Source organism: Larus michahellis, chromosome 8 (assembly GCF_964199755.1).
Source record: "Larus michahellis chromosome 8, bLarMic1.1, whole genome shotgun sequence".
Lineage (NCBI taxonomy): Eukaryota > Metazoa > Chordata > Aves > Charadriiformes > Laridae > Larus > Larus michahellis.
This window is the reverse complement of record NC_133903.1, coordinates 24,509,215-24,639,859: the sequence shown is the minus strand read 5'-3', so window position 1 is coordinate 24,639,859 and position 130,645 is coordinate 24,509,215. Positions and strand designations below refer to the sequence as shown.

At 52.7% G+C, this 130,645-nt stretch overlaps 5 protein-coding genes and 1 long non-coding RNA gene across 22 annotated transcripts in view; 5 read left to right on the top strand and 1 right to left on the bottom strand.

Moving 5' to 3' along the window:
• The first annotated feature begins 16,764 nt into the window (after window positions 1–16,764).
• Window positions 16,765–38,900, top strand: RGS8 (regulator of G protein signaling 8). Its single transcript, XM_074597370.1, is given in 7 exon segments — window positions 16,765–16,803; window positions 16,805–16,855; window positions 17,095–17,153; window positions 21,163–21,264; window positions 22,191–22,255; window positions 31,909–32,075; window positions 33,828–38,900. Coding segments are annotated over 7 exon segments (666 nt in total). The 3' UTR covers window positions 34,011–38,900.
• A 9,700-nt stretch (window positions 38,901–48,600) lies between these two features.
• RGS16 (regulator of G protein signaling 16) lies at window positions 48,601–54,893 on the top strand. Of its 2 annotated transcripts, none has more exons than XM_074597367.1 (5): window positions 48,601–48,812; window positions 50,056–50,157; window positions 50,852–50,913; window positions 52,282–52,448; window positions 52,713–54,892. In XM_074597367.1, exons 1-5 carry the CDS (start codon window positions 48,733–48,735, stop codon window positions 52,911–52,913), a joined length of 612 nt encoding a protein of 203 aa, XP_074453468.1. In that variant the 5' UTR covers window positions 48,601–48,732; the 3' UTR covers window positions 52,914–54,892. The 2 variants fall into 2 exon arrangements, with proteins under 2 accessions (XP_074453468.1, XP_074453470.1); XM_074597369.1 differs by lacking the exon at window positions 48,601–48,812 and adding an exon at window positions 49,360–49,482 and having other exon boundaries at window positions 52,713–54,893.
• A 6,627-nt stretch (window positions 54,894–61,520) lies between these two features.
• On the top strand, window positions 61,521–70,523 carry RNASEL (ribonuclease L). Of its 7 annotated transcripts, none has more exons than XM_074598689.1 (8): window positions 61,521–62,103; window positions 62,926–63,027; window positions 64,538–66,163; window positions 66,547–66,635; window positions 67,023–67,213; window positions 67,310–67,427; window positions 68,221–68,342; window positions 69,215–70,523. In XM_074598689.1, the coding sequence occupies exons 3-8, from the start codon at window positions 64,714–64,716 to the stop codon at window positions 69,348–69,350; spliced, it is 2,106 nt and encodes a 701-aa protein (XP_074454790.1). In that variant the 5' UTR covers window positions 61,521–62,103; window positions 62,926–63,027; window positions 64,538–64,713; the 3' UTR covers window positions 69,351–70,523. The 7 variants fall into 7 exon arrangements, with proteins under 7 accessions (XP_074454790.1, XP_074454792.1, XP_074454791.1 ...); XM_074598690.1 differs by lacking the exon at window positions 61,521–62,103 and adding an exon at window positions 62,277–62,427; XM_074598687.1 differs by lacking the exon at window positions 61,521–62,103 and adding an exon at window positions 62,277–62,575.
• A 3,532-nt stretch (window positions 70,524–74,055) lies between these two features.
• On the bottom strand, window positions 74,056–94,239 carry RGSL1 (regulator of G protein signaling like 1). Its single transcript, XM_074599350.1, has 22 exons — window positions 94,197–94,239; window positions 93,060–93,133; window positions 92,840–92,915; window positions 91,989–92,071; window positions 91,605–91,679; window positions 90,701–90,830; window positions 89,628–89,732; window positions 89,126–89,287; window positions 88,021–88,967; window positions 87,412–87,474; window positions 85,389–85,620; window positions 84,641–84,733; window positions 84,104–84,212; window positions 82,811–83,004; window positions 82,211–82,328; window positions 81,616–81,712; window positions 80,409–80,538; window positions 79,211–79,391; window positions 78,374–78,512; window positions 77,620–77,744; window positions 77,344–77,453; window positions 74,056–74,288 (listed from the first exon to the last, which is right to left on the bottom strand). Exons 1-22 carry the CDS (start codon window positions 94,237–94,239, stop codon window positions 74,119–74,121), a joined length of 3,456 nt encoding a protein of 1,151 aa, XP_074455451.1. The 3' UTR covers window positions 74,056–74,118.
• On the top strand, window positions 90,305–108,106 carry GLUL (glutamate-ammonia ligase). 4 transcript variants are annotated; one of them, XM_074598695.1, is made up of 10 exons: window positions 90,305–90,904; window positions 93,232–93,360; window positions 96,515–96,642; window positions 97,066–97,284; window positions 102,336–102,526; window positions 103,819–103,980; window positions 104,241–104,387; window positions 104,863–104,990; window positions 105,170–105,369; window positions 106,358–108,106. In XM_074598695.1, exons 4-10 carry the CDS (start codon window positions 97,151–97,153, stop codon window positions 106,674–106,676), a joined length of 1,281 nt encoding a protein of 426 aa, XP_074454796.1. In that variant the 5' UTR covers window positions 90,305–90,904; window positions 93,232–93,360; window positions 96,515–96,642; window positions 97,066–97,150; the 3' UTR covers window positions 106,677–108,106. The 4 variants fall into 4 exon arrangements, with proteins under 4 accessions (XP_074454796.1, XP_074454797.1, XP_074454795.1 ...); XM_074598696.1 differs by lacking the exons at window positions 90,305–90,904; window positions 93,232–93,360 and having other exon boundaries at window positions 95,788–96,642; XM_074598694.1 differs by lacking the exons at window positions 90,305–90,904; window positions 93,232–93,360 and having other exon boundaries at window positions 96,635–96,810.
• Window positions 108,107–128,233: 20,127 nt separating this feature from the next.
• LOC141747852 (uncharacterized) overlaps window positions 128,234–130,645 on the top strand; it is a 5,851-nt gene continuing 3,439 nt past the window's right edge. For 3 of the 7 annotated variants that reach the window (XR_012588834.1, XR_012588828.1, XR_012588829.1), the window contains exons 1-2: window positions 129,161–130,276; window positions 130,391–130,645. The exon at window positions 130,391–130,645 is cut by the window's right edge and continues 340 nt beyond it. This is a non-coding gene — a long non-coding RNA (uncharacterized LOC141747852). The other 4 variants (XR_012588832.1, XR_012588831.1, XR_012588830.1 and 1 more) reach the window with 4 other exon arrangements.

Below are 130,645 nucleotides of genomic sequence, written 5' to 3'. Positions count from 1 at the left end.
TATTAACCATGTCCTTCAGTTACTATTAAGAAAAAAAAACAAAACAAAAAAACAAAAAACAAAACCAAAGCCAAACCACAACAAACTATTATCAGAAAGATCACAAAGTACCTGAAAAAAGAAAGGAGGAAGCTTTGGCAGCACTTTCCCAAGTAGCAGGTGTATGCCAAAGTGAATGATATAAAAACATTTCTGGGAACGGTTAGTACAAGGCAGTTGTACAGTGGCAGTTTTCTCTGGAACAACAATCACAGTGAACTATTGGATTGATTTATTTATTTTTTTTATATTACCCTCTATTTGGAAAGTGATGGATTTAAAACACTTAGTCCTGAGAATTTTGCTTGTTCGCTCAGCAATTTGAAGAGAATTGTAGATGAAGACTTCAGTTCTTTGATGCTGTCCCTTGAAATGCAGGCTCCTCAGTTGTCACCCGTTCAGTTTTTCTTGTCATTACTTTCTGTATTTGTGTACAAAGAAAAGGACATCCAGCACGGTTTTGTAAAAGAAAAGCCTTAAATGTGGTTTTTGTGGCATGAACAGAACTAATTTGACGGCAATTACGGTGCCAGGGCTCTGAGTAGGGTGGTAGTGAGCGACTCGAATCCTTTCCAATAGCATCGCTTCACTTTGAGTGGCAGAACAGTGTCCAGAGCAAAATGGGAGTGAGATTTCTCATGGCTGCTACAGCCCCCGATAACTGTAGAATGCCTTTTTTTTTTTTTTTTTTTTTTTTTTTTCTGCGGTTCTCTACAAACATATGGGAGAACAAACGGGAGAGGTGGGTGGATGAGGGGCTGATCAGCTCAAGGTCACACAGGGTATTGTCCCAGGGGGAGCATCTCAGGAATACTGTAACAGCTCACGTAGAAAGCTAGTGCATCTCTAACCCCCGTACTTCTTTACAAGGAAAAAATGCTGGAGTTTAAGTAAAAAGTACTATGTCGTATTCATAGTAAAAGTTTAAAAAAAGCAATTATGGAAGGCAAGAGCTTGATTTGGATGTTTAGGATGTCTTGTAAAAATCCCAAGAATGCTTTAAATAGAATTTCAAGCGAAAACGCGTATAAAGCCATGAATTCTCTTTCCATGTTTTCACTGTTAATATTGTATAACTAAAGACAGATCCAGAAAATCCCAGGCAAATGTTTGGAGGTGGTGGTGAAATGATTCTTTTAATGGAAGGAGCATAATTTTAGCGCAGCTGCCACAGAAATACACAGGACCAAGCTCTCCCCGCAATTGCCTTTGGAGGTAGCTTGCTGGTTTCGATGCAGTTGCAGGAGCCACCTGAAGCAAATATCTGTCATGCTTTTACTAATTTCATTTGTGGAAGATGAGATAAATAGTAATGAATACAAAGACCCATTAAATGTAGACTCACCAGTTAAATAACTCCGCTGACTAAATTACACGGAGGTACTACGTCATCAGGATGACATTCAGCTGGAAAGATACTTTCTGAAAGGCAATTTCTGCGAGTTTATAATGTTATTAATTTTACCTAAACAACTTTCTGTTTAAATCTTAGTTGTGAGCCTGCAGACCTTTTTCTTCACGTCAAGGTCGTTTCCGTCCCCCCCCGTTCTGCTCCTCACCACTTCCTTGGCAGCGCCGATCGAAGGGTTTGAGGGATGCCCGGTGAGCGGCCCTTCATTATTTCAACCAAGACCAGGTTTTGGGTCCAGCACACTGCGTGGCCTCCTAAACAGCTGCTGCAGCGCAGGTGAGGAATAGGAATAAGTGTCTGAGGTTGGGGGAATAGGGAAATGAAGACTGCTTAAGCAGACTTGAAGTAAAATAATATGCGGTTAATTCGTGCTGCCATCTTGTGGCTTCTGCTTAGAAAGTTTCAAAAATACTGGAAATTGTCAAAATAATCAGAATCTCTCATGCGACAGTAGGAAATACTGAAGCCGTTCTTTAAATAGACAGTGATGTAGATTTCTGTGCATTTTCCTTGGGGTCACTGTTCCCTTTGAAATCATAAAGTGTACTGTCATTTTTTTTTTTTTTTCCCTTAGCCTTTCACGGTAGCGTGACCTAAAAGCTGGACATGTACAGTATGTGTTTATTTATATCTTCTGTGATACTATACATCTTATTACGGAGAACAGACATCGCATAATGTTCAGTTACAGAAAAGTTTATGCATTTTAACAAATCCATGAACAGAAAATGGCATTTCACATGAAAGTCGGTTTATAGTGTTCATTTATTTATTAAGTATACCCAGAGGATAAGTAAAATTGGTGATGAGAAGTCTCACCAAAGTCTGCTGAGGGCTGTGTCCACCCTAGTGTCGTAAAAGAAGAAACAATGACGGTGATCGGGAGGGTGAGTTGCTTAACCCGCCTTGCTTTCAACAGCCAGGACTTGAACATGATGCTACTGAACAGTAGGATGTTTCTAATTGAGCCTAATACTTTTATGATCTCTTTGGCAGATCTGGTGTTTCACTTGACCTTGCTTTTGAACTGCCGTAGGTTTGTTTCGGTTTGGTTTTTCCTTCCTGGAGCTAGTGTCTCAAATTTCTTCCCTGTCCGGGGATGACTCCCTTCCATTCCCATAGTCACTGCCGTCCCTGTTGCGGGCACGGGCAGGGGCTTCTGGAGGTAGTGCCTCCTGGCAGCTCCTTGGGCTTGTCCAAATCTATCTTCAGGGCACTCCGACACTGTACAAATGGTTACCGCTTAACTGCTGGCATCTGTAATTTAAATCATTTAGTGTAATATTTGATAGATGGTGGTGTTGGACTGTGCTGCAAAGCTTACATGGCCAAATGAAGCTTTTTTTTTTTTTAATTATTTTTTTAATTCCAGGTTTCTATTTCAGTATTACAGCCCGGTTTCTTCCAGCTTGCCCAACTTGGAGCTTGCCTTTTGAGCAAAGGGAACGAGCCTTTGGTGACAGCGACCTAAAGTGCCACCACTAAATGCATAACCACAATTCTCCCTTTGTAACCGTGGGATTAGCTTATATCTCTAAGCCTGCAGGACAAATGCTTTTTGCTTCATCACGATCCCTTAACATAAGAAATACTTGTTACAACCTTGACAACCCTTCCTTTCAGTAGCCCCGGTAAGTGCCACAAATGAGCAGGTCAGCACTTTCTTTGATCCTCCTCGTACTATTAATATACGTGTGGGGTAATCATGGGAACAGAAAGACCCATGGAAAAAATGTCAAGGAGGCCAAAATGTTTAATGCTTTATTTTTTGATACCAGTCGTTGCTGGAAAGTTCAAGAGAAAGAAGTGCCGAGTACACTGCTAGTGATAATGACAAATAGTGAGATCTCTGCTTAGAATAGAGGGAAAAAAAAATACATTCCAGATAACTCTTGGGAAATCAGGTGGTCTCAAGCTGTCTGAGTGTCAGGAATCTCATTAAAAAGTTAGCTGAAGTGATTTCAGAATCATTTGTGGTGATTTTTGACAAATTGCAGTGGCTAGGTGAGGCACCTGACTGCCACAAAAGTCATGCAGTACCTGCCTCTAGAAGAAATAAAAAGAGGACCTGGGTAATTACAGATCAATTTGATTTACAGAAGAAAACAAAAAAAAAATCCGAAACAAAAGCAGTCTGCAAGGCGTTGGACAAGTAAACCATGTGGGTTATTTTGGAGGAAAGCAATCTCAAACCAAAGTAATACCATCCTATGACAAGATAAAAAGGTCTTATTGCTAGGGGAGAGGCAGTACATGACAACATACCAAGTCTTTTTGGCATAGTCGTGCCTCACGTGACTGTAGATGAAACTGGGTACAAAATGGTTGGATGATGCTACCCAGGGGCAAAAAAATATTAAATGTGTATTTTCAGATGCTTGTCCCAGGATTATTTCTTTCAGTCTTGGATGGTGAATAGAAAACATAGTTTCATGGGATTATTAACAAACTAGTGCAAATTTGGAGAATCTATAGGGTATATATCTCTAGATATATAGGGTAGATTTAGATTGGATATCAGGAAGAAATTCTTTCCTGTGAGGGTGGTGAGGCACTGGAAGAGGTTGCCCAGAGAAGCTGTGGCTGCCCCATCCCTGGAGGTGTTCAAGGCCAGGCTGGATGGGGCTTTGAGCAGCCTGGTCTGGTGGGAGGTGTCCCTGCCCAGGGCAGGGGGCTGGAACTGGGTGATCTTTAAGATCCCTTCTGACCCAAACCATTCTGTGATTCTATGATATTGGGAGAGGGATGTGGTTAGGACTCAAACCTTGACAAACGGAGGTGTAAAAACTAGGATGCCATGCCATGAAGATAAATGCAGGTTGCTGAAATTAGGAAAAAAAGCCAGCTCTGTAGACAGCAGCAGACGACCGGCTGTTCCGACAGCAGAAGCTGCTGATGTTTATACTGGGTCACAAGCTAAACATGAGTCAACAAACTTGTCCTGGTGTGAAAAAGCAAACACCGTGCTGGGGTGCGAACAGTCATGCAGACAGCAAAACACGCGTCGCCATCTCCCCCTTCTGCTCAGCGTGGTGTGGTCTCGGCGACGATACCTGGCTTTGGTGTTTGGAGTGGTGCCCTTGAAGAGAACCTGCACGCTGCTGTAATTCCCAGTCTGTGCTTCTGGATCGGCCGAGAGCCGCGCTGTTCGCGTGCTGCCTCGTGACTTGGGTGTTAAATGATTCTCTTCGATACAGAAAAGCTGTTTCCTCCTGTCTGCGAGCAGGGAAGGCAGAGACTGATGTGAGAGAGTTGAGCGGGTGAACAAATTCCGTTCTCTTTCTGGTGTCGCGTGTGGTGCTGGCCTAAAGCTTGACTCCTGGCGCGTGCGGAGTTGACCTGTTACGCTGCTGCGCTTTGACAGTTAGTTCTACATTTGACCGTTCCATCATTTTGATGTTTTCCAGGAGGGGGACATACTGATGTTCATGTAGTTGTGAGGGTCCCTTATTGTTAATTTTTTTTTTTTTTTACTTAATCTCTTTGCATATTTCTCTCAGATGTAACCTTACGGACCCAGCGGGTGATCATGTTCCCAATACTCCTTTTTTTTTTTTTTTTTTTTTTTTTTTTTTTTTTTTTTTTTTTAAGAGCAGAGAGGCTGTTTATATTATACCTTTGTTGCAGATTCTGGGTGCTGCCTGAAGTCCATGGAACTTCTGGAACTTGCATCCACACCACTTTCGGAGGCACCCTGAGCTCAGAATCATCTGGGTCTGGATCTATTTGACTTGCCCGCGCAGTTGTGGGGACTCAGGAGCATCTTGTCTGCCTGCTGTCAGGCAAATAGTGTCTTTGCAAAAGCAGATGACAGAAAATCCTGAAATACAGCCCTCTCTCTGTGGGTCACCTTGTTTGGACATCTTTAGTCATGCACGAGGAGGCTGCAAGCAAGATATGCGCAACTCGGCTAATAAATACGGCGTTATGGCTTTAACACACGGTGAGGACAGGTAGGTTTTAAGTAGCCACTAGACCAAGCGTTAATACAAGCTGCTAGAGCAGGCTTTTACATGCATCTACCCTCCTCTCCCTAAGGCATCCAAAGAGTCTTGGCTGGCCCCACAGGCATTGCCAGGAGCAGAAGGATTGGTCTCCAATGCTCCCTTGCAGCAGATCTTTAATGATGCTCGGTTGCTATTTTCTGCCTCCGTATTTCCTACAGAATTTTCAATATTGATGTTTTTCCCCTTGGATCTTTGAGCTGCTGACTTTCCCTGCTGCGACAATCCTGTAAGTTTGCCTGATCTGGAGTAGCTCTGTTTTATACCTTTTTTTCCCACTTCTTGGCAATTTCTTCTGCCCGTTTTCGGGAGCTGGGCTGCATTGAAGTTAGGCGTTGGGCCCTCGGACGCTGCTAAGCCCCTTGGAAAGACAATGGAAAGCTAGAGAGAGAGGATTACACTATCCCCAGTCTTGGAGGCAGTGTCGGTGAAGGCTAAGCGGGTAGGAGTTTCCATTGTCAGGCAAGTGATTGTACGCGGGTCACGCCGTCTTCCGCAGCGGGTAAAGAGAGGCACGTCTCCTCTCCAAGTGCCCCGCTCTTTAAATGGAGGCTCAGCAGTTTTCCCAGATGTTAGTTTAGCAATGCAAGGGCTAAACAAACAGCAACAGATGGGAAGTCCCCTGTTGTCGTGCGCCACACAGCCGGAATACGACTCCAAAACACATTTTGCAGAGTTGCTGCTCACAGTGGGTTACTTTGAACGAGCGGTGAGCTACGGCCGAAGGAAATGAGAGAGCAGCAGGAACATTGTTATATCCTTCTCAGTTGTGATTAGGAAGGAGCACTGGAAGATGATGGCTTACCTCTGAGCTCTGTGTGTTGCTGCCGCAGCAAGGGTAAATGAAGAATTAATAGCAGGTTTTGTAAAGACCTTTTACTTTCTCCAGAAATGCTTTACCAAGAGTGTTGCTCCCAGGGGCGTTTACTTTAGGGGAGAGAGACGTTATCTTCAGAGTCCTTTCCCAAAAGAGCCCTCTGTTTTGTGATGTTTTAGCAAGAAAGACCTTCTCTAGAGACTGTGCTTTGCCTCAGGAGACTAATCCGTTTTGCTGAGCTTCCCCTTGTGTGTTTCAAAAACTCTTTTCTGCCTCCATTTGTTTGAAAACAGCCCTTAACATCAAGTTGTAGCCTTTGGTCTGATGGTCCCCTGTGATGCGGTGGTCTCCTTTACCTCCCAGGCTGGACTTCAGTCGCACAGAAGTTACAATAAGCCATCTGCGGTCGATGCCTTTGTTCAGCATTGCCCCTGGCTTGGGCTCTGCTCACAGACATTCAAAGCCCTGGGTCACCGTCCTTTCTGGAAATCACCTCCTGCTCTCTTCAGACAGGTGTCCAGGATCATGGCCCCAGGATGAGGGACTAGTAGAACCAGAGGCTACAGAAGCATCCACAATGCAGTGCTTTTTCTCTTGGTTTTCCTTTGGGAGTATATTTGCTTTTTCTGCCATTTGCAAGCCCAGTTTAGCTACTAAAGGGTTTTCCCAGAGTCCCAGGGTCACGAATTCAAAGCCAGACGTGCTGTTTCATGCCAGCGCTGCCACGTGACGGTATCTGGAGCTAAAAGACCTCTTAGGGTGTAGGATGTCTGCAAAACACCTGAATGACTAGCTCTGGGCTTTGTATTTCCGAGGCTGGGTATTGCTGGATTCACGACCTGGTATAAGTAGGGCAGAATATGTGTGTGTGAGGGGAAGGGGAGGGAAATGTCACGGGCAGGCAGGCTGCTAGTGAAGCTGTCTGCCCCTGCAGGGACCAAGGGTTCCCGAGGTGGATCCGAGCCATCGGACTTTACAGCCAGGACGAGCTGCTGATTTCAGTAATGGCATCGCCCCCGCTGCCTGCTTTGAAAGATGCTTGGGTTTTGTTTATGCACAAGAGAGTCGTGTTTTGCGAGTGCCCCAGCCACCACGGGGGATGTCTCTGCGAGCAAATGGCCAGCACTAATGCCGTCCTGCGTGGCTGTGAATGAATTCGCCCTTTATTCAGTGCTCTCCACCCCTGCTGAGCCCAGAGCCCCGCACCGCTCACAGGCGTGCGTGGATGCTGCCATTTGCAGTGCTCCTTCAGCCAGGCTTCCACACTTCCACGCCCCTAATCCCGGACAAAACCCGGGCCGTGGAGCAGCAAACACAACAAGACCTCTATTCTTAGCCTGGAGAGCCTCAAAGCCGGTTCTCTGGGGTGTAGGGCGATGAATATGCAGTTGCTGGAGCTCTTGACAAAGCCGAGTGAATAGCAGCGTTTGTCGTTAGCCCTGAACATACCCTCCTCTCCCATTGGATCCGTAGCCTTCACTGCAGCTTTTCACAGTTACATAAATATGGCCTATTTTCCCCTCACAAATTAACATCTTGCTCGCTAAGTTTAGGCTTTCGCACGCATACAAAACAAACCCTCTGATTTTTCACGCGCAGCTGGAAGTCCTGGCTCACCCAGGGAGAAGCCGTCCCTGCCCGTATAAAACCTTCGCAGTGGACGGTGGTGCTGTCGCAGTGTCCCCTTGCGAGCGGCGTGACTCTGCCAGGACACCGCGTCGCGAATCATCCGAGGTGCCTTCTCCTTTTCCCACCCCAGGGAAAGTCGGACCCCAGCCGCGTGGCTGCGAGGATGCCGGAGGGTATGCCTGCCCAGCAGACCGCGTGGTATCCCGCAGACTGGAAGGTTGGCTGCACGCTTTGGGGCACAGAGGAGATGGCTCCTCGCTCCCCCAGAAGACACCGGTGTGGGTATATTTTTCCCTAGAGGTAGTTTGCCCCCACCCCTGTGAATGTACTGGGAGATTGCGCTGCGGTATATCTGCATTAAAAGCAGCCCTATAGAGAACGGATGTCATTTGGAAATCGCCCAGCCCCGGGCTGTAAGAAAGCTGATTCACATCCGCTGAAACTCCGGGCGGCTTTATTAGGGATACAAGTAATACAGAGGCGCAGGGCTGGGAAAAGATGCCTGCGCCCCCGCCTTGCAGTGGTGTTACTCCCTATTTCAGCAGCCTGAAGGGATCCAGCTCCCCAGCGCTGCTGGCGTGTCTCTGATGGCGAGGGACGGGGCCGGGAGCTTGACATAGCATCAAATCTCAACTTCTTATTCCTGCTGCAGGGGAAATAAGGATACCTGGGTGTAGGTCCTCAAATGATTATCCCCTGGGCCAGTGTATCTGCTGGTACGGTCAGAGGAACCATCCGTAGCTATGGATCCACAGTGAGACCTTTTCTGTTCTAGGGCTGGTGGCATGCTGTGACTCAAAACACATTCTGACAGCTCCTGGCAGTGACCCGTGAGGGAGATGTTTCCTGGAGCTGGGCACCAACATCCTGAGGCCAGTTGGACACGCAGGCGGCTGGGGTGCTGGATTTTGGCTCAGTAGGACTGGGCCCGATCCTGCTCTGCTGTAGGACGTGTGTGTGTGTGTGATCTCAGGTGAGTCCTGAAGATGTATTATTGAGTATTGTCACTTGGAGAGAGAGAGACGGACCTGGCAATGCGGTGTGCTCTCAGGTTAACAGCTGTGGAGGGTATTGACTTGGAGACGTTCTGCGCTAGTAGTTCAGTGCATCACACTTACTGGTTTTTATTAAAGGCAGCCATGTGGCTCGGCATCCACGTGTCTCAGAAATCACCAGTAGGAAACCTTGGGGTAGGGATCTGCAGCAAACGGGTGACTGGGGGAGGGTGTACTATCTTAAGCATCCGACTTTGCTTTTATTTTAATCCTGCTGACTAAACTGAGCACGCCAGGTGAGACCCAGCCCCTCAGAGTGGTAAGCCACTAGGGCAGAAGGGGAGAAGCGGTGTGGGATCTCTCAAAAAGCTGAAAAAGGCATTAGGCACAAAGCTCTTGCTTCTGTCCAAAGGGACGCGCGCTTCTAAGCACATGATGCTTTAGAAAAGCACATCGTAGAAATCTGTGGAGTGAGGAATTGGTGCCCCTTTGGGGAGGATTGCGGCTAGATCTCCGAATCCCTGGTGTTTTGGGTCTGTCGTTGCAGCGGATCAGCAGAGCGTCAGGAATTGCAGGCAGCTCTGCACGCAGCCTTCTGTGCACTATGCAGCTGGGAGGTGTTATGGCTGGACCTCCAACAGCCCTGCCAGGCCTTTGGACCTGTATCGGCACCGTCTGGATAACGGGAATGGGGCGGGGAGGCTGAGCTTTAAATGATGCTGGTGCGTTGTGTATGTGCAACCCACTTTCTGTCTGTCTTAATGCAATGCCATCTTTAAAAGCTTCAGGTCAGGCTAGCTACGCCATCCCTTGGCGCAGCTGAGGAGGACTGGGGCTGGGGATGTTTTTTATGTCCAAAGGAAGAAAGGAATTGTCACAGAAAAGCTGAACTCTACCACCGCAATCCCTTCCGGCCCTTGAGCACGGCCCTTCCTCTCCCAGGTAAAACAAAGACTACGAAGCCCCCGGTGCCCAGGCAGTAGTTTTCCTTGCTCCGATGGTCCGTGAGGTCCTAATCTCTTCCTTGTCCCTTTTTCCCCACTGTGCCCCCGGCCAGCAGTGTATGCTGGTGAGTTCCCCCCTGGGCAGCGGCCAGTCTGTGGGAATAATGAGAGCAAGTCAGGCAGTGCCATCCTATACAAGCCTCTGTCTGCTCTGCGTGTGTGCATCTGCGAGAGCCGCGCACTCTTCCTCTCCCTTCTCCCCCTTCCCTCTCTTTCGCAACCCCCCTCCTTCCATCAGCTCTTGTTCTTTTCATGAGATGGAGGGCTAGGGAGCCAGGAAAAGTGGCCGCCGCTCCTCCAGGGATAACTGTGGCCGGGCTGGGTCTTTCTCCCTCCCCGATGCACCGGGAGTCTGCAGACACTCTTCCTTGGGCTCCCAACCAGCACCCAAAAGCTGGCCAAGGTCCATCAAGCACCCAAAGCCACATAGCCACCACCCCGCTGCCAGCTGCAAGACAGGTAAGAGCTAGGAGGGCCGTGGTGGGTGAGGAAAGGCCCCCGTGGTCGTCCGCTTGGTTATGAGTCTCCGGGGGAGGGATTTTCACTTGCTCCTGCCCCAGTTTTCTGTGGGGAAGGATGTCTCTGCAAGCAAAGTGGGAGGGGGAGGGTTTTGCTCAGAAGTCACGCCTATTAATGTTACGGCAGAGCTTCTCCCGGTGCGTTAACCTTCCCTTGGCATCTTAGAAACGGTCAAAGGGACACAGACACCGCTTCTAATTAGCAGGCGGTGAAAGAGCGCGGCGTGGTTCTTACGTTAACCCCAGCCCTGGCTGGGCTGATGGAGGAGCGGGACTGGCTCTGGTGTGATCTCCGTTTCAATGGGATTAGCGGTGGGCCTTTGATGCTGGGAGAAAACATCCGTCTGGGCTGGTGCCTGTAGCTCCGAGATCTTCACTGTCTTTTCATTTTCGACCCACCCCCACCCCAGCCTTTGCCATTGTTGTTATTTTAAAACGGTGGATTGCATTTCCTTTGAATATTTGCATCCAGGGCATCTGTGACGTTGTGACTAACACCCGGGCTGAACGCTGGGGCTGAGCTAGTTAAAAATAAGACTAATTGGAGCGAAAGGAGAACGTGTCGGAGGCGAGAGGACTGCGTTGAGCAGAGGCTGTAGTGAAAACTTGCAGATGGGCAGGAGAGAGTGCACTCTTTGGGGGAAGAACCGGGGGCTAAGCCGAGGGGGCTTGTTTTCCTGCAGCCCTGACTGGGGGGGCTGCTGCAGCTCATGGAGATCCCTCCAGCGGCAAGGACCGTCTCTTCGCTGTTTGATGGGTGGGGGGAAACAAGCTGGTCATTTGGCGCAGCTAGGAAATACGAGGGACCCGTCGTGCTAGCATCTTCTCTCTGGGGCTATCGCTGCACCCAATCCCGGAGGAATGCAGTCGCATTCCTCCATCTGCGGAGCTGACACATCGCGTAAAGGGCTGCGCTTTTGCCGTCCTGTTGTGCTGCCCTTCTCTGAGACTTGTTCCTGCAGCCCCAGGCTCCTCCGAAGCAGCGCCGTGCGCGCTGGCGGGACAAGCCTGGCCTCTTGCCCTGCAGACCTTCCAGGCGGCTCCGGAGATGTTGCCCGCTCCTTAGGGCTTGACTGGTGCAGGCGTTGACAGAGCTCGGTGTGCGTCTCCATCCAGACTGGCAGGACACAGGCCAGTCTCCCGGGGAGAGGTTGGTGCTGGATGCAGCAGACATTTTTATGAAAGAGCCACCGTCTGCTGGAGAAAGAGGACGAGCCCATCTAACTCGCTTCAATTTATGTTTTAATTAAGGCTAGAGCCGCAGCCTCCAGAGATGAAAGAGAAATCCCTGTGCGGTTAAATCTGTTTGTATTTCATCGTACAAGTAGCCATTCAACTGCTCGTATGTCTAAAGTTAAGCACGTGCTCAGGTGTTTTGCTGCAGTGGGAATGACCTCCCAGAGCCATGTTGTGTATCCGTATAGTGGTTAATAGCCCCAGTAAATCCATGCTGTGGGACCTGGGCGCCCTGTACGCCCGAGCCTTTGAAATAGCAGCGATAAGAGCAGAGAAGCGTAGACCTTGCCCGTCATAAATGGATTTGTGACTGCAACCCCGAGATCTCGGGGCTGATTTCTAACATTCAATAAATGAGTGGTTTGCAGTGTTCAGCTAGCAAAACGCAGGCTGCTTGCAAGCACTTTGGATGATCTCTCAGCAGAAAATTAACCCCATCTGTCAGCAAGCCTCGCTCCCTGGCCCATGTCGAGCACCAGATCTCAATCAAAACGTGCAAGGGACGGAGCATCCGCGGGTAGGGGATCTTCGTGGAGCCCTGTCTGTCGGGGTGGATGTGCCTCGGCTTCCCAGCCATACACACCAACTGCGTTGCAGACGCTGCCATATTGATGGCAGCAGCGATGCTGAAAGCTGGGAGGACTCCAAGGCTGCACAGAGCAGCTCTGTGTCAACTCCGATCCCTTCTGCCTCCCTGCTCCCCACTAACAGCATCCTCTCCAACGCACACGCCGAGGCACCGACGCGCTTCTTTACGCGGAACTGCTCCTGGGCACGGGAGCATGTTTCCTCAGAGGACGATTATGAAATTGTAATAAAGTGCTTTAAAGGGGAAATTCTTCCCTTTGATTCCTGTCTCGCATGCTGGCCCTCTCAGCCCGGAGCCTTCTATGCTGCTTAGCTGTTGGTTTTGCATCCTACCTGCCTGGAGGAATTGGGGAGGGGATGGGGAGGGCTGGGGCCAGGAGCCATCTCGCAGCAGAGGCATCTGTTCTGCTGCAGCAATCGCAACGCCCGAGAGCTGCAAACGTGTCCAGGAGACACTTTTATCATTGACACAGGGAAGATTTTAAATAGCTGCCATGCTCTCGAGCTAAGCCGGAGACAGAACCGTGGCTCACACTTTATGTAACTCGTTTTTATTTTTAAACGCAGTCTTTTGTTTTCAAGGGGAGCTCATCTTAGTGGGTGTCTCCTATCTCCTGCCCTGCCTCGTTAGCACATGGGAGGTGGCTGCTTTTATCAAGCCCCCATCCAGTAGATCAGATGCTTGGTTTCCCCACCTACCCCTGAAACTCAAGCTCTCCTTGTTTCGCCTTTCAGGATTTCCTGCTTGCCTGGGCTGATGCGGAAAATTATTTGAGGTTTAAGGTGAATAGAAAAATTAACCCCTTAAAAACATTCAGAGCTACATCTGTGGATGTTTCCTGATGTTACTGGAGCTCCTTTCTTTTTGTTTTTGTTTTTTTTTTCTCCCTGTGGCTCTCTTCACAACTAAGACAAGCCTGTGATTCGTTTTGCAGCTTAGGAGGCTATCCATGTCAGTCGTAATTCCCTCGTGCTGGGCCATGCGTGTTTTCCCCTGGACCCTAAAACAAGCAGGCAGGCAGGCAGCCTGGCACAGCGAGCAGAGCATTGCCTGTCAGATGTCAGTTATGAACAATTTCCTTCCTGCTTTAATTGCAAACAGCGGTGGAGAACAGCAAGCTCTGGAGATAAATGAATGACTACTTTCAATTAGCTTGCGGTTGGGTCCGTATAGGTACCAGTCTGGATAAATTTTGAACGGCCACGTGTCAGAGGAGATCAAATGACACCTCCTGTCACGAGAGAACTACTAGGATCGTCGCTCCAGGTCAAGGGTGGTTGTTCCTTCCAGTCCTCCAGGAAAAAAACCAAAGCCCCTTTGGGTCACAGCAGAAGCGGACCGTGGCTGAAGGCTTGTGGTTGAGTCAAGGGCGGGCTTCGCATTCAGGTCGCCTGAATTCCCAAAGCAGTGACTACTGCGGGAGGCAGCCGGCCTCATGGAATCGGCGTTTTGTAATCACAGAGCCTACATCACCGAGCATCTTCTGGAGACATCACAGAGGCAACAGGATCTCCTGAAAACACACCAAAGAATGACTTCACCGATGGGGATGTAGCTGCCAAACATCACAGCAGTCTGAAGAAGCACTTTCTTGGCGCTAGGGAAAAACCTCTTGGACTAGCAAGTTGTGAAGCACATCCTCAAACAAGCTCCTTGTGGCACGGTACTAGAAAAGAGAGATGCTGGCACAGACTCCGGAAAAGTCGCAAAGTAAGAGCAAACGCAATCCCAAAGAAGTTCAAAGCCCTTGTGGCGGGGATCACTGTAAATATGACAAGGCCACGAAGTCAGAAATGAGAAGTGGAAGAGACAGCAGCAGGCTCAGCGTGACGGCTCGTTAAACATAAAATAATGGAATCCCGGAGCAGCAGCAGACCCCCGGAGGAAACAGAACAAGAGTTGAAAGATAGGGAGAAGTCTGCTTAGATGTCAAGGTGAAGGAGTTTATTTAAGGCAAACCCTCTGGAGATGTCAGCCACGCAAATGAGCTAGTCAGTGCAGGCGTCCTCTGATCTTCCAGCTCCAAACTGAGAAGGGTGGTCATCTGCCAGCCCTGGGAGGAGCATCCCTGTATCTGGAGAGGCAAAAGCCACACAATTACCAGCCAGAGCTGCCTTCCTGGTCCTGCTGGATGTGGGCAGCCGTGCTGGAAGGAAGAGATGCCTTCAGGCCGTGTAATTTTATCTAGCAGTTGGATGGCAGAAACTGGGACCAAGTGAAACCGGTGGAGGTGTTTGGTCCAGAAGTTGTTTTTGGGTAACAAAAGCTTGAACGACGATCAATGGACAAAACACATGGAATAAGCAGGGAGGCATTTAAAATAACAGGCACAGTGAAAAGGACCCTGGAGACGGTGGAGAGAAAATTAACGTCCAGGGAACAGGCTGGCAAGTTCCCTTCCACCCTGCCCGGTGACAGCCAACACCCCCGGCGCCGCACGTGTTCGTTGCTTGTGTGTTTGCTGTTAGTGGGCCATGAGGAAATTGCTTTAAAGTATTTCTTGGAGAGATTTAAAATTTTGGATGGGATTCAAGCCTAATATCAAAATGAGTTATTTTATTAAAAGCTTTTAAATAGAAGCTACAGAGTAGTCAGAAGCAGGAGGGCTATTTTAGAAGGAATTTGCTATAAACCTCTTCTACTGCACAGAAGCTTTCTAAAATATTACCCTGTAAAAAATATAATTCTCTTTATCTGCAATTTAATTACATTTCCCATAGTGCCTGTGTCAACACAGCTCACTTATTTTTGTTCTCTGTTAGCTCACACCTGGCCCAGGAAACTGGAAGAGAAAAACGTTGATGTTGGGAGTCGTTTGTGGGTTGCTCCGGGATGTCACTGAGGTCACGAAAAGGGTGTACTGACGTACTGGAGAAACAGGAACTGGGGGCTCCATCCATACTGGCGATGGCTATCAGATGGCAATATATAAAACTGGTGTAAAAACAGGAGGAGGAGCAGGACTGCTCATGCGGTCCTCTGATAGATTCCTTCCAGAGTTAGCGGATCAGCGTTTTTGATCTGTTTGAGACCATGGCAAAGTCCAGGTATCTGAAAAACGGACCAGAATTATCTAGAGTTTTTTTGATGGAACGTTTTGTTGACCTCCCTTACCCCACAATGTCTGTGTGTGTAAATGAGATGTGAGGGACGTCCTGGAAGTGTTATGAAAACAGTGTCGCTCGTGACATCCTGTGGTGGCCCAGAGACAACCTGGAAGTGTGGAAACACATTAAAACAAAAACGACATGTTAGAAGTTAAACCCTTGGTGATGTTGTATTAAATTTGGCTCGGGTTTGGGGCAAGGGCTGAAGCTGACTGTTATTTAACTTGAACAAACCAGCCTGTTTACCAGAGGCGTAAGATGAACCTCAACCTTTGACCTTGGCTGAGAGGAGATTCTATCAGCTGCGGCTTCTTTTTTTTCCCCAGTGCTTGTCTTCTGATAACTTGGAGACATGATTAATCCAAGCCAGGATGGCCTGGGCTTTGCGATGGGAGGATGAGAACAAGGCAAATATTTCCTTGCTCTGTTGAGCTGGGAAGGAAGGGATCCAAGATGATGGAGAGCTGGGATCACTGCTGCAGTGCTGCTAAGCCCGGTGTTTTTGTAGGAAGTTTTGCAGGACTCTGTCTCTCTCCAGGGATGTTGCCTGGTGATAATGTGCTATCTCAAGACGTGCTTCCTGTGAGTAGCACCGGGATGTTGGTCCCAGCGGTGTTTTAGCAGAGAAGAGGCAGATGACTACAAGTTTCCAGGAAAAAGGCAATGACTTCTTTAATGCAGAGGACTTTTTATTATTATTATAATATTTTTCTTTTTTTCTGTTAGTGAATCAGCTTTGTCAGGATCAAAAAAAGCAACAGAGGTGCCATGGTTGGAGCCCTCGGCCAGTCAGTGACCCATGTCAGAGCTCGTGCAGCCTGTGTGACACCCAGGTGTTGTTACTGATGGCCGAGCTAAGCCCGGCGCTGGGGGGCTGTGCTGCAGCCCTGCCACGGAGGTGCCGTGGGTCAGGTTGGAGTCCCTGGGGTGTGCCGGACACCCCGTATGCATCCTCTGGAGGATGGGGGTGTGGGTGCAGGAGAGAGAAGGGAATGGGAGACTGTACCATGGGGCAAGCGTGCCGAGGGAGGCCGCAGGGCGCCTGCTGTGGGGCAGGACCGGGCACATCGGGTGCAGGAAGGGGAGACGGATGGAAGGGGTCAGTCACATTGCTGACTTCCCAGGTGGATTTTTTTTCTTCTCCCATCCCATGCCCTGCAATAGGGTGCTCCCTTGCCTGTTAACAATTTTATTTAGCCCTGCTGACACCGGGGCTCTTTAATTACACTCTCCCATCCCTTCTGTTTTATGGCAACCCTTAATGATCTGTGGTCTGAGGGCAGCAACCTTCCCCTAAACCTCAGAGGAGCTGATTAAAACGATGTGGGCGGCTGCTTTATTCCAACATACCGAGGGTGACAACAGCGAGCGCTTTCGCAGGCATCCCCCCTCCTGCCCCCCCCCCCCGCCCAAGGATGCTCCCTGCCAGCATTTGGCATCCGCCGCCCGTGCGGGAGCGGTCCCCCATCTCCAACCACGGGGGAGAAGCCGGGGCTCTGCGGCCAGGTTGGGGAGGCGGCGGTGGGCGAGGAGGGCTGCGAGCGGTGGGGGCCGGCTGCGCAGCCCAGCCCCAGCCCGCCGGCTTGAGGCTGCTCCCGGCGTTTTGCCGCTCCGAGCTGCGCCGCTGCCGCTGCCCGGGGAGGGGTGGGGAAGGGAGGGGTGTCCGAGTGTGACTTTCAGCCCCCCCTCGCCGCCGTGCAGGGGGTTGGTTGTCTCTGAAGAAGACCGCTCTGCTCTCTCCCCAGAGCCTCTCTGCCCGCGCTGACAGCACACACCCCCCGGCAGAGAGGACAGGTCTAAGGCAGTGAGTATCTTTGTGTCTGTCTGTCTGTCTGTCTGTCCGCAGTGCCTCTGTGGTCGCTCTTTTTTTTCTTTTTTTTCTGGCTTTCTCTGCATGTGAATGGATGTTCTTAATCTCCTGAAGCCCCTGAGGTCTCACGGGTTTGGGTGTTCAGGTTTTTTTTGTTTGTTTGTTTGTTTGTTTGTTTTTTAACCTTTGTGCCGCTAATTTTTTCTATTGGGATGGCTTCTTTATCTTTGCTCGGGTGATCTCCTGGGGTGGTTTGGTGACCTGAATGTCATAATCGCATCGCTCCCTTTCTGTCTCTCCCAAGGAGAAGCCCCCAAAACACATCCATGATGAGACTGGCAATTCTCCTTGACCAGGGTCCTTTCATAGAGGGAGAGGTAGGATGAATGATGGAGCAGGAGTCAAAAAACCTACAGGGATGCCTTTACCCCGCGCCACAGATTATATTCCTAAAGTCACAATTGACTGGCTTTATTTGCAATCGGAGGAAATATCCGTGGGGATGTCAGCCTAGCAGTGGGATTGCCTTCACAGGCAATATAGGTCTCAGGGTCCATGAAGTCAGACAGACTTTGGGATGACAGGGAAGTTGGGTGCTGCTCAGCCGGGCAGGTTGTTGTCGTGGGGGCTGGCAAGAGGGTGGGAGAGGGGGCGAGCAGAAGGCTGTTTCATAACAGTACCCCAAAACGCAGGCTGCTAGAGGAGGCTGCGAGGGAGAGGGCACCCAGCTTCGCTTCCAGCCCTCGCTTCGGAACGGCAGTGGGAAAGAGGAGTAGGGGCTGCTGGACTCTAGGACATCGTGTGCCGTGGCCCCACATGCGAGTGAGGCTGTTAATGAGGAAATTTAAAGGGGCTTAAGGAATTACAAGGATTGATTTCAGTTAAAGCGCATCGAAGCAGCCGGTCAGGGTAGGGATTAAGGAAATGCACTCACTGGCATGTAGTGCAATCCCAGTTCCATTAATTTAGTTGGGAAGAGGCTTTGTGCGTTTTTAATGTAATCAGATTTTAAAAGGGATGTTGCGATGGGCAGCCCAAGCTCGGGGATCTCCCCAGGCCCCAGCAGAGCCGGGACCTGGCTCCTTTGCACAGTCTCCACTCTCATCAGCCCCTTTGTCTCTTCCTCAGTTGTTCCCTCTGGGAAAGAGGACACGGAGGTTATCTGGAGCTTGGCCCTATCCTGGCAAACAAGAAACCTTGCCCTTTGCTCACTATACAGCCCTGCTCTTTGTCCCGTCGGTCTGCTGGCTGGTGGACCTCGCCTTCACTCTCTGATGTGGGATTTGTTCTCAAGCCAAGGCTCACGGGGTCCCTACCATCCCCTCCCTCCCTCTCTCCCTCCCTCCCTTTTTCCCTCCCTCCATCCCTCCCTCCCCTTTGCAGACTGTGCATCTCCTTGGTTGCTCCCTGCAGGCTCCCACCCCCCTGAAGAGGAGATGCTTTCTTTGAGTTATTTTTGTGTGAGTGCTTGAGCCTGTGATGGTGAAAGGACCAGCATCCGCAGACGCGTGAAGTCCTCCTGTTATTTTATTTGCAGCGCCAGCTTTTCCATGATGCCTGGCCAGTAACATCAGCCATGACCTGGAAGGACAGGGACAAGAGGTAGTTTGGTCTTCTTAGCGAGGTCAGCCTGGAGCTCTGCCTGTTGAGGAGAGACCTTCAGAGGTTTTGAATGGTGGGTGCGATAATACCAACTCCTGCTGCTCCGTGGTGAGCTGTGACGCCAAACTCAAATCACTTTAGACCTGAAGATGGACTTAACCCGCGGCCCTGGTCTTAGAAGGAAATGCTGTCTCTCCTCTGTGATCATCCCTCAACTCTGAACGTCTTCCACTGAAAAATCGACCTTCTGCGCTAGGAGGCAAGGATCAAATGGGTTGAGAACAACTGGCCCTCCCTTTTTTGGCAGAGGATTCTTTGATATATTTTTTAAGTGCCAGGACATGAAACAGTAAATCCCTCCTTTCCGCACTCCTGCCTCCTGCAAACAGCCCCGACTGCTGTCCAAGCCAGCCAGTTAAAGGGTTAACTATAACTGGATGCCTGAATGGCTGCCTTACTGATCCCACGGAGGTAACTGAAAAGACATGATGCATCCCTCACCCCTGCCCATCCTGTCGCTGTCTACCTCGTCCAGGGAGTCGTTCCGCTCGCTGCAGTGTCCCCTCTTCCCTCCTGCCCTTCCCTTGCCTCTCCACCTCCTGCGGACCCCGTTTCTTTCCCTCTCTTTCTCCTGTGTCCTGTCTTGGAAGTCCTCACCTAGAGATCAGTGTTCCATCAGAGACAAGATCCTTGCTCGTGGCGCAGCCTCTCTGTCCCCCATACGCTCTGATTCCCTGCTGCAGTCCCTTGATCTCAGGCATCAGAGAGAAATCCGAGCAGCATTGCGGTAATGCATGTCACACCTCTTGCTGAGACATTCGTAAGCTTGCTAGAACAAACCGTGCAGGGAAGATAAAGGTTGGGGGCAGGAGGTATCGAGAAAGGTACCAGAAAGATCCTATGGCAGACTCAGTGTGCGTTTGAGCGCAGCAGGTCCAGCATGCTCAGCTAGGAACGTGACGCTTTGCAAACGGTATTTTTGCATCGATGGTTGAGGTTTGTGTAGCAATAGCATCCCGAGACCACTGGCCATGGGTCCGTATTTTGAGGCTGTGCAACAATTCCTGCGACTGAAGGTCTCCAGGTTTTGTGCTTGTGAAGTGCTACGAGCTGCCTGCGCTGCGCCAGGGAGACACTCGTTGCATTTAATTAACATTTAATTTGCTTTAAGGTTACATTAAAATGTGCAATAATAGAAACTCTCCGAAGGGCGGGAGGAGAAGAGGGAAACAGGCGTGCTACAGATTGGCTCAGTTGCTGGTGCTGAAGTGTTCTGCAAGAATTACATATGGGAAAGGAAAAATACTGTGCTTCCCTCTGCAGTCACAGAAAGTATTTGGCATCTGTTTGGCAGGAGGGCTTGGAGAAGGGCTTTCTCCAGCTCGGAAGTGGGTCCAGCAGCCGAGAAGTGGAGACTGGGTCGATAAATCCTCCTGCCACGGTCCGGAGGAGAGAATGGCCTCATTCAACATTGGGGGAAGCTAGTAGAAGAGATGCCCTTGGGCTGGAGAGGCAAATCACAGGCTGTGTCCTTCTAGAGGCCGCGTAAAACCATTAACCGGCATCTATATGTATTTGAGAGGAGAAGATGCCAGTCCCATATAATTCATGTGTGTGTTATGTTTCCCTCTCTCCCTTTGTATTCCTCCCCATCCCGGGGTTGTGTAATGAAAGGATGCTGCGGACGCGCCAGCTATCCCGGGAAGGGGCTGGTAAGGACGCGAGCAGAGGAGCGAAGGCTCTGGGGCTGGTTTGAAATTTAGAGGAAAAAAAGCAATAAAGCCATTTTCCGCCCGGATAAGCCTGTCGAGAAAGAGGCAGTTTTAGTCTGCTTATGTAACCTGGAGTCTAAAGAAGCTGCTTGAGATCCCGGCCGGTGTCTCATGGCTCTGCAGCACAGGTTCCCCTTGCAGGTGCCTTGCTCCCCCTCTTCTTCCTCCAGCCCCCTCAAGCCCCTGGTATTTGTGCCGTTTCTGGTGCTGCTGGATTGTGGTGGCTGATTTCTGGTATTGCTGCCCTTTGCTCTCCTCCCACACCTGACCAGAGCAGGTCTTTCAAGAAACCATCCCAAAGTGCAGCCTTTAGAAGCCTTTTTTGCCAGCCCGAGCAGCTGAACGACTGCTGTGGGTGAGCCTTCAGCTGCTCTGGTGCTGGGTCTGTCCTTAGCATCTGCTTGGCATCTTACTGGAGACGTTTCAGGGTCCCTCCCGCAGATGAGGGAACCAAGGACACAGGTTTGATGAGACACAGAGCCACTGATTTTTATTTTTTTGTTTTGGTTGATTTTATTTTTGGGTTTGTTTTTTTTTTTTTTTTTTTTTGCCTCTCCGGCTAAACTTATAATCGTCGTCTTTTTTGGTTTTCCCCTGCTTACACCCCTGCTCCCCCACACCGACCACAGGAACAGAGGGATGAGGACTCGCCTGGGCTGCCTGTCTCACAAATCAGACTCATATAATGATTTCACAGCTATTCTTCCAGACAAGCCCAACCGGGCTTTGAAGTGAGTATAGCTGCAGCATCCCACCCCAACCCCATTTCTGTCCTTCTCCTCCTTGCCCCCTTCCCCCTCTCTAGTATTATCTTCATTTTACTGTGCTTTGTGTAAGCTTTGAGTAGTTCTTTTAGCCACAAGGAAGGAGGGAAACAAAAACAGCGCTGATACAGCAGGAACAGCCTCAGAAAATACCCAGATCATTGACACGAGTTCTCCCGTGAGACCGGCCACGCGCACAGTCCCCGCTGCTGTATGTGGGACGTGTCTGCACTTATCTGAGGACGGAATTCACCCCTCTGTCATCACAATTCAAAGTCTGAGTGGTTGACTCGGTATAAGAGATGACCAGCAATTTCAGGCCATAGTCCTCCTTGGTCTTGTCATTAAACAGTACCAAAAAGTCCTATATTAGTTTTGCATAACATCTCAGGTAGGTGCTTCGGGCAGTCCAGAGTCCTGATTTGAGATGAGTGGGATGGGATTCATCTGGTCACAAGTCACTGCTTACATCTAGTCTAACCTTCCCCTTGAAGTCAGGAGAGAGAAACAAACACTTCTGCAGGGGTGGCTTTCATTTCACTGAGCTTTTGGCATTTACAATGTAAATGTCTGCAGCTGAACTTGTTCTCTGAGCCTCTGCTTAGAGTCAATGAGGAAAAATTTGTCCCTTTTCGGGTGTGATTCATCTGGCCTATTTTTACCTGCCTGCCTGGGGGACGTGAGGTGAAGAGAGTCAAGTCCCTGCAAGTCCCTTGGTATCTCCTCACTGACTCTAAAGGGAGCCCAGGGTGACTTGCTCACCTGGAGACCTCTACATTGTAGACCTCCAAAGGTGAGAAGAATCCAGCCTTCCTCGGTGTCCTTGTCGAACAGCCCCAGAGTGGATCAGTGGCCATGGGTTGTCTGTAACTTGCCTCTTCCTTCCTTTACAGAAGACTGTCAACAGAAGAAGCAACAAGATGGGCAGACTCTTTTGACATCCTTTTGTCCCATAAATGTGAGTAGAGATCAAACTCAACCTTTTTTTTCCCTTCGTACCCTTAATACTTGTTGGAGCTAGGGCAAACTAAGTGTGCATCACATCGCGTTGCATGGCATAGCACAGGAATGGTCCCTCAGGTAGCCGCTTACTACCCACCAGGCAACGGTCACGGTCATTTAGAGGCAGGATTTGTCCTCTGGTTAAAAGGTGAGGGAGTGGAGTACTGTGTCCAGTTCTGGGCTCCCTGGTTCGAGAAGGACAGGGAACTGCTGGAGAGGAGACAGCAAAGGGCTACCAAGATGCTGAGGGGACTGGAACACCTCTCTTATGAAGAAAGGCTGAGGGATTTGGGTCTCTTCAGTCTGGAAAAAAGACGGCTGAGGGGGGACCTTATCCATGCTTATAAACACTGAAAGGGTGGGTGTCAGGAGGATGGGGCCAGGCTCTTCTGAGTGGTGCCCGGGGACAGGACAAGGGGTAACGGGCACAAACTTGAGCATAGGAAGTTCCATCTCAACGTGAGGAGGAACTTCTTTCCTTTGAGGGTGGCAGAGCCCTGGGACAGGCTGCCCAGAGAGGTGGTGGAGTCTCCGTCTCTGGAGACATTCCAAACCCGCCTGGACGCGTTCCTGTGCCACCTGCGCTGGGTGACCCTGCTCTGGCAGGGCGCTGGACTAGATGATCTCCAGAGGTCCCTTCCAACGCCTACCATTCTGTGATTCTGTGAGTGAGTTTCTGTGAGTTCCCTTCCTGGCTTTGTTCTTGACTGGATGATCACAACGATAAAGTCATCAACCCAAGGTCTAGCCTTCTCCAGCTCCTGGGGATGCACTGGAAGCAGGACCCCAAGGCTGTAGCCATGCGTACCGTCCTTTGGCAAGCGCCTCTGGGTCCAGTCTTTCCGCACAAGCAAACGGCAGGTTCTCAGCTCGCTAAAGCCCCCTGAGATCTGCGACACCGGCTTGTCTCCTCTCCCTCCAGCTGCTCTTCCGAGCTGCTGCGTGGTGATGCCGTGCTGAAGCACAGCCTTTGCTGTGAGCGCCGCGACACAACACTGCATGGGGTTCAGTAACCTTGAACAACTCACTCTGTCGCAGAGAAATCACACGTGGTAGCCCTCAGCAGGATCTCATTTACAGTTACCAATGCAAACCTGAAAATTTCCCATCCGGAAATCTTATGCAAACGTATGATCAGCACCCCTCGCTCCATTCAATAGCTCAATCCTATCAGTTCTGTCCAGAAAATAGTATTCTGCTTCACCGACATTTTCATGCTGAGAAATTATAAACGGGACAGCAAGGTTCACAGTATACGTTCATTAATGTGTTTCTGTTGGAGAATAAAACAAGAGCGAGTCAAGGTTGGGGAGAAGTCAATGTGGGCGGTGAACTATTTTATTGCAATCAGGAACTGTCTGGTTTTCTTAGAGATACAGGTTTTTTCCGCGCTTACATTTTAAAACCTAAGTGTAGAATTATATTATTATTTAAAATAAAGTGTAATTTTGCTGCTGATCTCTGCGGAGATGACAACAGTTTTGGCAAGGAATTAAGTGACAACTTTAAACAGGCTGGCTGTCCAAGGCAGAAAAAGCAATATATAATTTTAGCAGCAGTATCTTGTTGAGATCATTGCTCTTGCAGCCAGTAGGGAAAAAAAATAAAAAAATATGGTGTAGCTGGGTATGGCTAAGAGGGAACATTTATTTTGTTAAAATTCAAAACAAGATGGGAAAAATACACCAAAAAGACCATGGGCTGCCTGGGGGACAGGGAAGGGGGAGGAGAGGATATTCACATCAGTGTTACAATTCTGTACACGAGCCCCTTGCTCCTCCTTCACCAGTGCAAAAGTTGGAATTTCCCTGATTAGATACAGACCGCGGCAAAAGAGCTTGGGTTACAAAAGCCAGTGAATTTACCCGTCTGTGTACTGACATTATACGGATCGTTCCCTCTTCAGTTGACTGCTGTGAATGCTAAATCAAACCTTAGTTCAATTATTTCGTCCAACAGCCTCCACAAGAGTGTCTGTTTTTATTAATAAATTAGCTTTATAAGAGTGATAAATGAATTATCAGAATTTTTCCTGCCTCTAGAATGGAAAGTAGTTCTGATAACTCTCTTGCACCTAATGAAAAATATTCAGTTCCTAATAGCAACAGAGGTGATCTTTAAAATTTAAATTAATCTTTTTTTATCAGCAGTCATGGTGACATAGCCTGGTGATCAGTGAGAAAAAAAAAAAAAAAAGTGTTGTTTAATAAACTGCTTTCTAAAGGAATATATTACAACTGCTCTGCACCTGAAGTTTCTGGAATTGCTAGCCTGGCAGTCAAAGGTTATAACGATGCAAATACGAAAAGCTCTCTGGAAACAGAAGTGTTACTTCAGTTACACACGTTTAAAGGAGAGGAGAGCGTATATCCATTAAAGGAATTGTCTTGTAAAATCGTTGTGGTTTCGCCTATGTGCACTTACATCCAAAACACAGAAGAATTGCCAAAGATCTGCTGTCAAAACAGAACAAAAGAGCTGCGTTTCTGCCGTTAGAAACCTGTGCTGATGTTCGGTGAGGGACTCTTGTGCTGTATCTGACCGAAATTTCAGAGTAAGAAGAGCAGGGCCTGGCCTGCCCGCATCCGTCCGTGGTAAAGCTGCCAGCGAATATGCTGTTTCCAGCGCCGAGAGGAGGACAGAATTGTCTCAGTCTGATTTCCCCGTGACTGCCCAGGTGAACGATAGCCAGGGAAAATTTGAATTCATGCTTGGGGGCATGGGCTGAGCACCAGCTGGGCTCGGGGGGAGGGGGGGGTTTCCCCTGGAGCTTACAAGCATCAGCAGGTCTCGGCTGCTTCTGCTTGACACTTCTGTCATAAACTCCTCCTTTGCTAGATAGACAGTTCGTCTATTTTGGAAGGGAGATTGTGATGTTGATTTCAGGGGGTTGAGTTGGATGTTATGGTGGTTTTGGGTCCCTTCCAGCCAACCTGTTCTTTGCGGGGGGAGGGGGGAAAAAACCAGAGAACGCTCAAGTCGGATTCAGGAGCTGGATGTACCAGCTGAAAATGGGGCAGTCTTTGCGGGTGATATTGCAGGAGGTTGGACAGATGCAAAAAAGAGCTCCAAGAAGCAAGAAAGTGGATCAGAGCTCCCTAAAAGACTCCCTGAAGGGCCAAGGCGAGCAGGCTGCCCTTCTACATGGAGGAGGCTCGCCGGGCTGTGGTACTCTTTACAAGAAAGGCAAACAACTTGTACCCTTCCACTTCCTATTTTCCTGAGTCTCCAAATGGAGGGAGTGATCCGAATGGGTGTTATGCATTATACAGATTCTGTGGAGAGTTTCATTATGCTCATTTTTGTCAAATATCCCTCGAAGGGTGATGGCCCCGTGGAGCCCCTCCTTTCCCTCTCCCCGTGTTGTTTTAATGAATGATCTCCGTAGGTAGCGTTTGACCCTGACATGCTACTTCTGGCAGCATCTTGAGCCGAGCATTGAAAACCCCTGGGTTTTGAAGCAGTTGCCTGTCGCCAGAGGTTCCCAGGCCTGGCAAAGCCCCTCTGTATAGAGTGGTCAGGTTCGGATTAATTCCCCGGTCATTTAAAGAATAATTTGTGTTGACGTTAGCAAGAGATTGTGAGCAGGAGAGGCAGGAAGGCGCTCTCTGTCGCTCCCCTCACCTCCCTCTTGCACTGGCACTGGGACCCCAGCGTCCCTCAGCCCAGCCCGCTGAGAGCAGCCAGTGCCGAATGGTAGGATGCAGCTCAGCTCCGTTGTGTTGACGGCCCCAGATGAATAGGTCAGTGCAAAGGTATCCTACTTGGTTTTGCTCGTTGCTTCACCCATTGGTGAAGCAAGTCAACTTGACAGCATAGGGTCAGCCAGTTGATCTCCTTTTTACAGCAGGAGCCTCGTTGCTTTAACAACGAGCGCAGCGTTGCAGTGTTCCCTTGGGTCAGGGCTTCTGAGCGTGGCAAACAACAGGACAGAGGGGCTTGATCCTACTTTGCAGCAGGGAACTGAGAGAGCAAGAGACACATCGTACGTAGCATGCTTCCTTGGCTGCTCAGGAAGCAAAAGCGGTGGCTTTAACATGCTAGATTTTGGCATCTTTTCCCATTTTGTGCCCGTGTGGCTTAGCGACAGCTCCCAGGGACGTGGGGCTCAGTGTGGTCCGCAGAGCGTGTGTGCATGCATGTAAGAGAGGAGCAATCCCCCCTCTGTACCCATGCCCAGGAGGTACCGACTGGTCAGCCAGATGGAGATTTCTTTTGACAGGCGGTGGAGGGAAATACAAGCAATGGCATGTCTCATTCTGCATCCCTCGCGGGGCTGGACACATGGCTTGTCATTTGTCCAGAATCCGGCAGGACAGTCTGTACTCAACCCTTAGTCACTTTTCAACGAAGCATCCGATGCAGAAAACCGTTGCGCTGAATTTCCATTTTTATCTCAAGGGTGATTTATTATTTTTTTTTTCCCCTCCACCAATTTTTTGGTGATCTCTTTGCTCTTCTGCCTAAACTTTATTGTCATAGAATCACAGAACGGTTCAGGTTGGAAGGGACCTTAAAGATCACGCAGTTCCACCCCCCTGCCCTGGGCAGGGACACCTCCCACCAGACCAGGCTGCTCAAAGCCCCATCCAGCCTGGCCTTGAACACCTCCAGGGATGGGGCTTCCACCACCTCTCTGGGCAACCTGTTCCAGTGCCTCACCACCCTCATGGTGAAGAACTTCTTCCTAATGTCCAATATGAATTGTCCCATCTCTAGTTTTAATCCATTCCCTCCAGTCCTCCCATTACCCGACATCCTAAAAAGTCCCTTCACAGCTTTCTTGTAGGCCCCCTTAAGATACTGGTAGGCCACTATAAGGTCTCCCTGGAGCCTTCTTTTCTCCAGACTGAACAACCCCAACTCCCTCAGTCTGTCCTCACAGGAGAGATGCGCCAGCCCTCTGATCATCCTCGTGGCTCTTCTCTGGACATGTTCCAGCACGTCCAGTGTCCTCCTCCTCCTTCTGTTGTCTAGACATTGCTCCTCTTCCTGCACAGCACAGGAACATCCCAACCTCCTCCTGGTTCTTTCTAAGCCGGAACAGGGTTAGCATTAGCGTTGTGCTGGTGACAGGCAGCTAACGTTCACCAAAGCAATGCTCAACAGCAGCGAGAGCATGTACGTACGCTATGCAGAGCATTGTGGCCTTGTCTCTTCAGCCCTGGACCCAACATGCTCCATAGAGCTAATCCATTCATCTGCCAGCCGTAAGGACTCTACCCTTTATTTGCTGCATGAGGTGCTGATTGTCCCAATGGCGTGAAATGCATGCATTAAATATAGGACTGTTGATTGCTTTCTTACTCTGACAGTGGCTAATGCTTGCTTATTAAGCTGTCTGCCTGAATGATTTAAGCCACTAATCTTGTCTCTTCCTCATCTTGCTGAAGCGTGCCTTAGTTGAGACCTATGTTGTGTTTTTTGCGATTCCGGTTCAGTCCCTTCCTCCACAGCCCTTCTTGCTGGAAAAAAATCCCATCTCCATGGCCTGAAGGACAACATTTGAATTGGGATGTCCTGATCCTCACATAGTTATTGATCTGCCCGGCAGTCCCCATCTATAAAACACAAATCCTTGTCATTGTCTAATTTGCTGGTGACCTGCAGGGTTATATTTGTATGGTTCACTGCAAGAGCTTGGGATGGGGTTATCTATAAATACCTGGCACAATCCTTCCTGACAACCCTCTTGTGCATTCCCTTCGTCTATTTGAATGGAGGGCAGGTCCTTCTGAAGCTTATATTTACACTGCCAAAAAAAAAAAAAGCTAATGTCTTCTGCTCCTCTTTCAGACTCTTGACACTCAGTGGAAGAGCTCCATTTCTTTGCTTTCATCCTACCTGCTGTATCAGTACTGATCTACTCCTTCGGCTTCAAGCAAGGCTCACCACTCTGTTGAGTCAAATTCCTGATGCCCCATCCCTGGAGGTGTTCAAGGCCAGGCTGGATGGGGCTTTGAGCAGCCTGGTCTGGTGGGAGGTGTCCCTGCCCAGGGCAGGGGGTTGGAACTGGGTGGTCTTTAAGGTCCCTTCCAACCCGAACTGTTCTATGATTCTATAATAAGTGTCCAATAGCTGTCTTGAAAGGTCGTGCATCTATACCAGTACATCTCTGTCTTCTTGAATGATGGCTTTAGGCTACAGATTTTAAGGATATCTTGTGCTGCTGCATCTGAAAACTTCTAATCCTGCTTCTCATTTCTGTGCTTTTTCTGTCAAGCACCCTTTTGGAATTGCACTTCTCAGGTGCTCCGGCTGCCTTCCAGGATATTTCAGGAGGCTGACTCAGTAGGTGATGCTCTCCTGCTCGTACCACACTGCAATCCAGTGCCAGTTGCCCCTGTAAAAAAGCTGTCCAGTTGGGTGGGATGAGCTTTGAAATGCTGATACTTGGTGAGGGATGCTTCCTTGATAGCCATCATGTGCAGGGGGAGATTGAAGCTGACATCCTGGTCAAATTCCAGCTCAGGTGGTGGCAGCCCCCTTACCTAATTGCTCCCCTCAATCAGATTTGTCATTGTTCCGTGATAAACTTGTGGGCAGTGATTTACTACTGTGCGGTCATCTGGGCTCCCATCTCCAAACTCTGGCTGCCAAGCACAGCTGTAAATGCTGGCAGGCAGTCAAAGGCTGAAGATGAAATCTGTGGAGAGCCAGGCAGCCTCAAGTCAAGGATGACCTCTCCTGTGGCCAAGGCCTCCTCTGCAAGGTCTTCCCAGGTCCAGCCTCATCATTTCCAGCTCCTCAAAGGCTGTGAGGAGGAACAGGAACATATAAAGAAGTGGAGAACAGCCAGACGCCATTATTTATCTATCTGCTGTCTAAACTTCAAGATAAAAAAGAGCTGATTGACGTGAGAGCAGGAAGCAGAGCATATGGAAACCTCCTGGTCCCAGGAGGGACCTGCTGTGGCTGCTCTCTGGGGCAGGGCTGAAGCAAACGCCTTTCTCACCTCATCAATCATGACATCCCCTTCTTTTAGCGGATAATATTTTGCAGATATTGTATCTTGTAGATATTACATTTGCCACGCAAAGCTGCTATTTCTGCAAGCGTTCCTCTGTCAGTGCTGGGCTTTGGGGCTGTTGTTCAAGGACGAAAAAAAAAAAAAAAGACCAGGACAGAGAAAGGGCGGCAAGATCTCTGGAGGGACAAGAGCAGAGGTTGTGGAGTCATAGCAGTGTGCTTGGGTGCTGGAAAGTTTAACGTCAAATGTCCTGGGAGCTGATGATATGTAAAATGACATACATCTTGGGGAACCGTTGCCTTCTCCCTTTTGTACTTTCTTCTTTCTGAAACCTGTCAGCCTGCCGTTACGTCCTCTCCTTTTCCTCCCGCAAAGACTCCCCGCTCTATTCACAAGTCTATTCACCCTTGCTCCCACACCGGCCCTGTGAATTTATAAGCATTACAGGGGACACGGGCTTCAAAAAATTTTTCTGTCTCCTAGATTTCAGGAAGGGGACCAGCCCTAAAACACTTCTCTCATTCACCATATTTATCTACGCATGGAGAGGCTCAAAGCAGCCACGGGCAGCATGATCCTGACGGGTCCCCTGCCCCTGGAGATGCCTTTGGCACCCTCTGCTCTGCTGGCGTCTCCGGGGCTAATGTCATACTATTGCCCCGGGCTTGAACCCACAATTTGCGCTGTTAATTGCTCTGCAGTGCTCATGGACAAAAGCCCTGGTTTTGTCCACAGGAGCAGCCTGAAACCCTGCTCTCCTCCTACAAGAATGTTAATTAAGAAGTGGCGGGACGAGTTGGTGTGATACAGCTAATTTCCCTCCCTCCTGGGGCTGACGGAAGAAGCAAGCGTCGGTGGGACGGGACGTCCCCATTTTAGTGGCCGGTTGCTGTGCTCTTTGCAATGCCGAGCGCTGATGGAGCAGTTCGCAGAGCAGAGCCCGTTACTGAAGGAGCTCTGAGAAACGTGGAGTGGGGAGGTTTAGCCTGTAGTGCGGTCCTGTCTGGCCTAATATCTTTTCTGCCTTCCCCTTTGAGAATCTGGGCAGTTCAGACATCTCCACTGACCTACGGGCAGCCAGAAATAGGCTTGTTAGTTGCTGTTCGACACCTGGGGCCATTTCTTAGGGCTTGAGGCTCAGGACCCAGAACTGAAAAAAACATCTCCGTGTCCTAAGTTATTACTGGAAACAAGAGAAGCAGGAATAAGATTAGGACGCACAAGGGAGGAAAAGGGCAGTGTTACACTGCTGCTTCTCCTCGCATACCTGGTGCGGGCAAGAAAACAGGGACAAAGCCGTAAGGGAGTTTGTGATGGATCCTGTGACGTGGCCAGCCCCTGTCCCCGGTGGGCCTGGGCTTGCCGTGGATGTGTGAAAATGACTCACACCAAGCATCAGGCATCGCCCCTTGGGCTCCATCCCAGCTCCCATTCCCCCTGCCCCGGGGAGGAGGGAGGGAAGGCAGCACTGCCAAGATCTCCTACAGCAGAAAGGGGGCAGGTGGAGCCCCCAGCCCACAGCACTGCAGGAGTTCAGGTCCTACAAACCCTCATTGGTCTTTGCCCGTCCCTGTCGGGCGCACATGTGCTTGCTCTTCTCATCCTTTTGGGGAGCCTGACCTTGCCAAATACGTTCCTGATTCCATCAATATTTTTAGACGCTTGCTTGGAAGTAGCCAGTGCTGACTCAGGAGGTTTCCAGTCATGAACTACAAATACTCAGACCTGATAGAAAAAGACCAGGAAAAGTTAGAAACATGTAACTGGAAAAAAAAAATAAAAATTAGGAGCCAAATCTATTCCCAGGCTAAAGGAAAGAGAAAGGGCATGTGAGAAACCTTCAGCTACTTCAGCTCTGCTGGTGCCATTCAGGGAAAGGAAATAAAAAACAATAGCTGTGTCCATAAATACGCCCAGGCAGGGGTTTAAGAGGACACAGATTGCCTAATAAATCTTTCCGTATTTCTAATCTGCCCCAGCTGACTCAGATTACATTACTGAAATGTCACAATTGCTAAGCATTAACAAGCGATAAGAACACTTTTACCACCGACTAGACAAGTAGTAATTATGCTGCGCCCTTTCCCTCTCTCCCCTTTATTGTAGCTGTAACAGTTAGACTCTCCAAGCTCCTTCCTCTGTTTAAAGAAGAACTAAAAATATGTCACAAGGCAATAAAGCAAAGTGACAAAAAACATAGGAGACAAGTCCACAGACGCTATGTTTTATTAAAGGTTTTTCTTAATGATGGATAGGACATTGCAAAGTGCTGCATTAATGCGCACAACATGCTGTTGGCAAAGAGATCTATCATTGAAGCTGGATGTTTTCAAGAGGAATTTTTCAAAGGTTAGGTGCCCCAATCCCGAAGAAAGCCTTTTGCCACGTTAGCTGGGCAAAACACTTTTTCAGAGCAACAGCAAACGGTGTTTGGCTTTGTGGCAGCTCGTGAGACACCAGCTGATGCGATGGTATAAGTTATGGACGTGTCCCGGGAGCGTGGACTGTGCTATCGCAGACCTCGTGAGAAAAACCAAACAGCCTTTCATAGGCAGGAGTAGACGGAGGGATGCTTATTAAATGGACTGCTCCCTGCCCTCTTTCTCCTCCCATTGTAACTCCCTGTGACTCCCTTGCAGATGGGCTGGCCGCTTTCCGCGCTTTCCTGAAGACGGAGTTCAGTGAGGAAAACCTGGAGTTCTGGCTCGCCTGCGAGGATTTCAAGAAGACCCGCTCGGCAGCCAAGCTGGCCTCCAAGGCTCAGCGCATCTTTGAGGAGTTCATCGACGTGCAGGCTCCTCGAGAGGTGGGTACGCCAGCACCCCGGGCAGGCAGAGCATCCCTCGGGCGCCGGATGCAAGTCCATCTCCTCAAGGTGGGACCTGCGGGGCGCTGGGGGGTCCGGGAAGCCCTCCCTTCCCTCCAGGAGGAGGTAATGGTGAGGAGTGGGTGTGGGGGACGGGAATGCCATCCTGCCTTGCTAGAGCTGCCTCTGCTCGTGGTGACTCATCCCCTGGTGAGGGCAACTACTTTGACGAGACTGAATTAGTCACAGCCAGTGAGTTCGCTGGCAACTGCAACCTACATTTCCTAACCTCTATGAGCTTCCTAGGAGTATTTCACCTTACTCCTCTCATTTACTATCAATCCCCAAGCAGGCTCTCGGGCTCATTTCTCACAGGACATTTTGTATAGAAGCATCCCACGAATGACTAACTTGTTGTCTCTCCAGGGAGGAGTGCTTACCTGCTGACTAACTCCCAATTCAATTAGACCTCCTAAAGGATGCGAGTGATAACTCAGAGCTGAACAAAAAGTGCAGTCGCAACCCGAAGCCAGGAATCGTTAAGTCCTCTTTCAAGTACTGACAGGCTGATGCGACTGTCAGATCCCGCGTCGTGATGTTGGGTTGTGTTATTGTATTCGTAACGCAACCAGGTGGGTGCTCACTGCACCCTCTCTCCCACGGTGGTCCTCCTGCTAGATTGCACGGCTGCTCGTCGCCATGCAGGTGCCTGCAAGGGGATCCCCCTAAAAGGGCTCTCTCTCGCTCCATCCTCGAACTAGAAAGGCTTTTGTGAGGCCCCTGAGAAGCGCCCAGATCTACACCAAGTGGTGGGAGGCACCTTGGGGCACGCTTCGATCCCCATCGCCCTCAGTGAGCATCTTCCCTCTGTTATTCATGAAGCTGGGTGAGATTTTTCCGGAGCCTAGGGCTGAATTTGCATTAGAAATGTGAGCGCAGGTTGGATGGGGTCTTTCCTAAAATTTGCTCCTGTTGCCATAATTTTGGCCGGCTAGAATGTGAAATGACCCTTAAGTGACACAGGGAGCTAGTCTCTATTGCTGTCATCTGAGTTAAGGCAGACAGCTTTACTTTCTAGACTCCTTTAAGTTTGGACTCTGGGTTAATAACAACAAATATAATCTTTTCAGCCAGGTTTTAAACAATAACCCTAACAAACGCTGACTGCTTTTGCTGGGGAAAGAAAGCAGGAAAACTCAGGTTGTTGGCTTTGCAAACAAGCAGCAGTCATAACACCAGGGCGGTTTATTTTTTCAGCGTCCCCAAGCAAGATATTGTAACACCAAGCTGTTGTGGGAAAAATCAAACAATTGATTTTATGACAGCAGAGTTTAAAAACATTTAATAAGAAACGTACTACTAGTTTAAACCCCGCCAAAAGTTCGTTCACGTTTATCTCGGGCATGTCGCAAAGAATAAAGTGAATAGAGAAATTTTGGTCGACAGGAGAGAGGTTAGGCTAAGTCAGAGTTTTTTAGAAGATGTGCCACGTAAACCTATGCTTAAGAGCCTGAAGAAAAGTAACGTGATTTCAGAAGTACTCAGATCAGTATAAATCTAGTTAAATTTGGGGCAGGATTTATAACGCTGGATCGCTAAACCCTGCAGAGTTTGGGGTGCTCTTTAGGCATGGACGAGGGTAGGACCTTGGTGGTTCTACTGCTTTTACAGGAACAGCTGAGGTGAAATGTGCCATTTTAAGCGGGCAAACTGGTCGCTCAATACCAAACTCTCTTCTGCTGCTTTTCCCAGGTGAACATAGACTTCCAGACGCGGGAGCTGACAAGAAGAAACATGCAGGAGCCCTCCCTCACTTGCTTTGACCAAGCTCAGGGGAAGGTGCACAGCCTGATGGAGAAAGACTCTTACCCCAGGTTCCTGAGATCCAAAATTTACACAGACCTGCTGTCTCAAACCCAGAGGAGGCTCAGCTAGAGCAGTGATGGGGCCTCAGAAACCACGTGCTTCCCACAACAGCCAAAACCCACGTCTAAATGTGAAACTTCCTCGGTGTTAAAGGCAGTGGGAATGAGAAAAGAGGGAGAAAGGGAAGAGAAGGCTTCCAGAGCATAATCCAGATGTGTGGCATTAGGACTCTCTGAGTTTCTGTGCTTTTTTTGGTTAGCGGTAGCATCTTGCAGTTGTTGCCTCTCTCTAGCACAAATCCATAATCCTCTCTAGTCACGGGGTCATCTGTTGGGAAGGCAGGTTTCCTTTAAAATTACTCCGTTGGTTTGTGTGTAAATAATGCTGCTGCACCTTTCCATCCCTCCAAGTCCTCTCCTTGGCTCTCATCTCTCCCCTCCGCTTGGAGGGGCCCTAAGGGCAGTTCTGAAACTTGTGAAGCCGAGACTAGTCCAAAGCATCGTCTCCCACCCGGCCGCTGGGGTCTGGATCCAGGGACCGTGGGGAGGGAGAGAGGGGAGGAGAGAGAAGGCAAAGGCACATGATTCATGCCGCTTCCCAGAGCAGAAGCCATCAGTGAACTCGGCTCACCTTTCCATTTCGGTGGCGCACCTTATGACACCAGCTGCTACCCTGTCACAGCCCCTCCCCACCTCTGACGTGCTTATCTTCCAGGGATGGGGAATAAGTGCTATTTTCCGTATGACTGTCGAGCAGCTGAGTTTTTCTCGTGAGGAAGGTAATGCCAAAAGCTCTCGCTAGACCTGGTCAGGCAAGTCTTCTAGTGCGAACGAGTGTTTTCCATTAATATTATTTATTTGTACTGTAGTTCAGCCTCATGACTCCGGTCGCCGTTCAGGCTTCATTGTGCTAGGGCACTGTACCAAAACCTAACACAAAGAGGCTCCTGGACGCCAGAGACATTAACAGGCTTGGTGGCTTCTCGGGAACGACCCACCAGCTGTGGGGAAAGAGTCGCGAGAAGGAATGTCCCATCTGCCCCACGCTGAGATGTAAGACGAGCACAAGACCTGTCTGCTACTGCAGATAGCGTTTTTCATGTAGTACCCGACCAGCGCACGGCAGGGAGAGGTAACATGAAAAATCACAATTTTATTTTTGTTGTTTACTGATTATTGACTGTTGTTGTTACCTACCGATTGTCCACTGTGGGTTCAATGCCGTGTAAAGAACTCCTGAAGACACAAGCCCTGCTGCACGGTGCTTGCTTAAAAGCAGGACGCAGGGAAGCACGCAGTGGAGCAGGGTGAGCGTCCAGGGGTGAAGTGGTGTGTGAAGGGGTACTTGGCCTTATTCCCGTAGCCCAGATAGCCAGCTGCAGGAGAAGACTCTGTGCAGATGTCAGTTGTGTAGCACCTCCTCTGCGCTGTGCAGTAACACCCACCATCTGAAGGCCCCATTCCAGCTTGTCGGCCGTCAAGATTCTTGCAATATTTTCTAGTGCAGAAGCAGACAGCCTGTCTGTGGATTTGAGCCTACAGACCAGAGGTCTATTTTCTTAGTTTTATGAAGGCCTAGAAAGTGACCTCGTGGATCTTTTCCTTCTCTCTGTCGCCCACAGATCAGAGACTGTAAACTTCTGCTCTAGTTGAGGGCGGCGGGTAGGTTTGCTACATCAGAAAACTGGCGATAAAGGTTTAGTGTAATGGTGGTGTGAACTAGGCAGGCTGAATTCTAAGCATAAAGTGTTGGGAACGAGATACGAAAAGCTTGCTTGGATATTAAAAGTTACTCTCCGTGCATTAGGTAGGAAGCAGGTTTTGAGGCTTTTTGTAAGGATGCTGTGCATGAGGACAAATAGGTTTAGGATCAAGATAGGGATGGTGAGCATGCATGTTTTATTTTGGAGGTGGATTCCTCAGTAGGGAGACCTGCTTTTCAGTACCTGGTTGGTCGGCTCTAGAATTCTCCAGTTGTTTCGTAGGAAAAGATTGGTGAAAAGTGAGCACTGGAAAGTGCCCCAGATTCATCCAGGGGGTCTACATTGTGCATGGCTCAACTGACCGTGAGCGTAGCTGTTCGTGGGCCCATAGCTTTACGGCAAACAAGGTACCTGGCAAAGAAGGTCTAACGGGACGGGTGTCTGGGCAAACTTGTGCAATGCTCTGGAAGGAGTCAAAGACAGAAGGAGTGGAGTCATGCATCCAGTGCCTGTCCCTGGTGGTATCTGGGCTATAGGAAGTGGAACGGAGTCACGTTACCTATACAGCTCCTTCCTGCTATAGGTAAAAGGGAAGGAGGAGGGCAAATCACCCCACATTGCAGCGAAACGCTCTCAATGCTTGACCTGCAAGGGAGGATGCACAGCCACTGACTGTGAGGAGGGGCTGGAAGAACTCTTCTTTCCAAGAAACACTACGTCTACTGCACCTGCGTAACACAGGATGGGCTGGGATCTCTCAGGGACACAGGTTGCTTTGGCTGAAGTATCTCCCCTTGAGATGGCCTGCGGTGCCGGTTGTACCCAGTGTCACTGCGACTGCAAAATGGCACAGCGAGCGGTGATCCAACGGCTGCAACGCGGCAGCTCAGTTTCCCAAGGCTGTGGCATCGAACAAGCTGTGGTACAAGGGATGAAGGGAGGCCACCTCGCCTGGCCCTGCCTTCCTCCGTTTCAGCCTCCTCTTGACTGTACATGCAAAAAGCGTCCCTGGATGTGAGCGACACCACCAGCCGGCTTATGCGGTCATCGCTTTTAAAGAGAAGGCAGAAGGCCGTGTTAAATGCCTCGTGGTATTTCTCTTAAAGCCACCAATACACCTTCTGAGTGGGCTTGGATGATGCTGACCTCTAGTGCCAGCCGATGCACCCCAGACTAGACTTTTCAGCGAAGTGCCCTGCAGGCACCCATGGTGGTGAGGGTCCCAGAGACAACCAGGCCATGAGGAAACAGCAGAACAAGATGGTTTTGTCGAGGAATGAGGAACAGAAACTCAGAAGTGAGGACAATCCCCAGGCTTCCCTGATGGCTACAAGGGCCGGTCCTACTCGGAGTGTGACTTCAGAATGCCCAGGAGGTACCGTTTCTCAGCAAGATCCTCCAGCATCAGTGCTGGCATCCTTTCAGTTTGTGTCAGAATTCATCAAAAAACTTCATAGTCAACACCGTGTGAAAACCAAGCTCCCCTCTCTCCTCCACTGACCCGGGGAATTGCTTTGCGGGGGGCATGCTCGGAGATGGCGTTGCTGCGGTTGTGACAGGAACTGTATTCACGCCGGCTGATGTAGGAGAAGTGTTTTGCCCATTAAACTGGTGCAGGAAAACATCCTCCACGGGAAACATCCTAGAGCCTAGAGTGGAGCAAAAGTATTGTCTGAGGCATATGAGTCTGTCACGGTTATTTTTGTTGCTGCTCTTACAGTTTGTCTCTCTTGAAGGAAAGCAGACTAGTTATTTTAAGTAATTTCTTTTTTTTTTTTTTTAAAAACAAGAAATTGGCACCAGCTGCTTCTTTTATGCCAAATGTCAGTCTGAAGTGAATTAAAACAGGCAGCTTATAGCTCTTCCCCTTAAACCAGGGGCTGATGAAGGAAATAATGACTGAGCCAAAGCTTCGGAAAGCACCGAGTGATGACTAATCCCCATCAAGGACAAATATCCTATCTTTGATTCATCTCTTACTGATGTGAAAGGGATATTCATAACTTACAAACCCTATTCCCCCCTCCCCGACTTCCACAAGCACACACCTCCAAAATTTTGCTCCTGTATCAAGTAGTGTCAGAGTGTGCCATCACACGGAGAGAGGAGAAAAAAATCAGTTTGCTCAGCTCTTTTTATTCTGTGTGTTTGCTGGCACGTCCCCAGTCGGCTCCCAACTCCTTTGACAGCAAATGGGAAGAAGAGTTTACAGATTGCCTTTTCTATAAGCTTCAGATGTCGTTCACTCCAGAAGCAGATGCAGAACCTGAATCTGCTTTGAGTTTCTTTCTCCTGCTTTGGCCCGTCAGCCGGGTTTGGGATGATTTCCATCACTTTTGCTGGACTCGTTAATGTACCGATGGGTCCCTGTCCTCCACGTGTGAAGGGCACAGTCCTGCTCGTCTAAGCAGGGGAGGGAAATAGGGGTGCGCGTCTGCGGGTGCGGGCGGGTGAGAGCGCATGTGAATTCATGTCTATGTTACTTAGTGTCTCCTGCTAGAGAAGCTTTTCTGAGACATAGATGTGCATGTTAAAATAGGAGACTTAGGCACAAAATGACATAAAACGAGATGTTAGCCAGTGTTGTGTTTGCCTCGTGTGTAAGTTTGACTAGTAATAAGAGACCTAGAACACTGCTAGGCTTCCAGTTACCCATAAGAGCACATGTATCAAACTGAACTGAATGTTCACCGATAGACACAAAACCAAAATGTTTACAGCATTCAGAGCAATAGCAAGGCATACCTCATGCCAGTCCTGGAGTGCCTCTCACCCGTCCATGCAAACTCTCCCCTCCCCGGGGGCCTCTTGCTTCTCCCTCCAAACCCCTTTCTCTTTCTCTGCCCTGTCCTCGTGGACTTCCCGCCTCCTCCTCTTTATGGTTACTTCCCTGGAGCACTCCTGTCCATGCCAACCAGCACTGCTCGTCCCCATAAATCTGAGCCTGGGTCTCACATAACCTCCTCCTGTGCCCTCCCCTTTGCATACCCTCCATCCCCGTCTATCCCTCCTCTAGTCTTTGCCTTCCACTTCCCCAGACGCTTGTCTCTGGTCTTGCCATCTCTCTCCTACACACCTCCTCCTGTCGCTATAAAGCTATTCCTTGCCCGTTATATAAGAAGAAAACGCTTCACATAATTTCTGCATTATCTTTCATTCCTGGGGCTGCCGCAGTTGTCGTCTTCCTTGGTATTGTGTTTTCTCCGGCATTGAAGCATTATACCACAGAACTGGAATTAAAGTACATTTTGCTGCTAGACTGGAATGCTTTTCTCTACCACGTACCCCTTGGGCATTGTGGAGGCTTGGCTCGTCCCGGTGTTGTGTCTCCTTCCTCCATCCGTGCTCCACGTGCTGCGCTTGTGGCAGGGGCTGGCGAAGCGAGAGAGCAGCTGTGCCGTGGGGAGGCAGCTGGGCTTCCTCTCAGCGTTCTGACATATCAAAAAAAGAGTGTAAATAAAGGTGTGGGGGGTGTGTGCGCGTGTGTCGTATTTGCTTAGTAAAGTCAGTCGTTCTGCTCAGTGCCTCCTCCCAGTTTTACTGGAGGGTGGTATCTCTAATTGGAGAATGCAGTAAACTCAACAGGAGTTCAGGGAACCGAGGGCATGGGAGGGAGGTGGCAAAGGGGGATGAGCTTATTACGGAAAAAAACAAAGTATTTCTGGTGAAAAGGCAGTGCCTGCTTCTGGAGGGACCTGGCATAGCAGGGAGGTATGGGGGCCAGCCGCGGTGTGAATTGCTTGTCTGCAGTAGCCCCCCGGCTCCCACTTTGCACCATGTGCTGCGTGCCCCAGGCTGGACCTAAAATGTGGTGGATGAGGAGCTGCTCGGCTTTGCATTTACGGTGCAGATAACGCTGTTATCCTATGAGAAACGTCCTCACGTCGCTCTATCGGTGCCCGCAGCCACCAGCTAAAAAGCAAGGAGGGGAAGGAGGCATCTTGTGTTTGCTTATGCAGTCCTCTGCGGGATTACTGGTAATGAAGAGAGCAGGGTAAAAGCACTGCCTGGGGTAGATCCCCCTTCCTTAAAAACCACGATTGAAGCATCTCATCCTCCTATAACGTCTCTCCCCAACTCCTCTACAAGCAAACCAAATCAGACGTGCGGAATTCAGAGTTTTCTTAAAACTTTCATCTTTGGCGGGATGGCAGCGTCCCACTGGCAGGAGGGGGCCTTGAGGATCTGACCCCAACAACCAGTCCCAAACAAGGTGCAGCGTAAGATGTCTTTGGTCCTTGGGAAACACGATTGCAGGGGCTCAGAAGAGATTTAGGAGGATGTCACTGTACCGAGTGAGTTCAGAAGCCAGTCACCAGGTACCTGGGGCAGAAAGATCAGCTCTTCTAAGACATCCCCTATGCCGCATTTTTATTTTAATTAGGTCCTGATGCTGTAACTGCCCCGGCAGCGCCTGAGTGCTGCTGGTGTTGGTAGATAAGAGCAGGAGCTCTTTGGGCAGGACACGTGGGCTGTTCGGTCTGATTCCTTCCCGTCCAGGGGAAGGCATGGGCTCGGGTTCAGTTTGACCTTCCCTCTGCATTAGCTGCTCGTTTGCTAGCCTCACTTTCCCCTAACGGGGCTGGAGAAGCTCCTCAGCCATACCAGATGTCTGACCGGGGATGACATCCCCCCTGAGTCGTGTCACCATGTTGTCAAGTGTTACTCACCTGTACTGTATAGAGACCGTGAGGATGTAATAAACAGCCTGAGAGAACTTGCTCTGTGCCTGAGTGTCTGAAAAGGTGTGAGTCGAGCTTTTTCCTGCGTGGAAAGTGGGAGGGGTGTGTCCTGGCCAGGAGGAAAAGGTTGGGAGAAGCTTGTGCCTTCTCGGACCCTGCCCTCATCCTTCTGCGTGCTGGTTTCACCAGTGCAGACATGCTGGATGGGGCAGCGAAGAAGGGACATGTTATCTCTAAGCAATCGGTCTCTGTTGAAGCAATTTAGATCCAGTCTCCCTGGAGGTGTAGTTTGGGGAGATGAGTCAGAAATATTGTCAGTAGGACCTAGGAGATGATAAGGAAGGTAAATCTGAAGAGCTTTCCAGGAGTACATTGCTGTCCTTCTCTGGGTACACCCCGCTGCTGCGCACGAGGGATTGCCCACCCCAGACCCCAAAGCCAAGGACCTGGGCAGAAGCAGCATCAGGAGCAGCCGTTCTTGGAGAAGGCTGCAGCAAAGGTTCCCTGCAGCGAGGGGCTGCTTGTATCCGCCCGGGTAATAGCTATGGGCGGAGCGGAGCGGAGTGGGAGCGTGAGCGCTGGCTTCATCCTGGGGAGGCAGGCAGCACGGAGAGTGGTGGTGGCCAGTGCGGATGGGCGTCCTTCATCGCAGACAAATCACTCACTCCCACCTCGCAGAAATCACACATAAATCTGCAGGACCTTCCCGGGGGTGAAGTCAGGGCTGTAGCAACGGGTAACCACTTGTTCAGCCATGCTCCAGGGGGAAAATGGAAAACCAAGCACTTCTCTCCCTGCTGGGAGTGTGGCGAGGGGACACGGGGCTGCTGAACCAGCCACTTGGTGGTCCATCTCAACCACCTCCGTATGCATCCTGCCGTCCTGCGGGGAAAAGTGGCCGTGGCTGGGCAGCAAATGCTCTTTATCAGCCCATTAAACCCACTGACACGCAGCCAGAAGTGGCCACAGCGAAGGTGGCACAGCTGGGGCATCAGCCTTTCCTGTGGACCCAACGCCATGGCTGGCACATCTCCCGCCTGCCCCTCTGGAATCGTTTTGGTCTCACTGCCTTATTTCTAAGCGTGAAAACATTGTGCCAGGTCAGTTGCCTGTACCAAGACCGGCGGTGGGGGATGCATGAGCAAGCGCTCCTGGGAAAGGGAGCAGTGTGGATGGATCAAGCCATGAAGAGCAAACCAATGCTTTCTCCATCGACAAAAAGCAGCCCCGGGCTCCAGCAGGCAGCTCGCATCGAGGCCTCAGCTTGATGCACCCTTGGTGGATAAAGCGGGGAGAGGCGAGCGGGACTGGGCTGGCGAGTCGCCGGCAAAGCCCAGGATGAGGACTGGCACGGGAACGGGGATGAACAAGTAAGGCACGGGAAAGGCAAGGGTTGGCTTGGTAAGGCAAGGGTTGGCTTGGTGGGCAGGGAAAGCATGGCTGGGGACCACGGTGTGCATGAGCTACAGACCCAGTGAGAGCTGGAGAAGCTGGAGTGACACAGTGAGTCCCAAGGGCCAGTTGAGGGAATCTGGAGGAGCCTGGGCTCGCTGGGGAAGGGTCGGGCAGCAGCTGAGGACAATCGCAGGTACTAAAGGGGGAAGGGGAGGTGTTAGTAGGGGTGGAGACTAGAGTAAGAGCAGTTGGGGGGGGGGGGGGGGGGGTGTTTGGGTGTTAGCAGAAAATTTCATGGTGGGACATCAGCCGGGGAGTGGGGCTGAAGTGACTCCGTGGGGGCTGCCGCTCGCCTGGAGAAAGGGCTTCAATCGGGAAGGGCTGAGGCCAAGCAGAGCATCTCCTGAGCAGGTCTAGCGAGTGAGGGACAGCAGTGACCCGGCTCCAGCCCGGCCCTGGGCACACAGAGGGTGCTCCTTGCCCAGCGCACAGCCCACCCTCCTTCCCAAAAGGTGAGTGCTTGCTACGCGGTCCACACAGGGTTGCATTTAAAACCAAAAAATTAAATGAGCTTGTTTTTCTCTGGAAATCAGTGCAGTGGAATTTATCAGTTGCTCTGTCTTCTTTCTATCCCCCTTTTTTTTTGCCCTATTTCCCTTCTCGTTTTTTTTATTGTTTTTTCCTTTTCATCTGCTGCTTCTTCCCTCTAAGCCTGACTCTGAGCCAAAACAATTTACATGCAGCCAAGGGAAGATCTGCCATTAGTGCTGCTCTGTCTCCCCTCTTAGTTAGGATATATTTAGCCCTCTCCTTGGGTGGGTTTTTTTTGGTGTTTTTTTTTTTTTTTTTTTTTTTTCTGTTCAGTGTCTTTAAAGAGCAGGTGCCGGGAACTGAAAGAGAAGATTAAAAATACCTGCTGTCAGATAGCTCTCCCTGCGCAGATGTGCTCCGGCGCTGTGCAGAGCGAACACGTGAGCAGAGTGGATAACAGCTGCCCCTTGAAAAGCTCATTTGTAATTCTAATTTTTTTTTTTTCTTAATTTCAATAATCCCTTTCCGCACTGCTACAAATTTCCAGAGCAGCTATTCCCTTTCGTGCCTCGCGTGAAGGCAGCGTGCGCTTTTGTGGGGAATCAATGGAATGCCCCGGTGGGGCAGGGTGAGGGGCTGTTGCCACCTGGGAGCTGTGGAGGGATGAGCGCCGTGCCTGTGCGGGCAGCTGCCTGTCCTGCAGCGGGGTAGGGGTTTCCCTGGGCGGGGAGGCATGGATGGAGCAAGGCTCAACTGCAACCACATGGACATGGCATCCTGCGGGAGCCCCTCACCATCCCTATCGCATGAGGCCGTGACCATGGCCGAGACCCAGGTGTGATGTGGCTCCTTGGGGGGACCCCTTGCAAACATCCCGCTGTGGTCGGAGCCTCAGCTGCTTCCCTGCTCCTCCGTCACCAGCTTCCGAGCGATGCCACTCTCCTGCCTGCACAGCAGCCACCTCCCGCCACGGGCAATCCTCTTCCAGCACCAGTTTCCCCATCTCCTTTGCCTATATCTCTCCCTAAACACAACCAGAGCTTCACAACAGCTTGCTGGTGGAGGCGGGGCGGGGGGGGGGGGGGGGGGGGCGTGCAATACGAGCAGCGCCTTTAGGTCTCTCCCTTCTACCCCTTTGCATTCAGCATCTCCCTGATTTCATGTGGACAGCCCTGGGGGGCTCGTCCAGCTTCTGGCAGTCTCCGCTCAAGCGACACAGGGAGCGTAGGGTGCTGTCTCCAGGTTTTACGGCTCCCGATCACCTTCTCTGCAGTTTCCCATCAGTTTAGGAGAAATCAGCTGTCTGGCTCCCCACTGAGCCTGCCTGGCCCATGTCTTCTGCCATGCAGCGAGACCCCAGCAGTGTGGCTTGCCCTGGCGCTTCCTCTCCTCTTCCTCCTCCCCCCTGCCTCCCCTTCCCATCCGTTTCTGTATCCTCCCCTTCTTATTCCACTCAGACCATATAAAAATAGGAAAATACCTGGTACCAGAAGCTCTCCTTGGAGCTTGGCTGTGCTTTGGGGCACATGTGCAACGACGCTTTTTGCCCCCTGTCACCAGTCTCCCTTTTTCCCCCCCTTGTTACCTGCCTCGTTTGTGTAGTTTTGGGGGCTGAAAACTTTATTTCCCTATTTTTCAAAGTTGCCGGCCCTTCACCAATACTAACCCAGAGACGACAGCAGCAGTACCTGGGGCTGAGAGGGTTAGTGTTTTCCTGCCAGGGGGGAAGCTGGTAGCTGTATCCCGACTGTATCCCGTGGTCCAGCCGTCTCCCAGCCAGAGCATGCAGGATCCCCCCAGGGCCCCCTACCTGGGTTTCCAGGACCTCCCCGGTGGAAATGCAACCCTGAGAGGGTCGGTCCCTGTGGACAGGAGGGGAGCTTCATGCCAGCAAGGCTGTGGCACCGTTACGGGCAGGGAGCCCGGCCCCAGGCGTTGCGACACAGATGAGGTTTTTTTGTGTGTTCCAAAACAAGGCCTGATAATACCGGCAACTGAGCTGGAGCTGCGGGAGGCTGCTAAGCTAAATGAGACAGGAAGCACGTAATTAAATTAGATATGGAGTGGCATAAAGACATCTGAGTACATGTACGTCGTCGGGCTCGCAGGCTATTGCGTAACCCCGCTGAAGAGCTCTGCCTGATAAAATATTTTTTTTTTTTTTTTCACGGAATTTTTCAGAGTTGGAAGGGACCTCTAGAGATCATCTAGTCCAACTCTCCTGCTAAAGCAGGATCGCCTAGAGTGCATCACTCAGCACTGCATCCAGGTGGGTCTTGAAAGTCTCCAGAGAAGGGGACTCCACACCCTCCCCGGGCAGCCTGTTCCAGTGCTCTCTCACCCTCACCGTAAAGAAGTTTTTTCTCATATTTGATCGGAACTTCCTATGTTCCAGCTCGTGCTCGTTACCCCTCGTCCTGTTACTGGGAACCACTAAAAAGTGTCTGCCCCCATCCTCCTTAAACCCACCCTTTAGATACTTGTAAACGTTAATAAGGTCTCTCTTCTTCTTCTCTTCTCCAGGCTAAAGGGTCCCAGCTCTCTCAGCCTTTCCTCATAAGGGAGATGCTCCAATCCCTCAATCATCTTTGTTGCCCTACGCTGGAGTCTCTCCAGTAGTTCCTTGTCTCTCTTGAACTGGGGAGCCCAGAGCTGGACACAGTACTCCAGGTGCAGCCTCACCAGTGCAGAGTAGAGGGGGAGAATGACCTCGCTTGACCTGCTGGCCACGCTCTTCCTTATGCAGCCCAGAATTCCGTTGGCCTTCTTGGCAACAAGGGCACATTGCTGGCTCACGGATAATTTACTGTCTACCAAGACCCCCAGATCCTTTTCTTCAGAGCTGCTTTCCAGCAGGTCCACCCCTAACCTATGCTGGTGCCTGACATTCTTCCTCCCCAGGTGTAGGACCCTAAATTGTCCTTGTTGAACCTCATGAGGTTCTTCTCTGCCCAGCTCTCCAGCCTGTCCAGGTCACGCTGGATGGCAGCACGGCCCTCTGGGGTGTCAGCCACCCCACCCAGTTTGGTATTGTCAGCGAACTTGCTGAGGATACACTCTGTCCCCTCGTCCAGGTTGTTGATGAATACGTTAAACAATACTGGTCTGAGTATTGATCCCTGGGGAACACCACCGGTTACAGGCCTCCAACTCGACCCTGCTCCATTAATCACAGCCCTCTGAGTCTTGTCACACAGCCAGCTCTCAGTCCACCCACTGTCTCCTCGTCTAGTCCACACTTCCTCAGTTTCCTAAGGAGGACGTTCTGAGAGACAGTGCCAAAAGCCTTGCTGAAGTCAAGGTAGATGACATCTGCTGCTCTGCCCTCATCTAGCCAACCAGTTATAGCACCACAGAAGGCTATATTGTACCTACCGCATCCAGCGCTGGCGAGCTGCCTGTCCTCAAACAGCGTCTCCCACCCCATCCAAGGGGAGAGTTGAAAAGCTGCCTCGAGGGAGCGGAGCCGCCGGCCAGGGGTTTGTGCAGGGGGCTGGTGGCCATGGCAGAGGGTCTGTCCCAGTCTTGGCAGGGAGGACATCACCGCAACAGCCCGATCCCATCCTGGGATCAGCCCCGCGTGTGCGGTACGGGCACTGTGGCATGTCGCAGGGCTTCAAACACCCAAGTGTGAGACTCCGTCGTGAGCGCGGCGTTTCCGATGGCTTTGTGCATCTTCTAGCTGAGCAACCGCGGTGCCCAAGATGACACAGCCTTCGATTGACTCTTTCCCCCCTACTGAGGTTTTGTAGGGGTCTCTCCCTCTCGGGGGGGCCTTGCAGGGATCACCACAGGTGTCTCCTCGCTTCTTCCTTGCCATCGGCTTTGCCTCACCTGAGCCAAGCGCTTCAAAAGCTGCTACAGAAGGGACAAGGTAAAGCTGCGCATGCAGTTGCCCAAATCACTTTATTTCTATGGGGAAAGGCAGTGGGGAGACAGGGGCTGAAGCAAAGCGGAGGTTTCAGTCAGCTGTCATGCCAGGGTGGAGATGTGCAGAGTTTCTCCTCTCTGGCTCGTATCGCCCGTGCCCCTTTCCCATGGGCTGCGGCTGTTGCTGCCGGCCCCGCTGTGGTTTTGCCATTCAGTTGCGTTTCCCCGGTTCCTTCAAGCAGCGTGTGGCTCCCAGCACAGCGGCCGTCTCGGGGACCGTGGTCTTGCTGCCGGAAGTCATCCGTCCCACTCTGTGTGTGTGCGGGCATGTGCGATGTGCCCAGCCTCCCGGAGGTTCTCCTCTCGCCATAACCTGCTCAGGGGATGACTCAAACCCTGGGGAGAGTCACACAGAATCACAGAATGGTTCGGGTTGGAAGGGATCTTAAAGATCACCCAGTTCCATCCCCCTGCCCTGGGCAGGGACACCTCCCACCAGACCAGGCTGCTCAAAGCCCCATCCAGCCTGGCCTTGAACACCTCCAGGGATGGGGCAGCCACAACTATGACTGCACACCTGGAGGTGGGAAAAGGGGCTGCAGCCTGTAAGCACGGTTTTAAAGGGGAAAAGGACACAGAAGAAATCCTGCTTAACACCGGGCACGACCCTCTCCTGTGGGCGCCAGCAGCCCGTACCCAACATCAGCATGGCACCGCCGCTGCGACACCAGTGCACCCAGCACGGCAGTGAGCTGGGGTGGAGAACCAGGCTGACGTGGTCAAGTACTTCCCTTCCCCTTCTTTCCCTAAATCCACAGCTATAATCACGGTTTTAAGGCCCAAGGAAGACAGGGACAAGGGATTTCTGTAGGTCCAAACAGTTATAATTTATTTATCATTTATTAGCTGAATATCTGCTAACCAAGAAGCCTTGAACTTGTTTATTCAAGTGAAAGAAAACAGAGCTGTTGGGAAAGTGACTGCTCTTGCCATTAAAGCTGAGACAGGAGCTAAAAACACGTGGTTGGTCTTTATCCCTGATGCGTCTTTTCTGGCCAGCTGTGGGCAAAACACTTTTATGGCTTTTACGAAGAGATGGGAGAGACAGGAGTCCCTGTTACAGTTCAAGGGAGCTGAGGTGCGTCTCCCGTCCCCATCTCCTCGTGTTTCTGCTCCCTGAAGGCAGCTCAAGAGGGGCTTTTCTCCCCAGCCCGGGGCCAAGGTGGCTGTGTGCTTCCACCTCCCTGGCACGGCTCATCTCCCACTGGCAAGATGCTCCGGCGGTGTCCCATGCGTGATTGCTGCAGGCAGCAAGGGTGGGAGACCACCTGAGCACTGGAAAAATGTCCGTGCTGGCTGCGGAGCTGGCAATGGCAGGTACTCAGTGGGGAGGGAGGAAGGGGATGAGGAGTGGAGAAGGCGGCTCTCGCCTTTGCCCTGGGACGGCCGTGGGCAGGGGGTTTTGGGTCGCTCCCCGCCCCCACAGTGGTGAGCTCCTTCCCAGAGCCACGAGCGGGGAATTGCAGGGAGGGCAGCCCTCCGGGAGCCTGCGTGAGCCCGACCTCGGCACGGGGACGCGTTGGCTGTCATGGACCCTCTGCTTGCTGCACCAGACCTTGGGGTTTGCTGGTGCGCAGCGTCTGATGCTGGTTTAGCTCTTTCTCTTCATCCTTCTGTTTTGCTGGTTCAGTCCTTCCCCTCCAGTTCCCAGCCTCTCCCCTGCTTTTAATCTCTTCTTTCCATCTTCGGTTCTCGTTAGGATCCACCTTTATTAGGTGTTCTCCCATGCTTTGCTCAGACTTTCTTTGATGTGCACCCCCCTCTCTTTCTCCTCTCCCACCATAGACCCAGCAGGGAATTTCTGATGAAGAAGTGCGACTTTTGCCAGCACGTGGGGTCAGACATCGGTACTTATTTATTCTGGCTGGGGGCTGGCAGTGTAATTTGTTGGCGGGATGTGAAAGCATCGCACCCTTCTGCTCTACATGCAGTGCAAAAGGTGGGGGGGTATTGCGTTGCCCTGGGGAGCACAAACCCTTCCCCCAGGCTTTGCATCTGCCCCTGGGATTCTGCAAAGCAGCCTGGTGCTGCCGGGCACTGGCATCCCCTGCTGAAACCAGCTGGGGAAAAGATGCTGGTGAGGACTGGAAGCCCTGGGGCAGCAGGACGGAGCTGCCGAATTGCTGTGCGTTGTGGCCTCTGTGCTGTCCCTCTCGCTGTCCCCATCTGCGCACCCACCCGCCGGCCGTTACTCAGCAGGCTCCGCGCGTCGGTGGAAATGAGCCTGTTTTTTCCTGTTATCGAGGAAGCAGTTATGACTGTGATGCTCAAGGACAAGCCTGGGCCTCCCACACTCCCCCCCCCCCCCTTAACGGCACAAAAGAAACCTACCTAAGCCGTTATCTTCGCTCGGGCGCTGCCAGAGCAGCTTTTGGTTGGCTGGAGGCTGGAGCGATGCCGGGTCCCCCTCCCAGCTCTCCCGCCTCCCACCCGATATAAAGCGCGGCTCCTTGCCTCTTTTCCAGCCGGCAGCACACGGTCCTGGGCGCAGGTGGTGCCGCAGCTGCCTGTTGTGCGTCCCCATCCCTGCCGCCACCACCGCTGGGACCCCATGAGTTGCTGGGCGCCCGGGTGCCCGGTTCTCAGCATGTGCCGGGGCTTGGCCGCGCTCCCCGTCACTTGCCTGGAAAGGTAAGGGGGCTTCGCCACGCCGCACTTCTGGGATGCAGAGGGTTAGCTGGAAAAGACGCGCCTAACTTCCCGAGCGGCCACTGCTGGGATGTTTCTCTAGAAATTGGGGTGCAGACTCGCGTGGAAACGCGCAGCCCGAGCCATTTGTTTTGGGCTGCACCCCTTCTGCTCCCCCGGGAGGGGAGCACAGAGGTAAAACACGCAGAGGGAGAGGAGCTGGATAGGGCTGCAAACACACCGGGATTGTTTCTCTGGCTCCGTCTCTGCAGAACTTGCTTCAGGTTGGCAGCAGCAGGGCTGTTTTTGTTAACACGATTGAAACGTTAAGTGACACGTTGCTCCTCCTGCTGAACGTGGCTACGAAGCCCCACGCTGCCGGCTTGACATTTAAACACTCATTTTTGTATGAGCGCCTTGGGATGCCCGAATGAGCGGCTGCACACAAATAGCAGCGGGGCCACCGGCTTCCTGGGGGGGACCCCGGGGAGAGGAGCCGATTTAGCAGCGGCTCCTGCCGTATCGCCGCAGAGACCTCCCGGCAGGGAGGTGCCTCCGTGCCACCGCCGCAGAGCCGCGGTGACGGGCAGCCACCTCCCAGCCTCTCGGAGACGGGGCTGTGGCACAGGAGCATCGTACTGCCTCCGGGCTCACTGGCTCTCGAGGGCATGGGGTAGGTGGATGGTGCCGCCGGGGAGCGCAGCCGTCTCCATGGCATGGTGGCCCCCCCCCAAAAAAAAGCAGGGGAGCACCAGCCAAGCTGAGGGAGATGCTCCCGCTCTGCCGAGCAGAAAGAAATTGCTGTGTTTTTCCAGCGCTTTGAGAGCAGCGTAGCACTGCTGGGAGAGGGGGACGGGAAAAGGAGCCAGGGTAGCTCCAGGGAGCTGGGGGTGGGGGCTGTGGGGGCTCCAGCTGGGCACTCAGCAGCTGCTCTGCTACCTGCCCCAGAGGAAGAAATCTCGCCATGCTTTATAAATGCACGCGGCGCTACCTGGGAAGCGAGCGGGAGGAAATGGTCCCCTGGGCTTAATGCGCTGCTGAGAATGGTTGCCAGGGAGCGGAAAAGGCAACCGGGGGAGCATTTGTTTTGTACATTGGAAGGTAAAGAAGCAGCTAAAACTGAGGAGCGAGGGCTGCCCCTCCGAGCTATGCCGGGTCCATGGGGTGCAGCCCCTGCCAGGCTGGGGGGGTGGCAGCAGCAATCCGGTGGCCCAGCAGTCCCACCTCTCCCCTTCCTTCCTTCCAGAGCCAAGGAGCTGAAGACCCGCCTAGGGATCCTGCTTCATAAACCAGAGCTGGGACACAGGATCGGGACCTCCGGCAAGCTGCAGCTGGGCTCCAGGCGGAGGTAAGCTGAGCAGCGCCGTGTCCCAGGTTCACCCCGGGATGGGTCCCTGTGGACCAGGCTGTCCTGGGGGATGCTCCTGCCCATCTGCGCAGCAGAGAGGACGGAATGCAGCTCGCCCTCCCCACAGTCCCACCCCGGCAGGCAGGGAAGGCGGATCGCTTCCCAGCTCCGCCAGTTATAAAATCGGACTGGGGAACTTGATGCTCTGGCATTAGGCACGAGAAAGCAGGTCCTTAGCAACAGGCCAGAAACTCAGAGGGCTCTCGCAATTCCTGGTATCTCTGACCAGTGCCTGGAACCCCCAGGGAATGCAGGCAGTGTTAAAAACAAAATACTAAATATTGCTGCCGAAGGCAAGGCATCTTCTCGCAGAAGAGGCTCTGCTGGGCTTGTACCAGCAGAAAAGGGCTCCTCCGAGTATCCTCTAGAGAAGGTACCTGGCCAAACCTGCGCTATGGAGCTGAGGTCTGGCGAGCCGTCGGGGAAGGTAAAAGAAAGGGAGAAAGGAAAGAGAGCCCACAGGTAATGGATACCGGGGTCTCGCTTTGGTTTCCTTCCGAATGCCGCTGCCTCCCTTCTTGTGCTCTCTCCCGTTAACGGCGCCGCTTGACTGAAGTGGTCCCATCCTTCGCCAAGTGGCAGGAGAAGCGTTCTCGGCGGGACAGCGAGCCTTACGTCCTTTTGTCTTTTCCAGAGACTCCTCACAAGAGGTACTGGAATGGAGGGAGTCCTTCGACCAGCTCCTGAAGAGTAAAAGTGAGTAGGATCTCGTTTTCTTCTCTTCGTGAGATTGCATAGGACAAACCCGCTCCCAGGGAGCGTGGGGGTGACTGTACGCCTGCAGCCAGCGTGCGAGGACATCTTGTCTCCTCCTCAAATTAGGTGGTTTAGGAATTAGAAAGAAGCCCTTTTCTTGCCCTGACAGAGCCGATGCCCCGGGCTCATAGCTTGGCTTGTGAAGCTGTACCCCTTTCTTCCGGCTGGGTGCTTTTCGGGGGGCACAAGCACTGTCTCACAGTGCCTCGCCGCTGCCTTGGGACAGGAGCGTCGTCGCGGGCATCCCGTGCGCGGCGGTCCCTCAGGGAGGATGTCACGCCATGCCCCGATGGTCCCTTTCTCTGCAGGCAGGAGGAGGCAGCGTGTCTGCTCTCTGTCCTCCTTTGCACAGCAGCGCAGCCGTCTCCCCGCGGGCTTTTGCTGCTCACAAAACCTGTGCTGCTGCCTTCTGTCTGTCTGTCCTGTGCCCCCAGGGATGGCTCTTCCATGGGGAGAAGGAATTCAGCTGCTTTGCTGAGTTACACGTAGCCATTTTCCCCTCCAGTATTTGCTATCCGTATGGCGATGCACAGTGTTCCCCTGAGGTGCTGTCTCCCACTCCCCCGCGCAGGCAGTACCTCCGGACCCACAAAGGGGACATTTTTTTGAGTCCCACATGTAATCGCTTCCTTGGGCTGGGCTTTACAGCAGGTACACGACGGTAGAAGCGCCAAAGTTGGATGCATAAGTAGTAGTCTACCTTAAAAGCTATTCCACGGTGAGAGAAAGTCCTTCCATAGTGCTAGTTTGGGGCTAGGCGTATTTTTGTTTTCCAGCATATATTTTTTTTGTTTTGTTTCCAGCCTTCCTCACGTGCTGTGATGGCTAATGAGCATCTCCGGCTTTGTAACTTAATACATCCCCCTCAGCACAGCTCTGCAATCCTTGCCGCAATCGCTCTCCCATACTCCTCAGCATCTCGTTCCCCCTAAATCTCAGCTGAGGCATAAAACCAAAGATGTCCCTGCTCGGTTCCTGCGGGCGCGCTGATACCTCAGTGGATTTCTTCTTAGGTGGAATTAGCTCTTTTCCAAAGCTGTAAAGAAAATACTCTGAAGCCTCATTACAGAAAGGTCAGATAAATAAAACCAGAGGATTACTTGTCTGTGGGAAAGGATTTTATTGGAGTCTAGAGGCCAATTAGCAGTGTCTCAGAGGGTGGAATTTGCCCGGAGGGAAAGGAAATCTGCCGATGTCATGGTCTGAGCTCCCAGGGCGATGCTTGCAGGCAGCGCCGTGCCTGGCAGCCATCCTCCTCTTCCTCCCCCCTCTTCTGCCCTGTTAACTGCTTTTCTCTCCCCTCCCCAGGTGGGGTGACGGCCTTCCACACCTTCCTGAAGACGGAGTTCAGCGAGGAGAACCTTGACTTCTGGCTGGCGTGCGAGGACTTCAAAAAGACCCGCTCGAAAACCAAGCTGGCCTCCAAGGCCAACAGGATCTTCGAGGAGTTTGTCCAAAGTGAGGCGCCCAGGGAGGTGAGAGCATTTTCTGCCTCTGTCCTGTGGCATCGAAATAGGGCAGGAAAGGAATAAAATATCCTGCTGGGTTTTATTAAAGTGGGAAAATGTGGGAAACCGGGAGCTTTCGTTTCTAACCTTGCATGGTCTACCAACATGAAGACACATTAAAGGCTTGTGAGCATCTTCACCCTGATCTGAAGATGAAGAAAACAGTTTTTCTCCCTCCACGGGAGGGGATTTAATGCTGAGTTAATGTTTGTGGATGCTGCTTCCTTGCAGGTGAATATCGACCACGAAACCAGGGAGATCACCCGGAAGAACCTCTCGGGTGCCACCTCTGCTTGCTTCAATGAAGCCCAGGCCAAGACCCGCACCCTGATGGAGAAGGACTCCTACCCCCGGTTCCTGAAGTCCGCCTCCTACCAGGACATGACCAGGCAGGCCACCAGCTGCGGCATCAGCAAGCGGTCGCATACCTGACCCGAGCCCGAATCTGCCGTGGGGGGACGAGCCGGGGGACCAGGCAGAGGCTGAGAGACGGTTTGTGAGGGCCGAGGTCTGCACGGCAGGGTTTCAGCTGAAGTCCTGGCATTTTACGAGGATCTTCAGGACCTCAAGCGCTTCTGCTCCTCACCAAGCTGCCGGGAAGAGAGGTCCTCCCTCCCCGGAGGAGCGGAGGGGTGGGAATGGCTCGAGTTGTGTGCCCGATGCCTCCCCTTGCAGCACGGCCAGAGACCTGCACCACCACAGGGACAGAAAGAGATTGGATTTGCAAGCCCAGGAAAAAGAGACTGGATTCCCCTGAGCATCCACAACCAGAGAGCTCTCGCCTGCTCTCGGGACCCTGCCTCTGACCCGCAGAGCCGGCACAGGAGCCTGCAATTCCCGCAGTGCCTGGGGGCAACCGCCCCAGACCTGCCTGCAGGGCTTTTCCTATGAGGGATCGTCCAGAAGAAAAGTCCAAAGGCTACGTGGCGTTGTCAGCCACGGACGAACCCTGTGCCTGCCTTCTCCTCATCCTGAGATCCTTATTCTGCAGTTTCCTATGCATGCTCTGCATCAAAGCTTTACACCTTCCTCCCGTACAGCGTACCCCGAGGAGTGACATTTTTATCGCTCGCTTAAGCTACATGACCTTTAGATTGCATAACTTTTTATTACTATTATTGTTATTTATTTCATCATTATTATTATTTTTATATATATATATATATATTTATTGGAAGAGCACTGCTCAAAGCATCCATGCGTCCCTTGCTCCAAGGAGCTTGTAAATTAAATTATTTTAGGTATCGTAGCACTTAGCATGCCTCCCACCTTTTTCTGTGTAGTAACTGAAGAGAGATGAGCAGATGAGAGACGTAACGTGACCATGGAGCAAGGTACGGGAATAGCAGCAGCCGGAGCCGCGGTCCAGCAGGGCAGCCGGTTTCCCGTGAGCTCGGAGGACCGTTGATGACAGTAAGAGGACGCTTTGCAGCCCGTGCCGTTTCCTTCCTCCCCTTAAACAGAGCTCCGCGGACAGCATCCCGGCACGTAGGCTTGCACGTTGTCCTAGACAGAGAATAGCGACATAAAATGGGCGCTTTGGTGAGCAATCCTGTTGAAAGCTGGTTTTGTAAACATGCGGGAGAGGGAACCTGAGGCTTTGCCCCGGTTGAAAATTGGGTTTGGTGTTCCCTCGGCCGGTGAAACCAGTCTGCAGCCATGGCACCTCAGCAGAAACCTGGGGAGCCAGGAGAAACAGCCGTGTGCCCCGTGGATTCAGCGTCTCGGGGTCGGGGGTGGGGGGCGGCAGGACATTTCACCAGCTCAGACCCGTGGGGTGAGCTCTTCAGAAAGCCCCCCTGAGCAGAGATTCCTGGATCCCGCAGCCACCCCGGAAAAAGCGTGGGTCCCTTTTGGCAGCACGGGTGCCAGCAGCCGCCTGGGTGGGTGATGGGGAGCCCACCAGTGCCAGGCCACCAGGAGCGTGCCACCAGCGTCATTTCCTACTGGTACATCCTGGGGCTGCCACACATACCTCCATTTATCCCTAAAGGCCAAACCTGGAGGTCTTTATCCTCTTGGTACTCGCTCCTTGCCGAGGGAACCATCTTTCCCCCCACCCCAGCACTGGCCGGAGCACAGGTTCACTCGGGCTTTTCGTGGCTGTTTGAGCAGAGCAAGGGACCGAGAACCAGTTTGGGGATGTTACTCTGAGTCTTCTTCCACTTTGCCCGTCTCGGTTCTACCTCCGAGCCTCAGTGGGTCCCGGCTGCGTTTACAGGGAGATTTTAGCTGTTTTCTTATTTATTATTTATTTTTACAACTGGAACCACCTTCGTTGTGTTACTGAAGTCAATGACGCGCAATGGTCCGTTTTCGTTACTAACACAATATTGTCATTATAAAATAAAATATAAAGAGGAAAATACTATGAAAACGTGGTGGGGTTTTTTTTGACTGTGGGCTTTTAATTGATTTTTACATTGTAATTTTGGATGACTCGCAAAGCGTACCAAACAAAGCTGCCTGTGTTGGATGGCTCAAGGGGCATTTACAGTCGCTTTAAAAGTTGCAACATCAGGAACAGAAAATGAAGGGGAAGAGTAAAGCTTCACAGTATTATTTGGCTTACCAAAGAAAACTGTTCACGGCAAGAAATATTTTATATATTAATTGCCAGGGCGTTCAGTACTGTTTGTATTGCTTGCCGTTTTCTGAGCAATTTACGGGACTGCAGTTCCCCATGCCTGTTTAATATCAGTAAGACGCTGTTCTCTTACAAGCACAGGAGGATTCAAGTCAGGGCTGCTGTCTGCAAAAACTGCTTTTTGAGTTGCTGTTGTAAATAATATTTGACTTTTTCGCGCTAACTCAGCTGATGATTGAATTAATTTACAAGGGGAGAAGTGTTTGGCTCTAGAAGGGATATTAAAAAACATCCTACCTCTGTTGCACCACGTGCTGTCTCCGAGGTCTGAGCAGTCCCCTGTGTCCCTCGAGATGTTTTGGGAGGTCAGAGGGGGTGTGTGTGCACCTCCAGGGACCGTGGGAGCACTGGAGGGGCTGCCTGTGGCCTGAACGATGCAGGGAGGGGAGCATCCAAGTGTGGCACAGAGATGCCAATGCTCCAAATAAAACCCAAACAAAACAGAATCATAGACTGGCCGGGGTTGGAAGGGACCTCTGGAGATCATCCAGTCCAAGCCCCTGCCAGAGCAGGGTCACCCAGAGCAGGTGGCACAGGAACGCATCCAGGCGGGTTTGGAATGTCTCCAGAGATGGAGACTCCACCACCTCTCTGGGCAGCCTGTGCCAGGGCTCTGCCACCCTCAAAGGAAAGAAGTTCCTCCTCACATTGAGATGGAACTTCCTATGTTCAAGTTTGTGCCCGTTACCCCTTGTCCTGTCCCCGGGCACCACTGAGAAGAGCCTGGCCCCATCCTCCTGACACCCACCCTTTTGGTATTTATAAGCATGGATAAGATCCCCCCTCAGCTGTCTTTTTTCCAGACTGAAGAGACCCAAATCCCTCAGCCTTTCTTCATAGGAGAGGTGTTCCAGTCCCCTCAGCATCTTGGTAGCCCTTGTTTTTATGTGTTTTTTACGTTGTCTTCTTTCTATTTATTGTATATTTTGGAAGCCAAAATTAGCTGTCCTGCGTCAGTGGAGGAGAGAGTGAGTGGACTGCCACGGAGGAGCTGGCATCACAGGTGACTGTAACTCAAGTCCCGAGGCGTTACTATTAGCATGAGCCAGCTTTTGCCATTAAAAAAGCCTTTTAGAAGCAACTGTGTCTATAACACCACCTTATGTCTCTTCTAACACAGCCAGGCAGAGTCCAAGCACCATCATTCATCGTAAAATACATCCTCTCTTCTCCATCCCTGTTCCCCACGGCCCTCATCCACCTAACCAAAGGAAGGTAGTTTGAACTTCCCTCTATCTGTTATTCACTCTTTCGTTGAGTGTGGCCTTGTCTTACAGGACAGAAGGTTCGGAGTGGTGGTAGTTGCCATGTAGACCTGTTCTTAGCGCATGTCAGAGGGAAGAAACAAGGCGAAGGCTGTCCACGAAGTATTTAATTTACCTGGCATGAAAAGAGCAGCAAAACAGCCTAGATGCAGATAGAAACAAAATCATTATTTCTCTCTCTTTTTTTTTTTTTTAACTGCAGTTCCCAACTGGGAAAAAAAAAAAAGATTTTTTTCTTGCACGCCTTGAAGTTAATTTAAAACTGATTATCCATTAAAAAAATATTTAAATTGGCCAATTAAAAAAAATTAAAAAAAAACACCTTAAAATTAAAATCTTTCTGCGCTAAGGAAGAAGGAAACGGGGGGCTGTGTCCATTCTTGATGCCCCATGCATGGGAAGGGGTGGCCCAGGCCGAGTCTCGGCCCCGGCGATAGCGCTCAGACTTCCCAGCTGATACCGGAGTATCCCATTTGCGGTGTAGTTTCACCTCTACAAGTCCGAGACACTTCCCAAAGAGAAAAACTCAGTCAATAAAACCGTGCTTGTGTCCAGCGCGTCCTCTGCGACTGCTGGCAAAACCCAGTGGTGATATAACAAAAACCTTTAAAGCCTTGGGACGATTGAAAAAAAAAAAACCCAACAAAACAAAAACCCCAACCCAAAAAATAACATTGAGAAAGAGGAGCCAAAGCTTCCTGCGGCTGCCTTTGGGCACGGCCGGCTGCGGTTGCTTCCAATAAACCACCAAAGTTTCCCAGGGTGGAGGCTGCGAATTTGGACGCAGGGGAGGTTTGAGCTCGGGGGAGCAAACGTGGGGGCTGGCGCTGGTCACCCCCCCCCGCCCCCCGGGGTGTGACACATACTTGCTCCAGGGCCAGGTTTCCATGAGCCGGGTTGGGGGGGGTGGGGTAGTGGTGGATGTATTTGGTGGAAAAAAAACCACCCGTTTCCCTCCGCCCTGGGACCCGGCGTGTTCCCAGCAGTGGCTCGGTGGGGTGGCATCGTCACTCAGCCCTCCCCTCCCCTCCTGCGGCCGGGGGTCCCAGCTCCAGAAGGACCAAGCAGCCTTTGGAGCAGCCTTAGAGCACAGATGTACGTGCGTGAGGGGCCCCACGAAGACACGTATTTGGGCAGGTGGATGTGCATACATAGGTGTGTGGTTTATCAGGAAGTGTAAATACAGGACGAGGGGTAACGGTTTCAAACTGAAGGAGAGGAGATTTAGATTAGATATTAGGAAGAAATTCTTTGCTGTGAGGGTGGTGAGGCACTGGAACAGGTTGCCCAGAGAAGCTGTGGCTGCCCCATCCCTGGAGGTGTTCAAGGCCAGGCTGGATGGGGCTTGGAGCAGCCTGGTCTGGTGGGAGGTGTCCCTGCCCAGGGCAGGGGGGTGGAACTGGGTGATCTTTAAGGTCCCTTCCAACCCAAAACATTCCGTGATTCTATGACTCTGTTGTGTGCTCTGCAATGAATACACGTGCAGAACACCACACAAATGCAGGCAAACCCATAGGTGCATGTATGTACAGCCAGGACTTTTTTTTTAAAAAGGCAGTCTGCAAAGAAATGCCATAAAGTGTTGTTTAAACAGGTTTTTCGAAGGAAGCTCACCGGCAAAGGGGGTGCACTGAGCCGTTTCAAATATTGCAAATGCCTTACGCAGCGTTTCGCAGCGCTCTGCCAGCCCCTGTGCCAGGCGGCGGGGCAGGGAGCAGCTGTATCCCGCTGCTTCCCGCTCTGCGGCTTTCTCTTCGAGGCCTTGGCCCAAAAAAAGCACCAGAAATCGTGTATGATGTGTTTCCATACCTCTCACGTCCCTCTCCCTACGTATGCAGTTAAATGCCAAGGTTGCCCGTCCAGTCCAGCTGCACGCGGGGATTCTTACCCTCAGGGCGCCTTGGGATGTGATAACGAATTAATGATAATATTCATGCTTTCTGACACGGCCGGGGCGCCGAGGGCAGCTCTGCGGGGTTGGGCAGCGGGTGCCGGAGGGCAGCTCTGACATGGTGCAGCTGCAACCTGGGCTCATCTTGCAGGGAAGAGCAGGGGATGAGAAACAGCTGGGACTGAGGAACCGCCTCCACCCCCTCGGGAAAGGCATTTAAGCTCAGCTTCCCAGCCTGGCTCCTCGCTTGACCAGTTTTGACTGATTTGGGATGCCTTCAGTGGATGTGCTCCGCTCTCCATGCCCAGGGGCTGGGACACAGTGCCCTGCTCGGTGAGGTGCCTCCCTGCCCTCACCTCTTCTTCCCAGCCCGCTCCTGCTGGCAGATGTTCTGGTTTGGGTTGGTTTTTCTTTTTGTGATGCTGAGGATTGAGCAGCGGCCTTAAAGGCTAGCAAGTCCATATTAAAAATACTCTCCACCGCAAAGCGAAACGTGGTGGATGCTCGCTCCTGCACGGATAGCATCACCTGTCGCTCTTTAAATCGCGTCTTTCTGCAGGCTATTTTCCAGGGCTGTGTTCCAAGCCTGCAAGTCACATCGGCGTGGCCAAGCATATAAACCCTGGGACATTCCCATTTGGAAATATAATAAGGAGGGAACATGAAGAAAAAAAGCCATCTTACTATTCATAGCTACTTTAAAAATTATTTTGACTTTGGCAGGCAATTTTGCTGCTGCATTTTAGCTCATGTTTATTTGTGACTGGTAGCCAGGGTGCGGATGCTCGGAGATGTTATTTCAGGGGGTGGGCTGCAAAATGGGTGTAGGTCCGTCAGGATGGAGGAAAAGGAAGGATTTCCTTAATTGTGCCCTTGATTTTCCTGCTGGCTGTGTCTCTGCAGCTCATCTCCTGAGTCACTGTGTGCCGTAGGGGCAAATAAGGACTCTGTAGAAGTGCAAAGCCAGCAGGAACTACATAGCACTGACGTTACAGGAATGGTTATGGAGAGGAGCTCTGTGACTCCCATGCTTTGGAAAACCTTTGAGGCCCTTCTATTCCCCATAAACGGCCTGTCGCAGAGGCCAAGAGGTTGCACTGTTGTACCGTGACTGTACGGAGAGCAATTGGAATCAGGGATGAGAGATGGGGAAAGCATTACCAGCAAATCCTTCTTTGCTGAGGTACGGGCACAGGGCTCTTCTGCCACAGCCTTGCACCTCGTTCCTAGCATCCTAGGGTTTGGCTTCCTACCGTCCTAGGGTTTTCCATCTTCCTGCCAGAAAATAATGAACCTCTTTAATGAAATCAGCAAGCTGAACAGGGCTTTTGTACTTGAGTAGTGCGATATTGTTATGCATTGTAGCATTTACTTTTTTTTCTTTGTGACGTCTTTCTTGTTGGCTCTGAGCCTGTGCTGTGCCCCTGCTCTGCTTGTTTGTCTCCTCTTTTCCAGCCTGCAAATGGAAAATTAAACAGTGACAGTTACAGCCCCAGCTTTGGTCAAACTGGGAGAGATGCTGTCGAGTTCAGCAGATTTCTGTGAATTAAAATGGGTTCTTGAACAGTGATTTGAGATTGTTCCCTGAGTTTTCACGGTCTTTGTCCCTGTGGGGCTGTGTCAAGGTCTCCGGTGGCAACACCAACTCTGTGAAACTCCATCCAGGGACTGTGGGATGTTCCCAGACCTTGCGGATGCGCTGCGTGCTGCGGGAAGCTTAATACGACGGTTAGGTACAAAGGTGCGACTCCTGCACAGGCAGGAGCTTTTCAGAGCATGGGTGAATGTTGTGGATGCATTTGTGAACGTCGGCATGCCGATGTAAACAAGCAATGCAGAGTACATATGGATTTGGACATGCATGTAAAACACTCGCAGGGCTGCATCCACGCACCCTGTAGGGTGTGCTTTTCTGCGTCCATGCCCTCGTGTTTCACAGACTCACAGAATGGTCGGGGTTGGAAGGGACCTCTGGAGATCATTCAGTCCAAGCCACTGCCAGAGCAGGGTCACCCAGAGCAGGTGGCACAGGAACGCGTCCACACGGGTTTGGAATGTCTCCAGAGACGGAGACTCCACCACCTCTCTGGGCAGCCTGTGCCAGGGCTCTGCCACCCTCAAAGGAAAGAAGTTCCTTCTCGTGTTCAGGTGAAACTTCCTATGGTCAAGTTTGTGCCTGTTACCCCTTGTCCTGTCACTGGGCACCACTGAAAAGAGCCTGGCCCCATCCTCCTGACACCCACCCTTTCAGTATTTATAAGCGTTGATAAGATCCCCCCCTCAGCCGTCTTTTTTCCAGACTGGAGAGACCCAAATCCCTCAGCCTTTCTTCATAGGAGAGGTGTTCCAGTCCCCTCAGCATCTTGGTAGCCCTTTGCTGTCCCCTCTCCAGCAGTTCCCTTTCCTTCTCGAACCGGGGAGCCCAGAACTGGACACAGCACTCCAGGTGCGGCCTCCCCAGGGCAGAGCAGAGGGGGAGGATGACCTCCCTCCACCTGCTGGCCACACTCTTCTTGATGCAGCCCAGGATGCCCTTGGTCTTCTTGGCCACAAGGGCACATTGCTGGCTCATGGTCATCCTGTTGTCCCCCAGGACTCCCAGGTCTCTTTCCACTGAGCTGCTCTCCAGCAGGTCACCCCCAACCTGTCCTGGTGCAGGCGGTTATTCCTCCCCAGGTGCAGCACCCTACCCTTGCCCTTGTTGAATTTCATAAGGTTCCTCTCCGCCCAGCTCTCCAGCCTGTCCAGGTCTCTCTGTATGGCGGCACAGCCTTCCAGTGTGTCAGCTACCTCTCCCAATTTTGGATCACCAGCAAACTTGCTGAGGGTGCACTGTATCCCTTCATTCAGCTCATTGATGAATAGATTGACCAGGACTGGGCCCAGTACTGATCCCTGGGGAACACCACGTGTCACTGTGTTTGCATCCAGCCATGTCTCCGTGCACAAATGCAGGCCACCATTTTGTGCACGTACCGATATGCTGTGGAAAGCCTGGTGTGAACTACCTGATGTGGCTACAGCCCCGTTTCAAGTGTGGTCCGAGCCTTGCAGTAGGTTTGGTGGAGGTGGCTGGGGAGGCTGCATGGGCTCCACACACCGCTGAGCTTATCTCACTTTACAGGGCAGCGGGTGGCACGTCACAGCCTGGGTTCCTTCACGTATTTCCTGCACGGGTTTTCCAGGTGGAGGGGAAGGGCTGGAGGACCGGACTCCCCTCTGTGTTTACACGGTGGCCGGTGCCTGGGTAGCTCTGCTTGCCAGCCCGGCTGCAGGCTGGAACACGCCGACTGCGGCGTCAACGGACCTGGAGCTCAGCGGTTCCCCGGGTGAAATTTAGCCCAGCGGTTAGTTTCCTCCTGTGGACGGATATACCAAAAGGTGAGGAAAAGCTTAAAATAAAACACAACACAATCCACCTCCCCTCCCTCCAAAAAAAAACCAAACCCACCCCACTCCCCAAATTGGTGCATTTAATGTCCCTACGCCTTCAGCTGCGGCTGAGCACGGGTTTATAAACAGGGTCTGCATGGGGGGGCTGCACGGGGAGAGCACTTTGCCCCCGACCTCTCTGCGATGTGCTGGAAAAACAGTCACCAAACACCCCCCCTACCCCACCCAAAAAAAAAAAAACAAACCCAGCATCCCTCCGCCAGTGGATAAAATGCTCCCAGGGCTGCTGCTTCCGGGGAGGGGAGAACACCGACTACGCTGGGAAGCAAATACTACGCTCCCAGCAAATACGTGCTGGGAAGTGGGAGTGAAGCGCAGCTGCTGAGAAAAGCCGCTGCCTGGTTTCGAAGGCGTTTTGAGCAGCGGGTGGGTTTCTGGCTGGGCAGAGGGACCCCCTTCCTTGCCTTTCCTGTGGCGGGTGGCGGGTGACGTCGGGCAGGGTAGCGTGACTTTGCACCCTGGGGCCCGCGATGCGCAGACGCGAAGCGGCTTCTGGCCAAAAGCCAGTGGGACGGGACAGAAACGTTTAAACATTTCCTAGCAGCAGGGCGCTTGCGGCTGCGCTGCTCGGCGGCGGAAGAAGAGGAGGAGGAGGAAGGTGTGCAGCCCCTGCCTTCCCCCTCCCTGGGGGCAAGGGATTTGAGCCCCACCGTGCCCAGGGGATCCTGTGTTGCTTTTCCAGCCAGGAAAGTAACCTTTTTTTTTTAAAAAAAAAAAAAAAAAAATGTGGCAAAAGGCATAGAAGTTTCTGCAAGGAAATTAAATAATATCGGGCATTCATTTCCTGCTGGGCGGCGGGGAGAAACGAACCATCAAATGATCCTTGGCTTTCCTGGGGGTAAATTCCTGTGGATTTATACTTCGGCTTTATACCGTAAGACTTCTCTGTCCCTTTTCTGATTTGCTTAGGTAATTTATTTCCAGTTCAGCTTTTCAGATGGTGAGTCCTGAAAGCGCTGGTCACTCGAACCAGCCTTTGCAGCCAGGAAAATGGGTGTTGGAGTTCTAGCTTTTCTAGGTACTAGATAGAGACAGATAGGTCAGGTCCTACCTGATTGACCTCTTAACGGCGCGAAAAGCTTAGGAAAGGCTTCTGGTCAGGTAGGGTCTCCTAATTGCCTATGGAGGGAGGAGGGATTAAGGTTGGCTTTTTGTCTCATTCCATGTATCGGATCGGGGACTTTCCAGGACCATGTGTGCGGCTGCCATCAAAAACTGGAGGGGAATGCCTGTCTCTGTCTGCCTGCTGTGTTCTCCACCTGAAAACATCGCTGCAGGCCGGCTTATTAGGTAACCTGTGATAAATCTGAGATAATGTTTATAACAAGAACATGCTGGGTTCTCCCCCACCCCTGTCCCCTCACCCCAGGGGACACCTGCCTGGGCTGTAATTAGCGCTGAGGCCACCAACAAGCAAGCGAGCACGATGGGGGCAAATTGTGGTCCTCAAAGTAAAGAGTCACAACAAGGTAACACAAGGTGACCCAGGAATGAACTAATGCCAACAAGGACCTCTTGACTAGGGGGATGGGAGAGGGGAAAGAGGGGTTGCCCAAAGGTAACCCAAGGTAATCTAAGACTAATTAGTGTGGTAAAAATCACACCTTGCGTGCTGATGTCAGATCATTTCTAGATAATGAACTAGCCACTAATCTTGATGGTGCACAGAAGGGCATTAGTTATCTGTATATCTATATATCTATGTATCTATATCTATCTATCTTGACCCTGTGTGCTCATTAGCTCCTGCACATGGGGCAAGAACCCAGACCCCTACTGAGGGACAAGAGCATGTCTGTGTAGGCTGAAGGCTGTGCTGCCATACAGAGAGACCTGGACAGGCTGGAGAGTTGGGCGGAGAGGAACCTTATGAAATTCAACAAGGGCAAGGGTAGGGTGCTGCACCTGGGGAGGAATAACCCCCTGCACCAGGACAGGTTGGGGGTGACCTGCTGGAGGGCAGCTCAGTGGAAAGAGACCTGGGAGTCCTGGGGGACAACAGGATGACCATGAGCCAGCAATGTGCCCTTGTAGCCAAGAAGGCCAAGGGCATCCTGGGGTGCGTCAAGAGGAGTGTGGCCAGCAGGTGGAGGGAGGTCATCCTCCCCCTCTGCTCTGCCCTGGTGAGGCTGCACCTGGAGTGCTGTGTCCAGTTCTGGGCTCCCCGGTTCAAGAAGGACAGGGAACTGCTGGAGAGGGGACAGCAAAGGGCTACCAAGATGATGAGGGGACTGGAACACCTCTCTCATGAAGAAAGGCTGAGGGATTTGGGTCTCTCCAGTCTGGAAAAAAGACGGCTGAGGGGGGGATCTTATCAACGCTTATAAATCCTGAAAGGGTGGGTGTCAGGAGGATGGGGCCAGGCTCTTTTCAGTGGTGCCCAGTGACAGGACAAGGGGTAACAGGCACAAACTTGAACATAGGAAGTTGCACCTGAACACGAGGAGGAACTTCTTTCATTTGAGGGTGGCAGAGCCCTGGCACAGGCTGCCCAGAGAGGTGGTGGAGTCTCCATCTCTGGAGACATTCCAAACCCGTCTGGACGCGTTCCTGTGCCACCTGCTCTGGGTGACCCTGCTCTGGCAGGGCTTGGACTAGATGATCTCCAGAGGCGCCTTTCAACCCCCACCATCCTGTGATTCTGTGTAAGTGCTAAAGCTGTGCTTCTCACCAGCCTTAGCTCTCAGCTGACACTGGCATTGCCGTCCATAATTGCCCCTCGCACAGATCTGCAGGACATCAAATGTAAATGGTGAGGTTTCACAGGCTAATAAAACAAGATTTTCTGTCTATTAATTAGGTGAAGACCATGATGCCCTTGAAGTAGCAGCCTATCCTACCTAGCGTGTTTCGTCAACCAAACCCAGAGCATCCCCGCAAAGAAGGCACTGAGCATTGCACCTCTCCCATCCCTTGGTGGGATCCCTGGGCTCAGGTGAGGAGCATCTGAGGTACATAGCCCTCCCTCTGACCATCATGGAGCCCACAGCTCACAGCCAGCAGGAGGCATCTACGGCTTCTAGCACGGAGACAGCAGAAGACCTTGCTTTCAAGTTAAATGCTGCTTTGAGGAACAAAGATGAAAAAACTGTGCAGGAGCTGCTGGAAAAAGGGGCAGATGTGAACTCCAAAGCAGGAAGTGGCTGGACACCACTGCAAAGCGCTGTGCAAGCTGACCTTGAGTGCCTGGTCAAGGTTCTGCTGGACAAGGGTGCTTGTCCACATGCCAGGAAGGACAATGGTGGCACTGCATTTATTGAGGCAGCGGTAGTGGGAAATGTGAATATACTGAAGCTCCTCCTTGATTATGGGATAGACATTAACGACCATGATGACAACGGCTTCACAGCTTTCATGGAGGCTGCGTGGTATGGGAATGAGGAAGCCTTGAGATTCCTGTATAGCAAAGGAGCAAATGTGAATTTGAGGAGGGTGGTTAGTGAGGAGAATGCAAAACTGCATAAAGGAGGTGCGACAGCACTGATGGATGCTTGTGAGAAGCGCCGCTTCCCGGCTGTAAAAATTCTTGTCCAAGAGCTGGGGGCTGATGTGAACATTCGTGACAACAAAGATAGGAATGCCTTGATCCACACCCTCAAGAAATCTGATTCCAAGCAAAGATACGAGTCAGCAGTCTCCATAGGCCATTTCCTGCTGGACTGCGGTATTGATGTGACCAGCAAAGATGAATGTGGGAAAACTGCCCTCATCCTAGCTGTTGAAATGGAGAGCACAGACTTGGTGAAAGCTTTATTGGAGAAGGGTGAAATAGATATTGATGACGCAGATGAGGAGGGCAACACGGCTCTGATGGTGGCTGTTGAGAAAGATGATTACGATATAGCAAAGTTGTTGTGTGAAAAAGGAGCAAGGACTGATGTGGGGAACCTTATCGCCGTCGCAAATAGGAACCGTAATCGTGACATGGCACATCTTCTTCTCCAATATAATGCCAAGTATGTTCCAGAAACCTTCGAAGACTGGGAGCCAAACAGCAAACGCTGGAGGGACCAGCTGAAAAAACTTCATCAAATGTATCGCCCTATGATTGGCAAACTGAAGACATTTCAATACATCCAGCAGAGAATTCAGAACACTTCTCAGGGTGGCATCTACCTGGGGCTCCACGGTGAGACGGAGGTAGCAGTAAGAACAAGACGCAGTACAGAGGGTGACAAAGAGAAAAAGTTCTTTGAACGATGTGGTAACTCTAAACATCTACTGAAGCTCTTCCAGTTTGAGAAGGCGAGAGGCTACATGTACTTGTGCTTCCCTCTCTGGGAGAAAAACCTTGAGGAACATCTGCAGGAACCAAAAGACCACAAGGATTACAAAGATGCTCTGAGGATGATCTTCCAGGCAGTGAGAGAGCTGCACTCCCTTGGATTTGCTCACCAGGATCTGCAGCCCAGCAACTTTTTAATAGGTTAACTTTTGCTTTCGCAGCGGATTCATTTTGCTTTCCTGTTGCCTGTAGTTTAGGGAAGAAGGTGCTTCTTATCTGTCTGTAAAAAAACAGATACGAAACACCGGTGCAGGTGTCTTTATGCAGAATGAGGTGTCCGTGGCACTAGCTCTCCTCTTTAAATAAGCATAGATATGTTCGCAGACAGCCACGGAGGAGCAAACGGAACAACTGTACTTGTCTCATTAGACCTACCCTCCTTTCCAGGGCTTTGCAGACAGATCAACCCACAGCAGATCTCTTTGGAGATTTGTTTTCTAAAGAATGGGCCATCCAGAAGTCAGTGACAGGCTGTATTAAGGTTTTCCACTATTATTTGTTAACAAATTCTCTTATTTCCTCAGATTTAGGTGGCAAAATTTACTTGGCGGACTTTGATAATAAAAGAAAGTTGATTGAAGATAAAAAAGAACTTAGAAACTCAGATTTAGAGGTAACTTCCCCACGAATCGACACACGGTTTAAAATTTCGGGCGCTGTAGTATTTGCTGTTGCTGCGAGACCTGGGGGAAGCCTTTCCTGCATCCTCAACTAGAAATAACCTTGATTTTTGGGAAAGGCCCATATAGCGATAAGAATTACGCTGACTAGGATGCAAGGCTGTGGCTGGTGCCGGGACACCCACAGCTACCCTGCGCGTGTGATTATGGCGCCTCTGTCCTCCGTCTTTGTGCACACAGTTTCAAAGTTTGTGTGTATTTGTGTTCTCCTGCCCACCTATAGGCGCACGTGTGCGTGTCCACACCTATAGTCTGCTCGTTTAGGAATACTGGTCCTCTTCACGCATCTGGCACGTGAGCAGTGACGTGTTTCTTTGCAGGCCCTCAGCAGGCTCGTGCTGTATGTTCTAGCAGGGGGTAGGAAACCCCTTCAGCAAGTCAGTACCCAGGATTTAGCTGCCGATTCCCCGGATTACAAGGAGGCTCTAGACCTTGTACATTGCCTGGTCTCTCATGATGAGCGAGGCTTGGAAGGTTTGAGCAACCACCCCTATTTCTCCAGCAAACAGGTGTAAGTGCTGGGAGTGCAAAGGCGACGCTTTTGGTACGGGATTTGCCTCTTGTCCTGTTTGTCCTGTCGCAGCTAATGAAGCTCCTCGTTCCACAGCAGGTTCCAGTTCCTGAAAGGTATATGGAATAAAATCAAAGATCTCGACGAGCGATACACTGTCTTTCAAGCTTCTAATACTACTGAAGGATTTCCTTATCCAAGGTGGACTGAGGAGGTAATCCTCTTCTCTTTGGATTGATCTGAGGTTGGAGCTAGACATTGAGGCAGAAGGTTTTCCTGAGTGTTTCGCAGGCCTTGTTTAAAACCGTAACTGGAAAAAGTAGCCCCACACCTATACGGATAACTGAGGGAAACAATAAAATCTAAGCCACGTAGCGGAAATACACCAAACTAAAGACATTGATGCTAAAGGGGGCATTGATGCTGTTGACCGGGGTGGTAGTAGGGAATGGTCATTATAGAATTAGCTGTCAAACCTTCCCAGGTGTTTGTTGGCGACCCCTTAAGACAAGGACCTCTGGCCCTTGTTGCAAGCAAATTTCTGGCAAAAGTGTTTTGTTAGATTGGCTCAAAAAGCAGTGAGACCGGGCCTGCTTTTGCAGGTAGCATCCTGGAAGGACATGCCGCATCATTTGAGATCCAACAGTCCTGGTTCAGTACGGCAGCCTGTGTGGCCCTCTCAAGGGCACAGCTGGATCGAGACTCCCTCCTGCCCTCCAGGCAAGCGTGAAAATCTGTGCCGTGTTGACAGTCTGAATACGAATGTCGCACCTTGGCACGGCAGGAGAGGAAACGCTCAGCAGAATCAGGGGGTCTATATGGCGCATGTCCTGCAGAGCGAGCTCTTCTGCTCATGTTGGGAAATACGCTTTTGAGGGTGACAAGATTTACCTATGCAAGATGATGTCCCTGCAGAAAGCCAGGGAGAAAGGTGGTGAGCGGAGGTGGATGTGCTGCTTTCGTGGTGTATGAAAGGCAGACAATAATCTACGTGCTTTTTTTTTCAGATTGACAGATATGTTCTGCATATCATGAAAAATCCCAGGAGAGGAAGATCATATGAATACAGAAACAACGTCACCGACCTCCTGAGGCTCATCAGGAACCTGGATGAACACCCAGACCGCAGGTACGTGTTCACATCCTTGCCCCTGCCACCGTTTCATTGCAGGGAGCATCTGGGTGTCTGCAAGTGCCAGTGAGTTCGAGAGCAAAATCTTCTTCAGATGGTTTTCCAGAAGGGCAAACACGACTGGGATGTGGGAGAAAGTCCGTCAAAGCTCATCTCGTTGGAGGGGCTGTCTCCTCTGGCAGCGCAATAGAGTGTGAAAGATTGCGCGGCACAGGAGTCAGCCCTCAAAATCACCTCCCTGAGGGTAAGGAAAGGAAGTTAGCTCATGGGATTAGACCTCAGATTTTGAATCAAAATCGGACTTCCAGATCGTCTCCCACAGATGAACATCCTCAACCAGAGCCTTCTGCCCCAGAGGGACGGCAGAAGCTTCAGAAAACTGGTGGCAGCTCCCTCTCCACCGTTGCCTTTGCAGAGCAGCCAGTGGGGTGGAGAGGTGTCTGTGACAGCTAAGGCAGGTCATGGCTCTACAGCACAGGAGAGCATCCCGTTAAGATGTCTTGACTACTAAAGAGATGCCAGAGTCTCCGATCCTCTACAGTCATGGGAGCTTACATGTGAGGTTAGAGGTGGTGTTAGCTCCTAGTGATGGTTTCACTGGTGCTGGTGGCCAGCACTGCTCTTCAGTGAAAATACAGGTGGGATTAGGCAGATGGAGGTGCTGGAGGAATAGCGGGGGGAAAAAATGGATTGAGGAGCTTAGGGAAGGTCTAGAAAAGTTGCAGCTCAAGGATTTCTAGGAAAGCTTCCTGTGTTATCAGAAAGCCTCTGGAATGGCTTTTTCTCTGCAAGGGGGGAATCAGGGCATCCTGGACTCTTGACTCGTTAGGCAAGCTTTAAAAATCCATTTTGGTTTTGTTCTCTTTCAGGGTCAGCGACAGAATAGGAGACTATGCTGACTATTTCTTGAGGCTTTTTCCAGCACTTACCATTTATGTCTACAACAGTTTACGCCAGAATCCCAAATATAGCCACTTGGCAGACATTCAGGACCCTTCTCTGTAGGATGTTATTGCCTCATATCCCATGTCTGATCCCACCATCACTGCCTCTTTTTATTCCATGTTTCTCCACCTGCAAAAGAGTTGATGAAAGTGGGTAAGGAGATGGGAGAGAGCACATGCAGGGACAGGGCATGGAGGACTTAGACTGGGAAATGAAAGATGCTTCAGAAGCATTTAGTGTGACAACCACGGACCTTGAGGAGGAATGAAGCTGAGTGCCAGCCCAGGTCCTCCCTGACTACCTCTGTCCCTCTGGGCTTATCTGTCTGTGACGTTGAGATCAAGGAGGTCCTTTATGGAGAGCAGGGAGATGTGGGACAGCCCTGGTACACCCAATGTATCTGGGAGACAGAAGAGCGCAGGCATTTCCAGACAACATGGGACTCTCTGATAAAGGAAAAGGAGTTCGAGCTCCTTGCTAGGGCCAATATTCCCTACAGCTTGCACTGACGAGCCACTAATCTACCCCTAGGACACCAGGGATTCTCTCTTTTCAGTCTTTTTGAAACACTGCAGCAGGAAAATGAGATGCCTAGGCAATGGTCTGGCTGCAGAGTTGCCCTTGGCCCATCACCGCTCTGATCTGGTAGAGGCACACTCAGCCCAGCCTGCTGGCACCTGCAGGACTTCTGTTGGAGGATGCAGGAGATGTTTCCACGAGCAACAGACGTAAAGAGCACAATCCCACAAAACTCTGCTGCTGCGAGTAGTCCTGGCTCACCTGAAAAAGGCCGCTAATGCCAAAGGGACCGGTTCCTGCTGGAATGGACAATCTCTGCGGTGGCAGGCTGGGTCTGCAAGGCAGGGCTACGTACAAGCACCCCCTGTCTCCAAAACGGTGCTGCTGGTGGTATGTCACTGTCCCCCTGCCAGACCCGGCTCCCGTGCGCAGAGCTGGTGCCCACCCAGCCGTAGCATGCTCAGAGCTTTGGGTTTGGAGGCCGGGTGGCACAAACCCATTTCTGAAATCCAACGGCGTGCAACGCGTGTCTGATTGTCCGAGGGCTTGCTTGTTTCTCAGCCGACGCTCTGATTTGCACAATGATTATATGTTGCTTAGGGAAATATTTTTCAGCCGTTGAAAAGACTTCTATTTTTGTTCAAACTGAGATTGGTATTCTTTCAATTAGCCTACAGAGAACCACGCTTGGAATAAACTTGCCAGGAAAACTGACTCTTACTACACCTGTTTATGAATGGCGTTCCCCCATCCCCTCTGCCCAGAAAGAGACAGTCTACAGCACTATAAAATGCCCCAAAGGTTGGGATTTTTGCCCCCCCCGCCCCCCCTGAAGGTGCCTCTTGCTTGTTTAGGTGGGATGGTTTTGTCACTGCTCAGATGAATTGCTCCTGGCCCATAGGGTTATCTGATGGGAAAAGATGCTGGGAAATACTGAAGGCTTCCTATCCTTGGAAGCAAGCTCTGTCTCGCGAAATAATGGGCTGGATGGTGGGGTTTTTAAAATACATAAATGTAACAACAAGAAAGCGTGACTGTGCAACTGCTGGTGAGGTGCCATTAGAGAAAATGCCCCAGGGAGAATGTCGACTCTTCTTGTGTCGATACTTTTATTTTTTTTCTGTTCCTCCCTGCTTGTTTTTTCTCGCTCCCTGTGTCTTTCTCGTGCCCAGGAAGAAGGAAGACACCCGGAGATGCCTGTCTGGGTCTCAGCAGCCTGGGGAACAGGGGTGCTATGGGGAGCAGGGGTGCTCCATGCCACTGCAGCATGTTTCTGCTCCTGCAGGAGGAGAGGTGAGGCCATGGGCTGGGCTTCTTCAGCCTCTTGTAAAACGCCACGTCTCCAGCTTGCTTTGACCTTTGCATCTTCTTGCATGGCTCTGCTGTTTCGCTAAAGGACTGTGACTTGGAAGCCTTAAAAGGCCTTCCTGAAAGCAGAGAGCACTTAAGGATGTCCATACCAGAGCAACAATTAAACCCGTGGAGGCTGTGGCTTGTCTCTCTGGGGCGATCAGGCTGCTGGGAAGAATTTCCAGGGAAGGCTCGTGCGGTCTCCCTTGTCCTGCTTTCCGAGAAGCCAGGGGTGCCGGCAGGCTGGTGTCAGAGGAGAAACTTGATCCATGCACGGCATCCGCACGGCTTATTGCTCACGGAATGTCAGGCCAAGGGAAGACGGGGGTGGAGGAGGGGATGCAGAACAGGGACCAACGCTGGGGAAAACACCAGGCTGCCTCTCCTCCTGGCAGGGTCGGGGAGGATCGGCGGCAGGCCAGGCAGGAGGGAAAACCAGCGGCAAGGACAGTCGGACAGTATTGCAGCTGGGTGGTGCGGCAGTGCCTGCTGTCGCAGCCTGGGGATAAAGGTGTCCTGGGGAGGCAGGGGCAGAGCCAGCTGCCAGAGTTAGTGCTGCTTGACGTGCTGATGGTTCCCAGCATCAGTGCCCCTCTGGGAGGTGCTGCCCGCCTTTGCCTCCTACAAGCGGGCTGGCAGATCGGGCATGGTGCCTGAAGGCATGCTGATTTGGCTTCACTCCCCTGCTGTCATGCCTGTACGTGGTGTGTTTGCTGTGCCTCTGCCTTCCCCCCCCACCCCGGCTCCTGCTGGGTGACCCCAGGGACAGCTGGCTCAACCTGAAGGGATGGGAGCAGGTGCTCCCCGTCCTGTCGCTTGCGTGCTGGGGACATGCTTGTGTGCACAGGGATGGCCCCAGGTCAATGTGTCTCCTCTACTGCACTGGGGTAAAAACAGTCCTCAGAAGCAGTGGAGTGAAGATCACTCTCAGCCGCCGTTTTGCTGTGATGAGCATCAGGCACATCTGTGAAGCCTGCTGGGGAGCAGGCTCAGCTGGGCTCAGGCTGCAGAGCCTGAAGTGATAGAGCAAAGCACACAAAAATGGAGAAAACGCAGCTAGCTTTGGAGGCTGAAAGCTTTTGGGGTAAAACCAAGTTACAGCACAAGGTCAATTTTGAGGAGCTGGTTGCAGTTCAGGTTGTAGGAGTGGCATCAGCTTCTTAAGTCCTTCATTTATAGAAATGCTCTTGGACTTTGGATTTGTTTGGTTTTTTGATCCTCCAGAAGCAAAGCATTGACAAAGCGTTTGTCAATCATAACTGACATTTAAGGTAGGTGACCTGTCGTCACGGAATCACAGAATGGTCATGGTTGGAAGGGACCTCTGGAGATCATTCAGTCCAAGCCACTGCCAGAGCAGGGTCACCCAGAGCAGGTGGCACAGGAACGCGTCCAGGTGGGTTTGGAATGTCTCCAGAGACAGAGACTCCACCACCTCTCTGGGCAGCCTGTGCCAGAGCTCTGCCATCCTCAAAGGAAAGAAGTTCCCCCTCATGTTGAGATGGAACTTCCTATGGTCAAGTTTGTGGCCATTATCTCTTGATTTAAGTCATCTTCTTTAAATGCACCTGTGTTATTCCCAGGATGCAGTCTTCTAGGATCTGAGGGTTAAAAAGCAGCTAATAATAGCTCAAAACTACAAAGCTGAGAGCTTGTGAGGGAGCTGTCAGGGGCAAGGTGTGGTGAAGGTCATGGTCTTTTCTTCATGAGGTCCACAGAACATTTGGGACTTCAGCAGCTTCCTGGTGACTTGGCAAAGCCGCTCTGACTCAGTTTCACCTGGGGAAAATGAAGGTCTTTGATATCATTTGGTTAGTGCTTTGTAAACATACCGGCTTTTAAAAAACAAAAACCAAAACCAAAAAACAAACCACGTGACAAGGCCCCGAGTCAGGCATGAGCTGATTTTGATTGGAAAATCAGAAAGGCTCTGGCAAGGCAGACACCATCTCACCACCCAGGGACAGCTGAGTAATAAGCCAGGTGGGCTCTCTTGGCCTTGAGGTATTTAATTTGTGTGGAAATCATGGAGGGGTGAAGGGTTGAGACAAGGCTGTCAGGCATGCTGAGCAGAGGAAAGCAATCCTGGTCCTCGGTGAGAAGCATGGCTCCTTTTGCAGTGGGGCTTTGGGGACCGGTGGTCTTTGAGGACCCCCGTCCTCAGGCAAAGTATTTACTGTGGCTGCTTTCTGGCTTTAAGCACCTTCCAAATGTCTGTAAAAAGACCCCAATCGTCCCAGCTATGGATGATGCAGTCTTCTACAGATACGTGTGAGGAAAAAGACTGTTGTGTGGGCAAGGGCATCTCCTTGGGTGGAAATACATATCATGGCATGTCCCCGCACTAGTTGCGGAGGTGCAAACTGCTGTGCTATGTTACCGGGCAAGCTGGAGGATGCTGTGAGTTGCTTTATTTTTAGGTCTTACTGCTGATTAAGTGCAAACTATGCAGCGTGTCTGGGCTGCTCAGCTTTTTTGGAGCACACTCCTGTCCCCGGTGCGTTGGGAGGTCTACTCTTCCTTGGAGGTCTGTCCTTCCCTCGGTGCCTGCAGGGAAGGGAGAGGGGTTGCATCGATGGCCGCTGCTGATGGAGGCAAGGTGCGGGTGACTGGGGCTGAACACCACAGGTATGTGTTCCTTAGAGGGGGGTGTTCAGGGCATGGAGGGGTGCAGCAACTGGGGATTTTCTGTGAATGTTACTGGAGATGGTAGGGGTGACCAGCATCCTGCACAGACCTGACCCAGTTGGCCTTTGGGTTTTAAGGGGAGTCATAACTCTGCTGCTCTGGGTGCTTGTGCTGGTGTGGTCTGCGGCAGGTACTCTGCCTCCGTGACACCTACCTGCTCTGCAGGACAGGAGGCAGACTTGCTGAATGACAGCCTTTTCTCCAGACTTTTAACTGAATCTGAGAAAAACAGCATCCGCAAACTTTCCATCACGAACTGACACAGGGAGCCCTAAAGCCCAGCTCCCATCCTGGCAGCCGGAGCTCCCCTTGAAAGCAGGAATGCTCCTTTCAGCCCTGGGTCACCTTTTTGCTCTTCCAGTGGCACCAATTTCTTCTGGGGCTGCGGCAGCAGGATCTGGATCCCCTTCAAGAGTGTGAAGATAATGATGGTGTGATTGCCTGGAGAGGGAGAAGAGATGAAGCGCTCCGATGGCAAACAAGGGAGGACAGCAGGATGTGTTGTCCTCTTGGAATCCCATGGAGCTTGTATAGAGGTCAAGGAAGGGTGGTTGAGCAAGGACATGAGTTACCCAGATCTCCTTGACAGTGAAGCCAGCCTTTTGGGGGCTGCAGGGCAGGGGTGACCTGTCCCACCCCAGCTCTGCTGTAGGGTTGGGGGGTCATGGGTGGCAGATGGGAGGCTTGTGAGGAAATGGCATTTGGGGGGCGGGGGGCAGGCGTGTGCACAGCTGATGCCATGCACAATGCTTTGTCCTCACATGGGTGGCTTCTCTGTGGCAGCAGAGCTCAAGGGACGTGATTCTGCCCCTCTGCTCCGCTCTGGTGAGACCCCACCTGCACTACGTGTCCAGCTCTGGAGTCCTCAGCACAAGAAGGACATGGACCCGTTGGAACAGGTCCAGAGGAGGCCACGAAGATGATCAGAGGGCTAGAGCACCTCTGCTGTGAGGACAGGCTGAGAGAGTTGGGGGTGTTCAGCCTGGAGAAGAGAAAGCTCTGGGGAGCTACCTTATAGTAGCCTTCCAGTCCCTAAAGGGGGCTACAGGAGGGATGGGGAGGGTCTCTTTATCAGGGAGTGTAATGATAGGACGAGGGGTAATGGTTTTAAACTGAAGGAGTGGAGATTTAGATTAGATATCAGGAAGAAATTCTTTGCTGTGAGGGTGGTGAGGCACTGGAACAGGTTGCCCAGAGAAGCTGTGGCTGCCCCATCCCTGGGGGTGTTCAAGGCCAGGCTGGATGGGGCTTTGAGCAGCCTGGTCTGGTGGGAGGTGTCCCTGCCCAGGGCAGGGGGTTGGAACTGGATGATTTTTAAGATCCCTTCCAACCCGAACCATTCTGTGATTGATGAAGTTCATGGCCATGAAGTGGGGAGCAGGCAATAGGTCCGGTCTCAGCAGGACCAGCCCCTCCGCTGGGTGTAGAGGCACAGACAGTGCCACAGTGACGCCTGGTGATGGGAGATGGATTCACGCACGCACTGCAACTGCGCAAAGCCGCAACCCTCAGAACAAGAGAAAAGCAGGATGTGGGCGATAGGAGAGCTTCTCTGGAATTACAGGTATTTTCCCTAGCAGTTTTAGTGCCTTTTAAAGTCAACATAACCATTTTTTTTCCCCGGCTGAAAAGCAAGCTCTTTATCTAAAGGTCAGAAAAGCAAGATCCTTAGTTAAAGGTCATCGGTGAAAGTGTGATAAGGTGCAGAAAAGTGTCCCGAGCAAAAGGTGTCACGGGCATTTAGCGCAGTCAGAAACAGCAGCTATTTTTGGGTTGCGCGCTGGTTTGGTTTGCTCCAACCTCCTCCTTTGGTTGGAAGGCGATGGGGAGCAGAAGGCAGCCTGCGCTGCACCCCCCGGGTACCGCTCTGCCCTACCAAGGCCTGGCGGCCTCTGAACGCAGGCTAGGGCAGTCTGAGAGACCTGAGAGGTGGCACATCTCCTCCCATGACACACCACCTGAGCTGAGGGGTTTTATCTTGCGTGGCTCTGGTTATTCCTCCCTGCGAGCTGCTATAAGGAGCTGTGGCTTGGGGACAGTTGTCCGGGGGACATTCACTGCAGGATTAATGTCCACATGAGAAAGATCGCAGTCTTTTTCTATGCGTCCCCAGCTGTCTCTTCAGAGCAGTATATGAGTGCTCTGTGTAGTTAAATATGGGCTGTGCCGCTTAGGCAGCGGTGGGATGCTCCCGATCCTTGCACCAGTTTGCACTGATTGAACATCTCTCTCTCCCCATCGGTTTCCTGAAGACCTTGGCAAACATGTGTCTTTGTCCCAGACAACACAGCAGGTAGCTCCTCTGTAACATGACCCTTCTGGATTGTTGCTAGCTGTGAATACACGTGTGATGGGTTAGGTTTTGTCTTTTTTTTTTCTTTTTTTTTTTTTTCTGGTGGCAATAAGCTTTTGCATTAAAACAGCTGTGTTGGAGAAGGCTCTAGAAGTGCAGTGAAGCTCTGTAACAAGGTGGAGACTCAAGCTGAGCATTGCTTGAGGAATGTTCAAGGGGAATACCCAAGGTGGGCGGTAGTTTGAGCTAATAGACAAGGCTTGGCAGTCTTAGAGCACACCGGCATGGGGGTCTGTTATCCCAGCTCGTCTGCGGAGCGGTAGCTCAAGCACCTGCCCATAGGTGTAAAAAAAAAATAATAAAATCTTACAATTCTGCAGATTTTTTTTTTAACCAGATCTTGACAGTGATAAATGACAGGGAGCAGAACACCGGCTTGCTGACACCCACTCGACCGTCAAAGCAAGATTAGTACGTGCCTATCTTGGTTTCCCCTTTAATCAAAAATCAATTAGACAATTACCAAATGAATATTCAGCCAGGTTGTCAGGCAGACTGACAGCGCTTAGCACCACTTGCTTTGTGGTTTTCAGTTTAGAGTTATTCAGTGCATTGAAACTAAACAAGCGGATGAGAAAGGGGGGAAAAAAAATAATCCCTTTCCCCAAAGCTGTCCTAGTGAGTGTCACCTCAAATCCTGACGAAGCTTCTTCTGTGTTCCAGATGTTCAGAGCATCCTCTGGGTAGTGCCACTGAGCCTGGTGTTTGGCTGCATGGTTCTTCTCTTGTTCCCTCTCCCATCTGACTCGCAACCCAAAAGATTAGCTGCTTTATTTCTGTTTTAGGGCGTGTGCAAGAGTATTTTTAGCTCGTTTTTTGAAGTAAACAAGAGTTATGCAACAGCTCTTTGCTCGTGAAGTCTCTGCACCCACTTCCTTATTCCCCAATGAAATGGCTAAAAAACCCACGGGGCAATTTTGACTGACTTTGACAGGAAGGAATGGTTTCAAAGATGCTTCGTTTTCCAATAGGCCTGCACCACGTGCATCCTCAAAGCTGGGTGAAATGGCTGTGTAAAGGAAGGAGTTTGGCTCTTCTAAGGGAAACCCTGTGGGCCACCGAAAATCCAGGTCTGGACATCTCTGCATTGGAAGAACAAGCCTGAGGACAAATGGGGAGGGGTGGGACAGGAACTCAGCTTACTTGGACTGTAGATGTCAGATGATTCGGAGCGTTTTGTACTGGATGAAGAGACAGGTACCCTCTCCTTCACAGAAACCCGAAAGCTCCTCATCACCTTCCAGGTGCAGAACCTGCATGAGAAATACTGAAGACAGCAAACCTCCAAGCAGACATCTCCAGCTGAGCTCTGGGGTAGTGTTTCATCCGCTTTTCCATCACGCCAGAGAAATGGATGGCTGGAGAAGGAGGCTGGCATCCACAGAGCCTCCCCCACCTTGGGAGAGAGGGGATAGGTACCTTCTCCAGAAGTACATCAGGATGGGGAAGATCATGACCTTGGCCCTGTGGTAGAGGAGACGATTCAGTAGCCCCTTGGAAGATAAACTCCAAATTAAATCTCTCTCTTCTTCAGAGATGTTTACCTGGCCACAGAAGAGACTTTACCTAACCAAAGCAGTTTGTGGCACTCCTGATGGGCCCTAGAGACAGGTTTCTCTCCCTGACCCCACCTAGCATTTCATCAGTCTCTAAGAAGAGATACTAGTTATGTCCTGGCCACCTGTCCTAAGTGCAAGGACAGGATTTCCCCTGGATTTCTGTGGAAAGCACTGTTCTGCTCTTTCCAAAGGGAAGATAGACAGAGCCACAGCTGCTATAGGGGAAGAGGTGGATGCAGTGGGGAGGGGATGATGGTGACATTGACCTCGGGAGAGTGAAAGGACTGAATTGGTAGAGTGCAGCACCTGTCTTGGTGCTTCAGCCATGATATTTCTCCAGCAGGTAGGAGATTTTACCATCTCCTTGTCCATGCACTTGTTCTCAATCCATCTGGGTCAAGTGCTAGAGTGGGCCTAGTGATGGATCAGTTCCCATTCCGTGGAGTCCAAGTGGATGTCCCAAGTGCCAGAGCATGCTCTGAAGCTCCTTGGCTGGAGCGGATCCAAATCTCTGCCTGGTTCCCCTTTCCCCGACAACCGCTCGCAGCTGCAATGTGATGGTCTTGAGCAATGAGCAGGCCTTCAGCCTTCCTGGGTGGGTCTCAGCATCTTACCCGCAATTTGGGAGGAATGTCGGAGTTCAGGAAGAGTTTGCTGATGATGGCAACTTTCCTTTTGAGAAAGGCAACTTCCTTTTCCGACTGCATGTTGTGGGCTGCCAGAGCTTCAGCTGAATCAGCCAGCCTGGAAAACCTGCAAGGGCATGTGGGGTCTTGCTCTGAGACAAGTGGTCTGGCTGCTAGGCTAGACGGTCACGTTCTGTCTTAACTCCATATTTACTGGGTCAGAAAAAGCAATCCACAAGGTGTGGAATAGTGAAAAAGGTGGGATGAAAAGCCACTTCCCTCTTCTATCGCCCTTGTGGCTATGGCATTCACCCAGGGGATGTGATGTTTGCCCCTCTTCAGGAAAAGAGAGGAATCGAAACCTGGTCTTGCACACACTTGTGCTGGCTGCGGGGCTGCTGTGCGTCAGCCATGGCTTGCTTTTACAGGTTTGTCAGGGAACTGGACAGAGCCAACGGAGAAATGCCACAATGGCAAGTCAAGAAAGGTGTAGGCAAAATGTTAAGACTGCTTGGGACTATCAAACCAAAAGTACTTCTAGAATACCCAAACCCTGAGCCAAGTGACTTTTTCTGGTTGAAAGGCAGGCGATTGAGGGCAGGTAACCATGAGCTGATTAGATGTAGACAGCTACGGGGTAAGACTGGTTGTGTCTTGGGCTGCAATGTGATGTCCAGCCTTGCATAGAGGTGCTGATAGGAGTTTAGACCTTAGTGAGTGCTAACAAATCCATGGACCAGGCTTTATCCGCTGCTGAGAGATGCGCACTACTCGCAGGATAAGGAGACTCGTGGTACCTGAGCACCCGGTGGAAAGGGAACTTACTTGTTGATCTCCAGATAAAAGCGGAGGTCGTTGACAAGGAAGTTGATGGTAATGAGCTGGTCGTTAAACAGGTGGCGTTTCACGAGTACCACCTCCTTGTCCGGTGGGGTGCTGGCAGGGGCCGTGAGGGGGCGGGAAGTGCTGACGGTGCCGCTGCTCTGCATGGATCTGATCGGCAAGTCTGAGAGAAGGGAAGAGCTGTTGTGTCCTGCTTCTCCCAGCACTGGGTCTGAGGCCAACTGGGCACCTGGCGCTGGGCTGTACCCTGCTCCTTCACCTCACCCGTGCTTGCTTTTCCTGCATGCAAGTAATTTGCCGAGGGTCTTTCTACCTAGGTGGACTACAGGCTTCCCTCAGCCAGGCTTTCCAGGGAATTTGGACCCATCCAGTGTGCAGCCTTCCTTCTAGCTTAGTAACCTCCTCCATCCATCCTCCTCTTTGGACCCCTGGAGTGCTTATGTTCATTGTTTTCACAGGGGATGGCCACAGTACCTTAGACCAAAAGTCTGCCTATCTGCCTCGCCGTTATCCTGTCTCTGACAGAGGCCAGAAGCAGACAACTAGTGAGAAGGAAAGGTTACTTCCCCCCCCATACACAATATTCTCCAGCTCCCCAAAATTCTCATTTCCAGGGACTTCTTTATCTAGATGGGGTTTGTGTGTATTTAGCAATTTCATTTCTAACAGCTTTTCCAGCCTCCTTTCAAACCTGTGTGTAAACTTTCAGGATCTACATCCTTTGGCAAAGCACTCTGCTGTTCCTCTCCCTGTTGCATGGAAAACCATCTCCATTTGTTTATTTTGGCCTGTGTCGCCTCAGCCTCATTTAGCACCTCCTGGGTTTTGTGGAAGTGATGCAAACTTGCATATATATTATTGCTTGAGAGAGACGCAACAGCATCACGGGGCATCCGCAGCAGAACGCCATGTATTGCATGAATGTGTATGCGCGTGTGTTGCCTGTGCAAAATTCTGCACCTCATCTCCTGACTCCAGCGCCTGAGCGTGCAGATTTCTGCACAGCAGTATCTGGCATCCTGAGACACCCGCTCTTCTGGCTCTTTATGTGCCTCCAGCAGAGAAAAATAAGCAAATGGGGACAGGAGCTGAGCCACAAGTTTCCTCCGTTTACTTCTCTGCCTAAACCCAGGACTGTCCTGAGGAGGGAGGAGAGGGGGTGGCAGGAGTCTAGCCATACTTTCCTCCTCATTTCCTAGTTCCCGCCGGAGAAAGTCCTCAAACTCCACACGGTGTTTGTCATTGTCCATCTCCCTCTGGAACTTAGAGATGCTCTTGACGATGTCGTGAATGGCATACCAGGCCCATCGCTGTGGAGACACGGCACAGCTCACGTCAGCAGGGTGGCACAGCCCCGGGGAGCCAGCCCCTGGCTGCAGCAACAGGGTTTCTCCCAGACAGAGCCCTCCCATTTCATAGAATGGTTCGGGTTGGAAGGGATCTTAAAGACCACCCAGTTCCACCCCCCTGCCCTGGGCAGGGACACCTCCCACCAGACCAGGCTGCTCAAAGCCCCATCCAGCCTGGCCTTGAACACCCCCAGGGATGGGGCAGCCACAGCTTCTCTGGGCAACCTGTTCCAGTGCCCCACCACCCTCACAGGAAAGAATTTCTTCCTAATATCCAATCTAAATCTACCTTCCTCCAGTTTAAAACTGTTACCCCTTATCCTATCACTACAATCCCTGATCAAGAGTCCCTCCCCATCCCTCCTGTAGCCCCCTTCAGGTACTGGAAGGGGCTCTAAGGTCTCCCCAGAGCCTTCTCTTCTCCAGGCTGAACAACCCCAACTCTCTCAGCCTGTCCTCACAGCAGAGGTGCTCTAGCCCTCGGATCATCTTCATGGCCCTCCACTGGACCCGTTCCAACAGGTCCATGTCCTTGTTGTGCTGAGGGCTCCAGAGCTGGATGCAGTACTGCAGGTGGGGTCTCACCAGAGCGGAGCAGAGGGACAGAATCACCTCCCTCACCCTGCTGGCCACGCTTCTTTTGATGCAGCCCAGGACGCGGTTGGCTTTCTGGGCTGTGAGTGCAGGCCCAGAAGCTTGAACCCACCACTGTGAGCTGGAGCACTAGAGCTCAGCCTTGGCAGTGGGATTTGTGACCCAGCCATCACCTTTGCTTTCCGGTATTTCTGGGTTTCAGCTGGGGCCATAGGTGGGAGTGTGAATCACTTGTCCGGCCCTGACCAAATCGGGTGGAGTCTGCACGGAGCAGGACTCCAGAGCCTGCAGGAGTGAGGCTTTACCTATCATCTGCCTTTTTGCAAATCACCAAGTCTGACCCCCTCACCCCATTCATGTGAGCACTGCTTGACCAAGAGCACCTCCTCTCTTTCTTGCCTGGATGACGCACTCAACCTGACAGCAGAGATGGTCTTTCCTTACCAGCTTGTCTGTCATGAAGTTCCCTGTCCTGTGCTGCAAACGAAGGTTAGACTTAGGCGTATCGCTCGGCGGGAACAGGTCCTGGTACTCTTTAAACCTGCCGGATGCAAGATCAGAGAGAGAGAGAGAGCACCGAGGGCAGCCAGACCCGTGAGGAGGGCAGTAGTTTGGTGGAAGGGTGGCAAAGTCGGGGGCACAGCTGACAGGGATAGCCCTGGGGTTGGGGTCTCACAGGACGTCTGGAGGAGGTTGGAGAAAGGGATAAGGGTCTGGATCCCCTCCCCGGGTTCTGTTCTTGCGTGTAGCTGGCTTGGGAGCATCCACCCTGCTTATCTGCAGTGTGTTTCACCCTGCAAGCCCAGCAGTGATTTGGTCCCTACAGGACAAGCCCTGCTGGCCTTGCACAGAAATGCATGGGCAGCTCCAACAGCAGTTTTGCTGGGGTGGGGGTCAGGCTGGGATTTCAATGCATTTGCCAATAGGTCATAGGGAAATACGTTTGTAGCAGCTGCTGTCTGTCAGATTGGGGTTCCCATGAGAAGGAGGTGTTTGTGTAACCACTGAACTTAAGAACCAGCTCAAACCAGGTCCTCACCATCGTTTTTCCATTGCCTTCTGGACAAAGACTTGTGCTGTCATCAACATGAAGGGGCTGACTACTTTGGCCTCACTTATTTCTTTGATGATTGAACTGTGGCAATCCAGCTGCTCCTCTGGAAGAGAAGTGCAGTCACTACCTGCCCCTGACAGCCCCCTCTGAGCCACCGTGAGACATCTCTTCCTACCATCACATCTGCAAGTGGCATCCTGCCCCATCTCTGCCTGCCCTGCCCGCTGTTTGCTGAATTTGGTTGTCTCATCCCTTTTCCTTTCTATACTGGGCTAATTGCATACTTTGGGAGTGAAGCTGTGACTCCAAGAGCATCTAAATGAGAGGAAATAGGGAAGAGCTATTCCTGCCACTGCATGTTGCAGGCCTTGGTCAGTAGATGCTGCCAAAGAAGTAGGCCACCTTCCTAGAAATGTAAGTGTCAGTGGAAGGCCTCAGCAAATAAATACTCCACTGGACGGGAAAGGAGAATTGGCAGGTCCCTGCAAGACGATATGAAATTTGCAACCAGCATTCAGCTCGGGGGGAAAAGAGGCTTCCATCACAAATGGAGTAAAATGAAGGGGGTGGGTGGGGGGAACCTACCAGCTGGGATTTCAGCATGGAAATAATTTCTGACAATGCTGTTAATGAGGGAGCTCTTTGTTTTGGGATTGGTCTCTGAGGCTAGCTTCTCCACAGCCATCCAGAAACGCAGTGGTTCATCTGCGTTGCGCTCCTCGAGGAACTGCTTGAAGAACTGCAGGTGGGCAGGGTTGTGCAGTACTTTCACGAAGTGCCTGTAGAGGAGGAGACACCAGGAGATGTGATCTCTGTGCCACCAGTGACCTGGAAAACAGCCAGGACCTCTGTGCTTGCTCTCAAACAAGAGACGCCTGAAGAAGAGCTAGAAACACGTGGATGAGTGGTGCGTGTGGATCTGTGAGACAGATGGGTCAGCGAAAGTACTGGTGGAGCACAACCTCCATCCACTGAGCCATTGGGATTCCAGGTGGGGATTCTCCTGACGTGCTGTTTCTTTTCCGCTATGGGTGCATCTGCCTAACCTGTCAGATATCCAAAGGAACTGTTCTCAGCCTGAAGAGGAGGCTTCATTCAGGGAGTCAAGGAGGAGGCAGGACTTTGGGTCTGTGCTGGGGACCTGAGAACCTGCAAATGGAGCAAGGAAGCCCTGCAGAGACCAGGGGAGCGAGACAGGTAAGGATGGGGCACCTGGAAGGACTGGTGGGAGGAGGTGGTTGTGCTCCCCTCTGGCACTTGCTGAGAATGAGCAATAATTTCTCACCGGATGGCAGAGAACTTCATGGGTTTGGCCATGGAGAGGGTGTTCTGGAGTGAAAAACCCTTGCCACTTGCAACTGGTAGATCAGGAAACAATCGACAGACATAAAGCCAGAGGGCAGCCACACTGTAAAGATTCAGCAGAGCTTTGGAAAACCAGAGCTGGGAATGGACTGGATTTTTAGGTCATTTCTGAGGTTAGCAAACCCTTATTTGAAAATCAGTGGACTGGGTCAGATGTTGTCTTTGTCTAAGTGTGGCTCCTTAGACTGACTTTCACAATAAACAGTAAGAGTGGCACCTACTCAGGACTTCTGTCCTGGTTACCATTTATATCCCAACATGGAGCTGCGAGGGCCCTTGCCTGAAGTATTCCCAGGAGGTGAGACATAAGCCATGTGGACGTTCACACAGTCAGTGAGGACAGAAATTTATGTGTGGTCACAGACTCCCCAGGCCACCCATGCCTACATCTGAGAGGCCCCAGTGATGAAGGAGGGACCAGTGGCACTACATAAAAGCACGAAGAAATATCCGCCTCCTGAAAGAGTGGAAGTAGCAAAAAACAGCAAAGCCCTGTGCTGCAAGGTGCCAGACCTGGGTCTTCTAGATGGTTTCTCTACTCCAACAGTGATGGACTTCGTCTTGCTTGATCTGTTTTTTCTCGCAGAAAGAGCCGCCTTCTTTGTGATCTTGTGTTCGGCGGCTGCGGGGACAGAACATGGTTGGTCCCTTCCTCAGGTGACAGTCAGAGCCCGCTCACAGCTGTCCGCGGGGTAGAGGACCCCAAAGAAGCCCAGGCTTCTCCCGAGCTACCATGTTGATGTCTGCACGGTGAGCCCAGCTCAGGAGACATGGGGGAACTCTTTGCCACTGCGTGGTTTGACCACTCCTGTATCTGCTTCAGAGAAGCCCTCCCACTTCCACCCTCTCTGACTGGATTAACACTCCGAAACACACGCCTTTCAAGGGTGGCTAGGCCTCTCTCTACTTCTGGACATGTTGTATGGAATGATGAGATGCAAGCAGAGAAGACCCCTGCTCGTCCAATCACCTAAGGGTATGCTGGAGCACTTCCAAGTACGTGATGGTTGGCAACCCACCCTACTTCTAGCCTGCTCAGACTGGACTCACCAAGTGACGGACTTCTGGGACGCGGAAGCTCATTTTCCTTGTTTGGGCTATCCACAGCCAGCTCATTGGATATCATCTTCTGGGAGTCTGCATCTGATAGAGAAGAGGGGAGAGATCCAAAGTTCTTTCCTCCTGTCTACGACAGTGCTCACTCCAAGTGCTGTATTGTGATCACTACTTGGCTTTCCTTTCCCCTTCTCTGTCCTGTTCCCATGATCTACCCGTGACACTGCATTTCTGAGGCCTGAGGGTTCTACCTACCTCAGGGTTGCTACTGGTGACTGCTGTCACTCTCAGTGCATTGGCAGGTGCCCTGAGATTTGATGACATTCTCAAAAGATGATGAGAAGACAAACGTTAGGTGTTACACCGGCGTGGCCAGCCCCAGCATCCACAGGAGAAGGTCAAGGTGTAGAAGTGGAGTGACGCTGGCTGTCACTGGCTTTGGGTTTCAGTTACTTTGCTGCAGCCTCTGGTGACCGAGGCCAGTGCAGGGAGGTGGCATTTGGGGCCTCTGGTACCGGCAGGAGGGAATTTGTCCCATAGGCCGCTGCCGAAGCCTGGATTACAGCTGATGGCTCCTAGATACTGTGTCCCAACCCACTCCATGATGCTCATGTGCTGCCAGCAATACGGCAACGCACCAAAGCCTGTGTGTTGGGGGCAGTGATCACCACAGGGGCACAAAATATGCTTCATCACACCGGGCCAACGTGAGCCCTGGCAGAAATTCAGAGCCTCCTCTTACCAGTCCTGCACAGGAGAGGTTCCACCTCTGCCTGGATGGAGTCCCCTTTCCGGAGGTCCCGAGCGGCAATTAATCGCCAGTGCTCAGAGGAGAGACCTTCAAAATTCCTCGTGCCGTGCAAGGCCTGGCTCAGCTTCAAGGATGTGTTTATCCGCTGGGACAGGAGGAAACGTTCATCTTTCCCAACAGCCTGGCCTTGCATCTTGGGCATCGGGACATCGCTCCGTGGACACTACAGCGAGAAAAGCAGAGGGTGGTGGCACAGAGCACGTACCCCATCCGAGGAGCTGCTCCCACACTGTGCCCGAGGGAGTAGCTGCGTGTTTTACTGTGCCTTGGAGTACAAGCCCACCCAAGACAGCTCTCTGCTTTAGCCTCAATCCCTCTAGGAAGAAATCTATGTGAGCACGAAGCTCAGCATAGACCTTAAACCTACCCGTGCAGCTGTTTAAAGCTGGCTCACATCTGCCTGCAGCTGGGAGGTAGGGGGGACATGCAGCAGGACCTCCAGGAGGTCCAGACAACGGCTTGCCGGCAAAGGCAGCAGCTTTCCTGAAGATGCCGACAGCCACCCAGGAGGGCTGAAAACAACCCTGAAGGTGTCCCCGGCAGCCAGGTAACCTCCCGTGCCTTTCTGGATGGCTGCTTTCCCTGGGACTGGCTGTGCCTCCCTCGCCCCTGGCTGACACCCACCCTCCCGCAGGCTTTGTCCCTCCCCGCCGGCTGGAGCTTGCACGGCTGGCCAAGCAGCAGGGGCAGAGCAGCTGGTTTCTGACCGAGATACGGGCTGCTGAGAGCAAGCACCAGAAATAACCCCGCTAAGCCCCCGAGCAGTGCCCCTGTGACATCCCTGCAGCAAGACCAGGGAAGAGCTTGGCTTCAGGGATGGTGCCCACGCAGAGCACGGCCTCGACACCTGCTGAAGTGCTAATTGTGCTCCCAGACCAGGTCTGTGCTCCGAGGGGGTAATTTCCTTGACAAGAGATGCTTAAAAACCTGGGCGGCTAATTAACTTACAACCAAGAGCGCTTAATGAATCAGGGTCAGGAGCTGCCAGCTGACTTTTCCAAAATGCTCAGCTCCCGCTGACTGAGATGCTGGCATCTCTGTGAGCCAGGTCTCCAGGGGGCACCAGCCCTGACAGTTTCTCCTCACCATTTCTAGGATCGGCTTGCGGATTTTTACACTGCAGTTTGGGGAAAGGCCTCGCGGTTTGTTTGAAGAACGCTGTCTGCAGCAAGCAAAACTGCCTGCAGAGACCCGAGCAGGTGGGATGCTCAGGGCTTCGGACTGGGAGGAGGTTTCCTGGTACAAGGGTGGTATAACGCATTTGGGGTGTTAATAAGTCTGAGGTATTAGCGGGATTTCTGCTGCCAGGAGGGATAATAGTCTGGGAAGACGAGGGCTTGTATGACTCTGCTTTCTTAAACCATCCCTTTACACAGCAGAAAAAATATGTGGAAAACTTGAGGGCGGTTGAATCATAGGCTAAAAGGCTGCATGCCCTCTTCCCCTCCGTGCGCTGGCCGGGCGCTTGTGCGGGGACGGGGACATCCGCACGCACATCTGCGCGTGAGTCACATAAATAGCAGGATTCGCTGTGGGCAAGGAAAAAAGGGGGAGAGCTAATTCCAAGAAACGTTTTGCCCGTGAGGCAGTCACCCGGTGCACTGCCTGCTGCTGGTCTCATCCCCGCCTACCCTGGAATACTGCTTTTAAATCTTGCATTTGGGCCGGGTTGTGGCCTGTCTCAGGGGAGGTCTCGCAGGGTGTGCCTGCAGCGCTGCCGACTTAAGGGATGCTGCGGTGGAAGAGCTGAGGATCATTGCTCCGGGCAGCTGGAGCGGGGAATGCTCTGCCGTATCGCCCTGGGGCAGCGTTGGCCAGGGGGATGCACTGGGATGCTGGACCACTGGTGCAAATGCTGGGCTTCACCCCCCGCCCCCCCCTCCAACTTTTCACATCCCTACTGGTGCCTGCACGCCCTGCAAACCTGCCCGTGTCCCCTGTGCGTCCCCTTTACCATAAACTGGAGGAACGTCTTGTCATCGTCAGCCAGAAATTCCTCATAGGAGCAGCAGAGCACCTGAGGAGGAGCAAAGGCGGGTTGTCCTCAGGCTGTGCTCCAGCCCCACCATACCCCGAGGTCACAGCAGTGTCGCCGTGGGCAGGTGACACCTCGTTGAGACGCCCAGGACAGCTCTGCCAGTAGCCGTACACGCAGGTCATCCATTGGGCTGCTCAGAGGCTGCCCAGAAGTGCTTGGGTTGTAAATGTATTTTACTTGTGTTGTGCTGGAACCACTGACTCAGATGCAGAAGAAGAGCCGCTGCCCTGCCATCCATCCCTTGGCATCTAATGACTGAGGTCATCAGCTGCTAAATGACTGCTTGCCTCTGCTCCGCGACCCGGCAAACTGGTGAGGATGCTCCTCTCCACTGGCCTTGGCACGTCCTGGTCGCTGGTTGCAGGGCAAGGTGGCTTGTGACTGTTTTTTCCTTTCCTAATCTTTTTTCATCTTCATTTTTCAAATATCTCCCTTTTTCAATAGGCCCACAGCCCTCCCACCAGTCTAGGGGTGCCAATGCCGGCTGTACCTCCCAGCCTGACCACTGCCAACGCCTCTCTGTACCTTGCAAATCTCCTTCTGGGCTCTGAATATGCGGGGGGAAAATTCTCCAGACACCAGATGGTCCCGCAAGCTCCTGAGAGTCCTGGTCTCCAGGGGAAGTTGCTGAATGGTGCCCTCCTCCAGGTAGGTCTTGCATATCTTCTCCCCGATCAAATGACGCAGGCAGAAACTGTTTTCTCTGTTGGGGTCCAGCACCACAGGCAGAAATTCCTCCAGGTCATGCCAGAGATCCAGGAGAAGAGTCTCCATGGACCAGTCCTGGCGCTTCAAGAAGTCCCTGAAGGGCCGTCCCGCGCAGCTTTCAGCACTAAGGGCCCAGGGAAGGAAACTCAAGGTCTTGACCGGCATTTTCAGGGATGGCAGCTGGACAAGGGGTGTGGAGGAATGCAGGTTAGAGAGGACTTTCTCTTCACGGATGTCTTCTGCGTTGGGTCTAGGTCTTTTGGGAGAGGTTCCTCTTCCTTTGCCTCTAAAGGCAGCGTTTGCAGTATGCTCTGATAGCTGAGGAACTGGTCCCAAAGCATCCTTATCCAGATGTGATTCCTTTGTGCTCCCACCTGGCCCTGACTGCCTTTCTGGTTGCACCTGAAAAATGGGCATCTTCATTTCTTGGGTGTCTCCTTCCTGCTTGACCAGAGTCCAGATCTCCGCTTTGGCCTTCTTGCTGCAGTAGGGCCCCGAGAAAGCCCGGCTCCTTTTGATATGCATCGTGAAGACGTTCTCTGTAAAGCTTGAGGGCTCCCGCCAGCTGGCCCGCAATAAACGCTCCCGATATTCCTGCAGCAGAGGCCAGCACGATTTCTCATCCTCCATGCCCTTCTTGCAGTGGATGAAGAATTTAGGGAGCCAGTAACTCTGAATCATAAAGAGGGCCTGTTCCTGCATCCTGCTTAGGATCTCCCTCCTGGTGCTGACGGGTTGAATGTGCCTGGCTTTCGGCAGTGATCCTGAAGTGGATGCAGTGAATTACGATGGGGAGATAGCTCCGTGCAGACTGTTCCCCGGCCAAACAAAGCTGGTGATGGTATCCCATCTCCCTGGGAGCATCCAGGGATGGCCACCTCCCTGGAAGGGCACCGCTCGTCCTCAGCTCCCGTGTTCTTACCAACGATGCTCCTGCAGAGAGTGACGACGCTGGAGCCTTCGCGCAGGTGAGTGGCTTCCAGCCTGTGGAGCAAGGACAGGTAGAGGTCCCTCTGCCTCACGTCTGACTCATCAAGCCCCAGGAGCCTCTCGGTGGTGAGCCAGAAGTTGATCAGTTCTTCCCCTATGGATCGGACAAGGGATGGGAGTTGGAGGGAGCCCCTGAAAGCCCTGCTGATAAACGAAGCAGCCTGTTTTTTTTTTTTTAAAAATGGAAAGCGGGAAAGATCACCTGGATGAACCGAGGGAACAGTGTAGAGAAGAGCCAGGGTTATGCATGCCCCTGGCATGCAGCGCCCTTGCTGGGGCTCTGCTGCTGGCTCGTCTTCCAAAGCCATGCCTGGGATCGCAGTGTCTCCTGTCCCACCGGTGCTTACCTGCGCCCCCAGCTCCATGCCAGTGTCCCGCCGGGCACCTCGCCCGTGCCTGGCTGAGAAGGGGCTTGCGGAGCGCCCCGTGCCCACCTGCCATTCCTTGGACGAAGGCCCGAAAGTGCCACATGCCCTGGCTCCCGCTGATGCACTTCTCCAGCAGCCACCGGTCAGAGCTTTGCCAGTTCAGCAGTTTTGCTGTCAGAGAGGGAACGCAGAGCAGGGCATTGGAGGGGGGCATGCAGCAGCAGCCCCCAAGAAAGCCCTCCAGAGCCCACTGCCATCCCCCAGCAGCCCTGACACAGGCTGCCGGAGGGCAGGAGACCAGCAAATTGCACTGAAATGGGACTTTTGGACAGGTTGTGGGATGCACGTGTGGTGTTTGCAGGGACGCAGTACAACCCACTCACGTCGAGGATAGTCTTGCCCGGCTGTTGTGCCTCTTCCCCTTGCAAACATCCATCATTTTTGCCTGTGTTTGGGGCTTTGCCCTCAATCTCCTTCAGCTTGAGGTTCAACCCCACTGGAGAAGAGGCAGCCATGCATTCAGAAACGGCACTGGAGCCAGGCCTCGATGAATGGCTTATTTTTCTGAAACGAAAATCTGCATCCCCGCTGCTGTAGCTTTCTTTCCAGTGGCCTTCCCCCGCGTTGACATGCAGGCTGACAAAGCAGTTGGCTGGCCTGAGATGGCTCGTCTTGGGGGTAAAGTGAGCATGATTCAGACTTGCGGCTGGTAGGAGACGCCACAGCATAGGCCTGTTTTCCCAGCGTAGGATGCATCAGACGAGGAGCACATCGCAATACACTGCGAGAGCCCTGGGCACCCTGCACAGCAGCAAACCTGAAACACCAGGACCCCCGTTTCCCATGCCCGAGGATGCTCCAGCCGTGAACTGCATGCGAAACCCTGCCAAGCAGCTATTTCAGCTCAGCTCCATGGAGGCAGCGAGCCTGCACTGACAATGCTGAGGGGTGAAGCCCCACTCCTCCCATGGAATGCCCTGGATCTGCTGCACCCCTTAAAAATAGGAGGTGCAATGCCTTTTTTTTTAACCTGGGGCAGAACCCACTGGGCAGGCACCACGGGGTGACAGCCCCGGCGAGAGGAAGCCCTGCTGCGCCGGCGAAGCCCCTCCGATTTCCTCCGTGCCGCGATGACTCACCTGCTTCCCCCGACCGAATGAAACCCAGGAGCTTCTGGCAGAGGACGAGGTGGAGGCACAGGCTGGATTTGCAGAAGTGAGGCAGGCGGTGCTTTTCCAGCCAAGCCAGTAAAGCCGGGGGGCTGGGATCCTGCGGTGCAACCCCCGCGCCCGAGGAGAGGATTAGGCTGCGAGCGAGGAGCCGTCTCTTGCCTGGGGATTAGGGTGAGTAACGGGTCCCTGCTATGGGGGAAGGAGGCAGGGAAGGCGCCGCGTTGCGAGACGGTGGTGCAAGCCATCCCCGTGCCGAGAAAGAAGGGGGGATGCTCGAGCTGTAGCCCCTGCCTGCATCCCCGTGGGCTCTGCCCGCAAAGCTGAGAGAGCCAGCGCTGCGTGGCTGCCTGCGAGGCTCCTCTCCTTGCAGCCTGCCTGCTTCCCCCGGAGCCCAGGCGGGAAGGCACAGCAGCTTTCTGTGGCAGCGCCGAGAGGAGCAGGTTCCCTTTTTCTCCGGGATCCAAGCGCCGCAAACAGTGCTCATGGCTGTGGGGAAGGGAGGACGTCCGTGGGGAAGGCTGTGCCAGCTTGAGGATCAACAGGACTTTGCTCCTGGTGAATTCAGGAGGAACGCAGGACACAAGGGGCTGATGTTTCCCGTCCTCCTCTGCCACCACAATGCGCTCTCCTTAACTCCAGCTGTCGATGTTTACCAAGGGCTGGATGGACCCCAAAAGCTGTACCAGGACTTTAAATGGCCTGTGCTCCTCCCAGGGCTTAAAAGCAAAATGACACTTGGGTTTGAAATAATACCCCAGCTGCAGGGACAGGAGAGTCAGAGACCGTGGCCTTGGCAATGAGCAACTGGCTCCTTCCCTCCCCTGCCCTGCGCCCTTCCTCCTCACCCTCCTTGCAAGGGGCATTTTCTCACCAGGTGGCTGGGCAGCTCTGGCCAGAGGTCCCATCGGCCCACGCTGCTGATGTAAATGGGTGTCTGGCCAAAAACCTGTATTGAAAGGAAGAGGGAGAGCTGAAAGAGATGAAGGGTGGCAGGGGAGCCCAGAGCCCAGCTGTTTTTATCTGGTTTTAGCTGTTTGGTTTTTTTTTTTCTAGTTAGTCCTCTCTACAGAGAAGGGAATCATCTTGCCTTTCAAACCTCTATTCCAAACTGAGCTCCTCAGGTTTCCCTCATTTTCCAGCCTGAATGTGGTGTATTCCCAATTTTCCTGGGGCCTTTAACACCACAGAAGCTGAAAAAGTTCACCTGAGAAGAGCTCAGAAAGGTTCCAAGCTTTATGGTGCAGAGCGGACTTACGGGAAGGTTCAGAAATGTGTTGAAAAAGTCGACAAAAAGATCATCTCTCAGCAAAAGCCCCATGTCCGTGGAGGCGATGGTTGCTACAAGGGGGAGAAAAGAAAGTTACCTGGGCTTTGTGTTGCCAAGTGTGACATAAATGCAAACCAAAGGATGAGTTTTGACGGGGCTGGAACAGAACAGCTCTAGGGGATGTGCCGTATGGGCTTGTCCTGTGCACGAGCAGGAGGATTTGGACTTGGGACAGTGCATGAGATTCGGGTCACAGCGCACCTGCACGCTGTGGGTGGGTGGCACCAGGTTCAGCTGTAACAGGAGCCTGAAAGTTCAAACGGCAGCTTCCTAAACAGCAAAGGGACACGGTTTGTGGAGGCTGGGCACAAATGCGATGGCATCCGCAGGGCAGGAGAAAGGAGGTGCTCTGCCCCTTCACCTTCCCTCGACACCAGGTATAACCCTGCTATCATGGAGAGGAACTGTGTGTCGTGCCGCGGTGCTGCTGCTCCAGCCCCACTGCCCTGAGTTCTCTTGCTCAGGTTCTGGTAGCAAATCCCCCCAAAATTAGTAGGCACCATCAGGATGGGGGCAGGTTGTGGCTCTGGGTAGAGTGACAGTCACTGAAGACACCCATCCCATCCTCCCAGGAGCTTGCTGTGAAGTTTTATTCATGCCTGGATGCAAGGGGGTGGGATGGCATCAGCCTGCGGATGGGTGGATGCCCTTGGAAATGTCCACTTGTGTGAAGGCACAGCTGTGTCACCCCCATTTCAGAAGGCTAATGTTGCTTTTTCCCTGCTGTCCCCTTTGGGATGGGCTTAGAGGGGCTGAAGCCACCAGCAAAGGTAACTCACCGGTGGCCATCATGCTGCCGTGTTCCAGTGATGTGTTCCGGAGTGCTACGCTGCTTGTGACACGCTTGTCCTGGTCCTTGGGGGTGCCAGGGCTCTCAGGGATCACAGGGCTCTCAGCACCTCCCTCTCTGCTGTCCTTCGGGGAAATGCTATTTTCCAATCACCATCCCTGCAAACACGCTTGGGCAGTCCTGAAATGAAACCCTTCCCCTCTCCTCACTTGGGCAAACTTCTTGCCTCCAAACCAGGTTCTTGGTAGCACCTCAGTACCTTGCGCGGTTGCTGTCAGCGCGTCTGTTCAGGTGGTGACGGAAATTTCACAGGAGACCCCCGCCACAGCTGCGCCAGAGAGAGCAACCCCAGGGTCCTTATTAGCTGTCCTCCTTCCTCAGATTTGGGACTGAGACCCAACCTTGGAGACCCTCCAGCGGGAAGAGAAGAAAGGAAGAAAGAAAGAAGCACATCCCTCTTGCAGTAGCGGTGACCTGTTTCCCGCACAGGAGGAGGACTCTGCTCCCCAGGTGGGTATTTGACCCCCCCTGTGGTGTCAGACCTGGCAGGACTGCTAGTGCCCTCCAGGTTTTGGGCACCGTCGTGCCTGGGGTCTCTGATGTGCCCCATAGCAGGGAGGTGGGTCTGCTCTGCGGTCTTGGCAGGCGTGGGAAGGGTTTTATGGCCTCTCCTGCGCTGGACATCTTTCCTGCGCTTGCCTGAGGTGGGGGCTGCGGGATGGACGCTGCCAACCTGGTGTTTTTAAGAAGCCCTGAGATTTCTCATTCTGGGCCATCAACAAAATGCAGTGGCGTTGCGTTTGAGTGTCATGTCCCCTTCTGTCCCTGTCATCGTACTGTCACCTGCGTGGTCACAGGGTAGACTGAAAACACGCTTAACGGTGTGCCGCCTCCCTGGAGCCGCGGTGGGTGCAGGCAGCGGTGGGTGCAGGCAGCGGGGAGGCAGGATGGCTGCCCGCACCCCACAGGGTTCCCAGGAGCGGGGCCACCTCACGAGGTGGCGCTGTCAAATCAGGAATATGAAGCTGTCCCCAGCAGCAACGGGGCTCTGCATCTCCGCGACAGGCTTGTGCCTCCAAGGCCGCAATTAGTGCGGGGACGACTCCTAATTAATTGCTGGGCTGGTGCTGGCGACCCCAGGGTGACAGTCCTGGGCTTGCTGGCATGGGCTCGCCCCGTCACCTTGAGCAAGTGAGCTCATTTCTTTGTGCTGTACCAGGCCAGGAGGGACACGAGAGACTCGTGAAAGCGTGTTAGAGGTCACGCCTGAACTGGCCGTGCACACACGTGTGCCCCGGGGAGGTCACCTTCTGCCACGCTGCATGGCACCGGCCACCCTGCGTTACTTGAAAGGGTTGAAGCTGTTGGCTTGGGCGGTGGCGTGCGCATCCTCGTGGCGCACGTGGGAGGTGTGCCCTCACGGCCACAACGAAGCCACGAGCCGCAAAATATCTGCTTATTCTAGTGGTGCTCAGGCAGAGCTGTGGGAAGGAGGTATGGGAGACCCTGGAGGGGAGCAGCTCCCGTCACAAATTCATCAGGATTTGGGCTGCTAAGCCCAAGAGAGGAGAGGAGGAGGGAGGGATGAGCTGGCGTGGTGGCTGTCTTGCACGTGAAAGACTCAAAAGTCCTCAGGGAAAGGTTGCAACTGCCAAAAATATATATTTTCTAGTTGGCAACTGAGCAGATGCCCAGTGAGATCCTCAGAGGCTGGTGTAGCTCTGCTGGTTCCCATATGGCTCTGGGCTTAACCCCAGCGGGACTGTGCTGGTTTCTGCTGGGAAAGGACCAAGGTTGTGAGCAGGAACAGGCTGACAGGGTTACTGTGGGAATGCACGGGGCCAGAGGAGACCCCCAAGAGGTCTGGCAGGACGGAGCCCCCCCCCCCTGCCCCCCACCCCGCAGCTTCCTGGGGTTTGCTCGGTACGTGCCGGGGCGCATCTGCCCTGTTGCCCATGCTGCAACGGCTCCTGATGAACGGACCTTATGCCAGCTGTGGGGCTATTACACAAACAAAAATAAAAAGCTTTTTTTTAAAAAAAAAAAAAAAAAAAAGAGGCTTAAAAACAAAAAGGTGGATGCATGAGCGCAGCCCAGATTTAGAAGGGGGCTCAGAGAGGAGTGCGCGGAGCGGGTGGACTCTTTGTACGAAGATAAGGGCAGGGTTGCAACACCAAACACGTCAGAAGGGCTTCGCTCCCCCTCTGTCCGAGCCCCAATTACCCACCTCCTCCGTCCCCCCACCCCGTGCGGGGAGCAGCCCACCCTCAGCAGATCTGAGGCCACCTGTGCCAGCGGCAGAGCCTCGTGCTCCCGGGGTGGCAGCGGGGGACGGGGCTGGGTTTCCTTTCCTTGCCCAACATAAACTCGTGGCGGCGAAGTCCAAGGCTGCCCGGCCACAGGGTCAGCATTGATGCCTGCGGCTGCTTGGCCACTCACAGCCTCCCCAGGCAGCCCAACCTGCCCCTTTCGGTGCCGCGGGGAGGGTGGGGGTTGTTTCCCCCCTCCCCAGCTGCGGTCGGTACCCACCGACCCACGGCAGACCCCGAACACCTCTGCGTTGCTTTTTGGTCTCGGGTGATGGTCTACAGCCCCTGCAAGCTGGGAAACTCCAGCACGAGGGAGCAGTGCAACAAACCTGCTCTCCCTCTACCACAAGTAACGTATGCCCAAAGTGAGCTTTTGGGGCAAGACTGTGGGTTTTTTTTTTCTCCCCATACAGCCCCAGCCTGTTACCATATAAATAGTTTAGGGCACCTCAAAGACTGTCAGCAATGGGTTTGATCCTTTTGGGCCCATCGCACCTTAAAACTGGGAACTCCCTAAGGTCTCAGGTATGGCAGTTGAGCTTTAAATATTCATTCCTTTCTTGAATATATTAGGATTTTGGGGTTTTTTTTTAATGTGATTTTCATGCTCGGTCCCCCGGGTGCCTAAGACTTGCCTGCTCAGTGAGGACATCTCTGGTATTTCCTTCCATTAACCAGAAGAACTTTTTGAGCCTATTGCCATCTGTCTGTAGTTTCCTTGCCTGGGATTTACGGCAAAGGCTGGACTCTGACCCGTTCCACCTGACAAGCCCCTGCAGCAAGCTCTGCCTTTGCTTGCCTCCTCTCCAGCTCAAGCGAAATTGCTCGTGTAACCTTATACGTGCGGCCGGGTCTGTTGACTTCACCAGGTTAAGCATGTGCCGTGGCAGGTCGGGGACCTAATTACAGCCATAGGGAAAAGGGACAAACGCGGACAACAGCACTTTGCCAGTTCCCGTTGATAATTTACAACGTCAGGCCTGGATCCTCCCATTGAATCGGCTTGGGCAGCGCTTTGAGGATTTCTGCGCCCTCGCTTACAGAGCTGCGAAGTGATATTATGCTGAAATTAATCTGCCAGCCACAGCTAACGCAGCCCTGACCTAGCTGGGAGTGCATTTCGCAGCACGAACAGCGCTAATAAAATAAATAAAAAAAAAAAAGAGCCAAAAAAAAAAAACCCCAACTAAAAAAAACCCAACCCTGCCAATGCACACTGTGACCAATTTCCAACTGCAGGGAAAGGCATGCGCTGAGCGCTCCCTGGGATATTCTCCACCCTTGTACAGAGCAAACCGAGCCAAGCAATTCCTGGGTCTCAAATCCCGCCTGCCCCTGACGTTCTCATCTTCCAGCTTTCCCCCCCGCCCCGGGTCGCTTTTGAAGGCGAGCACGTGCTCCTTGGCGGCAGCCCCCGCGGCGCTGAAGACGCTCGGCCTCTGCGCAAGGTCCCCCCCACGTGTCGGGGCAGAGCCGGCGAGAGGTAGGTGCTGCCGCCGGGGCTGCTGCCAGACCGGACCCCAGCTGGCAGCAGCGATGCCCTTTCTGCAGAGCCCTTCCCTAAGGCCGGGGGGGGACGGAACCGGGGACGAAGCTCAGGGCTTTGGGGGATGAAGCAAATGCCATGGTTTCCTGCGAAGGGGTGGCAAGGGTGGGCATCGGGCACGGCAACCTGTGGCTGAGGAAGGGGTGGAAAGGCGAGCAACCCCCGGGGGTGCTGGTGGGGGGTGGTTTGCATAAGGTTTTCTTGGCTGCTGCCGTCCAAGGCCCCTCTTGCCCTAAATGCGTCATGGGTGGGTATTGCAGCTGAACTGCTTCAGGAGGGAGCTTTTTTTTTTTTCCTTGGCGTGTGCCTTTGCACGTTTTTATTTATTAATTGGCTCTCCTACATTGTCCTTCTGTCCAGCCCAGGTAACCCGCTCTGCCTCCCAAAGCCCTCTGGTCACCACCCCTTGGCTACCCTTGACCCTGGCAGCATCTTCAAAGGGAACATGGGCCTGCTGCGGAGCGTGCAATGTTTGCTCACTTATCGGGCGAGCAGCTACCGCCTCCCTGCCTTGGGGGGTTTCGTCAGCCTCCCGCAGCGCTCCGGGGGAGACCGGTCGGCCACCGCTGCTTGCACAAGGTCAGTGTCCTCGGCTCAGACGTTTCCCCCACCCCGCGGCGAGCTCCCCTGTCCTCAGTCGGTGACTGCTGTTCGAGTCTTATCGGGGCAACTCGTTCATTAAGCGCTCATCTCGCTAAGGCTTTTAGGTTCGTTTTTCAGCCCTTGCTCATCGTGGGTAAAAAGGGCTGAATCTCCAGTTCCTCCAGCCCCTCCAGAGACCAGGTCCCAGCTGTGGTGGGTCCAAGCAGATGCAGCTGTGCCCAGCGGTGGGCTGAGATGGAGGTGATGCCCCATCAGGACATCCCGGCCATGTCTGAGTCTCACCTGGGTGTGTTTCAGCTACTTCTGTGGGACCTCGCAGCCCAAAGTGCTTTCCCGGATGAGCCAGAAAATGGTATATCTGAATTTGGGAATGTCTTAGCTGTTGGGTGCAGGGAGAGGAGAGATGCTCGTCCCTCCTCCCTCCCAGCTGTGCCATTGCTAGAGGCTGGGGCATTTTGGGTGCGTCAGGCCTCCTCCTAGGATCTAACCCATCACAACAAAAATGGACAATTCTTCTTCCCCGTGTGACATCTCCATTTAAAAAAAAAAAATCAATCATTAACTTCTATTTAAGATATTTTTTTACTGCTGGTAAAAGGCAAATGGGTACCTGGGCTTAGCGGACCAGGTCTGCGTTGTGTTGGGGTTGAGATCCCGGGGGTGGCCAGCTCTCCAGCTGCAGGGTCTGCAGCCAGGGGCCGACCTTCCAGACGGCCCCAGGGAGCTGGGAAAGAGTCCCAGCACCGCAGGAGCAAAGCCAGTGGCCACCTGCCCCAGGGCCTGAGCCACAGGGAAGTTTCATATTCTGCCTTTTTAGCCCTTGAATTTCACTTCCCCCCCCCTTTTTTTTTTTTCTCCCTGTGGTGTAACATATCTGCATTTTAAGGCATTCCTAAATTCATGAGGCTGTGCTTTCAAGGGGTCCCAGCAGCCAGGCGGGGGTGCAAGGCCCTTGGGCTATGAGCAAACTGCCCAGGGCAGCTGGAGGGGACACAAGGACAGGGATGGGGGAGGACACGTGGACAGGGATGGGTCACAGAAACGCATGGTGGGGAGGGAAGCCATGGTCCCTCGCTACAGCCTGGCTGGGGTTGGAAAAAGAGGTGCCAGGGCGGTATCGGATGGGGCACACATAAAAGAGGGCATGTCTCATGCAAACTGTGAGAGACTTGTCCGTCCGGTCCCCAGACCTCTCTCGGAGAGACTTAGGGACCGTGCTGTGGTTTGTCCCTGCTAGGTTTGCACTGCTGCCTTGGAGGCAAAAGGCTGCCAGAGTCCAGCCCTGCCCAACCCTCCCAGCTCACCAGGCGCTTTCCAGCCCTGGCAATTCTCGCAGGATGTAAACCGTGCCGGAGGGAAGTGCCGGGGCAGGCGAATAAAGGTGTTCCCACGAATTAATAGGAGGAAGAAAGAAAAAACATGTGCCAGTTGGGACTCGCCCCTGGAGCGGCGCATTGTCCCTGGCCGGGCTCGCTGCGCATTTCGAGCGGGGAGGCCCTTTGAAGGCTGATTTAAATCCACTCCGGGGAGGTGACACCTGTTGGCACCGCGCCCTCCCCCAGCTCCCCGATGAGGTTTTTGTCTCGTTGAACGCTGGCGACAATAAGGGTCACTGGAGCACGCAGCTGGGCGAAAGGCACGGGCTGAGCCGCGTTTCCCCAGAAAACAACAAAAAAAAACCAGCCAAAAAACCCCGGCAGCCTGCGAGGGGAGGAGGGGAAGGCAGGCGGTAAACAAGCTGCCGTGAGCCCGGCCAGGCGACAAGGGGACTGTTTCTCCCGTTCCCCCCCCCGACTCCCCGCCGGCTCCCCGGGAGAGGGCGCTGGCCCCGCGGCTGCGGCGCCCGGCTCTTCTCCGCTGGCTCGTAAACATGTGCAGGGCGAAGGCATGGGGCTGCCACCAAACCGCCCCCGAGGCAGGCAGCGACATCCTCCCCCATCCAGCCGCGAAACCCTTGCCTACGCCACGCCGGGGTGGGTGGGGGGTGTCTCTCCCAGGACAGGGTTTGCTGGCCGGCATGTGTTTATGGGATGGAGGGGAAGATGTTTACGTTGCAAGCTGCCTTTGCTCCCCGCTTCCCTTTGGGGTTGTTCTGGAGCTCAGCAGGTGAAAAGAGGAGCTGCTCGGATGGGGCGAGGGTCACCCCACGGGGACCTCCACCCTTAAACGCCCTGGGCTTGTTTGCAGCCAGCTCTGGTGGCCAAAGTTTCTGAGAAATTTGCGGGTACCCAGCACACTTCCAAGAATTTGGAGCTATCAGAGCTGTCAGTGTCCCAGTTAAAACCTCTCTGCAAACCTAGGGAAAAGGGCTGGGCAGGGCTTTACGGTGCCTATGGCTTGTCAGCGCCCCTCTATGGGAGCTATTTTGGGTCTCTTCTGGCCTGACTGGGTCTCAGCACCAGCTCCTGCCTCCTTTTGCTTCAGTTGAGCTGTTAGATTCGGGTGACCACAGCTGAACTTGGTCTGAATAGGGGATCCTGAGCTCATGAGTAAAAGACATTTCTGTGTTGAAACCACTGCTCTATACAGTGGGGTGCAGGAACTGGGGTAAGGCAGGTTCTGTTGTAACGCTTGGTGGCTCTGCCTTGCCCCAGCAATGCGAGGAGGTGAAAATCACCTGAATTTCACCTCCATTCCGGACAGCCTCAGGGGAATAACACACACTTGTGGTGGCTGCTGCAAGGTGGTGGTAAAGAATGAGCTGGGTAGTCCCCAGAGGGAGGGTGGGGACCCAGCTCTTGAGACGGGCAATAAATCAAGCACTTCCATCTCCTCCTGGCTGAGGATCCAGCTCTCCCTGGCCACTTCCCCCTCCGCCCCCCGCCCCCAGCAAAACTCTGGCTGTGCAGCGGCTGCGTCTTCAGTAGGGTGGCTGTGATGGCCAGGAGGGTCCAGCTTCTGGAGGGATAGCAATTTTGGTGCCACCTGCCCCAAGGCTGGTGTGGGGCAGCCCGGGATCCCGCCTGGATGTGTGGATGGCGTGTTCTTGGCCTGGGACCTGCGTGTGGGTGCAGGCCTGGGCACAGGGGTGGCAGCTCCTTCTGCAAGTGCCGGGTCAGGCTGGGAGGTGCAGAGGGCTGAGCAGGAGCGGGACATGGGACAGCGAGGGAGCTGCCGGGGTGGAAAAATACTGGGCAGTTCCTGCGGTTTGATGGGTGTCTCTTGCCACCCGAGTGCATCCGAAGCGGGTCCTCCCTTGTGGGACGGTGACTGATTCTCTGCCCCTGAAGCCACAGGGTCTCTCCGCTGCAAATCCAGGTGCTGGTGCCTCGATAACCTGCTCCGAGGGGCAAAGCGGGGCATGGTGTGGGCACTGCCTCTTCCCCCACCCCCGAACGCGTGCACCATGCCACGGCCCGGGCCTCGGGTGGGGGTTCCAGTTCCTCCCTCCCTTCCCCGCTGCCCTGTTTACCCAGGGCGGCCGATTTCCATCCCGGCGAGTTATGCAAAGCCAGCCGCTAATGTAAACGCGGCGGAAAGCCTTGGATCCCCTCCCGCCGCCGCTTCCCCAGAACTATGCGAGACGAGAGGGGGGTATTATTATTTTTTTTTTTTCGGGCGGGGGGTGGTGGTGAGTTGCAAAACTGGCCCAAACCCTTCCCCCCCTACTTCGGTGCGGGGAAGCAGCGAGGTGTTTCCCCCAACCTCTTCCCGGGGATGGGGGCGCAGCGGCAGCCCGGCGGCGGTGCTGCCTCCGGAGGAGGAGGAGCGGCGGCCTCTTGTCGTGTCCCCCCCCCCCGCTTCAACCCCGGCCCCGTCCTGCCCCCCGGCCCGGCCGCCGCTGCCCAATCGGTGCGGCGGGGCCGGCGCTGCGGCGCCATAAAGCGGCGGCGGGCGCGGCCCCGGCAGCCGAGCGTGGGAGCCCCGCGCCCGCCCGCAGCCGCCGCCGTCGGCACCGCCGCCCAGCGCAGGTAACGGCCACGCGTGGGAGCGGGGGCCCCGCCGCCACCACCCGCCACAGGCCCTCGGGGGACGGGGTAGGGGGGGGGAAGCAGCTCCGCCTTGTGCCGGGGGCTCCCCGGCGGCTGTTTGGCAGACGGACCTTCTAGGGAAAAATTCCTGCTTCCTTTTGGTTTTTTTCTTTTTTTTTTGGGAGGGGAGTGGAGAGTCAGCTTGAGTGGCTTTTTGAAAACAGATGCTCTTTGCTTTTTTTTTTTTCCTTTCTCTTTCTTTTTTTTTTTTTTTTTTTTTTTTTCCCCCCTTCTCTTTACGGGGCGCTCTAGCTGCTCGCTTAAATACGGGTGGCTTCCTCTCTGCCGGGAGGTGGACGCCTGGGTGATGCTTCTCGCTGCGAAGCAGGGCCGTGGGGAGCCCCCCCCCCCCCACCCCGGCCAGCGCAGAGGGAGCCCCGCTATAGCAGGGTGGGCTGGGGGGGGAGGTCCGGTCCTCCCTGCGGAGGAGCGACTTCCCAAGTCACTTCATATTTTTCAACTATTTTGGTTTTCTGAGCTCCGGCTGCCGTGGTCCTGACGCAGGTGGGCTGTTCCCGGGAGCCCAATTCCAGGCTGTGCTGGGTTTGGCAGGGATGCTGCCGGTCTGGGACTAGAGCCCCTTCAACCACCCTATGGCTGCCTGGAGACTGATGGGGTTGTTTGCACTGCCCGTTGCTTCCTTGTGTGCTGCCTCCTGCCCTAGACAAGGCTTGTGTAACTTTGGCTGGTCTGAGAAGGCTTTCCTTGGGTGTTAGGTAGCGAGGAGCTTGGAGGTGAAAAGTTCAGAGGTCTGAGGAGGACTTTTGATGGCTGTCCCGTGGTGGATAAGACCTATGTAGTTGGCAGGACGTGGGCAGGGCTTTGGGCATTAATGGGGCTCTTTGAAGGCATCGCTGCTGGAGCAGTGCTTTCCTAGCAGCCTGCGTCTGCCTGAGCTGTTGTGTTTTCTGCCTGTGGAACAGCACGGGACTGCTGGAGATGGCAGCTAGCCCCGTGGCTGAGCTGTCTTCTGATCCTCCCTGGCCGGGAGGCGAAAAATCTAGGAGCGCCAGGAAGGGCTCACGGTTGGGGTTGTTTTTTATATCCTCCCCGCAGGAACCCCTTCGTCCGGTCTGCAGCCATGGCCACCTCGGCGAGCTCCCACCTGAGCAAAGCCATCAAGCACATGTACATGAAACTGCCACAGGGGGAGAAGGTCCAAGCCATGTACATCTGGATCGACGGGACAGGGGAGCACCTCCGCTGCAAGACTCGCACGCTGGACCACGAGCCCAAAAGCCTTGAAGGTGAGAGGGCAGGTGCAGGATTCGCAGCCCCTCGCCGGCTAGAAGCAGCCGTGCTTGGCTGCTCTGGGGGGGAAGGTGCCATTTCTCCCTTTTTGTGGGCAGCAGGATGGTATTTGGGCAAAACATTGCTCCTCACCCTCTTCCAGTTACCTCTTTCCCTAGATACCCCGCGGGGGGGACATTCCCAGCTCTCCAGATGTGGAGTTGCTGTGAGATGCCCGGGGTTGGGAGCTTGTCCCGGGCGCTGCCCCCGCTGCGGAGGGGGCTGTTGGCAGGGGCTGGGGGCTGTTGGCAGGGGCTGGGGGCTGTTGGCAGGGGCTGGGGGCTGTTGGCAGGGGCTGGGCAGCCCATTGACTCTCAAGTACTCGTTTTGGCCGGAAGTAGTTTGGCAGAAGAAAGTGGAGGGGAAAGAATGGAGCTATCCGGTGTAATTAAGAGCTTGTGTCCCTCAGAACAAACAGTCCCAGCTTACACAATAATAGCATTAGGATTTTCCCCAGGTTGCCATGGTGCTGGCTGGAGACAGTTATGAAATGAAAATACTGTGTGTGACTGAGCAGAATTATCTTTTCTTTTCTCCCCCCCCCCCTCTCCTTTCCCCTTTTTCCTCTAAGGGAGTGGTTGGCACAGCTCCTTTGAAATCTTTGTGCTTCCCATCCTCCCACTTTCCCCCCCGGGATATGGAGGAGATAACACTGGCCCGGGTGGAGTTCACTGCTGCTCCTGCTGTGCTGTGGCCCCGAGGGCAGAGCACAGCCAGGGGGGGTGGATGAGGGGGGCAAAGTTGGCCATAGCCTTCCTCCGTGAGTCTCCTACGGCGTGATTTGCTCTCCCACCTTCTCCAGGCCACGCGACATGGATGAGGGTATTTCATGGCTCCTCTCCTTCCCGCAGCTCGAGGATGTCTCGTGCTCTGCCCTCTCCCAGCTTGCCCAGCCGTCTCTGCCAGGAGACTGGGTGCTTTGCTCATCCCGGTGGTTGTTGCGACATGGGAAACGTCCTCCGTGCTGCTCGGTTTGCTTGGGCTTGGCTGGCAGCCCAGCTCCTTGTGTTTCCCAGGGTGGCTGGGGAGTTGCACTCCCCTGTTTTTTCGCTTGTTTTGTTGTTGTTGGTTTTTTTTTTTTTTGCTTCCCCCATTTGGAACAAAATCAGCTGAGTTGGGATTAAACCTATTGTAGGCCTGTTCTCTATAAGCATCTTCACCTCTGTAACACTGGGGGGAGGCAGGGAGCCCATCCTCCTGGTGACCGGGGACCCTGAGTCACTGTGGCTTGTTCCTCTCTCCCTTCCAGATCTCCCCGAATGGAATTTTGACGGCTCCAGCACCTTCCAGGCTGAGGGCTCCAACAGTGACATGTACCTGCGACCTGCTGCCATGTTTCGGGACCCTTTTCGCAAGGATCCCAATAAACTAGTTCTCTGTGAGGTCTTCAAATACAACCGCCAGTCTGCAGGTGAGTAGACCTTCTCCTGGTGGAGGTGATGTTTCTGGGAAGGGGAAAGGGAGAAGTATCCAAATGCTGTTCGTGCCCTTAGTGTCATACAAAAGTAATCCCCACCCTGGAAATAAAAGGCAAACAAAGTGCTGGTGGTGGAGAAAGGGCTGGTCCTGGGATTCTTCACCAGCGCTGCTGGGACTCGAACCCTAAATAAAGTGGAAATGGGGAATGGAGGTGGAGATGGTATCAAGCCTCATGCTGCTTTTCTGTTCTAGAGTCAAATCTCCGATACACCTGCAGACGGATTATGGATATGGTGTCCAACCAGCACCCCTGGTTTGGGATGGAGCAAGAGTACACTCTTCTGGGGACAGATGGACATCCATTTGGCTGGCCTTCCAACGGCTTCCCCGGACCCCAAGGTAATCTTTTTGGGAATCTGCGCTGGACCAACTCGGGAGCATTTGAACTGTGCTCGGTGTGACGCAGCTTCAGTGCTCCAGGCGAGCGGAAAGATTTGAGGTGTTTCTAGAACTGAAGGTGGACAAACGCAAGCAGGATATTGGCAAAAAGTAACCCATGAGGTTAAGACCGTTGCAGAAAGGCTAAGATGGTGATTGGCCACATCCAAATTTGCTGCTCGGTTTGTTAGTCTGCAGGTGACTTTAAACTCATGCCCAGCACGATAGAGCACAAGCCCAAACTCTCAGAGGAACTCGCTCTCCATCGGTGCTCTGCTCTGTTACTGCTTCCACAAAAAAGAGATTTTGGAGCTTTTCCACGCATCTCAAGCCTTTGGAGCGTTCTTCCCTGTGTGTGCTCGGTCTTCACTGAATTTAAGCCTTTTTCCTTCTGGAAACTTACGTTCGCTTTGCTGTTCCACCTGTGCTGTTGCAGGTCCGTACTACTGCGGTGTAGGGGCAGACAAAGCCTATGGCAGAGACATTGTGGAGGCCCACTACCGAGCGTGCCTTTACGCTGGCGTGAAAATTGGAGGAACCAATGCCGAAGTGATGCCAGCCCAGGTAAATTGTTTTAGGTGCCGCTTCGTGGAATGAGATAGTACAGGAAAAATCCCAGGCAGCGGGACTTTTTTGGCTCGGAGACATGTGGTTTAATCAACAATCAGAGCATAAGGGGGTGGGAGTTGCCTCACTGCAATTTGTTTCGGCACCACTGAGCCCGTGACCCCTCCTCCTTGTAGTGGGAGTTCCAGGTGGGACCATGCGAAGGGATTGAGATGGGGGATCACCTCTGGATCGCACGCTTCATCCTGCATCGGGTGTGCGAAGACTTCGGTGTCATTGTGTCCTTCGATCCCAAGCCCATCCCTGGGAACTGGAACGGTGCTGGCTGTCACACCAACTTCAGCACCAAGAACATGAGGGAAGACGGAGGTCTCAAGTAAGTTCTGTTTTTTTTTTTTTTTTTTTGTTTTGGTTTGGTTTTTTTTGAGATGGGCCAGTAGCATCTGTTTGCTGGGCGGCAGGCTGGGCTTGGTAGCAGCGAGCTTTTGTCCACGTGGGAGACATCGCTCTGGTGCCTGGTGTTGTGTTTGAGCCTTTCTTCTGGATATATATATATATATATATTTTTTTTTTTTTTAAATTTTGTATAATTGTGTTCTACCGTCTTGGTGTTGGGTGGGAAATTCAGCCAGCAGTACAGCTCCCATCAGTGTTGATGGAAGCACGGGTGGCCAAGATGCAGCTATTCATAACAGGCCGTCCAGCTGCAAAATGTTGCAAAAATCCTAGCATCAGCTTTTTTTTGTATAACCACGATGAAAAAGACCATTTGCTTCTGTCTAGGCCAGGCTGTGGAAGGTAATGCCGTGTTTTCTTTGACAACAAGATCCTGGAAATATAAAACTTGTTCCCTTATGGGCCTGATGTGCTGAGCGCAGGCACCTTGCAGCGCTGGGTTGCAGTGGAGCTCTAGGAAGGCATTGTTCCTGGCAGCTGTGTTTTCTTGCCTTCAATGTTAGCGATGCCCTGAGATAACGAGCCAACCGCTGACTCTGTGAGCTTCCCAAATTGAAACCTGCGTGATAAGAAATCTCCCCTCTGAGAGCGGGTTCCCCAGGGCGGTGTCTGGGGGATTTGGCCATGGGTCAAACTGGTGGTGTCCCACATGCAGCGCTCCTGAGGGACCTTCTCAGGCTATGGGGATCCTTTTCCAAGAACCAGCCTGGGTTAGAAGTAGAAGTGGAGCAAAGCCCTGTGTTGAGATGGTCAGAAAAATGGGATATAGGGCATAGGCTTCATCATGAAGTGGCTTGGGGACAGCGATGGATCTGCTGTGGCTTGGATGCAACAGTCAAGAGTGGCTCAGCTCGTAGCGTCCTTCAGACGCTCACTGTGTCTTCCCCTCTTCCTTGCTCCATTTGTAGGCACATTGAAGAGGCCATTGAGAAGCTGAGCAAGCGTCACCAGTACCACATCCGTGCCTACGACCCCAAAGGGGGTCTGGACAATGCCAGGCGCCTGACGGGTTTCCATGAGACATCCAACATCCACGAGTTCTCCGCTGGCGTGGCCAACCGCGGCGCCAGCATCCGCATCCCCAGGAACGTGGGCCACGAGAAGAAGGGCTACTTTGAGGACCGCCGGCCCTCCGCCAACTGTGATCCTTACGCTGTGACAGAGGCCCTTGTCCGCACGTGTCTCCTCAACGAAACCGGAGACGAGCCTTTTGAGTACAAGAACTAAGCGGACTGCGCCCACAGACACCGCCTTCCCCCCGCACGTCCCGCACCCCTAAACTTCCCTTCTAGATGTAATCCTGAGGGTACAAGATAACACGTTTTGTGTCTCAATAACTCTTGTTGTCTTGAGGTGGGGAGGAGGGCAAATTTAGTTTTATCGATGTCTGTTTATCATTGACTCTTCAGAAGACAAGAGGAGGAGAGGGTGTTAGAGAACTTTTAACCACTGTTTTATTTTTTTTTGTCTAATTCATGTGTACATCTGATGGGATCCGGTGGCTTCCAGGGACAGACTGCACACACAGAAAGCCAGTCGGTGAGTGGAAAGCTTAAAACTATAGCTGACTCCCCCCAACAGTCAAAATTTGGGGTGTTAGCTCCACCACTGGCTCTCTGCAGACAGATGGTTCTCTACGGTTGGTGCCCTTCTGCGGAGAAGGGAAGACAGGAGCTGTGATGGAGCTCCGCTTGCTCCTGCCTGTATGGTGTGATGGGGAGATCTGCACCCTCTGGCCACTCTGAGGTTTCTGGGAATCTTCTGGCATTGAGCTCAGTGTAGGAGCGTTGAGGAGAACGCCTGGTTCTGTCACTGGAAGTCAACTGGTCTCTGGCTCATAACACAGAGTGAAGTAGTATTTTTCTATTTAAATATAAAAACAACAAAAAAAATTATATATGAAAGTGTTTTTTTTTTTTTTTTATTAAAACAAAAAAAAGAGATGACGTTCCAATGTCTTGCCCAGCTAGAGCGGGCAGAGCTCCCGAGGATGCTGTCGCTGGGCCTCCAGGTGGGACTGAGGGCGAGCTTGGAGGGCTTGGTGGAGGAGACTTGGATGAGATTTTGTTTCGGCGTGGAGTGGAGTTTGCAGGAGGCGGTTCCCAGACCCGGGAAGGCCGCAGAAGCATTTATCGCTGTAACTCAAGCAGCTGCGACACGCTCATGAGTGCGTTAGATCAACAGGAGGAAGGTGTTCTGAACTAGGAGTTGACCGGTCAGCTTAACCCTGTTCTGGACAGAGCTGTGGGTGTGTTACCTCTCTGGCGGGGCTAGCACGTCACTAAAGCAGGGCTTTTGATAAAAGAGAGAAGAAAAAAAAAAAGGTTTAGATATTTTTTTTTTTTTTTTCTTTTCATAATGTTCTTAGTTGGGTTTTGCAGAGACCATTGATGTCACTGTTGTGTCCCGGCTCTCGGGCTGCCTGCCGTTTAGCTGTGATGAGGGCTAGGAGAAAGGGAGAGGCCACCCATGCCTCCCAGCGAGCCCGGGCACCTCCCAGCTCATGCTGGGGGGGTTCAAACGTTCCAGGATTTTACACTTGGGTATCTTAGATGGTGCCAGTAATATTCTGTTGCATTTGAACTTCTTACGAATAGTTGTGGTTTTTTTTTTTTATACAATAAAAAAAGAAAAAAAGAACAAAACCTTAATTACGACTTCTGCCTCCTCCGTGTGATTCATCCTGGCAACTTCTCTTGTATGCATGGTGCCTTCACCATTTGAAGGGAATGGTACCCTGGTAGTGGGTAGGCTTTGGCTTTTTGTTTGTGGGCTGGGTTTGTTTTTTTTTTTTGGCGCAGGGGACTTGCAATCCCTGTGTGCTCTCCAGAAAATGGGATTTTGTAGGTGGCCGTTCTCGCCGGTGGGTCTAGCTGTGACTGGAGTGGGGTTCTCTTGGTACGGGAAAGGGACTGGGCTTGTGGGTGTCCATAAGGAGGGTTATGGGGTAAGCACAGGTGTTTGTGCATCTCTCCGGCGTCCTTCACACAAGTTCCACAGGATGCAGAATCCCATAGAAAGTAAAATTCCAGCACACTTCATGGGTGGGGGGGAAAAAAAGGGGATTTGTGGAAGAGGAGCATTTCCCCCTCTCCCTATGGAGAAAATGCTGCTCATCTACCTTTAGTATAAAACCAGGCTTTTAGAAAACTAAGCAAGGTGCTGGATTGCTTCCCCAAGTCCTTAATTTAGCTTGTGGTGCTATTTCCCAGCTCCTGGGGAGGTACCTTCTCCATTCCCATCTCTAAATACGGATTAACCACATATGAGCATCCTCTTGGGCTAATGAGGCCGTTCCTGCCGTCGTATTTTTATTGACCAAGTGGTCTTTTGCGTTTCCCTACTGGGGAACGTTCAAGGCAGCAGCTTCGTCGCCAAAGCCCCAAAATCGCGCTGTCTCTCTCTGTGCCTGTGCTGGGGAGCCCCACAACAGGGTGGAGCGTCACCAGAGCAGCAGCCAAACAGACACCGTGTCCTCTCCTCTGACCATGGCATGACCGCGAGGACTTTGGCTGGAGCAGCAACCAGAAGAAACCCATGCTGTTCCAGAGCCCAGACATCTTGGGGTTTTCTGCTGAGTTGGGTGTGAGCTGGTGGGGGGCGGGGGGAGCCTACTATTCTTTCTGGCTTCCAAGAAAACGCTACAGAGGAAAAAAATGGATTACACCTAAATCAAATCAAATCTGTCCCTGCAGAGGGTGCTGAGAGGATGCCATCTCCAGGCTGGCCGTCGGGGTGATAATGGGAGCAGGCTTCAGTCCTTTGCTTCTCCAGCTGCCTCGGCCATAAATTTAGGACAGGAGCTTGATGCTTAATGGTTCCTCTTGTTCCCAGCTGAGAAAGCATTTATCCGCTCGCTTCACAATTACCCAAACTGCAAACAAGGTCGGAACAACAAACGTTGCGCTGCAAAGTGGCTTTTCAGATGATGATGAAAAATGTGTCTATTAAAAAAAGACTACAGTGAGTTAGAAGGGAAAATCCTGCCTTTATTCGAGACACTTTTCTGACTCCTCCTTGCCGAGTTTGCTTTGCAGTTATCTAAAGACTGTGTTAGGGCAGAAAGGCTTCTTAAGGCTGTGGAGCAAATTGAGCCTGAAGCCTTCAGAAGCTGAATTTGCTGCTTGTGTATTTATATAAAACATTTCTGACTTTTTAATCTTAGCCTTTCAGGAGGAAGCGAATCCCCTTGCTCTGTTTATTCACACATCCTTAAAACATGAACAATGACATAGAAACGTCCACCAAATACAAGAAAATGCAAGTATCGGTCCCGAAGGGTTTGCTGGGCGCATCGGAGCATCGGGAACCGCTCAGAATGAGGCAGTCAAAATAGAACTAGCTTTTTGAAGTGCCTGTTGGTTGCACTCCCTTTTAATCAAACACCAGCTTCAAAGACAAGGCTGCTCCGAAACGATTAATGTATCTCCTCACATGCCAGGCTCTTCCCCATAACTGAATTTGAAGGCCATCAAAATAAGATTAGCCACAGCTCCCTTAAAATACAGCCTGCGGCAATTGAGCTAATCAAGATCACACTTGCAGCATCTTTTAACACTGGTCTGTGCCAGCCCAATTACCGTGAGGACATGAGGGCTTTTCTCTTCCTGAAAAGCCTGATGAATTAGGTGTGTCTGGTTGGGTTTCTTCTACCCTTTCACAATTTGACAGTGCCCTGATGCTGTTCCAGTATCCACATACCACTTCTTTTTTTTTTTTTCTTTCTTTTTTTCTTTTTCTTTTCTGTTTTTTAGTGCTGTTTGATCTTCCTGGAATACCCGTTTTGGTAGGTGAGCCTTGGCATCCTCACGCAGCCTCCAGCCTTGGCTGTGACCACCTCTCCCTTCTGGAAGACAGCTCCTGGAGGAGACATCAGCCACAGTTAGGTGGGTAAGGATTTGCTGAGCTGTCTTTTGGATGCCATTACCTGGGGGTGGGGTGTGGGGGGGAGAGAAGCATTTCTTCTTGTTGCTAGGCAAAATTGTTTTTATTTCTCTGAGTCCGTGTTTTTCCCTTTTCCTGGGATGTTGATGTTGGCCCGTATGACCGTCCTGCATCCCTTTCTGCCTGTGGAGGATGGGAAGGGATGGTCCCAGGAAGGCAGCCAGACACAGATTGCCGAGGGGGTGACTTGCAGAGCTCTGCAAGAGCCTCTGTTTGTGCTTGAACCTCGTGTTATCAGAGCAGCCCTGCTTTGCTCTCTTGAAAGGCCTCCTGGAGGTCCAGCATCTCCTCTGGTGTGGTGCTTGGAGAAGTCCCAGCTGAGATTTATGCTTGCTGTCCATTGGCTGCATTGCAGGCTGGTGCAGAGCTGTAGAAGAGGGACTGCAGGTCCTTTGCCCTCTTGCAGGAGGCCCAGGCATGCTCTGGAAAGGCGTGTGGGACTCAATGATGCTGCAGCCCAGCCTGCACAGAACAGGTGAAGTGTGACCAGTTGGTAGTTTCTTGTGTGACCAAGATGAAAAAGGCGGTGGGGCTGGGAGGGGAATCCTGCTATCACGGATGTCAGTAGTTTGGCTTCAGCTAAGCCGGGATTTCATCCCACTTGTTCAGTTACTGATTAAACTGAGGACAGACGCTTAGGAAACAAGTGGGAGCTCTTGAGAGGAGAGTGGAAGATCTCCTTAAGTCTGCCTGGCTTCCCAAGCCAGCTGGATGCAGGGTCAGGACTGGGGTGGCTTGTGAGTAGGTCTTCCACTCATGAGTGGTTCTCCTGGCTCTTCAGCTGGCAGTAACCACCTATGTGCAGTGGCCAGTTTCACCATGCTGGCTCTGTGGCTTTTAAATTGAGTCCTGACTCTGTTTGCTCACTGATAAAGGGGCAAGTCCATCTGTAGGATTTGAGGTATGAAGAGAGGAATAGCTTTTCCTAAGGTCACATAGATTATGGGAGATATCAGTCACTGAGTAATGACCCACCTGGATACCTCAAGGTGTCACTTTTTAGTTGCCTGGTTCACAAAGAAACAGTGATCTCGATTTGCTCCTTGTGACTCTGTTCTGTGCCAGTGCTGGGTGTTTTGGGACTGTCCCCTTCTCTTGTGCGATGACCTTTGATGAGAACACACAGAGAAAGACTCTGGACAACCCCGGTCCTGTTGCTCTCCGCACTGAAGTGTCTCCAAGATCTCCATCCCCAGTGGGAGATGACGTGGACCAGACCCTCTCCCAGCTGCTCTTCATAGAATCATTGAATGTGTTGGGTTGGAAGGGACCCTTAAAGGCCATCTAATCCAACCCCCCTGCAGTAAGCAGGGACATCTTCAACTACATCAGGTTCCTCAGAGCCTCATCAAGCCTGGCCTTGAATGTCTCCAGGGATGGGGTCTCCACCACCTCTCTGGGCAACCTGTTCTTGCGGGTGTCTGGCCTGTGTTAGGAAGGAACAGGCTGGGTGCTCCTCATGGGTTAGCCCCCAGAACCTGCAGTGGCCTTGCCCGTGGAGCATGCATGGGTTGACCTCAACGGGAGCCTGCCTGGCTGGGGGAGAAACCCAGGGTCGGAGGGGAAAATGAGGGGGAAAATCTATATTCTGTGACTCCAGAACGAGCACCAGGGCTGCAGCTCTTCACAGTCTTGTAGGAGGACCGAGCCTTTGCCTCTCCTAAGCCTTCTTCCTCACTGCTCTTTTCCTCCCTTCCCTGGTGAGACGGTGCAAGACTGCTGCATGTGCTGGGGTCGTGGTCTGGGGTGGGGGCAGCTAGGCTTTACCTCAGCCAAAAAACCGTCTTTTTTTCCTTTTTTTTTTTTTTTCTTTTTTTCTTCTCTATCCTGGCCTGCCCAGAGGCTGGCACGGCCAGGCTATTTTGCTTTCATAAGCTGCATTATGTAAGCCACGTCTTGAGTGGGGATGCGGTGCCAACTTGGACTCCGCAGCGGGAAGGAGCCACATTCCTCTGCCGCTGGGTTTAATCCCTGCCTCCAGCCACAGTTGGTTTGCTGGGAGGAATCGGAGAGCTGTGCTGAGCTTTCTAATCCCCTGCCCCAGGTGGAGCCAGCTTATTTGTGCTCGAACCCTGCTTTCCTTTGTCAACAGGTTGTGCCCACGACTCCTCTTAGCAAGCCCTTTCCTTGGCTGCTAGGAGGATTGGCCCAGGCATGCTCACCACACCTCGGGACCCTCCTCGCCTCCCCTTGTTTGTTGAACTCTCCGTGCTCTGCGGTTTAGGTTGCACTTGCTCAGAAAGGGAGGGTGGGGAATGGAAGTGGAGACTTCTACAATTCTAGCTCTGAAAAGCAGTGGGTGTCCAGGGTGGCATGGCCAGCAGGGAGGCTGCAGAGCCTGGGGAAGACCATGATGGTGCCAACAGCTTCTCCATCTGTCTCACCGCTGACTGCCCTCCTAGGAGCTCCCTCCCAGGGGCAACAGACCCTGCCACGTCTGTTGGATGTGACACTTGTACCACCAAGGATCCTGGGGAGCCCTGGAGATGCTGCACCCCAGGGCTCCTGTGGCACCATCCCGGCTGGGTGTAGGGTGCAGGACAGCAATGGGTGCTTGGCAGGGTGTTTGTTGGCTCCCCAGCAGCCTGAGCCAGCTGCCTTCAGTCCCCGCGCTCAGGATCAAGGATCTCCAGGACCCCATTTGCCTGGGTCCAGAAGGAGAAGGTCCTCGTCCTCCACTCAGGTTTTAGATGAAGCTGACAGCCGCAATGCCTTGCTGTGGATTTTCCCGTCCTGTGGGAGGATGAGGCACCAGACTCCACAAGTTTTTGCTGGCAGCTTTCCTCTAGCGCCAAACATGCTGTTAAAATGAAAATTATTAATCAGATACAGGTTTGGGCTGCTTTTTCTCATCACAAAGTGGGGTGGCCCAAGCCCGTCCGTATGGCTCACGGAGATGCTGAGCAGCTGCCTGAATTGCCCAGCTGCTTCCGCCCTGAGCCAGAGCTTGGCCAAAATGCCTAAAATACTGGGAAAGCAAAGTGAATAGGATCCTCCTCCCCTACTGATCTGAACGTGTAGGATTCTGGAAAGCATGCTGCCCAGCAGGTATTTGGTAGAATCATAGAATCATAGGGTTGGAAGGGACCTCTGGAGATCATCCAGTCCAAGCCCCCTGCCAGAGCAGGGTCACCCAGAGCAGGTGGCACAGGAACGTGTCCAGGCGGGTTTGGAATGTCTCCAGAGACGGAGACTCCACCACCTCTCTGGGCAGCCTGTGCCAGGGCTCTGCCACCCTCAAAGGAAAGAAGTTCCTCCTCACGTTGAGATGGAACTTCCTATGGTCAAGTTTGTGCCCGTTACCCCTTGTCCCGTCGCTGGGCACCACTGAGAAGAGCCTGGCCCCATCCTCCTGACACCCACCCTTTCAGTATAAGTGTTGATAAGGTCCCCCTCAGCCGCCTTTTTTCCAGACTGAAGAGACCCAAATCCCTCAGCCTTTCTTCATAAGAGAGGTGTTCCGGTCCCCTCATCATCTTGGTAGCTCTCTGCTGCACCCTCTCCAGCAGTTCCCTGTCCCTCTGTCAGGGACAAATCTGCTAGGATCAACAGTTGCTTCAACCACACAAAGCAGTCTGCTCAACGCCTCTCCGTGTTTAGGGGATCCTGAGCAAGCCACCAAGTTGGAGGTTGGAATAGCCGTGCCCAGGGCTGTGTTATCCGGATGCCGTTTCCATTTAGGAAGCTGCCCGGGAACAGCTGGGCTTAGAGACGGGCTTAGCCTGTCTCTGAAACTTGGAGGCCAGGGCTTCAGCTGGCTGAATCACCGAAAACTATGTGCTTGCTTTGAAATACAAGATATTTTCAGACTGTTTTCCACCCGGACAGATAACACATGCAGGGTGATTAACTGGCTCCAATTTTTCCACCTCTCCTTGTGGCTGGCTCTGCTGGCAAGATCTCCATCCGCTCTTTAAAATGCTTTCACTGTAGCATGGATGCCTTCCCTTCTGGCAAATAACTGTGCCAGTGATCAGCGGGTGACACTGTCACCGTGGGCTGTAGACCTATGAGGAAGCGTTTAATTAAGAGAAGTGATTGCTTTGGCCTGGCAGTTTTCTGTCTGTAATCTCTCTAGAATGAAGCAAGCTGTTGGTGAAGCTGGCTGGGGAAAGAGGTGGTCTCTGGCAGGGCTGTCCTCCCCACCATTCTGGGGCTGTGCAGAGAGCTGGGGGTGTGCCCTGTGTTCCAGGAACCAGGGACACTGCACAGATGACGGTTTGGGACCAAAGAGCATCCTAAAGATTTGCGGCGTGCTGGCGGTCTGTGCCGTGGAAATGTCCTGGCCAGAGTGAGGTGTTTCATCTTGGTCATTTGGTCTCTGTTTTCGCTTTGAGAGCCCTACTCTCAAAGTGCGAGCAAACCCGACTCACACCAGCTTCTCTGCACAGGGTAGAGCATAGCTCAGAAACATCAAGGGATAAACGGCAATATCCAGGATGGTACAGAAGGCGTCCACCTGGTTTGCAGAGGCAATGGGGAGCAGAAGGGGTTGAACACAGCCTGAACCGTGGTACTGCAACACCCCTGCGTACCGGGAGCCAGGCTTTGGCACGGCAGGAGCCGAAGTGAGTCACCCTCGTGAGGCACCACGGTGGCTCCAAAGCACCCGGGAAGGAGTTAGCTACCCAATTTGAGCCTGGGCATGGTTAGGCACGAGCCTCCGTGGTTCCTCTGGAAACAAAAGCCAGCCCTTCTCCATGTTGTGTCTTGCAGAGAGGCAGCCTGGTCTTGCTGGGGGAGCTCAGGCTGGAGAAAGTCATGAAGCCTGTAAGATGGGAGCTTCCGCTGGGAGATCTGGTCTCAGTAAAACAAACCTCTGTGCAAAGGTTGGGGTTGGGGAAAGGGGGTGATGCCACCTGGGTTCTGCAGAGCACCTGCAAGGCCAAGGTGAATGGGTTTCTAACGGGCTGTAGCTGAGCTGTGTCACTCCCAGGGCGTCTGTACGAACAGCGTGGTGTGACCTGGGTGTCATGGGACATCTTGGCTGGCAGATAGTGACGGCTTCCCCCGATGGGCTCCCTGACACCCAGCAACCTCCCCTTCTTGTCTCTCCCTCCTCGTCTCCTTCTCCTATCCAGGCGGTGGAAACCGCTCGCACGAAATCTAAAGCAAACGCTGCAATTCTTGTCTTTTCGTTGTGAATAACGTCGGGCCTGGTTTTTTTTTTGTGCGCGCTATTGAAGCAGCAGCTGCATTTCCACCAGCTGGCAGCGCTCTGGGAGGAGATCAAGTGTTCTTAGCAAAGTTGGGCCAGATCTATGGCTGGTGGGAATCAGCATAATTCTGTTTGACCTCAGCACTGAGCTGCTTTATACCAACTTTGAACCGGGCTCCCACAACAAGTCTTTGGGGGATTTTGGGGGGCGGGTGTGGGGGTGTGGGTGAGGAGAAGTGCTCTTTGTAGAGACGAAATAGTCACGCATGCTGTTAGTGGTGTCTGCTGGAACAGGAGGACGAGGAGCTCGGCAGTGGGGAGATCTCCGAGCACTTGCTGTCGGATCGTCCTCTTCTGAAGCGTGCAAAAAAATGAAAAAAAAAAATAATAAAAAAAAAAAAATATGTGAGACTTATGAGACTGTTCTGTGTCTGGGGTGCCTGGAGCTGTGTATGAGTGTATTGCTACACTCTGCCTGTGCGTGCTGCAAGACGGGAGCACCAGCCCCGCCAAAACATCCAGCCCTTCTGGGAAGGGTCCGCAGCACCGTGTGCTTGTCCCGCAAGGACAGGCCATGCCTCCCTCTGCCAGGTACCGTGGGGCAGGCGCCAGCCCTTCCTCCGGGCTTGGGAACAGCTTGTTTTGAACGTCAGTGGCACGGAAAGCAGAGAAAACGGGAGCAGATGTGGCTGCGGGCACTGCTGGCACGGGCGCGTCTCCCTGGCACGGGCAGGAGTCGCTCCTCTGGCACTGCTGCCTGCAGGCACCTGCCCCTCTGCTGTGACCCCCAGGACATGCTGGACCCCCCACCCCTCCTCCCCGTACCAACACTGCCCCGTGCTCTCAGCCAGACCCAAGACAGCAGAGCTGCTCCGTGTGCCGGATTCCTTAAAATAGGGTCTCCTCTCGATGCTCAGCTCAACCCTCCCGTCCCTCCGCTCTGTCTGTCCGCTAACGGGTCGCTCAGCGTGGAAGGGGAACGTGGAGGACTGGAGAAGGCTGAGAGGAGCTGGTGGGGAAGGAACATGCTCAGATGAGAGGTGGGTTCTGTTGTGTTGCGTGTTTGTTTGGTTTGTGGTTTTTTGTTTGTTTTTTTTTTCCTTTGGGACAATTTTTGTATTTTAGTAGTGGGGAAACATGCAACCTTTCTCGATAAGAAAGCTCAAACCCTGATGATATTTTTTTTTTTAAACTTTTTTTTTTTTGACTGCACCCGCGTCCTTGTGAGAGCCCTTTTCTTCTATATATTCGGAGAGTCGGTTCTTAGTCCTGAGGGACCGTGAGGACCTTTGCTGCCAGAGGCACCGTGTCCATCATCCTGATGCAATCAGAGCTTTTTCCCCGCTTTGCGCCTCCCTCTGCCCCTCGTTAAAAAAACAAATGTCTCCGTCCCAGCCGTGCCAGTCCCAGTACCTGTGGTGGCTAGTTCCAACTTGCCGTGTCAGTGGAGACTGAGGTTGCTCCTCCGGAGCAGCATGGATGTGTCCTCAGGGCAGCAGTGATGGGAGAAGCCAGGGTGAGAGGAAGGCACTGAATAAATCATGCCAATGGATGGCTTTTTCTCTGGTTTGGTTTCTCTTTACAAGGAGCTGAAGAGGGCTTATTGCATCACACTTTGCTGCTCCATCTCTAGGTTCGGTTGGGTGTGCTGGCCTCATGACTCATTTGCCTGGGTGTGCTTTTCCAGTGCTGTTGACATCTGCTGATCTCGGATTGCTTTCCAACCCTTAAACCCTATGTGGCAAGAGAGAACTGAAGGAGGGGAAGACACCTCATTAATTTTTACTCCACCCTGCATCCTTCCCATCTCTTTCCTCTTGTGGAGACAGGGAGGAATATTGTTTTGCCTGCCCTTGGGGGGCAATGAGATGCTATTTAATTGCCTACCACCACGTCGCATGTCTGGTGGAGTCAGGGGGTAAAGGATGCTGTGCTCAGCTGTCACTGCATGGCACTTCAGGCAGGATGGTGTGCCCTGAATTGCAGCCCAGTCTGTGTCAAGGCTGCTGCTCCGATTGGAGTGGGATTCAGGTAAGGTGTGTTCCTCCTTCCTGCCTGGATTATCACTCTGAGCAGCTGAGTCACGTTGAGCCGTGGTTCCTGTTTCTGCCTTTGCTAAGGCAGGACCACCAGGCTGACCTAACCAGCCTTCTGGGCAGGCTCCCAGTTATAGAATCACAGAATGGTTCAGGTTGGAAGGGACATTAAAGATCACCCAGTTCCAACCCCCCTGCCCTGGGCAGGGACACCTCCCACCAGACCAGGCTGCTCAAAGCCCCATCCAGCCTGGCCTTGAACACCTCCAGGGATGGGGCAGCCACAGCTTCTCTGGGCAACCTGTTCCAGTGCCTCACCACCCTCACAGGAAAGAATTTCTTCCTGATATCCAATCTAAATCTACCCTCCTTCAGTTTGAAGCTGTTACCCCTCGTCCTGTCATTACACTCCCTGATCCAGAGTCCCTCCCCATCTCTCCTGTAGCCCCCTTTAGGTACTGGAAGGGGCTCTAAGGTCTCCCCAGAGCCTTCTCTTCTCCAGGCTGAACAACCCCAACTCTCTCAGCCTGTCCTCACAGCAGAGGTGCTCCAGCCCTCGGATCATCTTCACGGCCCTCCTCTGAACCCGTTCCAACAGGTCCATGTCCTTGTTGTGCTGAGGGCTCCAGAGCTGGATGCAGTACTGCAGGTGGGGTCTCACCAGAGCGGAGCAGAGGGACAGAATCACCTCCCTCGCCCAGCTGGCCACGCTTCTTTTGATGCACCCCAGGATGCGGTTGGCTTTCTGGGCTGCAAGCACGCGCTGATGGCTCATGTTGAGCTTCTAACCTCCTGCCGGCCTTGGTCCCGTGGCTTGTGGGATGCTCGCACAGCAGCCAGCCCCATCCCTGCCCTGGGTGTGGGTCCCCACGGGGAGGTGGCTGGGCACAGGGCAGTTCCCAGAGGAGGAGGACCGGGAACCGCTGAGTAACGAGGCCAGGCAAAGGGCGAGCTTGCTTCTGCAGCCTGTCGTCAGCAGGAGTGATGAAATGATTAAGTTGGTGGGGAGGTCGGGGAAAAAGAGGCCGCCTGGAAGAAGCCTCTCGTCCACTGCTGGAGCGAGCGCTTGTGAGCAGCCGGCTGTACGCTGTGGTTTTAACCCACGCTGGCACACAGCGTTCAACCCTTGCTTTTATTCCCCCTAACCACGCATCTCCAAGTCATCAGCAACCCTCACTTCTTCAGGCCCAGCTGTGTGCAAGGTGGGCTGAGCCCCTGGCATCCCCCTGCCTGGGGGATTTATACATTTGGGTAGAAATCAGCCTCCGCAGGGTAAACTGTGCCCTAGCGAGGCCATGTCCTTTGGAGTTTGGGTTTTTTTTGGGAGTCCGGTGCTATCTTGCAGGTAGCATAGCAGAAGCAAAAGCAAAAAATAGGACACATGTTTTCCCAAATATATTGAGATCAAAGGCAGTTTCTAAGGAGAATAATGGTTATTGCTACCTCCCAGGCTGCCAACACAGCTGGGATCTGAACAGCCACATGGTGCATGACCCCGCTGGGTCCAAGCTTGGCTCTTGACACTCTCCTGGGCATGGGACAGGGACAGCCGTGAGCCGGGCTGCCTCAGGAGCTCATTTTGGTGGGAGAGGCGTGAGCATCCATCCTAGCCCAGCTCACAGTTTCCAAACCTCCTGACGGTGCTGAGAGCAGGCAAGCGAGACTCAGGCAGCAAAGTCTTCCACTGATGGGCGTCTACTTTCCTTTTCGACTGATGTTTTATAGGTGCTGGAGCTTTTTAATGTCCACGGACATTTTTTTTTTCCCCAAGTGGGCTTTCTCTAAGTAGGGAGTTGAGAGCGTGGACAAAGAACACGATGATATTCTAAAATAAGAATTATTTTGCCGTAGCTAAATCTATCCGTTCCGCCAAACGGAGATCTAGTTCTCAATGAGATCATCTGCAGGAAGGCAGACTGTGCTTTCCGAGCAGTAGTAGCGTTGTTGTGGCTGCCGGGCTGGTTTCAGGTGATGGGCCAGGCAGCGTTTCTCAGGAGCAGTAATACTTCTGTCAGAGGCACTGGCCTGGTGGAAGAAAAACAGGCAACTGGCTGACACAAGGGAAAGAAAACAAAAAATGCGTAAGCACAGATGTGGCCGGCTTCACGCTAGGTGTGTTCCTTGGTTTGAAGGCTTCTTGCTTCATCTCAGAGCTAAGATGGCTTTGGGCCAGCGTTGCTTTGGGATTTTCCAAGCTGTCTCGCTAGAATATTTTTCCCTTTCCCTACAAACTTTGAGGACTTGACACCTGTAGTTTATCCATCTTAGCTTTCCTATGTAAACAAGGCTGAAAGAGAGGAGATAAACTGCGTACAGTGCTTTTCACAGCTTCCCACCCCACGGCGCTGGGGAAGGAAGGGGCGTACTGGGGTGGGAGGTGAGCCTGTCTCTCGGGAAGACAGGCGGAGATGGGGACGAGCCTGGAAGGATTAATCCAGGAAGGATTAATGCAAACACCTGGTTGAGCAGACAGCGGCCAAATCCTGCCTTGATCGCTCCTGGCTCCCCTGCTCTGCTCCTGGCTCGGTGTCTGGGGGAAGGGGAAAGAAGCGAATCCTGCTGCGCTGACGCAGCATCCGGAAATTGGTGCTGGAGGATTCCTGTGGAAAGGTGACTCCACCTGGTAGGTGTCACACCAAGGCTGGGGTGAAGCAGCACAAGCAGGCAGGAGAAACAAAGGTGCCTTTGTGGTGGGTCCCCCTGCCCTGCAGAGCTGCCTGGCCCCCCGCCAGCGAAATGCCTGGCTCCCTACCGAGACGTGAAGTTTGGGGGAGGCTGGTTGAGCAGCCGAGACCTTCCCAGAGCCGAAATTTGGTGGGAGTTGCTCTCTCACCTGGAGATGCACCCTCCCACTCGGCACCAGCCTAACGGGGCTTGGACAGGGTAAGCCCTAAAACTGCCGCCAGGGCTGGCGCCTTCCCTCCCAGCCCGCGTCGATGCGGCAGGGATGCTCATAGCCGGGTGGGTGGCTTTCTCTGGGTACGTCGGTGGTCCAGGTGTGCCCCTGGAGCGGGCAAGGCTGGCCCCGCGAACAGGGCGAGCGTCAGTGCGTGGGCCCGCGGCGAGCGGGCAGGTTGCCAGCGCGGTGGTGCTGCCTCTAATCGCCCTCGCCCTGACCTTGGCTAGGGACGCCCTTTCTCCCCGCCTCTGCCAAACCACCCTCCGCTGGGCAGAGCCGCCCCCTCGCTGGGGTGAAGGGGAAGTTCAGGGACCCACGTGCGCGGGTGTCAGGACTGCATCCTTGGCTCTGGAAGGGGTGCGTGGGGGGAGACAAGTCTCTCCAGGTCTAGGATGCACCCTTAGAATTGCCACGTTCTACCCAGGGGACAAAAAGCACCCGTCCCCTGGGATCTCCAAGCAGCTTGTTCAACCAGCGTGAAACCCACTTAAAATCCATCCCCTTTTTGGGGGTAGGAGAGGATGCATCCATCCTCACACACGTGTGTTTTTTTCTCCAGCTCATCGCCTCAGGGTGAAACAAGGTGGAGAAACAAGATCTGCTCGTACATAACACCCTTCCCCGCCATGCTGTTCGTGTCGCGCATTGCTGCTCCTGTTTTGGAAAGCCCTTGGGACCGCGAGAGTTAATTCTTCATCCCAGCTGCTTTCCTCCTAGAGCTCAGCAGGAAGAGGGATTGTGCTAGGCAAGGGGCACCACTGCGTAGGGGGAGGAGAGAAGGGGAAAAAAAAAAAAGGCAAAAAAAAAAAAAAAGCTTAATGTTCAGACCTTTTACCTAATTTCCAAAGGTTCGGACCTGAGGGCCATAGCAACACGAGCTGCCGGCGGTGTGATTGGAGGCGGTGGGCTGTGCTGGGCTGCGCTCCCAACCGGCATCCTCGCCGATGGGACGCAGCCGGCGTTGGCTTTCTGCCTCCCCTTCCCTTCATCCACGGGATGAGCTCCAGGCACGCGGTTTTGGGCTTTTGGTGGTTTTTTTTTTTTTTTTTGGTTTGGTTTGTTTTTTTTTTTCCCCATCTGATTGCCTTTGCTCATTTCAAGTGCTTTTTGCCTGGTTTCAAGGAGCGGTTGAAAAAAGTTCTTGTCTCTAGTGAAATTAGGCAGCATCCAGGAAGGGCTGTTCTCATGAAGACCTGCCGAGAAATTAATAGGGTGGTAAAACCCTAGAAAGCTGTCGTATATATTTGCATAGCCGTGCAGAAGTGAGAGGGGGGCGGCTCCGTGCACCTACAGAACAGAGTTTGGCCCGGAGGACCTTCAGTCCAGCAATAATTTCCTTTTACCAAGGTCAAAAAAGCCTTTGCAAAAATATCAGAGATCCCTGCAAACCAAAAGCAAAGACGGTCAAGATTGCAAAACATTCCCATTATACCTATAGCTTGCTAATTCTCCTTTTGCATTTATTAGTGTGGTTCAACCATCGAGTTTATCTCCAAGCGCAGTCCATCCTGGAGAAACGTCACGCGGTCTCTGTGGGGGAAAAGACCTGATGAAACTTGGATGTGGGTTTTCTGAGCGACAACCTCTTGCTTTGGTGGCACCCGTCCCTTTTTACCCCTTGGCAGCACGGCAGAGCTGACGCGACCGTGGGCTCGGTTTCTGCAGGTCGTTGGGATCAAATCGCCCCGCAACGCTTGGTCACAAATCACAGCCGCTCTTCGGAGCAGAATTGCGTTTTAACCTGAAGATGTGAGCGTTTCTGACAGGGCTGAATCTGTCGGGGATGATCAGGGGCAGGAAGCAATAAGTGGTTAACAGCAAAACCACTTGCTAGGGAGAAGATGGGGATTATAGGAGTGACTGGGTTGGTTTAAATAGAGCCAACCTGTATTCCCCAGCTCTCCAGGATCACGCAAAGCTTCAGCAGAGCAGCTAAGTCTGATTACGTCTGTGTTACAGTTCTCTCGTGCAGCACCTTCCTTTGATCCGTCTTCCTCAATGAGCCACAAGTTTAGCAAAGCATCTGCTCGCTGAATCCACTTAATTCTCCTTAAAAGTTTTGCGACATGAAGCTGGCCGCATTTCTGCTCTTCTCTGCCTGTGCATGGCAGTGTGTGTTTACAGTTCCTTTCCTAGAGAGGAGCACATATTGCCTCATGTGTTACATATTTAGCTTCGAGTCGGAATTAGTATTTAAGAAAAAAGGTTGATATACTCCAGACGAAGCTACCTTTGCATTTTCCGGAGACTTGCTGTGCTCAAAAGCTTTCTGCGCGTCCCTGTAGCGTTTGAACCCTGCCACCGAGCAGCGAAACCCAGTTCATCCCTGGGGAGCTGTGTGCAGAGAGGACCAGCTTCTGCTGGATTTTAAGAAGCCATGAAATCGGGCATTTGGCTGTTTGTTAATTTGTGTATTAAAAATTTTGCCATTTTAGTCCGTTCCTCTTTAAGAAGACCCATTGTGATATTTCCATTCCCAGGTGCCCTTTCAAAGTAAGGTTGTCTCTTCAGCCACGTCCTACTCCAGTGCTTATCAGCCAGCCAGGGGTCACACGCAGCGGCTCTGAACAAATCCAGAGGTCTGGATTTGGGGCTGAATAGCTTTTTGGGGAAAGCAGTCGCAGGAGAGCAGCTGTATAAAATGAGCTTGTGTCTTGATTCCCCACCATTCCCTGTCCCTTCCACCTCATTTATAAGGTACTTCCCATGCACCACTGGGTTTGTGCAGAAAAGCCTTGGAAGCTTGGAGCATCCCTCTTTTCCCAGGGGTGCAAGCCTGCGGGCGCGTTTCCCTCGGAAGCGTAGAGCAGACAAGTGCTGGGTTGCTCTCTTGCGTTCAACTTTCTGTTCTTCGGGAATCACTGGGATATGAATAGGATCCTTATCAAACCAGGTTCATCCAAAGGACAAGGCCATATTAATTGTTTGCAGAACTCCAGCAAATAAACAGCATTCATCCTCATTCCTTATTTGCCTGCTTTATCTCCAATGGCCAACTCAAGCAGAGGCCACAGAGCTCAGCGGCGGAGGGGGGTGACAGCCTTTGGCAAGTATCGGACTGTGCCCAGCTTCCCAGGTGGTACGATCAAGCACCATGGAAACAACTTCTGGCTGGAGCCTTTAAATTATACATTTGGGAGGAGAGCAAAAAAAAAAAAAAAGAGTGCCTGTTCCATCTGGGGGTCTAAATGGAGAGGGGAGACCTGCTGTGAGCAAAGCCTTTTTCCTTGAAGCCGTTTACCATGCTCTGGAGTAAGGTGGGGAAAATGGATAGCAATAGTGGTGGTAAAACAGAAGCGTGGGTCTTGGCTCCCTTCCCAGGCCAGGACTCGCATCCTAAAGCTTAAAGGCTGGAGTACAAGAGGCCAAAAGCCTTTCTGTGGCCCAGGAAAAAAGCAGGTGACACAGGGCGCGGCCAGAGCTCTCAACACCTGACATCTCCATTGCTTCTGGAAAGTCCTCTGCGGTCAAGCTGGTCAACTGCCTAAAGAGGAGAGAAGAATTTGCAAGCATCTTCCTTTGTCTCAATGCAGGCTGGATGGCCAAAAAACCTGGTTATTCCAACCAGACCGCCTTGTCCAGCCATCGCTGCTCTACGGAGCACACCTGGGTGGTTTCTTGAAGCCAGGGGTCTGCCCCACGGAGCACGTGGCTGCTGGGCCCAGAGGCTGGGAGGCTGAGCCCGCGGGGAAGGAAGGGTGCTTGCTCAGTGAGCTGTGTGGCAAAAGCCAGTGTTGATGCTGGCCAGGCTGCTGGCTCACCAGAAGGGCTCATGTCTGCAAAATTTCAATCTAGGGCTAAATTTAAACACCAAAATGTAGCGTTCAGAAGCCCGGAGAATAGCCCAGCCCTCGCCTCCAGTGGCTGCTGCTAGCCAGCCCTCCCTTTGGCAAGGAAGAAGCTTTTGTTTTCCTAGGATTCCGGGCCAGCTTGGAATAATAACACCAGCGCAATCCTCCCTGCCCCAGCACAATGAAGCAGTGCTCTCAATTCCCAGATGTGCAGGAGGGAAGTGCCCAGCGTGTCTCTTCCTGATGCTTCCTTTCCAGATGTGGAGTGGCAGGGAGCCGGAGGCAGCCTGCCACCAGCCGGGAAGAGGGCTGGGGAGCGGGCGGTGGAGTTTTCCCCTGGAAACCTTCTGGATCTGGCTGCTCGTGGCCGGGGGAAGCAGTTTGGGCTGCAGCTATTCAGCTGGTTTGCAACAGCTTGAGCAGGCTCCTTCTGCGCAGCAGCGAGGAAGTGCTCCTGCAGCAAAGAATCACAGAATGGCCGGGGTTGGAAGGGACCTCTGGAGATCACCCAGTCCAAGCCCCTGCCAGAGCAGGGTCACCCAGAGCAGGTGGCACAAGAACGCGTCCAGGCGAGTTTGGAATGTCTCCAGAGACGGAGACTCCACCACCTCTCTGGGCAGCCTGTGCCAGGGCTCTGCCACCCTCAAAGGAAAGAAGTTTTTCCTCATGTTGAGATGGAATTTCCTGTGTTCCAGCTTGTCCTGCCACCAGCGACCGGCCGAAAAGAGTCTGACCCCATCCCCTTGACACCCGCCCTTTAGATTTTTTTAAGCATTGATGAGGTCCCCTCTCAGTCTTCTCCAGGCTAAACAGACCCAGGTCTCTCAGCCTTTCCTCATGAGACAGGTGCTCCATTCCCTTGAAGGTGAGGATGCCTTCCCTCCCCGACGTGTCTTCATCCTCAAAGAGCCGTTGGTCTCGTCTTCTCCTGAAACAGCCATCGGACCCCATCTTCTCCTCCTCAAACAGCCCTTGGTCCTCATCATCTCCTCCTGAGCAACACCAGCGGGGCTGGACTCAATTAAAACTCCTGCAGAGAACTTGATGGGACAGAGAGACCCATCGCCGAGAGACCCATCCTTCTGCTCAGGCCTCATGTCCCAGGGACAGGGATCAACATGAAACCACCTCACGTGTGAAGCCTTGTGCCAAGGTCATGGTGAGTGAGTCCCACGTGAGCTAGTGGCTCCATAGGATGAATCTGGAGATTGGAAACCGTCCCCCTGCGATGAGGTCAGGCATGTTTTGGATTCGACTGGCCCATGAAAGGTGCCTTTTTTGGGCAATGCCCCGGGCAGAAGGATTCAGGCGGTGCGGGAAGGGGCTGCCTGTGGGCACAGCTGCCTCTCAGGGTGCCAGTGGGCAACACAAGCCAGGGCACCGCATCGTGTGACCCGCTTTGGCTGTACCTACCCGGTGGAAAATTCCTGCCCATGGGCAACGTCCTTCTGCCTTTATTTTTAAGCAGTCCGCTAACGCACAGAGATAAAGGGTGCTGACAGGAGCCTGGCTGCTAATTGTTTTTTTGCCTGGGCTTATGTGATACTTGTAATTAAAGGAAGGTGGGAGGGAGGTTTGGTGGAGGAAGGGAACAAAAGCACACAGATGCGATGGAAGAGAGCGAGATGCAGAGGAGCTGGGGCTCTCCGAGGAGGTCCCAGGAAGGGATGCTTACACTAAAAGTCAGCATCAAGATTACTCATAGCCATGGCATCAGCATGGGTGCCCTCCCAAGTCATCGGTGTGCCAGGGAGGCCGGGGACAGGGTGTTCTCGCGTGTGGGATGGGGATCCAGACCCCGCGTGGTGTCAGAGCTGATATCCGTCCCTGTGTGGCAACCGTGCTGAGCACGGGGAGAGGTGACCTTGAATTTAGGGCTGCTCGTGGCATTTCCCTGCAGCCCTGCAGAGGCTCTCTGCTCTTCCTTTTCGCATCCTTCCCTTTCTCTTTTCCCCTTATTTTTATGCAGCAGTACTCACCGCCCATCTTGCCAGAGCCTGCCCAGTTGGGGTGGATGCTGTGCTGACCCTTTGCAAATCCAACCATTTATTTCCGAAGCTTTTTTTTTTTTTTTTTTGCCCAAATTGACTTTTCCACTGGGTAGCAAAGACGTTTTGTTTGGCTCTTTGTTTACGAGGGAAAAATGCACGCCAGAAAAAACCTAGGTTAACTTTCAGCTTGAAGCCGCTTCACTTGCCATGAACGAATGGTGCAGGTGTCTCGAGTCAAAGTCTTGCGTGATTCTTTGAGAGATTAGATCTTGTAGTTTGTCTTCCTGAATGTGTAAATACATCCGAGGGAAACCTTTGCCCTGGTGGCAACTCAGGATAGTTTCCAGCCTATCTCAAAAAGAAATCTTGAATAAAAATAGAAAGATTTAGATACACAAAACCCTCCGAAAGAGGTAAGCAATCTGTCTTAAAAAGGGATGTATTCAAAGCAAATCAGAGAGCAAGGAGTATCAGGAGCCCTGTGGAGACGCTGGACGTCTGAAATCTCATGCTGGAATGTGTTACACAAATGAGGGTAATTCAGGTGGGCCACCAGGTAAAGCCTGGCTGTGGGTGATGCTGTTCCAAAAGGGGAAGGAGGAGAAATGTTTTATACCGGGCCATAAAGCTAGGGCTTGTCCTCCTGACCGTGGAGCTGCTTATTGCGTGATGCTGGCTATGCGATGCCTATCCAGAAGGGCTCACATCTGAGGAGCGCTTTGAACCAGCATCTGCAAGCACTCGTCTCCTTCTGCCCTGCACCGCTGGGATCAGAGGCTGGGGGGGGGAGCTGGGGGAAGAGGGCAATGCGAGCAAGCTAGCGGCTGGCCATGTCCTCTGCATGCCGTTAAGGCTGAAGGAGCTGGATCTCCAAAACAGAAGCACAGTTCCCGGCTGGGCTGACCCTTCCTGTTCCTCAGGGGTGTCTCTGGGATGTTAACGATGGATGTAGGAGAGGCTGGCTGGGAGAAATCCAAGCGGCTGCTTTTCCCAGGCTCCCCCAGCAGTGATGCGTCTGCCCAGTCCCAGCCCTTCTGCCCAGCGTCACACCCCGCTGCAGTGGCACGCCGGCGAGAAGATGATCCCCAGCGAAGCGTTATCATCAAGATGCAGGTGGCAGCCCCAGGGCAACCTGCCATCTCGCTGAGTCGGCTGGCCCAGATGTGAAGGAAAAACAGAGATGAGACCTACCAACCCAGCAACTGCCACCCCAAAACGTGCTGGCAGGGAGAAGATGTGTTGGTAGGGCTGCAGAAACAGCCTCTCCTCCATCGGAGAGGATGCCTCCAGGTGCCTTGCAGGGAAGGTTTCCAGGCTGAGTTTTTCTGGGTAGCACAGTGCGGTGTCAGAGGTGTGCAGCGTGTCTGTGCACGGCCCAGGGGAGGGGTGAAAAATCTTCCCGCTCTACCTCTTCCTCCATCCCTGTCTGCCGGATGGTGGTGCAGCATCATCCGCCGTACAGAGCCCAGTGCCCTGGGTCTGGACACTAGTTTCCTAGCGCCTGGATTTGCAAGTGATGCTCAGGGTTCGTTACCAACTCACACCCTGTATCCCTGCACGGGTAAAGGGTTCATATACCACTTAAAGAGCCCGGACATCAGGACTTTATTCATCCCAGAGTGGCTGGCTGGAGCTCTGGTGTCACCTGAGCAGCCTGATGGCACCAGGCAGAGGAAACCCGGGATTTAACCATCCCATCAAAGGTTTGGAGACCTCTGGCATCTCTGGCAGGGCCACCACCTCTGCTTTAAATTAAGAGATGGGAAAGTTAAACAGAGTTAAGAGGAGGGCAAGAATAATAAAAAAAACCCAAAAACAGATGGGGCCAGCCCTGTGCTGGAGACAGGGAGGCGTGCGGCCAGGGGAGGAGGAGGAGGAGGAGGAGGGCGAGGAAGGGGGTGGCTGCTCCCTGCCAGCCGCTTGGGTAATATCGGCGGCGGTCACGTGCAGAGATGTGCTTTTGGCATAGCCTGCGTGTTTGTGCGGCGTGGGGAAGGGGTGCGAAATCAGCTCCTGCTTCCAGGAATCCTCCCAGCACAGGATATGCGGCGGGGAGCTGGTAAACATGATACAACCGCTGGCCTGTAACTCAATCGGCTCCCTGCATTAGCTGCTCCCTGCCTGACAACCTCGCTAGCCTCATGGGTTCTCGGGGCGTCCAGCGCATGGGATGGTGTGTCCCGGGGGGTCAGGAGCAATGGGAAGGGTGGGGGGAGCTTGCGCTACAGGTCTGGGGACAGGGCAGCTTCTCCCGCCCATGGTGGGGTGGATATTCCTCGGGTGCAGCCCGGGTCCGGCTGCTTCTTGCAAACCCTCCCTGGCCTCAGCCGTGGGCTCCCAAAGTCAGAAATAGCCACTTGGCCGAGGAACAAACATCTCTCCAGACCTCCCCTTCCCCACCTCCCCATCCCGGTGGCTGCGGGGGTAACAGCCTGCACCCATTCACAGATAAGGGCAGCGATCCCGCGCCGGCTGCCAGCGAGCCTCAACCTGCTCCTAATCCGCCTGCTTGCAAGAATACATCTCGCTTGGGCCTTTTGGCACCTTCCCTCCCTCCCCTGCCACTCGGGAGAGCTTGTTTATTGCTGGGCACATGGAAACCGTGACCTCCACTGCCTGCCATCCCCTCCGGCGCCCCCGGCCCCTGGGGACACGCGAGGGGACACCCGCTGCTGTGCGGGGGTGAAGGCAGGGCAGGGCGCCTGGGACCTGATTTTGCTGGGAGAGGAGGAGGGGGGGGGTGGGTGGGAAGTGGATTTCGCAATCACGGCAAGTTATATTAATTAGTCCAGCGTTGGGCTTACGGATGGTTTCTGCTGACAACCTCGACGCAGGGGCTGAGTATTGGTCAGCCCAGGAGAGAGAGACCTGGGGAGACCTGGGGAGGTAGGAATGGGGGTGAAATTAGTTAATACGGGGCATAAAGCCACCCAGGTGAGGATGGGGAAGATGAGCTCCTGCTGCCGCTTTGAGGCTTGTCTGCCATGGCAGAGGAGGAGGTGCCTGGGGACAAGGACGCCGTGAGGGTGAGATGCTCTCGGTGGATGGTGATGGGCTCCCCGCGCCACGGGGGGCCGCTGCGCCCCTGGACACCCAGCCTGGCCTGCCTGCGACAGGGTGACATGAGAGGGGCAACGGGGTCGTCAGAGGGATGGGAGAGCCCAGGGGAGACAGGAAGAGCTTGGCTGGGCTGGCTTAGCAAAGCGGGAGCGGGAGGGGAACACGGAGCCTGCCCCCTCCTGACCCCATGCTCAGGTCTGCAGCAAATTGTCCAAAATCGATTGCTAGATCTATTCTTTAGCTGAGACCGGGGAAGAAAGGCATCTGGCTTTTTTTCTTTTTTTTTTTTTTTTTTTCCTTCCCCCTTTAGCCCTCAGCTTAATTTCTCTCACAAAAGAGGACGCAGCCAGGGGAGGCAGGGCCTGGCCCAGCAGCCCTCTGCGGGAAAAGGGATGTGTTTTGTGCTGCCCGCCGGTTTATTTGTATTTTTAGAGCACGCCACAGGCACGAGGTCACCGAAGTGAGTGAAATTCCACCCCAGAGTGGCTCCCCGTCCCCATCCCACTCCTGAGGCACGGGCTGGAATCAACAGCTGAGCCGGGGCTCAAGTGTCCCGCCGGCCGTAGCCGTGGTGCCCGGCTGAGGCGAGGGGCAGCTGGGTGGGTGGGTGGATGCCGGGGATGCGGGTGGAAGAGCTGGGGACCAGCAAAGTGGTGGGCAGAGGGCAGCCCTCCTGCTGTTCTCACAGCGAGGAGAGCCCCCTGGGAGTGAGGGTCTGGCTGTGCCGTGCTGGAGACCCCGTCTCCGGGTGGCCGAGGGCTCTCCATTGCAAGTTATCTCAGCAGGGGTTTGGTAGGACCATGGGTGCCTTGCCCGGCGGGAGCTGGGGGCGTGGGGATGCCGAGACAAGACCGGGACAAACTGGGGAGGGGTGGGGAGCTCAAACACGTCGAGGAGAAGGCCAGGGGGTACCATGTTTGCTTGATGGAGCGATGAGTTGACAACATGGTGAGTCAAAAGCTGAGGGGGGGCGGGGGGGAACGTAGCAAATGGGAACGTGTGGGGGCTTAAAACGACACAAGTTTGAGAACAAACTTCATGTCTCTTCTTCATCGTCTCCAGCAACAAGTGACGCATCCCGCTAGGGCTTGGGCTCGACGGCGAGTGAGTCAGGCGGGCGGGAGTCCCGTCTCTTGAATCACCGCTGGCAGCGCCCCCGAACGCAGCCCCGGCGCACCACCACCCCCCCACCCCCCGCCCCCTTTCATTTGGAAGGGGTGATGGAGTCACAGCCCCCGTGGGGTGGCTGCAGGGGAAAAATCGTCACCATATGAGCTAAACCTGAAAAAGAGAGAGAAACTGTCCCCCGGGATGCTG

What these genes read in the sequence shown, in the direction of transcription:
- RGS16 (XM_074597367.1), top strand. Translation starts at nt 48,733, where the DNA reads ATGAGTTGCTGGGCGCCCGGGTGCCCGGTTCTCAGCATGTGCCGGGGC. An exon ending in CAGCTGGGCTCCAGGCGGAG is followed by an intron (nt 50,158 to 50,851) that starts GTAAGCTGAGCA and finishes TGTCTTTTCCAG; the next exon opens with AGACTCCTCACAAGAGGTAC. An exon ending in CCAGCTCCTGAAGAGTAAAA is followed by an intron (nt 50,914 to 52,281) that starts GTGAGTAGGATC and finishes TCCCCTCCCCAG; the next exon opens with GTGGGGTGACGGCCTTCCAC.
- RNASEL (XM_074598689.1), top strand. Translation starts at nt 64,714, where the DNA reads ATGGAGCCCACAGCTCACAGCCAGCAGGAGGCATCTACGGCTTCTAGC. An exon ending in TATTTCTCCAGCAAACAGGT is followed by an intron (nt 67,214 to 67,309) that starts GTAAGTGCTGGG and finishes CTCGTTCCACAG; the next exon opens with CAGGTTCCAGTTCCTGAAAG. An exon ending in GATGAACACCCAGACCGCAG is followed by an intron (nt 68,343 to 69,214) that starts GTACGTGTTCAC and finishes GTTCTCTTTCAG; the next exon opens with GGTCAGCGACAGAATAGGAG.
- RGSL1 (XM_074599350.1), bottom strand. Translation starts at nt 94,239, where the DNA reads ATGCGCACGCCACCGCCCAAGCCAACAGCTTCAACCCTTTCAA. An exon ending in GAGGCAAGAAGTTTGCCCAA is followed by an intron (nt 92,916 to 93,059) that starts GTGAGGAGAGGG and finishes GGCACCCCCAAG; the next exon opens with GACCAGGACAAGCGTGTCAC. An exon ending in ACACATTTCTGAACCTTCCC is followed by an intron (nt 91,680 to 91,988) that starts GTAAGTCCGCTC and finishes CTTTCAATACAG; the next exon opens with GTTTTTGGCCAGACACCCAT.
- GLUL (XM_074598694.1), top strand. Translation starts at nt 96,770, where the DNA reads ATGAAGCAAATGCCATGGTTTCCTGCGAAGGGGTGGCAAGG. An exon ending in GCCACCGCTGCTTGCACAAG is followed by an intron (nt 97,285 to 102,335) that starts GTCAGTGTCCTC and finishes TCCTCCCCGCAG; the next exon opens with GAACCCCTTCGTCCGGTCTG. An exon ending in CGGCTTCCCCGGACCCCAAG is followed by an intron (nt 104,388 to 104,862) that starts GTAATCTTTTTG and finishes GTGCTGTTGCAG; the next exon opens with GTCCGTACTACTGCGGTGTA.